This window comes from Pecten maximus, chromosome 8 (assembly GCF_902652985.1).
Source record: "Pecten maximus chromosome 8, xPecMax1.1, whole genome shotgun sequence".
Taxonomy (NCBI): domain Eukaryota; kingdom Metazoa; phylum Mollusca; class Bivalvia; order Pectinida; family Pectinidae; genus Pecten; species Pecten maximus.
This window is the reverse complement of record NC_047022.1, coordinates 41355590-41457266: the sequence shown is the minus strand read 5'-3', so window position 1 is coordinate 41457266 and position 101677 is coordinate 41355590. Positions and strand designations below refer to the sequence as shown.

The following is a 101677-nucleotide window of genomic DNA, read 5'->3' as shown; positions in this document are numbered from 1 at the left end:
ATCATCTTTTCTATGATCGCGTACAATTATAAATGATATGGTCCGGAAACACGACAAATGGCGGATAATATGACACTGCGTTCAGATGGTGGTGTCCTATAATTTATCTGAAGGTTATATAGTCCGGGTTATAGGTCAAATGTTATTGTTTCTTTATCTGTAGGTTATATAGTATACAGATATATCATGGGTGTCTGTGCAATAGTTCAGACTATTTGACAAGAGGCACTGGTAATCGAAGAATGTTCTATTGCACGAGGTCGAAGGCCGAGTACAGTAGAAACTCAGTCGATTACCAGTACCGAGGACTATTGCACAGACACCCATGATATTCTCGTTAAATTACATAATCACTAAACATAGATATAATCACTGACATCTCGACTTCACCATATAGGCCAAGGGTTGTTGTGTCTTTATCTTTAAGTTATATAGTACGGGCTATAGGTCAAAGGTCATTGTTTCTTTATCTTTAGGTTATATAGTACGGGTTATAGGTCAAAGGTTATTGTTTATTTATCTTTAGGTTATATAGTAAGGGTTATAGGTCAAGGGTTATTGTTTATTTATCTTTAGGTTATATAGTAAGGGTTATAGGTCAAAGGTTATTATTTCTTTTGCTTTAGGTTATATAGTAAAGGTTATAGGTCAAGGGTTATTGTTTCTTTTGCTTTAGGTTATATAGTAAGGGTTATAGGTCAAGGGTTATTGTTTATTTATCTTTAGGTTATATAGTAAGGGTTATAGGTCAAGGGTCATTGTTTCTTTATCATTAGGTTATATAGTTAATTTTACACATAGCTAATCTGTCCCAGAAATATCTGATATCCATTACTTACTGGTAGAGATAGCTGTGACGCTAAGGACACAAAGGCGACAGGGGTCACTCAATATCAAAAGAAATGTCAAAAAGGTTCAATGCACCTCAACCTCTACACATGCTCTCATTTTCTAAAGCAAGAATTCACACTAAATGTGCTAGTCAACAATCCAACCTTGTTTTCAATCTCTGAGCGCGAACATAAACAAAACTCCTTCCTCATCTCAATCTCCATGACTACCGTTTCTCTACTACACTTGTTTTCAATGTCTTGGCCAACAATTCAAACTTGATCTTTTTTCTGATATTATCTTTATTTGTCCTATAAACGAACCATGTACTTTTGTTAATGTTTAATGATCAACCGTGGACACTATAATCTTATCCTAATTGCTCATTATAATCACGATCTTTGATTATAAAGATCTTAAAACTCGTCTCAAAGACCACAAGGCTCGCAAAAATAATGGAAAAAATCTTTTAAGACCTGTTTCATAAAATCACATATGGAACGAACAGAATTTTCAGGTACTTCTTAAATTAATAAACTTTTGACAGGTTCTAAAGTTAAAATGGGGAGGCAATATCAAACTTTAGACAGTAATTTGTTGTGCCTTGTATAATTCATGAAGTAACAGTATTGTCCATATTATGACGTCACAATTGATTTCTCAATATGCAGCCAATGTAAAGCCCGAAATGTTACAAAACAATTTTTTTCTATATTATAGAAATAAAAAATAATTTCAGTAAGGTAGTTTATGATATAGCTGTGTTGGTTACACCCATTCGGAGAGTTATATAACCCTCACAATCAGGTATCTATTGGACTAGACTAAACCGGCATTACAATTCTTTACTATCTATATACACTCATGAACAGTTACACGAATAGTTATATCTTGCATATTTGTTTGAATGGGATGAAAAAGAGGATCCTACAGGCTTTAGCATGTTTTCAGTTGCTAACTCGCCGGAAAATAGAATAATAAAATCATAGCGGTATCGTTATACGACGAGGGTGTCTGGGTGTGTATCTGTAACGACATTCCACAACAACACACCTGTACTTAATGCAATCAGATATTTCCGAGAAAAAAAGAAATAAAAAGAAACCAAACAAAGCTGCACATCGCATACAAATCAAGATTAAATCCTATCAGGTGAGGAGACATCCTACGTGTATTATATCCATTCAAACTCGGTACAATACAGAATAAATAGATATGTACAGTAAATTAGATTGCCGTCAAAGTACCTTACCAGCTGATTCAGGATAACAACGAGGAAAATAACAAGTGCCAGGACTGAAAATAAAGATATATAACACAGCGTCAATACGCAAGAACATCCCTATCCATAATTCACACCAGTCAATACACAGGGACAGAACATACAACAAACGTCAACGAAGAAAACATATAGCATAGTAGAAACATAAAATGACAAGCTATTTGGAATTCTATGGAAAATCTGAGGCATCTACAAGCCCGTTTCAGGAATGGAGAATTTCCTTTACCATATGTAATACCCGTCATGATGCGTCTTGTCACCACATGTGGTATCCGTCATTATGCGTCTCGTCACCACATGTGGTATCCATCATTATGCGTCTCGTCACCGCATGTGGTGTCCGTCTTGAATTGTCATGTCACCACATGTGGTATCCGTCATAATTTGCCAAGTCACCACATGTGATACCATCATGATTTATCAAGACACCACATGTGGTATCCGTCTTTATTTGTCAAGTCACCATAACGTGTGCCACCGATCATGATGTGTTCCGTCACTACATTATATTTATTTATGGATGGGTGGTTGACACAGATTTACAACCTCCATCACTCTCGGACAAGACCATGGAAACCAAGCAGAGTCCTAAAAGGTTCGAGCGTACGGCGGTAACGTGGACAAAATGGACAGTTATGCAGGTTTCACGTTCATATAACGTCACAACCAGACGCATGCGTTTTTAATTGTGTATACTCTGACATGTTTTGCGCATGCGTATTCCTTAAATCGCGAGCACGGCACATTTACGTCCTGTACATTTCTTATGAAATCATAGGAAGATCCTTGGACATGCTTAATAGCCATTGTACGTAATTACGGGCGATGTACGCGCTCGAAACTTCGTGAGAAGATCCTTGGCGTTGATTGGCCGTGAATTTCCCGTGGAGTGGAGACCGGCTGTGACCCATACCAGGTGTTTAATGCGTCCACTGATGATTATACATGTATCAAGCCCAATGCATGTTTAATAAGTTCTTTCAAAAACATATTTCAAAACGCGAACCATGCGTGTACTATAAACCTACCTAGGTCGCACTGCGTTCGTCTTACAAATAATGTATGCTTGGCGTGCTTCTTCTTCTGTTATTAGTGGTCATGATGGCCACTGTTTTGTCTTCTTTCAACAAAGCCAAGAGAGAACGCAACAAAATCTAAGTTGTCTTCTCTTCCTTCTTCTCATCAACAAAACTAAGTTGTCTTCTCTTCCCTCTTCTCATCAACAAAACTAAGTTGTCTTCTATTCCCTCTTTTCATTAATAAAAACTAATCCCTCTTCTTTTCAACAAAAACTTAGTTGTCTTCTATTCCCCCTTCTCATCAACAAAAACAAAGTTGTCTTCTGTTCTTTTCAGCATCAAAAGTGAAGCTTTTGCATCATGAAGAATATGAACTTCTCGGTTATGCTTTTTTTATGGTAGTCGGAATGAAATTGGTAAAGGCATTTTACTTGAATTCGGTTTTCTTTGTGGTTCTCTGAACGTGACATAGACCTAGTGATACACATCATAAACGTAGTAAACACCGCGTGAACGTATTGACAACCGTGTTGCCTTCAACAACGCGGCATGGGCGTACCATGGCCATTGCGCAAACATAGACAGGTCGCTCTAAGAACTGCTTTGGCGTAGCAAGACCGCAATGAGAAGGTAATGCGATCCTTTCCGTAGGTACTTCACTGCAGCGTCAATAAAGAATCACACCAAGTTTTGGTTACGTCATCACTACTTCAACGCCCTCCTTGATACGTCATTATTGGGTTCTTACTGCGTCCTGATCTAACCACGTCATCGCTACGCTTGCTTTCAACATGTTTAAAGTTCGTCCACGTCCACCATGTCTGTGAAGACCATACAACGCCCTTATCTCCAAACTTACCTAGAGCTTGGTTTAACGTATGATAGTATAAAAGTGCTTTACCAAACATATAGTATCACAACCTAGCAACACCTACCAAACATAGGGTATCACAACCTAGCAACACCTTCCAAACATAGGGTATCACAACCCTAGCAAAACCCACCAAACTTTTGGTACCACAACCCTAGCAAGACCCACAAAACGTAGGGTACCACAACCCTAGCAACACCTTCCAAACGTAGGGTACCACAACCCTAGCAAGACCCAACAAACGTAGGGTACCACAATCCTAGCAAGACCCACCAAACGTTGGGTATCACAACCCTAGCAAGAACCACCAAACGTAGGGTACCACAACCCTAGCAAGACACACCAAACGTTGGGTATCACAACCCTAGCAAGACCCACCAAACGTTTGGTATCACAACCCTAGCAAGAACCACCAAACGTAGGGTACCACAACCCTAGCAACACCCATCAAACGTTGGGTATCACAACCCTAGCAACACCTACCAAACATGGGGTATCACAACCGAGCAACACCTACCAAACATAGGGTATCACAACCTAGCAACACCTACCAAACCTAGGGTATCACAACCCTAGCAAGACCCACCAAACGTTGGGTATCACAACCCTAACAAGACCCACCAAACGTAGGGTACAACAACCCTAGCAAGACCCACCAAACGTAGGGTACAACAACCCTAACAAGACCCACCAAACGTAGGGTACCACAACCCTAGCAAGACCCACCAAACGTAGGGTACCACAACCCTAGCAAGACCCACCAAACGTTTGGTATCACAACCCTAGCAAGACCCACCAAAGGTTTGGTATCACAACCCTAGCAAGACCCACCAAACGTAGGGTACCACAAGCTAGCAAGACCCACCAAACGTAGGGTACCACAACTCTAGCAAGACCCACCAAACGTTGGGTATCACAACCCTAACAAGACCCACCAAACGTAGGGTATCACAACCCTAGCAAGACCCACCAAACGTTTGGTACCACAACCCTAGCAAGACACACCAAACGTTGGGTATCACAACCCTAGCAAGACCCACCAAACGTAGGGTATCACAACCCTAGCAAGACCCACCAAACGTAGGGTATCACAACCCTAGCAAGACCCACCAAACGTTGGGTACCACAACCCTAGCAAGACCCACCAAACGTAGGGTATCACTACTCTAGCAAGACCCACCAAACGTAGGGTATCACAACCCTAGCAAGACCCACCAAACGTTTGGTACCACAACCCTAGCAAGACACATCAAACGTTGGGTATCACAACCCTAGCAAGACCCACCAAACGTAGGGTATCACAACCCTAGCAAGACCCACCAAACGTAGGGTATCACAACCCTAGCAAGACCCAACAAACGTAGGGTACCACAACCCTAGCAAGACCCACCAAACGTTTGGTATCACAACCCTAGCAAGACCCACCAAACGTTGGGTACCACAACCCTAGCAAGACCCACCAAACGTAGGGTATCACAACCCTAGCAAGACCCAACAAACGAAGGGTATCACAACCCTAGCAAGACCCACCAAACGTAGGGTACCACAACCTAGCAAGACCCACCAAACGTAGGGTACCACAACCCTAGCAAGACACACCAAAGGTTTGGTATCACAACCCTAGCAAGACCCACCAAACGTTGGGTATAACAAGACACACCAAACGTAGGGTACCACAACCCTAGCAACACCCACCAAACGTTGGGTACCACAACTCTAGCAACACCCACCAAACGTAGGGTATCACAACCCTAGCAACACCCACCAAACGTTGGGTATCACAACCCTAGCAAGACCCACCAAACGTAGGGTATCACAACCCTAGCAACACCCACCAAACGTAGGGTACCACAACCCTAGCAACACCTTCAAACGTAGGGTATCACAACCCTAGCAAGATCCAACAAACGTAGGGTATCACAACCCTAGCAAGACCCACCAAACGTTGGGTATCACAACCCTAGCAAGACCCACCAAACGTAGGGTATCACAACCCTAGCAAGAACCACCAAACGTAGGGTACCACAACCCTAGCAAGACCCACCAAACGTTTGGTACCACAACTCTAGCAACACCTACCAAACACATGGTATCACAACCCTAGCAAGACCCACCAAACGTAGGGTACCACAACCCTAGCAAGACCCACCAAACGTAGGGTACCACAACCCTAGCAAGACACACCAAAGGTTTGGTATCACAACCCTAGCAAGACCCACCAAACGTAGGGTACCACAACCTAGCAAGACCCACCAAACGTTTGGTATCACAACCCTAGCAAGACCCACCAAACGTAGGGTACCACAACCTAGCAAGACCCACCAAACGTTTGGTATCACAACCCTAGCAAGACCCACCAAACGTAGGGTATCACAACCCTAGCAAGAACCACCAAACGTAGGGTACCACAACCCTAGCAAGACCCACCAAACGTAGGGTATCACAACCCTAGCAAGACCCACCAAACGTAGGGTACCACAACCCTAGCAACACCTTCAAACGTTGGGTATCACAACCCTAACAAGACCCACCAAACGTAGGGTACAACAACCCTAACAAGACCTAACAAACGTAGGGTATCACAACCCTAGCAAGACCCACCAAACGTAGGGTACCACAACTCTAGCAAGACCCACCAAACGTAGGGTACCACAACCCTAGCAACACCTTCAAACGTTGGGTATCACAACCCTAGCAAGACCCACCAAACGTAGGGTATCACAACCCTAGCAAGACCCACCAAACGTAGGGTACCACAACTCTAGCAAGACCCATCAAACGTTGGGTATCACAACCCTAGCAAGACGAACCAAACGCAGGGTACCACAACCCTAGCAAGACCCAGCAAACGTTTGGTATCACAACCCTAGCAAGACCCAGCAAACGTAGGGTATCACAACCCTAGCAAGACCCACCAAACGTTGGGTACCACAACCCTAGCAAGACCCACCAAACGTTGGGTATCACAACCCTAGCAAGAACCACCAAACGTTGGGTATCACAACCCTAGCAAGACCCACCAAACGTTTGGTATCACAACCCTAGCAAGACCCATCAAACGTTTGGTATCACAACCCTAGCAAGACCCACCAAACGTAGGGTACCACAACCCTAGCAAGAACCACCAAACGTAGGGTACCACAACCCTAGCAAGACCCATCAAACGTTTGGTATCACAACCCTAGCAAGACCCACCAAACGTAGGGTACCACAACCTCATCGCCTTATCACATCAATCAGGGATAGATGGCGGACAACACGGCTAATGACATCAATCAGGGATAGATGGCGGACAACACGGCTAATCACATCAATTAGGGATAGATGGCGGACAACACGGCTAATCACATCAATCAGGGACAGATGGCGGACAACACTGCTAATCACATCAATTAGGGACAGATGGCGGACAACACGGCTAATCACATCAAACAGGGACAAATGGGGGACAACACGGCTAATCACATCAATCAGGGATAGATGGCGGACAACACGGCTAATCACATCAATGAGAGAAAGATGGGGGACAACACGACTAATGACATCAATCAGGGATAGATGGCGGACAACACGGCTAATCACTTCAATTAGGGATAGATGGCGGACAACATGGCTAATCACATCAATCAGGGACAGATGGCGGACAACACGGCTAATCACATCAATCAGGGACAGATGGCGGACAACACGGCTAATCACATTAATCAGGGATAGATGGCGGACAACACAGCTAATCACATCAATCAGGGATAGATGGGGGACAACACGGCTAATTACATCAATTAGGGATACATGGCGGACAACACGGCTAATCACATCAATCAGGGATAGATGGGTGAAAACACGGCTAATTACATCAATTAGGGATAGATGGCGGACAACACGGCTAATCACATCAATCAGGGATAGATGGCGGACAACACGGCTAATCATATCAATTAGGGATAGATGGGGGACAACACGGCTAATGACATCAATCAGAGATAGATGGCGGACAACACAGCTAATCATATCAATCAGGGATAGATGGCGGACAACACGGCTAATCATATCAATCAGGGATAGATGGGGGACAACACGGCTAATTACATCAATTAGGGATAGATGGCGGACAACGCGGCTAATCACATCAATCAGGAATAGATGGGGGACAACACGGCTAATGACATCAATCAGGGATAGATGGGGACAACACGGCTAATGACATCAATCAGGGATAGATGGGGACAACACGGCTAATCACATCAATTAGGGATAGATGGCGGACAACGCGGCTAATCACATCAATCAGGAATAGATGGGGGACAACACGGCTAATTACATCAATCAGGGATAGATGGGGGACAACACAGCTAATCATATCAATCAGGGATAGATGGGGACAACACGGCTAATCACATCAATCAGGGATAGATGGCGGACAACACGGCTAATCACATCAATCAGAGATAGATGGGGACAACACGGCTAATCACATCAATCAGAGATAGATGGCGGACAACGCGGCTAATCACATCAATCAGGGATAGATGGGGACAACACGGCTAATCACATCAATCAGGGATAGATGGCGGACAACACGGCTAATTACATCAATTAGGGATAGATGGCGGACAACACGGCTAATCACATCAATTAGGGATAGATGCCGGACAACACGGCTAATCACATCAATCAGGGACAGATGGCGGACAACACGGCTAATCACATCAATCAGGGACAGATGGCGGACAACACGGCTAATCACATCAATTAGAGATAGATGGGGACAACACGGCTAATCATATCAATCAGGGATAGATGGCGGACAACACGGCTAATCATATCAATCAGAGATAGATGTCGGACAACACGGTTAATCACACCAATCAGAGATAGATGGCGGACAACACGGCTAATCATATCAATCAGGGATAGATGGCGGACAACACGGCTAATCACATCAATCAGGGATAGATGGCGGACAACACGGCTAATCATATCAATCAGGGATAGATGGCGGACAACACGGCTAATCACATCAATCAGGGATAGATGGGGGACAACACGGCTAATCACATTAATCAGGGATAGATGGCGGACAACACGGCTAATCACATCAATCAGGGATAGATGGCAGACAACACGGCTAACCACATCAATCAGGGATAGATGGCGGACAACACGGCTAATCACTTCAATCAGAGATAGATGGCGGACAACACGGCTAATCACATCAATTAGGGATAGATGGCGGACAACACGGCTAATCACATCAATTAGGGATAGATGGCGGACAACACGGCTAATCATATCAATCAGAGATAGATGTCGGACAACACCGCTAATCACTTCAATCAGAGATAGATGGCGGACAACACGGCTAATCACATCAATTAGGGATAGATGGCGGACAACACGGCTAATCACATCAATTAGGGATAGATGGCGGACACGCGGCTAATCACTTCAATCAGAGATAGATGGCGGACAACACCGCTAATCACTTCAATTAGGGATAGATGGCGGACAACACGGCTAATGACATCAATCAGGGATAGATGACGGACAACACGGCTAATCACATGAATTATGGACAGATGGCGGACAACACGGCTAATGACATCAATCAGAGATAGATACGGACAACACGGCTAATGACATCAATCAGGGATAGATACGGACAACACGGCTAATCACATCAATCAGAGATAGATGGCGGACAACACGGCTAATGACATCAATCAGAGATAGATGGCGGACAACACGGCTAATGACATCAATCAGGGACAGATGGCGGACAACACGGCTAATCACATCAATCAGGGATAGATGGCGGACAACACGGCTAATCACATCAATCAGGGATAGATGGCGGACAACACGGCTAATCATATCAATCAGGGATAGATGGCGGACAACACGGCTAATCACATCAATCAGGTATAGATGGCGGACAACACGGCTAATCATATCAATCAGGGATAGATGGCGGACAACACGGCTAATCACATCAATCAGGTATAGATGATGGACAACACGGCTAATCACATCAATCAGGGATAGATGGCGGACAACACGGCTAATGACATCAATCAGAGATAGATGGCGGACAACACGGCTAATCACATCAATCAGGGATAGATGACGACAACACGGCTAATCACATCAATCAGGGATAGATGGCGGACAACACGGCTAATCACATCAATCAGGGATAGATGGCGGACAACATGGCTAATCACATCAATTAGGGATAGATGGCGGACAACACGGCTAATCACACCAATCAGAGATAGATGGCGGACAACACGGCTAATCACATCTATAAGGGACAGATGGCGGACAACACGGCTAATCACATCAACCAAGGATAGATGGCGGACAACACGGCTAATCACATCAATTAGGGATAGATGGCGGACAACACGGCTAATCACATCAATCAGAGATAGATGGAGGACAACACGGCTTATCACATCAATCAGGGATAGATGGCGGACAACACGGCTAATCACATCAATCAGGGATAGATGGCGGACAACACGGCTAATCACATCAATCAGGGATAGATGTCGGACAACACGGCTAATCACATCAATCAGGGATAGATGACGGACAACACGGTTAATGACATCAATCAGGGATACATGGCGGACAACACGGCTAATCACATCAATCAGAGATAGATGGGGGACAACACGGCTAATCACATCAATCAGGGATAGATGGGGACAACACGGCTAATCACATCAATCAGAGATAGATGGCGGACAACACGGCTAATCATATCAATCAGGGATAGATGGAGGACAACACGGCTAATCATATCAATCAGGGACAGGTGACGGACAACACGGCTTATCATATCAATCAGGGACAGATGGCGGACAACACGGCTAATCATATCAATCAGGGACAGATGGCGGACAACACGGCTAATCATATCACTTAGGGACAGGTGACGGACAACACGGCTAATCATATCAATCAGGGATAGATGGAGGACAACACGGCTAATCATATCAATCAGGGACAGGTGACGGACAACACGGCTTATCATATCAATCAGGGACAGATGGCGGACAACACGGCTAATCATATCAATCAGGGATAGATGGCGGACAACACGGCTAATCACATCAATCAGGGATAGATGTCGGACAACACGGCTAATCACATCAATCAGGGATAGATGACGGACAACACGGTTAATGACATCAATCAGGGATAGATGGCGGACAACACGGCTAATCATATCAATCAGGGATAGATGGAGGACAACACGGCTAATCATATCAATCAGGGACAGGTGACGGACAACACGGCTTATCATATCAATCAGGGACAGATGGCGGACAACACGGCTAATCATATCAATCAGGGACAGATGGCGGACAACACGGCTAATCATATCACTTAGGGACAGGTGACGGACAACACGGCTAATCATATCAATCAGGGATAGATGGAGGACAACACGGCTAATCATATCAATCAGGGACAGGTGACGGACAACACGGCTTATCATATCAATCAGAGATAGATGGCGGACAACACGACTAATCACATCAATCAGGGATAGATGGCGGACAACACGGCTAATCACATCAATCAGGGATAGATGGCGGACAACACGGCTAATCACATCAATTAGGGATACATGGCGGACAACACGGCTAATCACATCAATCAGGGATAGATGGCGGACAACACGGCTAATCACATCAATCAGGGATAGATGACGGACAACACGGTTAATGACATCAATCAGGGATAGATGGCGGACAACACGGCTAATCATATCAATCAGGGATAGATGGAGGACAACACGGCTAATCATATCAATCAGGGACAGGTGACGGACAACACGGCTTATCATATCAATCAGGGACAGATGGCGGACAACACGGCTAATCATATCAATCAGGGACAGATGGCGGACAACACGGCTAATCATATCACTTAGGGACAGGTGACGGACAACACGGCTAATCATATCAATCAGGGATAGATGGAGGACAACACGGCTAATCATATCAATCAGGGACAGGTGACGGACAACACGGCTTATCATATCAATCAGAGATAGATGGCGGACAACACGACTAATCACATCAATCAGGGATAGATGGCGGACAACACGGCTAATCACATCAATCAGGGATAGATGGCGGACAACACGGCTAATCACATCAATTAGGGATACATGGCGGACAACACGGCTAATCACATCAATCAGGGATAGATGGGGACAACACGGCTAATCATATCAATCAGAGATAGATGGGGACAACACGGCTAATCACATCAATCAGGGATAGATGGCGGACAACACAGCTAATCATATCAATCAGAGATAGATGGCGGACAACACGGCTAATCACATCAATCAGAGATAGATGGCGGACAACACGGCTAATCATATCAATCAGAGATAGATGGCGGACAACACAGCTAATCATATCAATCAGAGATAGATGGCGGACAACACAGCTAATCATATCAATCAGAGATAGATGGGGACAACACGGCTAATCACATCAATCAGGGATAGATGGGGACAACACGGCTAATCATATCAATCAGGGATAGATGGCGGACAACACGGCTAATCACATCAATCAGGGATAGATGGCGGACAACACGGCTAATCACATCAATCAGGGATAGATGGCGGACAACACGGCTAATCACATCAATCAGGGATAGATGGGGACAACACGGCTAATCACATCAATTAGGGATAGATGGCGGACAACACGGCTAATCACATCAATTAGGGATAGATGGCGGACAACACGGCTAATCACATCAATCAGGGATAGATGGCGGACAACACGGCTAATCACATCAATCAGGGATAGATGGGGACAACACGGCTAATCACATCAATTAGGGATAGATGGCGGACAACACGGCTAATCACATCAATTAGGGATAGATGGCGGACAACACGGCTAATCACATCAATCAGGGATAGATGGCGGACAACACGGCTAATCACATCAATCAGGGATAGATGGGGACAACACGGCTAATCACATCAATTAGGGATAGATGGCGGACAACACGGCTAATCACATCAATCAGGGATAGATGGTGGACAACACGGCTAATCACATCAATCAGGGATAGATGGTGGACAACACGGCTAATCACATCAATCAGGGATAGATGGTGGACAACACGGCTAATCACATCAATCAGGGATAGATGGGGACAACACGACTTATCACATCAATCAGGGATAGATGGGGACAACACGACTAATCACATCAATCAGGGATAGATGGCGGACAACACGGCTAATCACATCAATCAGGGATAGATGGGGACAACACGACTTATCACATCAATCAGGGATAGATGGGGACAACACGACTAATCACATCAATCAGGGATAGATGGCGGACAACACGGCTAATCACATCAATCAGGGATAGATGGGGGACAACACGGCTAATCACATCAATCAGGGATAGATGGCGGACAACACGGCTAATCACATCAATCAGGGATAGATGGTGGACAACACGGCTAATGACATCAATCAGGGATAGATGGCGGACAACACGGCTAATCACATCAATCAGGGATAGATGGGGACAACACGACTTATCACATCAATCAGGGACAGATGGGGACAACACGACTTATCACATCAATCAGAGATAGATGGCGGACAACACGGCTAATCACATCAATTAGGGATAGATGGCGGACAACACGACTAATCACATCAATTAGGGATAGATGGCGGACAACACGGCTAATCATATCAATCAGGGATAGATGGCGGACAACACGGCTAATCACATCAATCAGAGATAGATGGCGGACAACACGGCTAATCACATCAATCAGGGATAGATGGCGGACAACACGGCTAATGACATCAATCAGAGATAGATACGGACAACACGGCTAATGACATCAATCAGGGATAGATGGCGGACAACACGACTAATCACATCAATCAGGGATAGATGGCGGACAACACGACTAATCACATCAATTAGGGATAGATGGCGGACAACACGACTAATCACATCAATTAGGGATAGATGGCGGACAACACGACTAATCACATCAATCAGAGATAGATGGCGGACAACACGACTAATCACATCAATTAGGGATAGATGGCGGACAACACGACTAATCACATCAATTAGGGATAGATGGCGGACAACACGGCTAATCACATCAATCAGGGATAGATACGGACAACACGGCTAATCACATCAATTAGAGATAGATGTCGGACAACACGGCTAATCACATCAATCAGAGATAGATGGCGGACAACACGACTAATCACATCAATTAGGGATAGATGGCGGACAACACGACTAATCACATCAATTAGGGATAGATGGCGGACAACACGACTAATCACTTCAATCAGGGATAGATGGCGGACAACACGGCTAATCACATCAATCAGGGATAGATACGGACAACACGACTAATCACATCAATTAGGGATAGATGGCGGACAACACGGCTAATCATATCAATCAGGGATAGATGGCGGACAACACGGCTAATCACATCAATCAGGGATAGATACGGACAACACGGCTAATCACATCAATTAGGGATAGATGGGGACAACACGGCTAATGACATCAATCAGAGATAGATGGGGACAACACGGCTAATCACATCAATTAGGGATAGATGGGGACAACACGGCTAATGACATCAATCAGAGATAGATGGGGACAACACGGCTAATGACATCAATCAGAGATAGATGGGGACAACACGGCTAATGACATCAATCAGAGATAGATGGGGACAACACGGCTAATGACATCAATCAGGGATAGATGGGGACAACACGGCTAATCACATCAATCAGAGATAGATGGCGGACAACACGGCTAATCACATCAATCAGGGATAGATACGGACAACACGGCTAATCACATCAATTAGGGATAGATGGCGGACAACACGGCTAATCACATCAATAAGGGATAGATGGCGGACAACACGGCTAATCACATCAACCAAGGATAGATGGCGGACAACACGGCTAATCACATCAATCAGGGACAGATGGCGGACAACACGACTAATCACATCAACCAAGGATAGATGGCGGACAACACGGCTAATCACATCAACCAAGGATAGATGGCGGACAACACGGCTAATCATATCAATTAGGGATAGATGGCGGACAACACGGCTAATCACATCAATAAGGGATAGATGGCGGACAACACGGCTAATCACATCAACCAAGGATAGATGGCGGACAACACGGCTAATCACATCAATCAGGGATAGATGGCGGACAACACGGCTAATCACATCAATCAGGGACAGATGGGGACAACACGGCTAATCACATCAATCAGGGATAGATGGCGGACAACACGACTAATCACATCAATCAGGGATAGATGGCGGACAACACGACTAATCACATCAATCAGAGATAGATGGCGGACAACACGGCTAATCACATCAATCAGAGATAGATGGCGGACAACACGGCTAATCACATCAATCAGAGATACATGGCGGACAACACGGCTAATCACATCAATCAGGGATAGATGGCGGACAACACGGCTAATCACATCAATCAGAGATAGATGGCGGACAACACGGCTAATCACATCAATCAGAGATAGATGGGGACAACACGGCTTATCACATCAATCAGAGATAGATGGCGGACAACACGGCTAATCACATCAATCAGGGATAGATGGCGGACAACACGGCTAATCACATCAATCAGGGACAGATGGCGGACAACACGGCTAATCACATCAATCAGGGATAGATGGCGGACAACACGGCTAATCACATCAATCAGGGATAGATGGGGGACAACACGGCTAATCACATCAATCAGGGATAGATGGCGGACAACACGGCTAATCACATCAATCAGGGATAGATGGCGGACAACACGGCTAATCACATCAATCAGGGATAGATGGGGGACAACACGGCTAATCACATCAATCAGGGATAGATGGCGGACAACACGGCTAATCACATCAACCAAGGATAGATGGCGGACAACACGGCTAATCACATCAATAAGGGATAGATGGGGACAACACGACTAATCACATCAATTAGGGATAGATGGGGACAACACGACTAATCACATCAATCAGAGATAGATGGGGACAACACGGCTTATCACATCAATCATGGATAGATGGGGACAACACGGCTAATGACATCAATCAGGGATAGATGGCGGACAACACGGCTAATCACATCAATCAGAGATAGATGGGGACAACACGGCTAATTACATCAATCAGGGATAGATGGCGGACAACACGGCTTATCACATCAATCAGGGATAGATGGGGACAACACGGCTAATTACATCAATCAGGGATAGATGGCGGACAACACGGCTAATCACATCAATCAGGGATAGATGACGGACAACACGACTAATCACATCAATCAGGGATGATACTGAACGACTGAAAGATCTCAGGAAATAGGTTGCTTGAGAATGTTAAAGTTTCGTAAAATTTTGTCAAGTTTGTTTTATCAGGATTATCTTATCTTTAGTTTCAAATTGTTATTAAACTGTGATTAGCCTAATCACCGTTTGGAAACTTGGTCTCCTTCTCCGACAGCTATTACCTTTGACGTGTTATGATTAAACCCTATCTATTTTGCAATTAATTAATAACGAAGGCCGCAGGCCTGAGTTATTTATTTAAATTGCAAAATATCCGAGTCCGAGTTGTATATCCTGCAACAATACAAGAGTCAAAGTTGATTATTTCTATTCTACCATGTACTGTTTAGTTCTGAGATCGAGCTCTTTCTAATAGAAAAACAGCAAGGAAACCCCGAGAAAACCTTGTAATTTATTTCTTGAGTATTGCATTATTTGTTGATGAAATATACAGGCAATACAGTACTACGATCAAGAGCATCTATCATATGGCATTGATTTTGCAAATTTAAAAAAAAAAGGATAAAAAAAAGGGGGGGGGGGGGGGGGGGGGGGGGCGGGCCTCTGTAGGATTCGAACTCGCGTCGTGATAAAATTTTATTGAAAGACTAACCCATTATTAGCCCACTCGGCTATAGTAACCTTTTATAAAACGGGTGAATATTAGGTATATAAAATTGTAACAGCTGTTTCTCACGACCGTGTACTATTGGCACGAGCGTGGGTTATTGGAAAATAATACATGGTTTTAAACCAATCAAAACTGGCGTTGCATAGCAAACATGGTAGAATTATATAATAATAACAAGGTTTCGAGTTCTTATCATAGATTAAACATACATGTAGAAGCGGGAAGATGGCATCGCCCGAATCCAATACCTCCAAAAAGTCTTTATTGTTGTAGCGTTTGTACTCAAATTTAGAACGAATATCATTTCTTTATCTGCGAAAAATATACCATTTATCAGTTAATCATTCGTTGTGCGATCAGATAAGTCCATCTATATACACTTTTATGATTATTATGTGTACAATGTAATAATGGCACAATATAGATACATGTACTTTATTTAAAAGTATTTTGCCAGGATCAACTGGACGCTTATCTAATCCTCTGATCAGGAATACCTAGACACTTTTTAATTGTTGTAACTCGCGTGTACAAAACCGTCGTAGAGGATCCGTGCATACAAATCAACCTTAAGAATGTGTTAGATATCAATATCAGATAATTAATAATTATCTCCACATTCTCAATTGTAGAGAAAATAAAAAAAAGGATTCGCTGAGAAGTACACTCCTCGTCATATTCAGCAATGATTTTCTGTCAGACAGACAAGAACCGGATCTTAAGACTCATTATATAAACGACGGTTATCAGTCTGTCGTCTCTCGCGTGAATTATTTCATAGTAGAATGTGCAGGTAACATAAGAAACAAAAAGTTGGTATTGAATCGTAAAAGGGCTATTTTAGTTGTTAGCTATATATAAATACGCGCTTTATAAACAGGTTCTGGTGCATATGATATGGAATAGCTGTGACCGATTTTGAACAATGACATTTGGAATTTAGACTGCATCGTCATATTGAGGCCTGGAGGAATACATACAGGTGTACGCCACTTCACACAATTGATGTTCCTGTGTAAAAGTTTAAATAGAAGAGTGCATTAAAAGAGATAATGGAAGGTAGACAATAACCCTTAAGTATCTCTGTTATGTACAACCTGTTAGAAGACATTATCATTCATTTTTACACGTTTTAAAATATCACGTCAAGTTTGAGCTTTCAGGTATACATGTATATGATTTAGAAATGTTTTAGTGCGTTTCACGGTACGTATTGGGGGAAAGACAGGGCACGTGTCAAAATCGCGGTGTTCTAAATTGTAGACTTATAATACCATATTATTACTCTATTATAACTCTATCATTTACCTATTATAAGACTATTATTACACTATTATTACACTATTATTACTCTATTATTACCCTATCCTCACCACTCAGTACACTTTTAAACAGGTCTTCATCTTCAACTACAATTCTTCACATAACAAAACAAGAGACATGTCCAAGTACTCCTAGCTCACAGCAACATTAGGAATAGTTCGTAAATATCTCTTCTCGCTAAGTAAGTGATTGACGGACGTCTTCTCTCGTGATAAGGTGATGGAGACTTATGTATGTCACATTTAATGCCCTACTTGTATAACCTCTGTATAGTGAGGATACGACCACTGGGGATTAAGGTGATGATTGTTACACTCGACCGAACCCGTCTGGATGGGACATAATACCAGTGAAGCGTGTTAGATCAACCTCGTCGCACCAAGGAGTTACATTATCTTAGCATGTATTGAATGAATGGGGTTTAACAGTGAATACAGATAAAACTAAGGTGTTAGTTTTTAGAAACGGGGGGAAATTAAGGTCAAGTGAAAAATGGTTTTATAATGGTCACGAATTAGGTAACGTTGATAACTTTAATCACTTGGGTGTCTTGTTAAATTACGACGGACAATTCAGAAAAACTCAAGAAAAATTAGCCGAACAAGGTAAAAAAGCACTTTTTGCTGTAGCCAATGTATATTCAATGTTGAAACACAGCTTCACGTCTTCGATATATATGTTGCCAGTATTTTAAACTATGGTTGTGAAGTATGGGGAATGCACAAAGCACCCGATATAGAAAAATAACACTTGAAATTCTATAAGAATTTATTAGGAGTCAAGAAGTGCACACCAGATTGTATGATATATAATGAATTAGGAAGAATACCAATAAGTAATATTCGCAAGTTAAGAATTATCAAATATTGGTTTAAATTTAAAAAATCAGACAATTGTATATTACAAGCCTGTTATCAAGAAACGTTATATAATGAGGGTGGGTTATGGGAATACGTCAGAAATGAACTATTCCGAATGGGATTAGGATATATGTGGTATCAGGACAGTATGAGTGATAGAGATTTCGATATTGTTAAATTTAAGATACATGCTATTTTTCAACAAGAGTGCAGAGAAAAGATTGAATCTTTTTCGAAGTGTGCATTGTATATGCATTTGAGTGATAATTTTTGTTTACAAAAATACTTAGCAATGCCTATAGATTCAAAACATTTAAAAGAAATAATTAAAACAAGGATGTCATCACATAAGTTAAAAGTAGAGGTTGGACGTTATAATATATCACGTAACCTTAGAAAATGTAATGTTTGTAATAATGGAGATATAGAAGATGAATTTCATTTTATAATCAAATGTCAATGTTTTAAAGAATTGAGAAGTAAGTTCATAAAAAAATATTATTTTACTAGACTAAACATGTATAAATTTATAAAACTATTGTGCACTGATAACATAAAAGATATGGCCAATTTGGCGAAATTCATTTCCTTAAGTAATAAGAAACGAGACCGCCTGTTACAATGTTAGGCTGAATTTTGAATAGTGTTGTATGTATTTTCGAAATCACTTAGTATTGAGCAATTTGTTAATATATATGTAATTAATATATAAATGTCTAAAATATATAACTACAACATGTTTGTAATCCCCTACGTACTTCTGTAATTTCCATGGCAGAATTTGTAATCTGTGAAAACAATGTACTTAATTATTGAAGTGTGAAAGATATTCCTCTACACTATTCTAGATGTAACCGACCGGTGTTCATGTGTGTGGTTCAGTGTGAGTGTGTGGGTATAGATGTGTATGTGCTGTAGTGTACATGTGTGGATTGGTGTGTGTGAGTTTGTATGTGGATCAGTGTGAGTGGGTGGGTATGTGTGGATCAGTGTGGGTGTTGTGAGTATTTGTGAGGACTGTGAGGACTTGTTGTACATGTAATTCATATACTGATAAACCATGTGGTTTAAAGTAATAAAGAATTTGAACTTGGTATATCATATCGTGTAAGATATGAAATAGAAGAGTTTACCGATACTTGTGACACAAGATGGTTGCCAGATCTCATTGCACACAGAGAAAGTTCTTTGACGTTTTGTGTTTAATGAAGTCTGCTCTTACATGTATAAATTCTGTACTTGTACGAATGTATTTAATGTATTTAATGTATAAAATTAATGTACACAATAGTCTCAAAACACTGGCATTTACCAACGTTTTGTATTTGAATATAAATTGCACGTGTTAAACGTTTATCTCACTTTTACAGGCGGTTTTTGACAGTGTTGTTCGTTCTACAGTTCCTTTGAGGTCTTTTACATTCAATCATTCTGTTTGTTCTTGGTTCCTTGTGTTGAACTTTAATTAAAAACGATATTTTTATGTGTTGAAGTTTTGTTGTAATTTACTTTTATATGTTGACGCGTTGGTGTAATATGTCTTTTAACGTTGCCGCTTTGGTGTAATATGTTTTTAAACGTTGACGTTTTGGTGTAATATGTTATTAACGTTAACGCTTTGGTGTAATACGTTTTTTAACTTTGACGCGTTGGTGTAATATGTCTTTTAACGTTGACGCTTTGGTGTAATATGTTTTTAAACGTTGACACTTTGGTGTAATATGTTTTTAAACGTTGACGCTTTGGTGTAATATGTTTTTAAACGTTGACGTTTTGGTGTAATATGTTATTAACGTTAACGCTTTGGTGTAATATGTTTTTTTACGTTGACGATTTGGTGTAATATGTTTTTAAACGTTGACGCTTTGGTGTAATATGTTTTCAAACGCTGACGCTTTGGTGTAATATATCTTATATGTCGATGCTGTGCTGAAATTTATTTCATATACTGACGCTTTGGTGTAGTTTATTGTATACATTGACTCTATTGTGTTACATATTTTACATGTTGCCGCTTTGGCGTCAGTAATTACATATATAAGTTGACACTTTGGTGTAATATATACCTGTTGCTTTTGGGTAAGTTATAAATGTTTACGCTGTGTGTTGAAGCTTTGTGTAATTTAGATTTTTTGTGACGAATCTTTATGTAATTTATTTTTGTGTGTTGAAGCTTTTGTGTAATCTATCTTTGTGTGTCGAAGCTTTTGCGCAATTTACTTTCATGTGTCAAAGCTTTTGTGTAATTTATGTTTGTGTGTTGAAGCTTTTGTGTAATTTTTTTTTCGTGTGTTGGAGCTTTTGTGTAATCTATCTTTGTGTGTCGAAGCTTTGTGTAATTTATTTTTGTGTGTTGAAGCTTTGTGTAATTTATTTTTAACGAATCTTTATGAAATTTATTTTTGTGTCGAAGCTTTGTGTAATTTATTTTTGTGTGTTGACGTTTTGTGTAATTTTTTTTGTGTGTCGAAGCTTTGTGTAATTTATTTTTGTGTGTTGACGTTTTGTGTAATTTATTTTTGTGCCGAAGTTTTGTGTAATTTATTTTTGTGTTTAAGCTTTGTGTAATTTATTTTTGTGTTGAAGCTTTGTGTAATTTATATTTGTGTCGAAGCTTTGTGTAATTTATTTTTGTGTTGAAGCTTTGTGTAATTTATTTATGTGTTTAAGCTTTGTGTAATTTATTTTTGTGTTGAAGCTTTGTGTAATTTATATTTGTGTCGAAGCTTTGTGTAATTTATTTTTGTGTCGAAGCTTTGTGTAATTTATTTTTGTGTCGAAGCTTTGTGTAATTTATTGTTGTGTGTTGAAGCTTTGTGTAATTTATTTTTGTGTGTCGAAGCTTTGTGTAATCTATTGTTGTGTGTCGAAGCTTTGTGCATTTTATATTATGTGTTGAAGTGGTGGTGTAATTTGTCTTTTTGTCGTGTTTTAACATATTTTGGTTGAGCGAATGGGAAAAGTACTCTCCTTTCATCAGGACACGGTGTATTATCCGATCGAATTTGAAAAATATATGAGGTCAGTAGCCTGAATATGTAGTTTCGTCAAATTTTGCTCGTATTGGGGACACAAGTTGTATATGCCAGTGGACACTATGTATTGTTGTAAATCAAGCATGATGAAGACAGAAAACAAATTCGGTCTTGCATCACTAAGTCTTTCAGACAGCACAGTGACTTAAGGAGTTAATTGGTCATAAACCATCTATTGACTGTAAATCGGTGAGTCGTAAGAATATGGAAACAAAAACAGAAAAAATCTCTGATATTTTACATTCTACAAATACCTTATTCATACATTATAAAATTGCAGTATGTTTTCTAGATCATCCAGTACCACCACTTCGTCCCAAATCGACGTTGATGACGTATGCTGGAAATGTTACTTTCCCTGGTTGTATTGTTCTACCTGTGAACCGTTTTGGTTTGGTGCTGACCCTGTCTTTTATTTGTGTATTGACGCTGGGACCATGATAGCCATTACTTCATTGTAGGTTTTATTTATATAGTCTGATAACCCACGCTACATGGTGGACAACCACTGTCATACATTAGCAACACCATAATAGTTTTCACAAAACAAATCTCTCATGGCCACTGAATCATGAATTGGTTCAGTCACCATACGCATATCTCCACTTCGAGTTGTCCTAGAGCCTTAGAACATAAAAGTTGGTCATATCTGGTGATGAATGGTCTCACAATACAACTAGGGTAAAGGCTTACTTGCAGTTGTTTGTAATGAAAAAGGGAGGTCCAGTAAGTATATTTATAGTTTATTACATTTTTACCGGTGAAATGTTAAAAAAAATTCATTCTATGAAAGTGATATTTTTCAAATAAAATGTAATAAACGTAATATCTAACAGTATCTTCAGTAATACAAAACATATATTTCACTCATGCGGCATATACATATATATATATCATCCGTGCTACTCGCTATATTAGCCGCATTCGTGAAATATATATGGTATTACTGAATATACTATTAGATATCCTCTATTTATTTTGAGCTAAATGTCAATGTCCTTCAGTTTTCGCCACAACAGAAAATGAAGGTTTAATCTAAATACATTTACTGTTTTTATAGTTTACCATTGTATATAGTAGTGTATCAGTACCGGGCAGCACGTGACCCGGGAACATTTTCATATGATAGGGTACTCTCTACTACTAAGCTACTTAAGGATAATTCCTTCTGGCCCAAGGTAGTAGTAAGACTCGATACAAACTTGTTATATAACTATCTCGTATGCATGTTCATCGTATCAACAAACAAAAACTAGTTCTTTCAAAAGAAATTATATAGAACATCGTCATATTACTAACATTAATCCACGAAACATCGTCACTGAGATTACGCTATGTATTTCTAAGACATTCTCACAGTTGGAATTTCGGATTCCTTCTGATAACCAAACACCTCACCTTTCTACCTAACACGTAGACAGGTATTAGTGAGAGCTGGGCTCGCCGGTCGTGTACTGAGAGGGTAGACCATTTTCACGATGACGTTGTAAATACAGGTCGGTTACGCCCGGTGAATATTAATACGCTGTTCTACTCACTGAAGTGTTACCTACTGTAAAGACGGGGCATTATTAGATCTTACATACTAGGTCACATATGTAGCTGGGAGGTATATGTGCTTGGATTTGCGGTAAATTGTTTAAAACAATCCATTCCATCGTGACTGTAACATTCCGGTGACGCAACTCCATGTTCCTGACGACGTAAGACCGCGTGCTGACACGTGCGTTAACTGGATGCTGTAAGTGGCACATCTTCATTAGCTGCATACAGCAATTTACAGGTGAGACAACTTGCATCATTTCACACGTGTTGGAGATATTATGGGAATTACTTTGAAATGTTGAAAAAATAATTACTTTTGACTTTTTCAAAAATTATGAAAATATTACACAGATATGAACATTTAAATAGCGATCGATAGATTTTATAAAGAACCGTATTTTTTACCGGCGTCAATGTACTTTCTGAGAGGGGACAAATTTACAAGTACAAAGAAGGAAAACAGGTTTTTTTGTTGAGTAGAAAGTTTATTTTGTTTTATAAATCAGCCATGCTGTGAATGTGGTATTTATCACACGGGGCGTTTATATAAACTATCCAATTGTTAAATGGGATTTCCAAATGACTACGGGGATAGCTGTCAACACCAGACGACAATACCTTAATCGTGAAAAGGACTAATCGTATTGACAGGAGCTCATACAAAGAGTAAACTTTTCACATATATAATGAATAGAATGTATTAAGGATCCCGTAATTGAATAAGTATCAAAACTTCCACAAAATGTCATGTTTATAAACTTTGGAATACTGTGTAACAACAACGTCACAGTAGATTTAATTGATGGAATGCAGATTGATGAGTGCGTATGTTATTAAGTCAATTTCATTGATAAATACACATTACTGGCATAGTGTTGGAGAATACGATATTGATAAGACAACAATATATTTAAGGAAAAGTTTCGAGTTAGTCTTAATCAAAAGTTTAAAATTTCAGAATTTTCGATGGAGTTATTAACACGGAAGTAACGAAAATCACCCTGTGATGAAGAAGATTTTCGCCAGTCTGTTTACTGGACACAGGAATGATGTTATTCAGGGAGTTCATCGTAACAGGTGGGTACATTAAAACGGACTGCTTTACTCACATCGTAACAGGTGGGTACATTAAAACGGACTGCTTTACTCACATCATAACAGATGAGTACATTAAAACGGACTGCGTTACTCACATCATAACAGATGAGTACATTAAAACGGACGGCGTTACTCACATCATAACAGATGAGTACATTAAAACGGACTGCGTTACTCACATCATAACAGATGAGTACATTAAAACGGACTGCGTTACTCACATCATAACAGATGAGTACATTAAAACGGACTGCGTTACTCACATTAGCATATTGTGGACAAAAGTTGTCCCGACAGTTAGTAAACGATCTGTCATTACTAGTCTTCACCGTATGTAAAATGTTGACTACTTTATGATGATAATTTTGAACTGTGTTCAATAGTATACAATTAAATGCGCTATTGTTATTGCACGTGAGCACATAAGATACGTAAGCATCCCATCAGATCTAACTTCTCATCATTGTATTGTATCTTCATAATAAACTGATACCAAAATACAGAATGTTGCTAAGTGAGAAGGCATCGGAATGAAACATCATTTGACACTGTATCATCCAAACTTCCTGTTAGAGGTCTGTAAAGGTGTTTCGAGTAACTCTCGACATGGCATGATTTCACGGTGTAAAATGTTATAACGTTAAAACGTAAGAATTGCGAGGTGAAGAAACGAGGTTTAGTTCTGTACAACCATAGACTGGTTTTCAAACAAATGAATTCTTTCAATAAATTTACAAGAATAACACCTCCCCTGTTTACCACGCGAAGAAATTTATTATTGAGATTTGTTTGATTCCCAGAACAATGTAGCCTATACCAGGTGACACCCAGTGAAATGTACATTTGTATAACGATCGTCAGAAAAATAAACAAGGTTTCCTTTTCTCAATGCTTGACCAGTAACCTAAAGACCACTTGGCGGAGAGTGGTGTACCCAGGTTTAACAAACAGTATTGACCAGTTTTTTTTCAACAGCGCACCTGCTCTTAACAATGCATTTATACTTACCATATATATGGTTTAATTAATGAGTTAACGGCAATGTTCAATTCAGTATAACATATATTCAAGGAATAAAACACCCGTTTATCCTAAAGTGGTATTCATTGTTACAGTTATGACGTCATACCTGTGATGATGTGAACTTTCAGGATAGAATACTGATGAGGAGTTGGTAAGGTTTACATATACCGGTATTATATCCTTTTAATTCATGTATTCTTACATGTACGTGTGGTACTGTAAAAGAAGGAGACGGTGTTAAATAACCGTGTCTAGTATAAGGTAATATCTAAACTCAAGCTGTTTACGTAACCCAATATATTCTTTGTCAAACTGCCAATGGACGAAAGTTACGGTCACCAAAAACTAATATACAACATTCTACAGAGACGCCTCACACACAAGGATACTCTATGACCAGGTGTTACAAAAGTATAGACGTCTTCCGCTTAGTCGGTTACACCGTCTAGGTCAAATCGATGACACCCGCTGTACAAATGTAGGTCAAATGGATGACACCCGTCGTACAAATGTAGGTCAAATCGACCACACCCGCCATACAAATGTAGGTCAAATCGACGACACCCGTCGTACAAATGTAGGTCAAATCGGTGAACGTAGACATTTTGATTCCATATATCTATATATTGACCAAGTGTTTGTACCCTAGTTCATCCAGTCCATCGTGTATATACTGACCCAGTGTTTGTACCCTAGTCCACCAGTCCGTCGTGTATATATTGACCGAGTGTTTGTACCCTAGTCCGTCAGTCCATCGTGTATATACTGACCCAGTGTTTGTACCCTAGTCCACCAGTCCGTCGTGTATATATTGACCCAGTGTTTGTACCCTAGTCCGTCAGTCCATCGTGTATATATTGACCCAGTGTTTGTACCCTAGTCCGTCAGTCCATCGTGTATATATTGACCCAGCGTTTGTACCCTAGTCCGTCAGTCCATCGTGTATATATTGACCCAGTGTTTGTACCCTAGTCCACCAGTCCATCGTGTATATATTGACCGAGTGTTTGTACCCTAGTCCGTCGTGTATATATTGACCGAGTGTTTGTACCCTAGTCCACCAGTCCGTCGTGTATATATTGACCGAGTGTTTGTACCCTAGTCCGTCAGTCCATCGTGTATATACTGACCCAGTGTTTGTACCCTAGTCCACCAGTCCATCGTGTATATATTGACCCAGTGTTTGTACCCTAGTCCATCAGTCCGTCGTGTATATATTGACCCAGTGTTTGTACCCTAGTCCGCCAGTCCATCGTGTATATATTGACCCAGTGTTTGTACCCTAGTCCACCAGTCTGTCGTGTATATATTGACCGAGTGTTTGTACCCTAGTCCACCAGTCCATCGTGTATATATTGACCCAGTGTTTGTACCCTAGTCCGCCAGTCCATCGTGTATATATTGACCCAGTGTTTGTACCCTAGTCCGTCAGTCCGTCGTGTATATATTGACCGAGTGTTTGTACCCTAGTCCACCAGTCCGTCGTGTATATATTGACCGAGTGTTTGTACCCTAGTCCGTCGTGTATATATTGACCGAGTGTTTGTACCCTAGTCCGTCGTGTATATATTGACCGAGTGTTTGTACCCTAGTCCGTCGTGTATATATTGACCGAGTGTTTGTACCCTAGTCCGTCGTGTATATATTGACCCAGTGTTTGTACCCCAGTCCACCAGTCCACCGTGTATATATTGACCGAGTGTTTGTACCCTAGTGCACCAGTCTGTCGTCTATATATTGACCCAGTGTTTGTACCCTAGTCCGTCAGTCCATCGTGTATATATTGACCCAGTGTTTGTACCCTAGTCCATCATTCCGTCGTGTATATATTGACCGAGTGTTTGTACCCTAGTCCACCAGTCCGTCGTGTATATATTGACCGAGTGTTTGTACCCTAGTCCATCATTCCGTCGTGTATATATTGACCCAGTGTTTGTACCCTAGTCCACCAGGCCGTCGTGTATATATTGACCCAGTGTTTGTACCCTAGTCCATCAGTCCGTCGTGTATATATTGACCCAGTGTTTGTACCCTAGTCCATCAGTCCGTCGTGTATATATTAACCGAGTGTTTGTACCCTAGTCCACCAGTCCGTCGTGTATATATTGACCCAGTGTTTGTACCCTAGTCCATCATTCCGTCGTGTATATATTGACCCAGTGTTTGTACCCTAGTCCATCATTCCGTCGTGTATGTACTGACCCAGTGTTTGTACCCTAGTCCACCAGTCTGTCGTGTATCAAAGTTGAAAAGTTAATTTTACCACAGCATGACTCTAGGTAGTTTCAAAGCGATCTTACCCTTGATGATGTTTCACCATGCTATATTAATGTTACGGCCTCGCCAGTATTGCATCGTGTAAACCGCCTCACCTATTATTCAGGAACAATTTATTTAGGTTAGTCAGGCAGGCTAACACAGACAGGTTGCACTTTGAAAGCCGATTTAAGTGGTGTATGTTTCAGGCATCTAGATTGAAATACTCATTTAGTGTTAAGGGTTGGGTGTTTTAAAAGGTTTCAACCTACTTGTTTGACGTACATATCAACTGTCATTTTATAGCTTAGTACTGGCTCTCAGGAGTAAAAGTAATGCGTTACTCGACCTTGTCACATATAAACTGCTGATTTACTTGCCGATGCCTATTCATTCACAGCCCGAACTCTTTTCAACAAATAGCATGGTATTGAAAGACGTAAAATGTTAAATTACTTTGATTGGCTTATTCTGGTTCACTCATACATCAGGGCTGATATCAAACTTTTAACATTTTATTATCATTATTTAGTTCTTTTCAAGTTTAAAATAAAAATACAATATCATGTTCTGTCTTTATTCCTGAGATTGAAAAGAAACTTAAAATATTGATATCTTTATTAATTAGCTAAGTATTGGTTTTCCGTGAGAGTCCAATGCCTAACGTCTGTTAGCGATATGTCATCACAGCCTTTTAATTACTAAGGTATCTATCGCCATCGTTTGTGTCTCCTTCGGTCACTATCGGCCATCTTTTGTGTCGATGATAATTGTTTCTTGTTTACTTCTCTGGGAAGAGTATAGGTAAATCAAGTACACCTGATGCTTTTTTTTCGGTTGACCTGTTGTGACATTTAAATTAAAAACTGATTTATGTCTTTTATGTTTGAATTTGTTTATAATCATTCAAATGTGTTGTCAGACACCGTTTATATTAAGCATTGATAACTTTAAACTTTTTGTTTCCTTTTTATACCAAAGTTTATCGTGTGAAGTTTTTCCCTGATAGCCTTCCCTGGTAAGGATTTTTCGGTCTTGTTTGAATTTATATTGGGTTATTTCTATAGTATAGTTTGAAAATTGCCAATTTGCTTAAAAAATATTTGGTGTCCCTAAGAATGTGTCATCATTCGTCATAAAGGCACATCAGTCTTACTCGAGCCTGAAATAGACATAAATCTTTACTATGATCACGCGATAAACATTTACTACTGACTCAGGGGACTGTTGTCTATTTGATCGGCATTTCGAAAATTGGGTCAAATAAGTCATTGTAGAATACATTTGTAAATCAACGAACGGAATGAGTGGTGAAGACTTAACGAGGTTAGTAAACTTATTAATGTCTTATGATTAAACGTCATTAATAAACACAGCCTCAATTAACGCTTGGATGGAAAAACGATTCCGGATGTTAACATCTATAATACAGTTTATGTTCTAGCATGATTTATCATAAATTTTAAACCTTGGCGTGGTGAATATATCTTATTAAACGGAGATACACAACCAGTCGAATTCAGAAAAAAAATTATTAAAATCATTTAAAAACACCATTTGTACAGAAAGCACCTAGGCAGCATTGAAGTAAAAACTAGGAAAATGGAAATGGTTCCGTCCGTTGATAAACGTCTTGACAAGCTCATTTAATAGGATTTATTAGGACGTTATTATTATAATAGTGCCTCTATGTCATATCAGAAATAACACATATATTTAATAAACACTTCTGGTGATTGAACAGCAGTTAGTCAGATGATTAAATTTCAGTTCAAGATGTTTCCAGTGATTGTCCAAATTAATATCAAAGTCTTTAATTGTTACCGCCTGGATTATTACAGCTCCGTGAAGACTGTTCTGAGACTCAGTAGTTCTGAAGCAAACGAGTTCTTTCGAATGTCCAATTTTACAAAGTTTCTTTTTCAGTTTCTGTTTGTTACCTCTCGTTCTGGATTCTGTATCCTGATTAAAATAGTTTTTCGTGACTTTATCATCATGGAATGTGTTCATAATCTTGAATACATTCATGATATCTCCTATGGTGGCTCGTTAGGGTCATATATCAAATCTCGAATGATCCTTAGGTGGAAAACGCGAGAATGCGAACACGTCACAGCGAGGGAGCAAAATCGCGACGGTGAGAGTGCGAGACCAATATCTCATTTTCGTCTATCACCGATATATACCTTGCAATATCTCATTTTCGCAATCTCGCCTTCGAGTTTTTGCATTCGTGCGTTTCCGCTCTTCCGCATTTTTGCGTTTTCGCATTCTCGCCGTCGCGTTTTTGTATTCTCGCGTTTTCCATCTAAGGTCGAGAATGTGAGATTTGACATTTGACCCTAACGAGCCACCATGATCTCCCCAATCTGCGATATTACAATGTAGAAACTCCTAGACGCCCGTGACCTAGTTTTACATGACGGTGGTCTCCGTGACCTAGTTTTACAGGACGGTTACCTTGCAGGAACACCTGGACCCAGTTGTTCAAAAGTTGATTAGGCTAATCACGGTTAAACAACAATTCTAAAAACCCTGATAAAATTATGTCTGGTAAAACCAATTCGACAAAATTTTATGAAACTATAACACCCATCAGTCCCTCCTATAAGTCCGTGTTAATGATTACATACACACGGATTTACAAGTAAAGGTGGATGAGAATTTCACTAATGACGGAGCTAATCATATTTTGAACAACTGGGCCAAGGGCGTATTGTCCTTGTACCGTTCGAAATAGTTTCCGTAAAAGTCTATCATTCTTGTTCGTATTTTGGTTTTGTTTTGTGATTTTGTCTTCTTATTGATATCGTACTTCTCCCGAATCTTTTGTTGAAATCAGTATCAATTTTTCACTAAGAACGTATCGTTTTAAAAAATGTATTTGTTAAGATATTGCGAATATAGCAGATAACTTGTATATGTTCAATGTCTTTGCTAATGAAGCAGGTACGTACAATTTTATTTTTGAGATTAAAGCTGTTACGCCTGCTTAGTTTACATAGTGAGAATGGTACACTGTATGTGTATGTTTTTGAGTATCCTGATTGTACAGTTGGTTTTGTATAGACAGGGCCGAGTGATTTTAATCCCCACCCTCTCCGTCTATTATTACCATTCCCAAATACACCAAAATCAAATCGAATGTAAGCAAGGCTTCCAGGTCAGTGATATAGTTCATGACCGTATGTACTACACTGACCCTGTGTAATATGGAGTAGTATACACTGGTCACCCGCTAGGAACTTCGCATGAGTTGAAACAGATCGACACCCGCACACATATCTTTATTTGTAAAGAAAATATTGTCATGGTGTCTTGAATACATATTTTGCTATACATGTTTTATTATTGTGCCAAAAGAAAAGTAAACTGAAATTGCCAGATGGGTTTCACATTTAAACCCTTAATGAAAAATTACATCGGATTTGATCTCCGAAAGACACCATTCTGTGAACATACAAAAGATCAAACTTCAGTTGACCAATAAAAATCCAACCTTCCGACGGTCCGGCGTAATTGTATCTCCCAATGTCACTATTATACGCGCATATTTACACGTGTAAGCTATATTTGATTAAACAATGACGGATTAGTGTCAACATTGATAAGAAGACGCCATTCGAACAATATGGAAATGCACATTGTCCTTTAGTTGCGTCTTCTTGTACATGTTCTATTGTATTATATAAGAGAGCGTGTTACTGACATGTAATGTCAGTATAACATGTCAATATAACTAGGTTAGGTAGTTGTCAGTATAACATGTCAGTATAACTAGGTTAGGTAGTTGTCAGTATTACATGTCTATATAGCTAGGTTAGGTAGTTGTCAGTATAACATGTCTATAAAACTAGGTTAGGTAGTTGTCAGTATTACATGTCTATATAACTAGGTTAGGTAGATGTCTGTATAACATGTCTATATAACTAGGTTAGGTAGTTGTCATTATAACATGTCTATATGACTAGGTTAGGTAGTTGTCAGTATAACATGTCTATATAACTAGGTAAGGTAGTTGTCAGTGTAACATGTATATATAACTAGGTTAGGTAGTTGTCAGTATAACATGTCTATATAACTAGGTTAGGTAGTTGTCAGTATAACATGTCTATATAACTAGGTTAGGTAGTTGTCTGTATAACATGGCTATATAACTAGGTTAGGTAGTTGTCAGTATAACATATCTATATAACTAGTTTAGGTAGTTGTCAGTATAACATGTCTATATAACTAGGTTAGGTAGTTGTCAGTATTACATGTCTGTATAACTAGGTTAAGTAGTTGTCAGTATTACATGTCTGTATAACTAGGTTAGGTAGTTGTCAGTATAACATATCTATATAACTAGGTTAGGTAATTGCCAGTATAACATGTCTATATAACTAGGTTAGGTAGTTGTCAGTATAACATGTCTATATAACTAGGTTAGGTAGTTGTCAGTATTACATGTCTGTATAACTAGGTTAGGTAGTTGTCAGTATAACATATCTATATAACTAGGTTAGGTAGTTGTCAGTATAACATGTTTATATAACTAGGTTAGGTAGTTGTCAGTATAACATGTCTATATAACTAGGTTAGGTAGTGGTCGGTATAACATGGCTGTATAACTAGGTTAGGTAGTTGTCAGTATAACATGTCTGTATAACTAGGTTAGGTAGTTGTCAGTATAACATGTCTATATAACTAGGTTAGGTAGTTGTCAGTATAACATGTCTATATAACTAGGTTAGGTAGTTGTCAGTATAACATGTCTATATAACTAGGTTAGGTAGTTGTCAGTATAACATGTCTATATAACTAGGTTAGGTAGTTGTCAGTATAACATGTCTGTATAACTAGGTTAGGTAGTTGTCTGTATAATATGTCTATATAACTAGGTTATGTAGTTGTCAGTATAACATGTCTATATAACTAGGTTAGGTAGTTGTCAGTATAACATGTCTATATAACTAGGTTAGGTAGTTGTCAGTATAACATGTCTATATAACTAGGTTAGATAGTTGTCAGTATAACATGTCTATATAACTAGGTTAGGTAGTTGTCAGTATAACATGTCTATATAACTAGGTTAGGTAGTTGTCAGTATAACATGTCTATATAACTAGGTTATGTAGTTATCAGTATAACATGTCTATATAACTAGGTTAGGTAGTTGTCTGTATAACATGGCTATATAACTAGGTTAGGTAGTTGTCAGTATAACATGTCTATATAACTAGGTTAGGTAGTTGTCAGTATAACATGTCTTTATAACTAGGTTAGGTAGTTGTCAGTATACATGTCTATATTACTAAGTTAGGTAGTTGTCAGTATAACATGGCTATATAACTAGGTTAGGTAGTTGTCAGTATAACATGTCTATATAACTAGGTTAGGTAGTTGTCAGTATAACATGTCTATATAACTAGGTAAGGAACTTGTCAGTATAACATGTATATATGACTAGGTTAGGTAGTTGTCAGTATAACATGTCTATATAACTAGGTTCGGTAGTTGTCAGTATAACATGTCCATATAACTAGGTTAGGTAGTTGTCAGTATAACATGTCTATATAACTAGGTTAGGTAGTTGTCAGTATGACATGTCTATATAACTAGGTTAGGTAGTTGTCTATAACATGTCTATATGGTTAGGTTAGGTAGTTGTCAGTATAACATGTCTGTATGGCTAAGTTAGGTAGTTGTCAGTATAACATGTCTATATAACTAGGTTAGGTAGTTGTCTGTATAACATGTCTATATAACTAGGTTTGGTAGTTGTCAGTATAACATGTCTATATAACTAGGTTAGGTAGTTGTCAGTATAACATGTCTGTATGGCTAAGTTAGGTAGTTGTCAGTATAACATGTCTATATAACTAGGTTAGGTAGTTGTCAGTATAACATGTCTATATAACTAGGTTAGGTAGTTGTCAGTATAACATGTCTATATAACTAGGTTAGGTAGTTGTCAGTATAACATGTCTATATAACTAGGTTAGGTAGATGTCTGTATAACATGTCTATATAACTAGGTTAGGTAGTTGTCAGCATAACATGTCTGTATGGCTAGGTTAGGTAGTTGTCAGTATAACATGTCTATATAACTAGGTTAGGTAGATGTCTGTATAACATGTCTATATGGCTAGGTTAGGTAGTTGTCAGTATAACATGTCTATATAACTAGGTTATGTAGTTGTCAGTATAACATGTCTATATAACTTGGTTAGGTAGTTGTCAGTATAACATGTCTATATAACTAGGTTAGGTAGATGTCTGTATAACATGTCTATATAACTAGGTTAGGTAGTTGTCAGTATAACATGTCTATATGGCTAGGTTAGGTAGTTGTCAGTATAACATGTCTATATAACTAGGTTAGGTAGTTGTCAGTATAACATGTCTATATGGCTAGGTTAGGTAGTTGTCAGTATAACATGTCTATATAACTAGGTTAGGTAGTTGTCAGTATAACATGTTTATATAACTAGGTTAGGTAGTTGTCAGTATAACATGTCTATATGACTAGGTTAGGTAGTTGTCAGTATAACATGTCTATATAACTAGGTTAGGTAGTTGTCAGTATAACATGTCTATATAACTAGGTTAGATAGTTGTCAGTATAACATGTCTATATAACTAGGAGAGAGTGCGCATGCCTGGGCCTGGGTAGTCCATTGTCCAGAGCTCCAACGAAAAACTATTTTTTACGCACTATTATTGAATTTTGTGAAATATTTTACTAGTGGAAATCTTCATAAGTGGACACTTTATCAGACTGTGTATCTTCTACTTTCGTGTGTATCACAGAAATGTGTCTTTTTGGACTATGGAGATAGGGCAATGATTTGAAAGCTACCCAGTGACTACTGTTCACAGTACATGTATACTATTATAACTTACCTGGACTTATTTATTGAATGTGCTTCCTGATATATTATATACATTTGTACACCTGAGGAAACATGGCAACCCAAAGGAAATACAGCACGGGAGGATCGTCCGGAGTCAAGACCAGGGGAACTGGTTGGGAAAAAAATATTGATGAGAGACTTGAGGAAATTACGACTTTGTTATCGACTCTCATAACAAAGTCTGATTTCGATACTAAAATGAAGAGACTCCGAGATACTATCAGAGAGGAAAACAGGGAATTGGCCGATGAACTCAGGGGTCGTGTGTTCGAATTGGAAACGGAGAATGAGAGTCTCCGACAGACAATAGGAAACCTGGAGGCACAAGTGATTGATCTGCGGTGTTCCAAGGACGATAACATATCTCGTCACAACGACCTGGAACAACATGGTCGCAAGAATTCAATCAGAATTCGCGGTTTGGAAGACACGTCTGAGTCTGAGACAACTGAAGACTGCGTGGATAAAATTGTGAACTTTGTTTCTACCAAACTCAATGTCCCTATTACGAGTTGTGACATTGACATAGCTCACCGCCTCGGGAAATTTAACCGGGATAGACCTCGGAATGTGATCGTGAAGTTCACGCATCGTCGGAAGAAAATCCAGATCGTGAAAGCCCGTTCCAAGCTGAAGAGGACCAGGTACACGATATTCGAAGATCTTACCAAGATGAACCAACAGATCTTAAAGGACGCCTATAGACTTAAATGTGTTAAGAACTCGTACAGCACAGATGGCAAGTTATTCGCTATACTGACCGATGGTAGAAAAAGACGTCTTCACGTTGGTACCCCTCTCACGGACAGTTTTCTCATGGACGAATCAAACTTTGTGTAAATATTAAGGATATACTTACTCGGTAATGGACTAGGCACGGCGGTGCCGCCAGGAGCTTTTTTATCCTGGTTTTACCGAGACAATACATGTACAGTGTTTGGACAGTGTTTTTATGTGTCCGTGTTTGTGTCAAATTCACTGGATAATTTATGGTGAATCGCGAATTATTCTGTGTATGTGTATAGATTGGGATATAATTTTCTAAAATTCCGGTAAGTCATATCAGAAAAATACTAATTTTATATCTCTGGTCATATATTCTTGTTAATAGCAATTTACATGTATACTGTACATATATTTGTGACTTATGCGGCTGGTGCTAATTGTGATCTACTCGCTATAATGTTAAACTCATCCTGTATAGGATGAACAAGGTACGACTACGTAATATTATATAATTATACAGCTAATTACGTAGAAAAAAATCCAATAGCCTACATTTATGTTGTGGAATATTGTATGCACAAATGTATATGTACGGTATGCATGCTTTTGATACATGCAAATATATCATATCAGCTTGAATAAATAAAAGGTCTGTTATCATCTCTTTAATTATTCAGAGTTAAAGTCCAATAAGTAAGGTAATACTAATTTTATTATCGTTCTATATGGTTTCCCGCCTTATTTTCCGGAATATTAACGGGTTTGATTTATCCTTAGTATACTACTTTCGGTGTGTAATTTACTTCCGGTGATCATGATAAAGCATGGAATGCAAGTGTGCGGATGTCAGACTGGAATGTGTTTGTACTGTGGACGGTAGTGGTTTGTTTAGGTAATGACCACTTTAATGTTATATTTTATATTATCTTTTCTTCTTTTTCTCATTTATTCCCTTATCTCTTTTCTAACGCTCTTTACTTCGGGGGTGGAACTAGATCATATGTTCATATTAAGATATAAATATGACACAAATACAATTTTTGTCAGCTAATACTCAGGGCCTAGGAGACAAAATTAAACGTAGGGATGTTTTTTCTTATTTAAGGTCGACTAATAGTAATGTTTTCTGCTTGCAAGATACACATTTTAGTGAAGAACAGGAAAAAATTATTAGAAGTGAATGGGGTTTCCAATGTTATTTTAATTCTTTTAAATCGAATTCTAGGGGTGTTGCTATTCTTTTTAAAAATAATTTTGAATTTAAAGTGCACAAAGAAAAGAAAGACGATACTGGCAATTTCCTAGCATTAGATATTGAGATTGAAAAATTTAAAATCACACTTATAAATTTATATGGTCCAAATAAGGATAACCCGGTTTTCTATGACACTCTTGTTGAAACGATTGAAAGTTTTGCTAATAGATATACCATTATTTGTGGAGATTTTAACCTGGTTCTTAATCCTAAGACTGACTATGATAAAAACTACAAGCATGTTAACAATCCTAAAGCTAGAGAAAAAATTTTGGAGATCATGGACAACCTTTCACTGGTAGATATTTTTAGAGAACAGAATGAAGATGTAAGACGATATACATGGAGGAAAAGCAACCCACTCAAACAGGCCCGATTAGACTTCTTTTTGATTTCTGAAAACTTCATTTCTAGTACTGAAAAATCCAAAATAGAACCAGGTTATAGATCTGACCACTCTTTTCCAACATTAGCTTTGAAACTAAACGAATTTTTCCCTGGTAAAGGAATTTGGAAATTTAATAATAGTTTATTACAAGAACAAGATTATTTGGATATGGTTAAAACCTGTATAGCTGAGACAAAAGAACAATACTGTACTCCAGTTTATAATTTACATAATTTGATGGATATTCCTGACAGTGAGATTGAGTTTGTTATTGATGATCAACTATTCCTAGAAACTTTACTTTTGCAAATTAGAGGCAAAACAATCTCTTTTTCTTCATTTAGGAAGAAACAACAAAATATTAGGGAAGACAATCTAAGAAAAATAATTCAGGAAATTGAGGAACAAGATGATATAGACACAGTAGAGTTAGAAGTTAAAAAAAGAGAACTACAGGAAATTAGGGATAAAAAAATAAAAGGTAGTTTAGTAAGGTCACGTGCTAAGTGGGTGGAGGAGGGTGAGAAGCCTACTAGATATTTTTTAAATTTAGAGAATAGAAATTTTACATCTAAAATTATACCTAAATTAGAACTAGATAATGGAGATATAGTTACTCAGCAGGCAAATATTTTGGAAGAGGTCAAGAAATTTTATGAAAAATTATACAGTAATAACAATGAAATAGCAGATGTAAATTTGAATGAACTTTTAGAATCATATAACATAAATAAAATTAGTAAACAAGAATCTGACAATCTTGAAGGTCCAATCACATTGATAGAAGCTGGCAAAACTTTAAGAAATATGAAAAATAACAAAAGTCCAGGTATAGATGGCTTTACAGTTGAATTTTTTAAGTGCTTTTGGAAATATTTGGGTAATTTCATCGTTCGATCTATAAATTTAGGTTATAAACAGGGATCTCTTTCTATTTCACAACGACGAGGTATTATTTCTTGCATTCCAAAGGGAGATAAACCCAGACATTTTATAAAAAATTGGAGGCCCATTACTTTGTTAAGTGTTGTGTATAAAATAGCATCAGGTTCAATAGCAAGTAGAATAAAGACAGTGTTGGATAAAATAATTGATAAAGATCAAACAGGGTTTATAGCAGGTAGATATATAGGGGAAAATACCAGACTAGTCTATGATATAATGCAGTATACAGAAGAAAATGATATTCCAGGTATGTTTTTAATGATCGATTTCGAAAAAGCTTTTGATTCAGTGTCCTGGGAATTTGTTGAAAAAGTATTAATGTATTTTGGCTTTGGAAATAGTTTAATAAACTGGGTTAAAACTTTTAATAATAATTTAAGTGCTACTATTAATCAGGGTGGGAATCTGTCTTCTTTCTTCCAAATTAAAAGAGGCTGTCGTCAAGGCGACCCGATCGCCCCCTATATTTTCATCCTCTGTGCAGAAATACTAGCGATAAAACTCCGAAATAATTCAAAAATCAAAGGTATTGATGTTGATAACTGTCCCATACTTTTGTCACAATATGCAGATGATACGTCTCTTGCTCTTGATGGTACAGAACTATCTCTACAGGAATCAATATCCGAACTTAATTTTTATGCAAATATATCTGGATTAAAAATTAGTATTTCTAAAACTCAAGTGGTTTGGATAGGTAGTAAAAAGTTTAGTTCTGACAAATTTCTTCCAGATCTGGGTTTACAGTGGGGAAGGGAAAATTTTACACTTTTGGGAATTGAATTCCATATTAATTTACATGAGATTCCAAAGCTCAATTTCGATAAGAAATTAACTAAGCTTAAATCTCTTATTAGATCATGGAACAGGAGAATTTTAACGCCAATTGGTAGAATTAACATTATTAAATCAATTTTAGTTTCACAATTTAATCATTTATTTATCTCACTACCCAACCCAGATTATAGGTTTATTAGTAAGTTAAATACTATTTTCTTTGAATTTTTATGGAATAGCAAAGTTGACAAAGTTAAAAGAGATGTAATTGTTCAAGACTACATTAATGGTGGTTTAAAAATGATAAATATTAAGGCTTTCATAGACTCTCTTAAGTTAGGTTGGATAAGAAGATTATTTTCTAGCACCTCCAAATGGCAAGCAATTATAAAAACATATGTGAATACTGATATGTTGATACAGTGTGGCTCAGACTATTTACAGCAATGTGAAAAGAAATGTAAAAATTTGTTTTGGATAGATGTTTTGAAAGCATGTAGAAAGTTTGTTACATCAAATGAAGTAAATATAAATATTAATTGTATAAATGCGTATCTGAAGGCACCATTATGGTTTAATGACAAAATTACTATGGACAAAAAGTCTGTTTTTTTCCAAGACTGGTATAAGAAAGGAGTTGTAAATATAAATGATTTGATAAAGGATCATAATGCTGGTACATTTTATACGTTTCAAGATTTTACACAACTGTATCGAATACGGACTAATTTTCTCCAATATCATAGTGTCATTTCAGCTGTAAAAAAGTTCAATCCCAATCCTGTTCTCCCCATGCTGGAAATAACACGTCCATTTATTCCAGTAAACTTTGAATTTTTTTTTAAACATTTCAAAGGGTCAAAACACTTTTATAACATTATGATCAGAAATAATATTGTGCCCTCAGGACAAAGAAAATGGAATTCAATTTTTGATAGAAGCAATATTTACTGGAGTCAGGTTTTCAAACTTCCGTTTATTGTAACTAATAACACAAAATTCCAATGGTTTCAATATAGAATCAATCACCATATTCTTACAACAAACTCTCTTTTATTTAAAACTCGAATGGTGCCATCGCCTTTGTGTACACTGTGTAACTCAGAGATTGAAACCATTATTCATATTTTATGGGAATGTCAGGAGGTTCAAAATCTTCTTCTTAGCTTTGAAACTCTTTTAGATACACTCCTTATTCCTTTTGGTTTTAATAAAGAATCATTTTTATTTGGTCTTCTCACACAAAATGTAAATGGTAAAATTGATAATGAAATTCTCATTGTAATTAAACAGTACATATATAAAATGCGCTGTCTGCACAAGTCCTTAAATTTAAATGCTTTAATAAATACTATACAGGACTATTTTAATATACAAAGATGTGTAGCTTATAGCAAAGGAGGTATGTATAAGGAGAGATTTAGAAACGAATGGCTAAAATGGGAAAAATTAATTAGGTTATAGCTTTCATTTCATAATATATTTAACTGACATGTCTCCTAGGCTCTAAAACACTAAACTGGTCAATAATTTTGCTTTGTTGCTCTGATAATATATTGTGATTTTTCCATCCCCTTTCTCTCCCTTTTTTGTCTATTTATCTTTCTATTTATGTATGTCAATACTGTCTGTATGTCTGTGTCTCTGTTAAGTCTGTCTGTGTCTTTCGGTCTAAGTAGGTTGGTGTTAGTCTATGTATCTGTTTGTCTGTATATGTCTGTCAGTCTTTCTGTATATGTCTGTGTCTCTGTTTAGTCTGTCTGTGTCTTTTTGTCTAAGTAGGTTGGTGTTGTTAGTCTATGTATCTGTCTGTCTGTGTGTATGTCTGTCAGTCTTTCTGTATATGTCTGTGTCTCTGTTTAGTCTGTCTGTATCTTTCTGTCTAAGTAGGTTGGTGTTGGTTTATGTATCTGTCTGTGTGTATGTCTGTCTGTTTGTCTGTACATGGATGAATAGCAGGATAATAGAAACAGAATGTGTGTTTAATATGCATTTTCTTATATATGTATGTATACAATAATATATACAACATGTGTAGTATGTGTGCACTTGTATGGGTATATTTGAGTTGTAGTAGGTGCGGTATGTGGATATGTTTTCATGTAAGTGCTGTGTGTACATGCCAATGGATGGATATCAAAATAGTACATGTATGTGTAGTAAAGCATGTGTGCTCATTGTCATATGCAATAGTTAGTATATGACTATATGTAGTACGTATGAACATGTATATGTGTATAGTGTTGTGTACATGTATGTATATGTACTAGAACATTCATGTGTGTGGGAAGGTGTTTGCGTGGGGTGTGTCATTCTCATTCATCAGAGTTACTTCCCTTCGTTTCATATGTCACTCGGTCAGTACGGTGGTGTAACTTAGCAGACTCTGGGGGGCGAGAATGGGGGTGTGTTGGTGTGTATGTGTGTGTGTAAGCTTGTGCGTAGTAAATTATAATAGAAATACACATCAGTGCTGAAAGGTGTGAATGACCATAAAATGTAGATGTCTTGTGTTTGTTGATAATATATGTTTAACTGAATAAAATATAAATTACAAAAAAAAAATGTCTATATAACTAGGTAAGGTAGTTGTCAGTATAACATGTCTATATGACTAGGTTAGGTAGTTGTCAGTATAACATGTCTATATAACTAGGTTAGGTAGTTGTCAGTATAACACGTCTATATAACTAGGTTAGGTAATTATCAGTATAACATGTCTATATAACTAGGTTAGGTAGTTGTCAGTATAACATGTTTATATAACTAGGTTAGGTAGTTGTCAGTATAACATGTCTATATGACTAGGTTAGGTAGTTGTCAGTATAACATGTCTATATAACTAGGTTAGGTAGTTGTCAGTATAACATGTCTATATAACTAGGTTAGATAGTTGTCAGTATAACATGTCTATATAACTAGGTAAGGTAGTTGTCAGTATAACATGTCTATATGACTAGGTTAGGTAGTTGTCAGTATAACATGTCTATATAACTAGGTTAGGTAGTTGTCAGTATAACACGTCTATATAACTAGGTTAGGTAATTATCAGTATAACATGTCTATATAACTAGGTTAGGTAGTTGTCAGTATAACATGTCTATATAACTAGGTTAGGTAATTGTCAGTATAACATGTCTATATAACTAGGTTAGGTAGTTGTCATAATAACATGTCTATATAACTAGGTTAGGTAGTTGTCAGTATAACATGTCTGTATGACTAGGTTAGGTAGTTGTCAGTATAACATGTCTATATGACTAGGTTAGGTAGTTGTCAGTATAACATGTCTATATGGTTAGGTTAGGTAGTTGTCAGTATAACATGTCTATATGACTAGGTTAGGTAGTTGTCAGTATAACATGTCTATATAACTAGGTTAGGTAGTTGTCAGTATTACATGTCTATATGACTAGGTTAGGTAGTTGTCAGTATAACATGTCTATATGACTAGGTTAGATAGTTGTCAGTATAACATGTCTATATAACTACGTTAGGTAGTTGTCAGTATAACATGTCTATATAACTAAGTTAGGTAGTTGTCAGTATAACATGTCTATATGGCTAAGTTAGGTAGTTGTCAGTATAACATGTCCATATGGCTAAGTTAGGTAGCTGTCAGTATAACATGTCCATATGGCTAAGTTAGGTAGTTGTCAGTATAACATGTCTATATAACTAGGTTAGGTAGTTGTCAGTATTACATGTCTATATAACTAGGTTAGGTAGTTGTCAGTATTACATGTCTATATGGCTAAGTTAGGTAGTTGTCAGTATAACATGTCTGTATGACTAGGTTAGGTAGTTGTCAGTATAACATGTCTATATGACTAGGTTAGGTAGTTGTCAGTATAACATGTCTATATGGTTAGGTTAGGTAGTTGTCAGTATAACATGTCTATATGACTAGGTTAGGTAGTTGTCAGTATAACATGTCTATATAACTAGGTTAGGTAGTTGTCAGTATTACATGTCTATATGACTAGGTTAGGTAGTTGTCAGTATAACATGTCTATATGACTAGGTTAGATAGTTGTCAGTATAACATGTCTATATAACTACGTTAGGTAGTTGTCAGTATAACATGTCTATATAACTAAGTTAGGTAGTTGTCAGTATAACATGTCTATATGGCTAAGTTAGGTAGTTGTCAGTATAACATGTCCATATGGCTAAGTTAGGTAGCTGTCAGTATAACATGTCCATATGGCTAAGTTAGGTAGTTGTCAGTATAACATGTCTATATAACTAGGTTAGGTAGTTGTCAGTATTACATGTCTATATAACTAGGTTAGGTAGTTGTCAGTATTACATGTCTATATGGCTAAGTTAGGTAGTTGTCAGTATTACATGAACATAAATAACTGAGTAGCATATACATGTGACAGGTTAATTTGTTTACCGATCATTTCACTAAACGCCTCAAACACCATGACATTCTAACATGATAAAAGCAAATCGTTATAATTTTCCTGGTTGACTTTTAAGTGACCCGGAAAGAGACGCTTATTTATGATGCACTTTTGGGAATACAGGAAATAAAAAAAAAACTGTGCTAATTTACGCTCCATTATTCTCGTGTCAAACATTCTCATGATTTTTAACATGATGTATGAGCTACATATTCCTCGTGTCAAACATTCTCCAGATGTATGATATGTTGTATTCCCAAAATAGTGATGTAATTATACTGAACCATTCATCTAAACAAACGAATGGATAATAACGTATGAACTAAGTTATTCAGAATAAAAAATGACACAAAAACTACCTAAAAAGGGAAATAAGGCCAATTGTTCCAGAGAGCTATGTGTGGTAATACCTGTCATGTTAATCTAGCTCAAGGTTAATGTCTGCAAAGTGTGAGTCGGGACGGCTTCAAACATATCAAACACCTGTAAATGTTCCTATACAAACAAGACAACTTCCCCACTAATCAGTAACCTTAGTAAACGTAGTTGTCATCACCAACGTTTGGAGCGTTCGTGTTGGGAGTCTGACCGTGAAACTGTTTCTGGTTGGAACCCATCACTGAAATCTTTGGCGGGCTGAAGTTAGCAGCGGATTCGTTATTCGATATCCCGAATCACATATAATAAGAAAAATACTTATATGTAAGTGAATCTCTAATCCACGGCTGAAACGGATTTGTTATTTGAATCCAATCGTCAAAATGTCAATAAAAAGAAACATAATTTAAACCTAAAAAACTGAATCCCCAATCCGCTGCTGGCAGCGGATTCGTTATTCGAATCCCCAATAACGAATAACGAATCCGCTGCTAACTTCAGCCCGCTGAAATCTTTACAGTCGGGATATGCCTTTAAGTACTGAACCAGTCCTGAACTTTAATTTCTACTGCGAGACGGTACTAACTACCAGGAAGGAGCCACGTCTGAATTACGGCAAAGGGGATTATGAAAAGATGAGGGAAACTATCCCTAGGGACTGGAGTGAACTTCTGAATGGCAGTGTTACAGATATGTATAAAAGCTTTACACATGTCATCAAAGATAAGGTAGATTCCTACATACCCGAGAGTAAACCGTCTGGAGATCAGAAACATAAAGTACCATTGAATAAATCCATTCTTCAGAAAATCAACAAGAAACACCGGGCATGGCAACGGTTTATGGAAACCAGAAGTGAAAGCAAACACAAAGAATATGAAAAAATCAGAAATCAACTTAAATGGGAAATAAGAAAGACTAGGAGGGAAATGGAACGAAGCATAGCAGAGAATATCAAATCAAACCCAAAACGATTTTGGAATTATGCTAACTCAACGAGAAAAGTGAGAACAGGGATATCCGACCTCATGGGACTAAACGGAGATGATCAACAAATGGCAGTCAAGGACAGCGATAAAGCCGAGGTCTTAGCTAAGTTTTTCAGCAGTGTTTTTACGCAGGAACCATCTGGAGACCTACCGGAATTTAATACTAGAAGTGTAAATCAACCTTTTGAGGAGGTAATTTGTAATCCATTAGTCGTTGAAAAGATTTTAGCAAATTCAAATGAAAATTTATCGCAGGGGCCAGACAAAATTCACCCGAAAGTTCTTAAGGAATTGAAACATTTTATCAGTACACCCTTAGCCGAGATTTTCAACCGGTCATTGGAGGATGGAAAACTACCTCAAGAATGGAAAGAAGCTAACATCACTGCCATATACAAGAAAGGATCGAAGTCGGACCCAGGGAATTATAGACCTGTCAGCCTCACAAGTATTGTTGTAAAGACCCTAGAGAAGTTAGTTAGAAACAGTATAGTTAATCACATGGATAAGAATAATCTTTTAAGCTCTAAACAATTTGGATTTATTTCGGGACGATCAACCCAACTTCAGTTGCTGAATGTTTTAGAAGATTGGACTGCAATTATAGATAATGAAGGAGAAATAGATGTAATTTATATGGATTTTATGAAGGCATTTGATAAAGTCCCGCATAAACGCCTCTTAAAGAAATTGATAGGATATGGCGTAAGCCAAAAAGTAGTAAATTGGATAGAGGATTTCCTGAGTAATAGATGTCAGCGTGTTATTGTTAATGGTGAGATGTCAGAAACATACCCCGTAATCAGCGGCATCCCGCAAGGCAGTGTAATGGGCGAAATCTTATTTGTAGTATATAAACGATCTTCCTGAAATACCAACATTTTCGTCGCCGCTATTTGCAGATGACACAAAGTTATACAGACGGATTAGGAACGAGGAAGATGTGAGAATCCTCCAGGAGGACCTGGAAAACTCCAAATTTGGTCGAACAAATGGTTACTCCAATTCCACCCCAACAAATGTAAAGTAATATCAATAAAAGCTTCCAAGAAAAGACATTAATATATGAATGGACAGGAAGGAGAGAGGATTCAGCTGGAAAACATCACACACGAAAAGGACATTGGGGTTACCATCGATGAGGACCTGAATTTCAAAACTCACCTGCATAACATTGTAAACAAAGCGAACAGCATAGTTGGACTAATATGAAGATCGTTTGTATATCTTGATGAGTCAATGTTCAAGTTATTATGTAAAGCTCTCGTCAGACCACACCTGGAATACGCGGCAAGTGTATGGAACCCATATCGAGTAGCAGATATCGACCTGATCGAGAACGTTCAAAGAAGGGCATCAAAACTTATTCCGGGACTCAAAAACCTTACATGTGAGGAACGCCTAGAGAGACTAAATCTTCCAACTTTACAACATCGGAGAACTAGAGGGGACACTATCAATGTTTTTAAAATAGTTAAAAAAAACTTTATGATTATAGAGTAACTGAGAACTTTTTCCAAATGGACAGTTCTAGTAGGACGAGAGGTCACTCTGAGAAAATTTTTAAGAAACGTTGTAATCTAGAATTAAGAAAGAATTTCTTCAGTAACAGAATAATAGATGTATGGAATAATTTGCCGCAACATATTATAGATGCAGATACTGTATACAACTTTGAAGTAATGCTAGATAAACACTGGAAAAATATTCATTTTAAAGTTTAACATTTTAGATATATTGAGGAAACATAGCAATTGATATACTGGAAATCAATCATTTATTTATTTTATGTACATATATCGTTGATATGGATATAGAGGCTTCCAGTCTTCATCCATTAATTATCCTAATAAATCCTAATAAAAATAATTGAAACCACTGTAGTTATAAGATATAGGGATGTTTACAGAGGAGTTTCCATTGGAAGTGAAGCCGTCCTGGTTGTCGTGACCATCCCACCTTTTTGTTTTTTTCCACATGAAGATTTAATCGGCTTTACACAGAACACCAATGCATTTTCGTTTAAGTTGTGATAGAGCAACAACAGCAATAACAAGCTCAATATGTGCTTAGCATTATCCCTTTTAAATTTATCACTAACCTAGTCGATCGCACGTACAAATTGGGTCCAAGACATACACCTTAAGTTCATCAGAGATACTGAATTAATGAATCAATCAAATGTTGTCAAACCTCTCGTTGTTTTCTCTATATCTTCACTGTTAACATGTCTGACGACAGTGTGTATTTGAACGGTTGGCCCTGATAAACCTGCACATGTCACACGCACAATTACTGATTCCACACGAAAGTAACCAAACCTTAGGGACAGGGATTATACCGAGGATATTTAACAGCGCTTGACCCTGAGGTCAGCATGACCTCATCGGTATCAACAAGTCCAAATCTGGATTAGCTGAAACGGGTGATTAGCACAATTTTCAAAACACTTGGAAATGAAAATAACGGATAAGAAAAAAAACCCATGCCCATGTGTTAGTGTGTTACAGAACTACACTACATATATATTATCTTCGGCTACGAATTTCAATACAAGTTTTTGAAACTAATTAAAGCAGACTTTGAATAATTTATCCCCAATGTAAACACCCAGGACACATTCCTTATTGTACGACGGCGATAATCACTGAGGACTACAGATTATATAACTCACTGGTCGTGATAATTACACACTCCATGGCCGCATGAAGGGATGTCTATATTGTTGACAATTTGTAATGCTAGTGTCATTAATCGAACTCGGCGTTACGATGGTCATACCAAACTCGTAATCTTTTTATCATAACTATTCAAATTCAAATACACAAAAGTGTATATAAAATGGTGGGTTTTTCTTAACTTCCCATCTGGATTTTCATATTTTTGTTTTAGCACTGCCTACCTTGTGGTATATTATGATACATTTACTTTACCTATTTTGTTATGATATATCTACCTTACCTGTGGTATGTTATGATATATTTACCTTACCTGTGGTATGTTATGATATATCTACCTTACCTGTTGTATGTTATGATATATCTACCTTACCTGTGGTATGTTATGATATATCTACCTTACCTGTGGTATGTTATGATATATCTACCTTACCTGTGGTATGTAATGATATATCTACCTTACCTGTTGTATGTTATGATATATCTACCTTACCTGTGGTATGTTATGATATATCTACCTTACCTGTGGTATGTTATGATATACTTACCTTACCTGTGGTATGTTATGATATATCTACCTTACCTGAGGTATGTTATGATATATCTACCTTACCTGTGGTATGTTATGATATATCTACCTTACCTGTGGTATGTTATGATATATCTACTTTACCTGTGGTATGTTATGATATATCTACCTTACCTGTGGTATGTTATGATATATCTACCTTACCTGAGGTATGTTATGATATATCTACCTTACCTGAGGTATGTTATGATATATCTACCTTACCTGAGGTATGTTATGATATATCTACCTTACCTGAGGTATGTTATGATATATCTACCTTACCTGTGGTATGTTATGATATACTTACCTTACCTGTTGTATGTTATGATATATCTACCTTACCTGTGGTATGTTATGATATACTTACCTTACCTGAGGTATGTTATGATATATCTACCTTACCTGAGGTATGTTATGATATATCTACCTTACCTGTGGTATGTTATGATATATCTACCTTACCTGTGGTATGTTATGATATATCTACTTTACCTGTGGTATGTTATGATATATCTACCTTACCTGTGGTATGTTATGATATATCTACCTTACCTGAGGTATGTTATGATATATCTACCTTACCTGAGGTATGTTATGATATATCTACCTTACCTGAGGTATGTTATGATATATCTACCTTACCTGAGGTATGTTATGATATATCTACCTTACCTGTGGTATGTTATGATATACTTACCTTACCTGTTGTATGTTATGATATATCTACCTTACCTGTGGTATGTTATGATATACTTACCTTACCTGAGGTATGTTATGATATATCTACCTTACCTGAGGTATGTTATGATATATCTACCTTACCTGTGGTATGTTATGATATATCTACCTTACCTGTGGTATGTTATGATATATCTACCTTACCTGTTGTATGTTATGATATATTTACCTTACCTGTGGTATGTTATGATATATTTACCTTGCCTGAGGTATGTAATTATATATCTACCTTACCTGAGGTATGTTATGATATATCTACCTTACCTGTGGTATGTTATGATATATCTACCTTACCTGTGGTATGTTATGATATATCTACTTTACCTGTGGTATGTTATGATATATCTACCTTACCTGAGGTATGTTATGATATATCTACCTTACCTGAGGTATGTTATGATATATCTACCTTACCTGAGGTATGTTATGATATATCTGCCTTACCTGTGGTATGTTATGATATATCTACTTTACCTGAGGTATGTTATGATATATTTACCTTACCTGAGGTATGTTATGATATATCTACCTTACCTGAGGTATGTAATGATATATCTACCTTACCTAAAGTATGTTATGATATATCTACCTTACCTGTGGTATGTTATGATATATCTACCTTACCTGTGGTATGTTATGATATATCTACCTTACCTGTGGTATGTTATGATATATCTACCTTACCTGTTGTATGTTATGATATATCTACATTACCTGTGGTATGCTATGCTATATCTACCTTACCTGTGGTATGTTATGATATATTTACCTTACCTGTGGTATGTTATGATATATCTACCTTACCTGTGGTATGTTATGATATATCTACCTTACCTGGGGTATGTAATGATATATCTACCTTACCTGTGGTATGTTATGATATATCTACCTTACCTGTGGTATGTTATATATAGTAGCTATTGAAACATGATTAGTAGAATCTCTCAGTCCTTTGGGAATGAGACCGGGGGATCGGAACCCGAGAGATTAGATTCCTAAGTTTCACAGATTAATAATCTTATCCCGAGATCTCCCTTTCTCACTCTCGATGAGCTACATGATTATTATTCTCTTCCTCTGTTACCCAATAGTGCCTGTTTATCTGACACCTATATCAGTTTATCGTTATATACACGATACTTCAGCGGGAATCGTAAATCAGATGTTATCATATTATTGTCTGAATTACATAGTGTGTTGCTATTGAGACCTATAATTACAGTCTGTTTAATTCGGGTTGTCGCCGATCTTGGTGCATGTCTGATGTAATCATAGGTTGTGTCAAAAACTAAGGCTTGTGACTAAACGGTATTAGTTCAGAAAATATATCAATTATCCCCTACGCACATATCACACCTAATCACGCCTCAGTGTTTTACGTTGGATAAAATGTATAAAAACGAAAGCACTTTCTAATTTCAAACAGTTGTACGAATTAAGGGTATACTTTTTTGTGTGCTGTTTTTCTTTGTATTATCAATACTATCTAGGAGCAGAACATATACACAGATATCCTAATTAGACCACAGGACACGGACACAACCTTAACTACAGACATATACACAGATATCCTCATCAGACCACAGGACACGACACGGTCACAACCTTAACTACAGACATATACACAGATATCCTCATCAGACCACAGGACACGACACGGACACAACCTTAACTACAGACATATACACAGATATCCTCATCAGACCACAGACACGACACGGTCACAACCTTAACTACAGACATATACACAGATATCCTCATCAGACCACAGGACACGGTCACAACCTTAACTACAGACATATACACAGATATCCTCATCAGATCACAGGACACGACACGGTCACAACCTTAACTACAGACATATACACAGATATCCTCATCAGATCACAGACACGACACGGTCACAACCTTAACTACAGACATATACACAGATATCCTCATCAGACCACAGGACACGACACGGTCACAACCTTAACTACAGACATATACACAGATATCCTCATCAGACCACAGGACACGGTCACAACCTTAACTACAGACATATACACAGATATCCTCATCAGACCACAGGACACGACACGGACACAACCTTAACTACAGACATATACACAGATATCCTCATCAGATCACAGGACACGACACGGTCACAACCTTAACTACAGACATATACACAGATATCCTCATCAGACCACAGGACACGACACGGACACAACCTTAACTACAGACATATACACAGATATCCTCATCAGATCACAGGACACGGTCACAACCTTAACTACAGACATATTCACAGATATCCTCATCAGACCACAGGACACGACACGGACATAACCTTAACTACAGACATATACACAGATATCCTCATCAGACCACAGGACACGGACACAACCTTAACTACAGACATATACACAGATATCCTCATCAGACCACAGGACACGACACGGACACAACCTTAACTACAGACATATACACAGATATCCTCATCAGACCACAGGACACGGTCACAACCTTAACTACAGACATATACACAGATATCCTCATCAGATCACAGGACACGGTCACAACCTTAACTACAGACATATACACAGATATCCTCATCATGTCACATGACACGACACGGACACAACCTTAACTACAGACATATACACAGATATCCTCATCAGACCACAGACCACGACACGGTCACAACCTTAACAGACATATACACAAATATCCTCATCAGATCACAGGACACGACACGGACACAACCTTAACTACAGACATATACACAGATATCCTCATCAGATCACAGGACACGACACGGTCACAACCTTTAACTACAGACATATACACAGATATCCTCATCAGACCACAGGACACGACACGGACATAACCTTAACTACAGACATATACACAGATATCCTCATCAGACCACAGGACACGGTTACAACCTTAACTACAGACATATACACAGTTATCCTCATCAGACCACAGGACACGGTCACAACCTTAACTACAGACATATACACCGATATCCTCATCAGACCACAGGACACGGTTACAACCTTAACTACAGACATATACACATATATCCTCATCAGGTCACACGACACGGTCACAACCTTAACTACAGACATATACACAGATATCCTCATCAGATCACAGGACACGGACACAACCTTAACTACAGACATATACACAGATATCCTCATCAGGACACAGGACACGGTCACAACCTTAACTACAGACATATACACAGATATCCTCATCAGATCACAGGACACGGACACAACCTTAACTACAGACATATACACAGATATCCTCATCAGACACAGGACACGGACACAACCTTAACTACAGACATATACACAGATATCCTCATCAGACCACAGGACACGGACACAACCTTAACTACAGACATATACACAGATATCCTCATCAGATCACAGGACACGGTCACAACCTTAACTACAGACATATACACAGATATCCTCATCAGACCACAGGACACGGTCACAACCTTAACTACAGACATATACACAGATATCCTCATCAGATCACAGGACACGACACGGTCACAACCTTAACTACAGACATATACACAGATATCCTCATCAGACCACAGGACACGACACGGACACAACCTTAACTACAGACATATACACAGATATCCTCATCAGACCACAGGACACGGACACAACCTTAACTACAGACATATACACAGATATCCTCATCAGACCACAGGACACGGACACAACCTTAACTACAGACATATACACAGATATCCTCATCAGATCACAGGACACGACACGGTCACAACCTTAACTACAGACATATACACAGATATCCTCATCAGATCACACGACACGGACACAACCTTAACTACAGACATATACACAGATATCCTCATCAGACCACAGGACACGGTCACAACCTTAACTACAGACATATACACAGATATCCTCATCAGACCACAGGACACGGTCACAACCTTAACTACAGACATATACACAGATATCCTCATCAGACCACAGGACACGGACACAACCTTAACTACAGACATATACACAGATATCCTCATCAGACCACAGGACACGACACGGCCACAACCTTAACTACAGACATATACACAGATATCCTCATCAGATCACAGGACACGACACGGTCACAACCTTAACTACAGACATATACACAGATATCCTCATCAGATCACACGACACGGACACAACCTTAACTACAGACATATACACAGATATCCTCATCAGACCACAGGACACGGTCACAACCTTAACTACAGACATATACACAGATATCCTCATCAGACCACACGACACGGTCACAACCTTAACTACAGACATATACACAGATATCCTCATCAGATCACAGGACACGACACGGTCACAACCTTAACTACAGACATATACACAGATATCCTCATCAGATCACAGGACACGACACGGACACAACCTTAACTACAGACATATACACAGATATCCTCATCAGACCACAGGACACGGTCACAACCTTAACTACAGACATATACACAGATATCCTCATCAGATCACACGACACGGTCACAACCTTAACTACAGACATATACACAGATATCCTCATCAGATCACAGGACACGACACGGTCACAACCTTAACTACAGACATATACACAGATATCCTCATCAGACCACACGACACGACACGGACACAACCTTAACTACAGACATATACACAGATATCCTCATCAGACCACAGGACACGACACGGTCACAACCTTAACTACAGACATATACACAGATATCCTCATCAGACCACACGACACGGTCACAACCTTAACTACAGACATATACACAGATATCCTCATCAGACCACAGGACACGGTCACAACCTTAACTACAGACATATACACAGATATCCTCATCAGATCACACGACACGGACACAACCTTAACTACAGACATATACACAGATATCCTCATCAGACCACAGGACACGACACGGACACAACCTTAACTACAGACATATACACAGATATCCTCATCAGATCACAGACACGGACACAACCTTAACTACAGACATATACACAGATATCCTCATCAGACACAGACACGACACGGACACAACCTTAACTACAGACATATACACAGATATCCTCATCAGACCACACGACACGGACACAACCTTAACTACAGACATATACACAGATATCCTCATCAGACCACAGGACACGACACGGTCACAACCTTAACTACAGACATATACACAGATATCCTCATCAGATCACAGGACACGGACACAACCTTAACTACAGACATATACACAGATATCCTCATCAGATCACACGGACACGGTCACAACCTTAACTACAGACATATACACAGATATCCTCATCAGATCACACGACACGGTCACAACCTTAACTACAGACATATACACAGATATCCTCATCAGATCACAGGACACGGACACAACCTTAACTACAGACATATACACAGATATCCTCATCAGACCACAGGACACGACACGGTCACAACCTTAACTACAGACATATACACAGATATCCTCATCAGACCACAGGACACGACACGGTCACAACCTTAACTACAGACATATACACAGATATCCTCATCAGACCACAGGACACGACACGGACACAACCTTAACTACAGACATATACACAGATATCCTCATCAGACCACAGGACACGACACGGACACAACCTTAACTACAGACATATACACAGATATCCTCATCAGACCACAGGACACGACACGGTCACAACCTTAACTACAGACATATACACAGATATCCTCATCAGACCATAGACACGGACACAACCTTAACTACAGACATATACACAGATATCCTCATCAGACCACGACACGACACGGACACAACCTTAACTACAGACATATACACAGATATCCTCATCAGACCATAGACACGGACACAACCTTAACTACAGACATATACACAGATATCCTCATCAGACCATAGACACGGACACAACCTTAACTACAGACATATACACAGATATCCTCATCAGATCACAGACACGGTCACAACCTTAACTACAGACATATACACAGATATCCTCATCAGACCACAGGACACGACACGGTCACAACCTTAACTACAGACATATACACAGATATCCTCATCAGACCACGACACGACACGGACACAACCTTAACTACAGACATATACACAGATATCCTCATCAGACCACAGGACACGACACGGACACAACCTTAACTACAGACATATACACAGATATCCTCATCAGACCACACGACACGGACACAACCTTAACTACAGACATATACACAGATATCCTCATCAGACCACAGGACACGGACACAACCTTAACTACAGACATATACACAGATATCCTCATCAGATCACAGGACACGACACGGTCACAACCTTAACTACAGACATATACACAGATATCCTCATCAGATCACACGACACGGACACAACCTTAACTACAGACATATACACAGATATCCTCATCAGACCACAGGACACGGTTACAACCTTAACTACAGACATATACACAGATATCCTCATCAGACCACAGGACACGGTTACAACCTTAACTACAGACATATACACAGATATCCTCATCAGACCACAGGACACGGACACAACCTTAACTACAGACATATACACAGATATCCTCATCAGGACACAGGACACGACACGGCCACAACCTTAACTACAGACACATACACAGATATCCTCATCAGATCACGGGACACGACACGGTCACAACCTTAACTACAGACATATACACAGATATCCTCATCAGATCACACGACACGGACACAACCTTAACTACAGACACATACACAGATATCCTCATCAGACCACAGGACACGGTTACAACCTTAACTACAGACATATACACATATATCCTCATCAGACCACACGACACGGTCACAACCTTAACTACAGACTTATACACAGATATCCTCATCAGATCACAGGACACGACATGGTCACAACCTTAACTACAGACATATACACAGATATCCTCATCAGATCACAGGACACGACACGGACACAACCTTAACTACAGACATATACACAGATATCCTTATCAGACCACAGGACACGGTCACAACCTTAACTACAGACATATACACATATATCCTCATCAGGTCACACGACACGGTCACAACCTTAACTACAGACATATACACATATATCCTCATCAGGTCACAGGACACGACACGGTCACAACCTTAACTACAGACATATACACAGATATCCTCATCAGACCACACGACACGACACGGACACAACCTTAACTACAGACATATACACAGATATCCTTATCAGACCACAGGACACGACACGGTCACAACCTTAACTACAGACATATACACATATATCCTCATCAGACCACACGACACGGTCACAACCTTAACTACAGACATATACACAGATATCCTCATCAGACCACAGGACACGGTTACAACCTTAACTACAGACATATACACAGATATCCTCATCAGATCACACGACACGGACACAACCTTAACTACAGACATATACACAGATATCCTCATCAGACCACAGGACACGACACGGACATAACCTTAACTACAGACATATACACAGATATCCTCATCAGATCACAGGTCACATGACACGGACACAACCTTAACTACAGACATATACACAGATATCCTCATCAGACCACAGGACAAGGTTACAACCTTTAACTACAGACATATACACAGATATCCTCATCAGACCACAGGACACGGTCACAACCTTAACTACAGACATATACACAGATATCCTCATCAGACCACAGAACACGACACGGACACAACCTTAACTACAGACATATACACAGATATCCTCATCAGACCACACGACACGGACACAACCCTAACTACAGACATATACACAGATATCCTCATCAGACCACAGGACACGACACGGTCACAACCTTAACTACAGACATATACACAGATATCCTCATCAGATCACAGGACACGGACACAACCTTAACTACAGACATATACACAGATATCCTCATCAGATCACACGACACGGTCACAACCTTAACTACCGTACATATACACAGATATCCTCATCAGATCACACGACACGGTCACAACCTTAACTACCGTACATATACACAGATATCCTCATCAGATCACAGGACACGGACACAACCTTAACTACAGACATATACACAGATATCCTCATCAGACCACAGGACACGACACGGTCACAACCTTAACTACAGACATATACACAGATATCCTCATCAGACCACAGGACACGACACGGTCACAACCTTAACTACAGACATATACACAGATATCCTCATCAGACCACAGGACACGACACGGTCACAACCTTAACTACAGACATATACACAAATATCCTCATCAGACCACAGGACACGACACGGACACAACCTTAACTACAGACATATACACAGATATCCTCATCAGACCACAGGACACGACACGGTCACAACCTTAACTACAGACATATACACAGATATCCTCATCAGACCATAGACACGGACACAACCTTAACTACAGACATATACACAGATATCCTCATCAGACCACGACACGACACGGACACAACCTTAACTACAGACATATACACAGATATCCTCATCAGACCACAGGACACGACACGGTCACAACCTTAACTACAGACATATACACAGATATCCTCATCAGACCACAGACACGGTCACAACCTTAACTACAGACATATACACAGATATCCTCATCAGACCACGACACGACACGGACACAACCTTAACTACAGACATATACACAGATATCCTCATCAGACCACAGGACACGACACGGTCACAACCTTAACTACAGACATATACACAGATATCCTCATCAGACCACAGGACACGACACGGACACAACCTTAACTACAGACACATACACAGATATCCTCATCAGACCACAGGACAAGGTTACAACCTTAACTACAGACATATACACAGATATCCTCATCAGACCACAGGACACGACACGGACACAACCTTAACTACAGACACATACACAGATATCCTCATCAGATCACACGACACGGTCACAACCTTAACTACCGTACATATACACAGATATCCTCATCAGACCACACAACACGGACACAACCTTAACTACAGACATATACACAGATATCCTCATCAGACCACAGGACACGACACGGTCACAACCTTAACTACAGACATATACACAGATATCCTCATCAGACCACAGGACACGGACACAACCTTAACTACAGACATATACACAGATATCCTCATCAGACCACAGGACACGGACATAACCTTAACTACAGACATATACACAGATATCCTCATCAGACCACAGGACACGACACGGACACAACCTTAACTACAGACACATACACAGATATCCTCATCAGACCACAGGACACGGTTACAACCTTAACTACAGACATATACACAGATATCCTCATCAGATCACAGACACGGACACAACCTTAACTACAGACATATACACAGATATCCTCATCAGACCACAGGACATGACACGGACACAACCTTAACTACAGACATATACATTCAAACAGAGACTACAACTCATACACCATAACACAATGGAACATCCATTACAATCACTCAAACTACCCCGTGTCAGAATTTAAAACATTTATCAGACAGACATATAACAACACATAACATGATAGTCTTTTCTGTAATAAACTATTGTTAAACAATATATGCATATCTTTGAACGCTGTACGAACTCCTCAAATCCCTCTGGTTATCGATATCGATGACAGCGATTACATCAAAGATTCCATTTTAACATCCTTGGCCTAAATAGAAATTAGTGCTAAATGACAGGAAACCACAGAAAGTCGTGTTGTATTACATGTTGGAAAGACGATTAACCTTCAAAGTTCAAATGTCACTTTGGTAGTGTCATTAAGTTCGTAAGTAAACCCTTACAACATACCCGAGGCTGTATTAAATGTCGTAATGTCTAAGTGATTGGATGAGAAGGGGGCACTCCTTTGGGGGGATCACTTGGTGATTATCAAAGTACACACATACTTCACGCATCATCGATTTGAAATTTGTGTGAAAATAACTACATATGTATAATCACATTTGCTAATATACAAAGGATCATAAATAAGTTTTCATTTCATATGATGTTATATGACTTACAGGTTTTCATTTCTTAAGACAAACACGAAATACTTTTCATCACGTACACAGGGAAAACTGACATTTATGAAAATGTAACTTCAAACTATGGATGATAGAAGTGGAGCTAGCCATTTTGTTGTGTCATGTTTGTATTATGAAGATCGATATCTCTGTTGTAGGTGTATTATGAAGATCGATATCTCTGTTGTAGGTGTATTATGAAGATCGATATCTCTGTTGTAGGTGTATTATGAAGATCGATATCTCTGTTGTAGGTGTATTATGAAGATCGATATCTCTGTTTCAGGTGTATTATGAAGATCGATATCTCTGTTTCAGGTGTATTATGAAGATCGATATCTCTGTTTCAGGTGTATTATGAAGATCGATATCTCTGTTGTAGGTGTATTATGAAGATCGATATCTCTGTTGTAGGTGTATTATGAAGATCGATATCTCTGTTGTAGGTGTATTATGAAGATCGATATCTCTGTTGTAGGTGTATTATGAAGATCGATATCTCTGTTTCAGGTGTATTATGAAGATCGATATCTCTGTTTCAGGTGTATTATGAAGATCGATATCTCTGTTTCAGGTGTATTATGAAGATCGATATCTCTGTTGTAGGTGTATTATGAAGATCGATATCTCTGTTGTAGGTGTATTATGAAGATCGATATCTCTGTTGTAGGTGTATTATGAAGATCGATATCTCTGTTTCAGGTGTATTATGAAGATCGATATCTCTGTTTCAGGTGTATTATGAAGATCGATATCTCTGTTGTAGGTGTATTATGAAGATCGATATCTCTGTTGTAGGTGTATTAGGAAGATCTATATCTCTGTTTCAGGTGTATTATGAAGATCGATATCTCTGTTGTAGGTGTATTATGAAGATCGATATCTCTGTTGTAGGTGTATTATGAAGATCGATATCTCTGTTGTAGGTGTATTATGAAGATCTATATCTCTGTTTCAGGTGTATTATGAAGATCGATATCTCTGTTGTAGGTGTATTATGAAGATCAATATCTCTGTTGTAGGTGTATTATGAAGATCTATATCTCTGTTTCAGGTGTATTATGAAGATCGATATCTCTGTTGTAGGTGTATTATGAAGATCGATATCTCTGTTGTAGGTGTATTATGAAGATCGATATCTCTGTTGTAGGTGTATTATGAAGATCGATATCTCTGTTGTAGGTGTATTATGAAGATCGATATCTCTGTTGTAGGTGTATTATGAAGATCGATATCTCTGTTGTAGGTGTATTATGAAGATCGATGTCTCTGTTGTAGGTGTATTATGAAGATCGATATCTCTGTTGTAGGTGTATTATGAAGATCTATATCTCTGTTTCAGGTGTATTATGATTATCGATATCTCTGTTTTAGCTGTATTATGAAGATCAATATCTCTGTTGTAGGTGTATTATGAAGATCTATATCTCTGTTTCAGGTGTATTATGAAGATCGATATCTCTGTTGTAGGTGTATTATGAAGATCGATATCTCTGTTGTAGGTGTATTATGAAGATCGATATCTCTGTTGTAGGTGTATTATGAAGATCTATATCTCTGTTTCAGGTGTATTATGAAGATCGATATCTCTGTTGTAGGTGTATTATGAAGATCGATATCTCTGTTGTAGGTGTATTATGAAGATCGATATCTCTGTTTTAGGTGTATTATGAAGATCGATATCTGTTTTAGGTGTATTATGAAGATCGATATCTCTGTTGTAAGTGTATTATGAAGATCGATATCTCTGTTTTTGGTGTATTATGAAGATCGATGTCTCTGTTTCAGGTGTATTATGAAGATCGATATCTCTGTTTTAGGTGTATTATGAAGATCGATGTCTCTGTTTTAGGTGTATTATGAAGATCGATATCTCTGTTTTAGGTGTATTATGAAGATCGATATCTCTGTTGTAGGTGTATTATGAAGATCGATGTCTCTGTTTCAGGTGTATTATGAAGATCGATATCTCTGTTTCAGGTGTATTATGAAGATCGATGTCTCTTTTTTTGGAGTATTATGAAGATCGATGTCTCTGTTTCAGGTGTATTTGCCGTGCTTTCTGTATCCTGTACTCTCTGTTGTGAACACCAGATTTTCGTGGAAAATGGCGGAACTGCATCCATATATTCCCCTGGATATGAACAGGGAAGCTATCAACTGGACGTCCACTGCACGTGGAACATATCCACTACCACACACGTATGTATACTGTAAACTATTGAACATATCCACTGCCACATACTTAAACTGTTAGTTAATGAACATAGGACATACATATAATATAAAAGATATAATTGGTATTCAATGAGTATATGATCCTAACAAGGAAACATACTTAACAGGATTTATCTATGGAAAGGGATAACAACATAATCAAAGGTATTTGGAAAAACACTTTCTTAATTTCTAATTTTAAGGAAACATTTTCACCACAGACGTTTGATCCCGTGACTTCTTTATCGGTTGTATTATTTTCCCTTTTTCTGTTATGTATATCAGAAAAAATGTTCAAACTTAGTAACCCTATCATATAGGTACATGAAGCTATAATCATCTTTTTACGGTTATATAAAATAAAGTAAAGTCAATGGACATGCTCATACAAAAAAGGATAAGATTTATTTGAATCGAGGGAAAGCTGGTCCTTGTGTTGTACTCAACATACAGTTTAGTTCTAAATACAGACAATTTATCATATTATAGAAGGACTGCTTTCCTTGTCGTAACATATGACGGGTGTTAGGTAAACATGTTTTTAAAAGAACATAAAAATATATTTAAGGCTATTGAGTTTCGCAGACGTATCATAAACACCTCGCTTATCCAGAAAAAAATGAAAAGGTAAATCTAGTGTAATATCATCTTTCCTTGGAGCATGTGTTGCAAATCTATTTACATCCGATCCTATTTTGCCTTCAACAGATAATACAGACGCAGGTTCTCCTCACATTACGATAATATATTGCCAGGATATGACGATAACACAATAGTGACATTTTTAAATATAGCATTGAATTATGAAATTAAGAAAAACATGTTCGCCACTACATTCAACAACAACAACCCTATACGGAAAATTAACAACAGGAAAACGTTCCTCAGCTGGCTTCACCTGTCCCGAGTGACCCCATTGCACCCCTCGTCAAATTATTCGCTGATAACTATCCAATCAGTATGGAAATTGTAGAAGACATTGGAATTTTGCTGTTTGCATGATATGGTGACAAACAGTAAAAAAAACGTGCAGAGGATTGAGATGTCTACAGCATAAAAGGATTTGTGAAATACACCCGTGAATAGAATAATCAAATTTGAATCACGTGATATATATTCCGAATAATAGATAGTGCTGACTCATTTTCCGGCTTCGTCCTACGCGATGTCTTATTTCGGTTATTAAAACATAAATCCGGTTCGCAAAGCTTTAGTTCTTTCAAGGACAAGCTTACAAAGTTCCCAGACAATGCAGTGATACTTAACACAAGCATAACAAATTCATTAATATGTTGCTAAATTTAGAACGCTGTAAAAGCGCATGACGTAGCTGCCTTCACTCAAAGGCTGAAGATCCAAGATGGCAGAACAAGGTGCGTTATACGGTCAAGGTCAATTTTGATCTGTTTAAGTTATCTGCCTATTTTGATCTTCTATTTCTAGACCATATTTTTACCAAAGGTTTTGCCCACCTCCATCCCCTTTCTTGCCTCCTTTTATGATTGATATATATAATACTAAAAGTGTGTATATTTACGGTAATCTTTCTATTGTTTTTTGTCTATATACAAAGTTTGAAATCATTTGGTATATTTACAGTTATTGGTCTTATATCTTTTTTTATTGATGTTTTTAAACTGATACGAGTTACTTACTACACTTAGATGTACAATTTGTAAGTTTTGTATTTTCTATATAAGATGTAGGTATTATTTTCAGTAAGAGGTATAACTTTTGTTATATCTACCATATGTTCTGTATATAATGTCCGATGTAGGACATATGATTTAGTTTCTAAGATGGATACCCAAGTTTATGTCTTGAAATTGATTACAATGTATGTTATGTTCATGAGATGGCGGGATTGGATCCCCATCTAAGACTTTTGTGTCAATACTGATTAATTAACAACCGTCGTTTACTATAATAAACGGCCATATTCAAATCAGATCTGTTGTCCGAGTTTTATTATTAGTCTTACAAGCTTGCCATGGTGGATGCCCTGTATAACAAATTATTATAATTTAAAGCATCGCAGACAAAAGGAACTGTGATTATGTTTTAAAAGTATGGCAAGCCATTGAGGGAAAAAAACATCTATAAATATTGATGATTTTATTCGTTAGAATTTATAATCATCTATTAATATTTGAAAATATCTATTGATATCAAATTTATCAATTAATTCCTTTTCGATTTTACGCTAAGATTTGAGCACACTAAAATAAGAATGTTAACAGTATAAGTATCAATAAATGCCATTTATTTATTGATATTAATGAATTACTTATTAATGTTCATCAATATATTTTAAATATTATTCAGAATAAAGAAACCATTATTGATTTATCGATAATTAATATTGATAAATGAATTGTCATTTTTCTGTGAATCATTTTTGATATTTAAAAAAAATCAACAACATAATTTTAAAATCTTAACACAGATGCATTACATTTATAAATATATAAAATTTATTTCGTTATATGATTAATAATCTAATTTAATTATTAATATTGATAAATGTTTTGTTTCTTTCGTTCTTTTTTCTCAAGGCCTTTTGGGATTTAGGAATTTTGTGTTGTGGGGATGACTTCGGCATAACAATAAACATTTATTTTCTCCGAGGACATAGAACAAAGCCTTTTTGGTATGCAACATTTGCCTTCAAACGTACCATAGGAATAGGTGTTGTCTCAGAAGTTACAGACAATAAGTGAAAATCCGATGCCAACTATCATATCTAGATCACGTAGCTATCGGAGAGGTTGTATAAATACGATGTGCACACGACTAGTACTGGTAAAACTGCTGACATCGGTAGATCATTGAGTGTGATACGTGTGACCGAATCGTCACGGACTGTTTACCTAATACACTTTACTGTCAATTAAACACCTAGCGGAAAGGAACGTGTGATCCAGGTATACCATCTGTGTGATTCACTGTACCGTAACTAACTCCTACTGTATCACATATCTCTTCAGGCGAAGATAAAAGCCGACATATTCAATCACACAAAAAAAAGCATTAGGTACGGGGTCAGCATACATGTTACGTTAATAATTAAGTTGCTACGGTAATTTAACTATACATCTACCTGAGGTAGGTAATAGGTAAATACAGATATTTTCTATATACACAGCCTTGTCAATCGACGCTTGAAATTCTAGTAACAATAATACTAAAGACACACACTACTCTAAGTAGTCAAGTTATAAAGAAACTAGGACATGTTAAAATATTATTCATAACTTTATCATGTATTCCTACCAAACCTGTTTAATAATTGAAAAACAAAAACAACAAAGAATACACATGTATCAGAAGGATATCGTTGTATATTTTATATGCAGGTTGATGAAAACAATGGGAAATTTGGAAATATTATCATTTTTTTTATGCGATATGACGTTTTTATGCTTGTGGTACCGTTGTCACCGCCCTGACTTTCCTTTGAGATTGGGACCTAACCCAGATGTTGGCTATATTTGTTTGGTGGGTGTCGTTGATGACTTAGAAAATCCTTACTCTTCCGGAGCCCCTGGTCCTATTCTCCTTGTTCTGTTTCTAGAGTTATTTTAGCTGTAATTACGATTCTATTTATACGTCGGCAAGCTCTGTGTTTTTTTTTTATATATCGCATTTTGGTTAAATCCCAAAAATTCGATAAACCAAGAGATTAAATCCCCTCGTTTATTTATTTGTATCTTTACAGGGAAAACTGAAATTAACGTTTTTGGATTTCAACATCGAGTATCATATGTTATGTATATGGGACTATGTTTTGGTATACAATGGAACCTGTGGAAGTGGCGGAGACATAAAACGGTACTGCGGCACTGACATAGAAAGCAATATTGTGTCTTCTACCGCCGAGGCCTGTGTCGAGTTCCATTCTGACCAGTATGTAGTGAAGCCTGGATTCCGACTATTGGTCACGTCACAACAAGGTAGTTTTATAGGGGGTGATACACATAGTCATCAAAAGGATTAAATGTCACGTCACAACAAGATAGTTTTATAGGGGGTGATACACATGGCCATCAAAAGGATTAAATGTCACGTCACAACAAGATAGTTTTATAGGGGGTGATACACATGGCCATCAAAAGGATTAAATGTCACGTCACAACAAGATAGTTTTATAGGGGGTGATACACATGGCCATCAAAAGGATTAAATGTCACGTCACAACAAGGTAGTTTTATAGGGGGTGATACACATGGCCATCAAAAGGATTAAATGTCACGTCACAACAAGATAGTTTTATAGGGGGTGATACACATGGCCATCAAAAGGATTAAATGTCACGTCACAACAAGGTAGTTTTATAGGTGGTGATACACATGGCCATCAAAAGGATTAAATGTCACGTCACAACAAGGTAGTTTTATAGGGGGTGATACACATAGTCATCAAAAGGATTAAATGTCACGTCACAACAAGATAGTTTTATAGGGGGTGATACACATAGTCATCAAAAGGATTAAATGTCACGTCACAACAAGATAGTTTTATAGGGGGTGATACACATAGTCATCAAAAGGATTAAATGTCACGTCACAAGATAGTTTTATAGGGGGTGATACACATAGTCATCAAAAGGATTAAATGTCACGTCACAAGATAGTTTTATAGGTGGTGATACACATAGTCATCAAAAGGATTAAATGTCACGTCACAAGATAGTTTTATAGGGGGTGATACACATAGTCATCAAAAGGATTAAATGTCACGTCACAACAAGGTAGTTTTATAGGGGGTGATACACATAGTCATCAAAAGGATTAAATGTCACGTCACAACAAGGTAGTTTTATAGGTGGTGATACACATAGCCATCAAAAGGATTAAATGTCACGCCACAAGATAGTTTTATAGGGGGTGATACACATAGTCATCAAAAGGATTAAATGTCACGTCACAAGATAGTTTTATAGGGGGTGATACACATAGTCATCAAAAGGATTAAATGTCACGTCACAAGATAGTTTTATAGGGGGTGATACACATAGTCATCAAAAGGATTAAATGTCACGTCACAAGATAGTTTTATAGGGGGTGATACACATAGTCATCAAAAGGATTAAATGTCACGTCACAACAAGGTAGTTTTATAGGGGGTGATACACATAGTCATCAAAAGGATTAAATGTCACGTCACAACAAGATAGTTTTATAGGGGGTGATACACATGGCCATCAAAAGGATTAAATGTCACGTCACAACAAGATAGTTTTATAGGGGGTGATACACATGGCCATCAAAAGGATTAAATGTCTCTTTACAACAAAGATCTAATAATGCTGTATCATTATCACTGTGGTAATGATTAAACCGGTGTTTTCGAGCTTTTAAAGTCGAAATAATTTATCGATATTGTTCCGTTTCGTAGTTGTTTTGTGCTCTATTAAGAAAAACATCGGTTTTAGAATATAAAAGCTATACGAAGCAAAGAGTTTTCTTTTCATAAGAGTGAAAATTGACAATTAAAATGAAAAATTAGCAAACACTTTCTTTCATACTTATTCAGAACAATTACCTACAACGGTATCTTCAGAGAAATCTTCATCAGATACAACACCGATGATATTTACATCATCGACAACATCACCGACGTCATCGCTGACAACATCATCAACTTTACCACAGACTTCATCGACAACCATATCATCAACGCCATCATCTGGAGATACTACAATTCCTCCCTTACCTAGTACGATCTCGCCTTTTACACCGATGTTCCCCTACCCTTCCCAGCTGAACGTGCAAACCTTACTGATAGGCCAGCTCAGCAGCACCTTCGAGGATCCCACGGTTATAGAGATGTGTAAAGACATCTCGTGGTACCAGGCGGAGAACCAGGCTTTGGTTATATCCCCAGGCTATGCACAGAATCAGAACTACGGCAATAATAGGAATTGTCATCTAAAAATACTCAACCCTGGAAAGAAGGTAATATCAAATGTCATTCTTATGTCACAAGACACATCGGAGAGTAAATATTACATAGATAAATGTATGTTATAATATTATAACAATATATATTATAATACAATAAAATACGCGTAATTATCTGACAATACATATGATAATTCATGTAACTTCATTTACTATTATATAAATGTGTCAGTATATGAAAAAAAAACAAATATTGTAGAATGATATACTGTCATGCAATATAAGATCAATTTGTGTCATCATTATGTAGAACATTTACATAGTTTAACATGTAATATATGTATGGAATATATGTTGTTACATAATACATGTAGTTTCCTGCTAAATATATATGTTTTATATGTATATATTACTATACAATAACTATACTGATCAGTTCAGTCATGAAGTCTTGTCACCATCCAATGAAACTTTTTGCAATATAAATGATAATAATACATATGTGTACGAAGTATCCATATCATAGTATGTCACACCTTACGTTGAAAGTCCATCGACTCCGTCTCTAGGGATACTCAAGCATGTACGAAAATATTATATTCTTTTTCGGTGTTGTGAATTTAAGGACAAAAATGTTCCTAGCTTATTCAATTCTTTGGAATTTTGAGTATTTGACAGTTGAACCAGTTTAAAAACACTATTTCGTTTGAAACTATAACTTTTCTTCCTTAGTACCGAATTGTAGTTCATACATAGGGAGGCCTCAGCGGGTCATGAATTGTAATTCTGATTCCAACAAGTATGCCTATTTGACTTAACTTCGTTAGATAATTACGGATTTTATAGTGTTTATGATAATTAGTGACTACAACACGTTCTGTGTCTCCGACCGTGACGCAACTAAATGTTTATCATCGCTTGACATCTTCTTTAAATATGACATTCATCAATTTTAGGTCGTGCAGTTTTCTTTCATCATTTTCAATGTTGAAAAACACCCTACCTGCGCATGGGACAAGTTAGAAATCACGGAAGCACAAGATTCAATTTTGGCGACCATTTGTGGATTTTCAGCAGATACTCCCGAGAATTTGAAGTCATCCGCAGCAGATATCAACCTAGTCTTCATCTCTGATAACGTGGTTAACTGGAGCGGCTTTCAAGTGAAACTTTCTCTGCATGATACAGGTAAGAGAGCAAGTAGATTTGAAATAAGGTCGCTTGCAACACATATCACCATACAACTTTAAAAACAATGTATACGTATGCCGTAGTTTATTATTCAATCATTAGTTAAATGGATTTTTGAAATTTATTTTAAATGATTAGTAAACCAAACATATGTCAACTATAAAATTGCAGGTTTTTTTTCTTTTTTTTTCTGCCATTAATGGGTTATATAATTTTGGTTTGTTCTCAAAATGTATCGATGGTTTCGTAAAGCAACACAACACAAGATGACTATGTGAACAGTCTCGTCCTGAAATTCTTAAATACCGAACTTGTTTCTTTTGTGATTTATGATATTTTATGGTCTTGTAAGGGAAAAAAACTGCCCGCCAGCAGCAAAAGTTGAATATTACTTACATAAAAATAATCATATCAACAATAAATGTTCGTACAAATTGTAGGCATAAAACCTTGATCTATATTGCAGCACCGACACCTGAGCCACCGTCTACCTTACTCACAACAGAAGCTACTACACCGAACCCGAATTACGTGACCACACCGGTACAAAACCACCATCCAATAATTCTCGATAAGGGATATCAGCAATCATACGTTAACGATACCGTTACAGTCCTTTCTCCAAACTTTGGTCCAGGAAAAACTTACCCTGTCAGTGTCACGTGCGGATTGAAAATTCAAGCATTGAATAATCAGGTAGGGTACGAAGATGTAGGTCGTAATTAAGTTTATTTTAGGGAAGTTCGTGGTGTTTTAAGATATATTGTTCTTTGGAATCTTTCTGAAATACTAGTACAAACAGGAAATACACAGCAACTGTACACTGATGTTGTTACCCTCAGTAGGCAATGATCCGTGACATTCACCGTATGACCGATAAAACGGTTCATTAACCACTAAATAGTTAACGTGATATCAAATACACATATCCTAAAAGCTGTTATAACGCTGCAATCATACCATAAAAATGTGAATATTTTGTGGAGATTATTTGACATGTAAAGCAATTAAACACCATATATTGATATATTGTTCTCACTTTCTACAATTTTCTTTATTTCAGAAAATTCGTGTTAATGTTTTAGATTTCAAAGTGGAGTACCATCCCTCTTGCTCATGGGACAGATTATCTATCTACGATGGTCCGTCTAAATCATCATCATTATTAGGAACATTTTGTGGTGTCAAATCGGATGTAGCCATTGACAGTAGCGGGGCTGTGCTGTTTCTGGAGTTCGTGTCTGATTACATCGTTCCCGACAAAGGATTCCAGCTCGATGTTTCAACTAAAATAGGTAAATACGGTTAAACGACATTGAGCCCTAAATCAATAAATGCGTTTATGTGTTATGAAATGACATTTGCTTTTATTACATCCTGATATTTCTATATAAAGGCTCCTTTGGCAGTAGTAACTTGTACATGTATGTATATACATATCTTTAGTTTATACACTGACAAAATCAGTTTATTATATATCATTTCAGTTATCATTTCAATTTATATTTGTCATTACAGATGCAACCACCACTATCGCAACTACGCCACTTCCCATGACCTCAACTTTTGCAATAACCACGCCCCCAACTACACCCTCCAATGTGGAAACAACAACGTCATATACAGATACCCCTGAAACTATCCCCTCAACAACGCCCTCGACTGTGCCAGCAACTTCACTAACTGCTTCACCATCAACCATGTCCTCAGTTATTCCTCTGACAACGATTAAGACTCTGACAACTCTCCTGACCACGCCCTCGGCCACGGTCCCGACCTCGCCTTCAACTGCGACAAAAGCTACATCCATAAATACTCCAACAACTATACCACCGAACACGGCCAAGACGTCAACTTCAACTTCCAAAACGATTTCGGTTACGTTAACATCTTCCCCAACGACCAAACCCACGATTCCATCAACGACCAAGCCCTCGACGACTCTTCCGACAAGCACATCAAAAACCACACCATGGTATGTATCAACAACCACACCCAATACACGGTTGACTACATTGACAACTTCTACCACCGAGTCAAGCGACACTGTCATAGAGCTATGTGTTGGAAAGACAGCAATATCCCTCCCCGCTAAGGGGGTGTACGTCACGTCACCGAACTACATCTCGGGGAACTATCCCACTAACATCAAGTGTGGACTTACTGTGAATACATCATCAACCCAGGTAAATAGGTTTTGATACGAAGTATCACTAGTGTTATACATCATATATTTAATTGATTTTAAAAAAAACCCACTGTCATTTCTAAAGATGGGTAGTTTATGTTTGTTCAAAATAATTTATACACAGTATTTGTATGCAGGCTCTAATATTAATGAAGTGTCATATTGTTTCAAAAAGTCTGCTCTCATTGGTTCGATATGCCGTCAGTGATAATTCATTAAAAGAAATTGGTGAATTATCAACTAAAATGTATAAAAAGATATAACTAATTTTGTTTCAGGTAATATCCGTTGAAATGATAGATATGGATATAGAAGAAAATGCTATCTGCTCATGGGATAGTTTGTCAGTTTATGACGGACCTACGAGAAGTTCCAATCGTCTCGCTAAACTCTGTGGGAAAACATTACCCCATCAATCGTTGCTGAGTTCGTCAAATGTTCTCCACTTCCACTTCGAATCTGATTTTGTTATTCCGCGTAAAGGATTCAAGGCTAAAGTAACGTCTGTACAAGGTAACATACGCCTTAATAATGTCTTATGTTCATATATGAAAAAATAAACGATTTCATCGAATTTAATCCAAATATATCAAAAACCGTTTAGTAATAATTCTACAGGTGTAAATTATAATTTTTATTTCAGATTTACTTACGGTGTCAACTACACCGATATCAAAACCAACATTAGTTCCGGGAAATACTGTCAAAATATCTACGGAATCATTAACTACTACACCGCAAGAAGCGTCATCTAAAACACAGGCAACAACTGAAGAAACAACAAAATTTACTGAGGGCACAACGGAACCAACAACGATCAATCTGGTAACAATATTGAAGACATCCATGAAAGTTCCAACAACGCCAACAACAACACTATCGACGACAGCGATGATGACAACGGCGGCGTCGAAACCAGCGACGTCAATAACGTCACCAGCAGCTTTACACATAACGTCAATGACATCGACGACGACGTTAAAGACAACAACAAAATCAACAACGATGATGACAACGATGCCAAAAACAAAGACAAAAATATCATCAATAACAAAACCACCGTCGTCTACGATGACAACACAATCAGCGACGATGACTAGTCCACAAACAAGTTTTACGACAACGGTCGCGAATGTGACGAATCTGCCTTTAGAATGTCGGGGAGTCCCACAAGTACATACCTTGCCATCTGGGACCATACAGTCACCTGGTATAGACCTCCCCTATCCACACAATACAACCTGTGAATGGGTTGTTATCGCCGCAAGTAACCATGTAAGAATGTTTTACTTACGTATCGTAACGAAGTTGCACTGTCAACCAAAGTATATTGGCACTAATTGATGGCACACTGTATGTATAGTTAAGGTTTATTTAAATAGGGCCATCTAAATAGGGTCATCTAAATAGGGTCATCTAAATAGGGTCATAGAAATAGGGTCATCTAAATAGGGTAATAGAAATAGGGCCATCTAAATACGGTCATCTAAATACGGTCATCTAAATAGGGTCATCTAAATAGGGTCATCTAAATAGGGTCATCTGAATAGGGTCATCTAAATAGGGCCATATAAATAGGGTAATAGAAATAGGGTCATCTAAATAGGGTCATCTAAATAGGGCCATCTAAATAGGGTCATCTAAATAGGGTCATCCAAATAGGGTCATCTAAATAGGGTCATCTAAATAGGGTAATCTAAATAGGGTCATCTAAATAGGGTCATCAAAATAGGGTAATAGAAATAGGGTCATCTAAATAGTGTCATCTAAATAGGGTAATAGAAATAGGGCCATCTAAATAGGGTCATCTAAATAGGGTAATAGCAATAGGGTCATCTAAATAGGGTAATAGAAATAGGGTCATCTAAATAGGGTCATCTAAATAGGGTAATAGAAATAGGTCATCTAAATAGGGTAATAGAAATAGGGTCATCTAAATAGGGTAATAGAAATAGGGTCATCTAAATAGGGTAATAGAAATAGGGTCATCTAAATAGGGTCATCTAAATAGGGCCATCTAAATAGGGTCATCTAAATAGGGTTATAGAAATAGGGTCATCTAAATAGGGTAATAGAAATAGGGCCATCTAAATAGGGTCATCTAAATAGAGTAATAGAAATAGGGTCATCTAAATAGGGTAATAGAAATAGGGTCATCTAAATAGGGTCATCTAAATAGGGCCATCTAAATAGAGTCATCTAAATAGGGTCATCTAAATAGGGCCATCTAAATAGGGTCATCTAAATAGGGCCATCTAAATAGGGTCATCTAAATAGGGTCATCTAAATAGGGTAATAGAAATAGGGCCATCTAAATAGGGTAATATAAATAGGGTAATAGAAATAGGATCATCTAAATACGGTAATAGAAATAGGGTCATCTAAATAGGGTCATCTAAATAGGGTAATAGAAATAGGATCATCTAAATACGGTAATAGAAATAGGGTCATCTAAATAGGGTCATCTAAATAGGGTAATAGAAATAGGGTCATCTAAATAGGGTAATAGAAATAGGGTCATCTAAATAGTGTCATATCAATAGGGTAATAGAAATAGGGCCATCTAAATAGGGTCATCTAAATAGAAAAACGGTTAGAAACTGTATAAACCTTCTAGTTGGGCTAGAAGTGGGGTCAACATTTGACCCCCACTTCAATTTCTGCATGAAAATGAATCATAACCACACAAGTTATTAGTCATTATTACTACTGATAGTCGTAATGGACTACGTAATTGACCCTACCTTTCACGGAAATAACTTTATCAATTCTTAGTATGCATCATGTCGGAATGTAGACTTTCATATAATTTTCGAAAACTGTCTGGCGATTAAGGCAAACTGTACAAACACGTGCATGTTTCAGGAGAACCTGTACAGCTCATATGGATCACATATGTTGTACAAAGCAACCATACCATTTGTTTGACCAAACTTCTTTTCTACAAAAACGTACACAATGACTTTGTATGTAACTTGAAATACAATTGATGGTTCTGAATACCATTACACAAATATGGCATACAGTGAGGAATCTCATTCATAAAGATGTTCATATTAGGCATTTCTATTAACTGTCAGATATGAGAGTGAACTGAATATAAGCTATATTAGGGGTGGGGCATCTCAAAACTTGTTTGGTGATGTACGGGTAACTATGACCATATTCTATAAGATGAGCCACGAATTTTATGCAGAGAAAAATATTTTGAAAATAAGACGGTTACGTTCTACCAAGCTATGGGGCTGGTTGGTACGATAAAAATTGCAAGATTCATCATCGGGGTCATTTATGTGATTTCTGATATGTGATGTGAGGTCTGCGAGACCTTAACCCAAGTACAAGTCTTATTCACGAACTATTTAAAGCTTTGTGATATATAAGAATTATTACTCTTGCATTAATGATGGTCTGTAAGGGTATCATGGTTTTCAACTTGACATGAAGAATATTTTATCAACAAAGATTTCCATTAAAATAAACCAGTCTCAAAAGGACAAACGCGAAAATATATTCTATTCCCACCCAGAGAGCATGAAGTCATTTACGTAAGAGATGAAGTATCATTACTAAATGTGCTCAATCAGTATCTACATCATGTACTACGTCATGTAAACACTGCAAATATGGGACATGTCTATCAGGAGTCTGTTAAGGTATTTAGGCTTAAGTTAACTTTTAATAAAATATAAGGTACAGAAGTGTATATGTTTTAAATTATGTAATAGGTGTTCAGTCGGGTTCTTTCGATAACGCCACACTGAATACTTTTGAGGATTTGATATCATAAAGGTTATGTTTATATTAAGACAAGATTTCCATTACCGTTTGCCATCGACTGAAATACATAGTTTTATTTCTTAACACTTAACACTTAAACAATAAAATGAATTGTAATATGACCATATATTCCTTATACAGCAAATAGGTATTCATTTCTTACTGCACTAGGTATCCTAAGAACGACTTTGTCTCTTGTTGACGGTTATTTATTTTTATGTATTTTGTGGTATCTACTGAAGGTAAACTTGTATGTTGCAGAATTATACATTGTTTCTATCAAGCCATGAAATCCTTATTAAAAAATATACATCCCGCAGCTTTGAGGGTATTATTATAGTTTGAAGACGAACCATGGTAGAAGCTCACATTCTAATTCATACATTCGACAGTTGATGGAAATGTTCATTATATTTTTAAGGCATTTCAACATAGTAAGACAGCTGTTTCCAAGACAACTTTGCATTTTTACCTCAAGCTCAGTGATTGAACCATCTTTCCTAAACACTAGCCATTTTCAGAGTTCTTGAATGTGTCCAATAAGAACATTTTGATAATTGAAATACTTCTTTATGTGCTTTATTTATACAATAATATTTACTACCGCCATTTCCAGTTCAAGGTCAAAATAGAATATACATGATCGGTTTTAGAGTCGCATATGGTAAACAATGGCTAATCACATCTTAAGACACGTGTGAACATAATGAAATGATTGTTTTGTGCAACATATGTGATGCACAAGAGATGCACAGCTTCTCCAGAAAGATGAATTTATTCACATGTTTTGCCGAAATTAACAAACATCTTAGCAAATGACATATCAAATGTAATAGTTAGCCATGATACATTCTAACAACAGATCAAGTTACTTTTGGTCAATTGTACTAGGATAGTGATGTATAGCTTTGTTTAACTTGATGTGAAAAAATTGTACTGGGATAGAGACTTATATCTTGTTTCACTGGATGTGCTTCCACGAGCTGCTATCACTCAGTATGATCCGAAAAACTCTATTGATGAATTGTCTTAAGTCCGAGTACGATGGATGAGAATGGCGAGTGCTACAGTATTGTACGGTATTCTTAAGACATCCTTTTATATTTGTTATACTTACTATAGTTATGCTTCAGATAATGATACGGATCTTTAAGTTGCTTTTTATACTCCCTGCTGTAATAAAAGTTCAGTAAAATTATATATTAAAACTTGTATAGAAAAATGTTCAATTTCTTTTCGCGATAATTGTTATTTTACAGGTGATTGAACTGAACTTCTTTGAGTTTGACCTTGAACCTGATTGTGATGCTAGCCGTGTAACCATCTATGACTCCTCGACGTCCATTGGTCCAATACTGGCGACGTTCTGTGGCGGTGATATCCCGGGGAATGTAACTTCAACCTCCAAGGTCTTGTTTGTTAGTCTTATGAGTAACAACACTACGAAGGACAATGGATTCAAGGCTAATTACACAGCGATAGCAAAAGGTTTGGATATATTCATTAAGAATAGTTTGATTAAGTTTTCGTTCCTGTGTGTTTTATTATTCTACTACCTGATTTACAAGTTCGTTTATTACTTGTACTGTCAAAATATATTTGCATTGCCTTTCTCGATACATTATTTTACCCCATAGCAAAGTAAGTACTTGAAATGTCAGGGTGGCGGGGTGGAAAGGGCGAAAGGGCGAATAGAATGTTCAATTTGCTAAAAAAAAAAAAAAGAGTAGGAGGAACCATTTCTAGTATGGCGAAAATATACAAGCACATGATGCTGTCAACAGTTTATGTGTTTACCTTTAAGTGGTGCCGGTGCAGCCTTGTCTGGCCGGTGAATTCGCCTGTCCGGGCGGAGAGTGTATACCCGATGAGTGGTTATGTGACGGTGAGGTCGACTGCATTGGCGCGGGGGACGAACTGTCATGTCGTAAGTACCGATTGCACTTATTCAGGGGACAACCTACCATGTTGACTATACTATTGCGGGGGACGAACTACCATGTCGAAAGTACCGACTGCACTAGTGCGGGGGACAAACTACCATGGCGTAAGTACAGACCGCACTAGTGCGGGGGACAAACTACCATGTCGTAAGTACCGACTGCACTAGTGCGGGGGACAAACTACCATGGCGTAAGTACCGACTGCACTAGTACGGGGGACAAACTACCATGTCGTAAGTACAGACTGCATTAGTGCCGGGGACAAACTACCATGTCGTAAGTACCGACTCCACCAGTACGGGGGACAAACTACCATGGCGTAAGTACCGACTACATTAGTGCCGGGGACAAACTACCATGTCGTAAGTACAGACCGCACTAGTACGGGGGACAAACTACCATGTCGTAAGTACAGACTGCACTAGTACGGGGGACAAACTACCATGTCGTAAGTACCGTCTGCACTAGTACGGGTTACAAACTACCATGGCGTCAGTACCGACTGCACTAGTACGGGGGACGAACTACCATGGCGTAAGTACCGACTGCACTAGTACGGGGGACAAACTACCATGGCGTAAGTACCGACTGCACTAGTGCCGGGGACAAACTACCACGTCGTAAGTACCGACTGCATTAGTGCCGGGGACAAACTACCACGTCGTAAGTACCGACTGCACTAGTACGGGGGACAAACTACCATGTCGTAAGTACAGACTGCACTAGTACGGGGGACAAACTACCATGTCGTAAGTACAGACTGCACTAGTACGGGGGACAAACTACCTCGTCGTAAGTACCGACTGTATTAGTGCGGGGGACAAACTACCACGTCGTAAGTACCGACTGTATTAGTGCGGGGGACAAACTACCACGTCGTAAGTACAGACCGCACTAGTGCGGGGGACAAACTACCATGTCGTAAGTACCGACTGCACTAGTGCGGGGGACAAACTACCATGGCGTAAGTACCGACTGCACTAGTACGGGGGACAAACTACCATGTCGTAAGTACAGACTGCATTAGTGCCGGGGACAAACTACCATGTCGTAAGTACCGACTCCACCAGTACGGGGGACAAACTACCATGGCGTAAGTACCGACTACATTAGTGCCGGGGACAAACTACCATGTCGTAAGTACAGACCGCACTAGTGCGGGGGACAAACTACCATGTCGTAAGTACAGACTGCATTAGTGCCGGGGACAAACTACCATGTCGTAAGTACAGACCGCACTAGTGCGGGGGACAAACTACCATGTCGTAAGTACAGACTGCATTAGTAAGGGGGACAAACTACCACGTCGTAAGTACAGACTGCATTAGTAAGGGGGACAAACTACCATGTCGTAAGTACAGACTGCATTAGTAAGGGGGACAAACTACCATGTCGTAAGTACAGACTGCACTAGTACGGGGGACAAACTACCATGGCGTAAGTACCGACTCCACCAGTACGGGGGACAAACTACCATGGCGTAAGTACCGACTACACTAGTACGGGGGACAAACTACCATGGCGTAAGTACCGACTACACTAGTACGGGGGACAAACTACCATGTCGTAAGTACAGACCGCACTAGTGCGGGGGACAAACTACCATGTCGTAAGTACAGACTGCATTAGTACGGGGGACAAACTACCATGTCGTAAGTACCGACTGCATTAGTGCCGGGGACAAACTACCATGGCGTAAGTACCGACTGCACTAGTGCCGGGGACAAACTACCATGTCGTAAGTACAGACTGCACTAGTACGGGGGACAAACTACCATGGCGTAAGTACCGACTACACTAGTACGGGGGACAAACTACCATGTCGTAAGTACCGACTGCACTAGTACGGGGGACAAACTACCACGTCGTAAGTACAGACCGCACTAGTACGGGGGACAAACTACCATGTCGTAAGTACCGACTGCATTAGTACGGGGGACAAACTAACATGTCGTAAGTACCGACTGCACTAGTACGGGGGACAAACTACCATGTCGTAAGTACAGACTGCACTAGTACGGGGGACAAACTACCACGTCGTAAGTACCGACTGCACTAGTACGGGGGACTAACTACCATGTCGTAAGTACCGACTGCATTAGTGCCGGGGACAAACTACCATGTCGTAAGTACCGACTCCACCAGTACGGGGGACAAACTACCATGGCGTAAGTACCGACTGCACTAGTGCCGGGGACAAACTACCACGTCGTAAGTACCGACTGCATTAGTGCCGGGGACAAACTACCACGTCGTAAGTACCGACTGCACTAGTAAGGGGGACAAACTACCATGTCGTAAGTACAGACTGCACTAGTACGGGGGACAAACTGCCACGTCGTAAGTACCGACTGTATTAGTGCGGGGGACAAACTACCACGTCGTAAGTACCGACTGTATTAGTGCGGGGGACAAACTACCACGTCGTAAGTACAGACTGCACTAGTACGGGGGACAAACTACCACGTCGTAAGTACCGACTGTATTAGTACGGGGGACAAACTACCATGTCGTAAGTACCGACTGCATTAGTGCGGGGGACAAACTACCATGGCGTAAGTACCGACTGCACTAGTGCCGGGGACAAACTACCATGTCGTAAGTACCGACTGCACTAGTACGGGGGACAAACTACCACGTCGTAAGTACCGACTGCACTAGTACGGGGGACAAACTACCATGTCGTAAGTACCGACTGCATTAGTGCCGGGGACAAACTACCATGTCGTAAGTACAGACTGCACTAGTACGGGGGACAAACTACCATGGCGTAAGTACCGACTGCATTAGTGCCGGGGACAAACTACCATGTCGTAAGTACCGACTGCACTAGTGCCGGGGACAAACTACCATGTCGTAAGTACCGACTCCACCAGTACGGGGGACAAACTACCATGGCGTAAGTACCGACTGCACTAGTGCCGGGGACAAACTACCATGTCGTAAGTACCGACTGCACTAGTACGGGGGACAAACTACCACGTCGTAAGTACCGACTGCACTAGTACGGGGGACAAACTACCATGTCGTAAGTACCGACTGCACTAGTACGGGGGACAAACTACCATGTCGTAAGTACCGACTGCATTAGTGCCGGGGACAAACTACCATGTCGTAAGTACAGACTGCACTAGTACGGGGGACAAACTACCACGTCGTAAGTACCGACTGCACTAGTACGGGGGACAAACTACCATGTCGTAAGTACCGACTGCATTAGTGCCGGGGACAAACTACCATGTCGTAAGTACAGACTGCACTAGTACGGGGGACAAACTACCATGGCGTAAGTACCGACTGCATTAGTGCCGGGGACAAACTACCATGTCGTAAGTACAGACTGCACTAGTACGGGGGACAAACTACCATGTCGTAAGTACCGACTGCACTAGTGCGGGAGACAAACTACCATGGCGTAAGTACCGACTGCACTAGTGCGGGGACAAACTACCACGTCGTAAGTACCGACTGCACTAGTACGGGGGACAAACTACCATGGCGTAAGTACCGACTGCACTAGTACGGGGGACAAACTACCATGTCGTAAGTACCGACTGTACTAGTACGGGGGACAAACTACCATGTCATGTAAATATTTTGGAAAATTCCTAGATCAACGTTGCTCTGTGAATAAATGACAACTTGGCTTGCCATAGTCTATACTAGTGCTTTCAACCAAGTGTCATGTCGTAAGTATCCGACTATACCAGTGCTTGGGACGAAGTGTCATGTCGTAAGTACAGTCTTTATTTGCATTGGGGTAGGGGATGAGTGATTGGTTAGTATCAAAAGCGCACGGATTTCAGAAACCGTGTTTGTTTCTTGTTTAGTTATAGATAAACATTTTGGGAATCATGTCGAAGAAACTCTTTAAAGCAATATCTCGCTTTCTGAATTATCATGTTTCCATATCGTTGCCCAAGTTAAAACAGGTTTAAAAATCCGCGGTTAAAACAACTATCAATGTTACATAGAAAATATAAGTGTTAAGATAGTTTACATTAATGATAGATATTCCTTGGGATGTGATCAAAGGTCATTATTTCCTGTATCGAAACATAGCGAACGAAATGAGCGTAAAGTTTAAATCAACGTCTGTGTGTCGATGTGCGTCAGAAATATAAACAAATACATGTTTATGAATATATCCGTATGATAAAAGACGCACAAAAGACAAGAATATAGCATATTTAAATAAGGTAAATAATAATTTAACGTGTTTGCCTTTTTTTCTAAGAACTCTGCCTGGATGGAGAATTTCGGTGTGGGAATGGCGAATGTATTCCTGGGCTGTTAAGATGTGATGGACACGATGATTGCGTGGAGGGGCTGGACGAGTATAACTGCCGTAAGTAGTATATTCAATGTGATTAAAAGTACTGTTTTACGTGTTTTGTAAGAAGTGTGATGTTTGAATAAGGTGATTCCAAAGAAGTAATGACACTCGCTAATTGATATCCAAATAGACCATGTACATTTTCAGGAATCAGATAATATTATGATTTACTATAATCTTATTCAGTTTCCATTGGAGATGCAGGTCAGTACGTAATGGTGATGTATCACGCGCAGTGGTACCCAGTCTGTAGCGACGACTGGAGTACACAAACAAGTGACGTCATCTGCCAACAACTCGCCTTCAGGTAAGGTCATTTATACTGCTTCGTTAAGACATGTCGGTAGATATGAGTTTTAATAGCTGTTTAAAGGGATATTTGACCTATAATATACAACCTTTTTATCCAAGGGAAGTATGCGTTCTTTGGAATGTTATGGGATGACAAATGTATAAGCGTATTTTGTCTGGATACATGATGCTTTATCGCTCTTTTCAAAATTAGAAACATTGATATTGAAATGGAGTTTGCATACATTGATGACGTTTTCCCTTGAATAGTATTAGAGTACACTTTTCATCTCATCTATCCTCCAGACCATTATTAAAATACCAGTACTTCTTGTAGAGTTTTTCTGTTGATGAATTCTGGATAGCTAGATTTCTGTCGCCCTACACAACTTAGATGATTATGAAGCTGTACCGGTAAAATGACTACGGTGTTGATAACACTTAACCTATCGCATCAAGCCTGGATAATTCCTTAAATTTACAATCATCATCATGTATAGGATATTTCTGCACATTTTATAATTTGAATTATGAAAAATCACGAAGTCTGCACCACGTCCAAAAATAAGCGACGCAATAAATAATAATCTGATCGCTTAAGCAGACGGTGAGACCTGGTTCTTAATTAAGGTGCAATTAGTAAAGTTAGATTTATATTTCTCGAATTTATCGTAAGCGTGTGATCAACCTATTTGTATGTTAAAATGTACAAGATGTGAGCAGACATTCATCCCTTTGTAATATCATTGACGACCCGGCTAATATGTATAATCAATCCTCTTCAGGCTTGTATGCCCCTAAGGTTATCACCAAACCTCGCCAACGTTCTATGTCTGCAGCCCAACATTCCACCGCCATTTCCGACTTACCTATTTAAGAGTATATTTTTAGTGATTCTACGTCGATGACACCGGTGAACACGGACAGTATGGTGTTCATGACTCTTAAGGACGATTCGCCAGTTACATCCCAGTCCATACACACGATGTTCGAACCCACGCTCAACTGTAACAGTAGACAACAAGTACAACTTCAATGTAAACACAATGGTATGACGTCACTAACAAAGGGAGATAATCTCCTTTCTGATTAAAAGGCAACTGTACTGTTAATGTTCTAGATGTAAACAGGTGGATAAAATGCATTGCAATTAGGTAAAATTCGTGTTATATAATGACATCCTATATCTTCTGTATAAATAATGTTCTAGTGCGTTCAATTCTATATTCACAGGATGTGGTATGAGAAGCCCAAATTTGATGCAGCCATACATCATAGGCGGCACAAAATCCTATACCGGCCAATGGCCGTGGATGGTGGCCCTAAAAATCAACCAAAAATTTATTTGTGGCGGCACACTAATTAGTCAACAGTGGGTTGCCACAGCTAGTCATTGTATCGAGTCGTAAGTATATAGAACAATATACCTCAGTATTGTACAAGACACAAATGATATAAGCACATTTCAGTATAAGTTGAAAGTTAGATACAATAGAGCCAGTAGAACAAACATTTAAATAAACTGTACAATGCAGCTTGTCACGTTTTAGGAACTCGGTTCGAGAAGATGAAATATACAGGATAGGTACACATCTAGGACCACCAGCAGTATCTACAAGGTCCCTTCGTTTTTCGAATTTCCTCTTTCATTAACAGTCTACGATATTTCGCTGTCGGTATCTATATTTAAGTTATATATACCCCATCTTATTTGGATGATACTGAAAATGTTTCTATTTCAGGGTATCTGCAAGACCGTATCTTTTGAATGTGATGTTAGGTTCCATAGCGATGAACCCAGCCGACGCCGTTTATTACAAGGTCACAGAGGTCATCATACATCCAGACAATTTCTTCATTTACCAGGCAGATCTTGCGCTCCTGAGGTTGCAAAAACCAGTAATTTTCAACGACCACGTAAACTCCCTTTGCTTGGCAACGGAGGGGCACGCACTCACAAAAAGTTCTATTTGTTATGTATCTGGATGGGGTGTGTTGTCTGTATCAGGTGAGTTATTGTTTGATCGTGTATGGTATTGGTAAAATCTAGTAAACAAATGTTTTATTGGATGCGATTATGTTTTATCAGACTTACACAACGCAACGTCATTCCATTTTTATGTGGCGTACATTTGGAAACTGCACTCCTTTTCGTCATAGGCGAGACAAATATAACTTCTGACATTAAATAATCGTAACAAACATTGAAAGAGAACGCAAACATAACTCCTTGATATTTCATATCTGTTTATTGGCCATAATGACGAGACGATACCAAACGAAGGTCATTGTGATTCGAATGGTCGTTCATCTACGTTAGTAGTTATTATGCTTTAAATCCATGCAGTCAAAACCTGCTTACTAAATATTGAAGTTATCAAGTACTGAACATATCCCTCCGCAAAACTGTCCTACTAAACATAACAATGATCAAGTACTGAACATATCCCTCCGTAAAGAATGACACGCAATCTCACGAATAAAGCGTTCTACATTGTATGTTTTGCATTTTATCCGTGCAGTCATCCATCTACAAACATGTAGATGCGAACAGTCAACACTTATCTGTCGCAGCTGTAACAATTCATTACTGAGTAAATTATACGAAACGATTCTTAAACCAATAAATGTAAGAAAATGCCTAAAGCTTTGCCCTTTGTGTAATTGATATTATATCTGAAATCTTAAAAATGAATCTATTGATGTTATTCTTTTTACTCGAGGCAGACTTTTACTCCACTATAATGCCGGAGTACTTGCACCACGCTAAAATGAAGTTAGTGACTCACTCAAAGTGTAAAGAATCGTATCAGGGCAAGCTCAAGGATACAATGTTGTGTGCTGGGTATGACCTCGGCAGGATCGACTCATGTAAGGTAAGTACCATGTTGTTTGCTGGGTATGACCTAGGCTGGGTCGACCATGTAAGATAAATACAATGTTGTGTGCTGGGTATGACCTAGGCTGGGTCGACCATGTAAGATACATACAATGTTGTGTGCTGGGTATGACCTAGGCTGGGTCGACCATGTAAGATAAATACAATGTTGTGTGCTGGGTATGACCTAGGCTGTGTCAACTCGTGTAAGGTAAATATAATGTTGTTTGCTGGGTATGACCTCGGTAGGGTCGACTCATGTAAACTTAATACAATGTTGTTTGCTGGGTATGACCTCGGTAGGGTCGACTCATGTAAACTTAATACACTGTTGTTCGCTGGGTATGACTTCGGTAGGGTCGACTCATGTAAACTTAATACAATGTTGTTTGCTGGGTATGACCTCGGTAGGGTCGACTCATGTAAACTTAATACAATGTTGTTTGCTGGGTATGACCTCGGTAGGGTCGACTCATGTAAACTTAATACAATGTTGTTTGCTGGGTATGAATAAGGCTTTGTCGACTCATGTAAACTTAATACAATGTTGTTCGCTGGATATGAATTAGGCCGAGTCGACTCATGTAAACTTAATACAATGTTGTTTGCTGGATATGAATTAGGCCGAGTCGACTCATGTAAACTTAATACAATATTGTTCGCTGGATATGAATTAGGCCGAGTCGACTCATGTAAACTTAATACAATATTGTTCGCTGGATATGAATTAGGCCGAGTCGACTCATGTAAACTTAATACAATATTGTTCGCTGGATATGAATTAGGCCGAGTCGACTCATGTAAACTTAATACAATATTGTTCGCTGGATATGAATTAGGCCGAGTCGACTCATGTAAGGTACTTCCAAGTTGCGATGTTTGTGTGTGTTCGGTATGACCTTAATAGAATCAAGTTATGTTAAGTAAATATAATAGTCCGTTCACTTAGTAAACTTTATATTATATACAACAACATCACATGAAATAATGATAACACAAGTTTGAATACAACATTATAGGCCTTTTTTTGATTCATGTTAAATGTCGCCTGCGAAGGAACATTGAATTCTCGTCTACAGAATGTCGAATACATCACAATTTGTCACCTAAACCAAGAACTAAAAGTCAGCTTCGTCCATGTTGCATGAGTTAACCGATTTATGATGTGTGTATAGTTTTGAAATCAAAATGAGCATTGTCCATCTTAACGTTGATCGTGGTTGCAGGGTGACAGTGGCGGGCCTCTTATGTGTAAAGTCAGTGCAGACAGGTGGGTTTTGGCCGGAATCACAAGCTGGGGAGAGACACCCTGTGGTCAAGCAATGAAACCCGGGGTTTATACAAGAGTGGACAAGTACAGAGATTGGATCTTAGGAATCATGGACGATGATGGTAAGGATTTTTACATACATGTAACTATTTTTTGACCAGGTCGTCATTGCAGACTGCATATGGTAAATAGGCTTATAGACATGTGATAGATCATCTAACTAGAGCAATTACAAATTATCAAACAACTATCGAGAATAAACAATTCCTAACAATACTAAACACCAGGTCTTATTTACACAAAGTTACTTCACGCTTGATACGTTATCCAGATATATTGAATTAGTTGTGGAGATAGCTGCAACAGGTGTCGCTAAAAGGAGATTCTTTGATTGTTCCATTTTGGTGATACATCGGAAAAATCGGACCTTGTGAATACTTCTGTTGATAGCAACTCAATATCAATTAAAGGTAGAACACTATAAGAACGTCACAAACACGTCAACGAGTTGATTTGGTACACTTGTCTCAAAAGTATAGGATCACACACGTAAACTAGTTGATCGTGTCACTTATATCGGAATGGTATTGGATCACACACGTAAACTAGTTGATTGTGTCACTTTTATCTCGGGATGGTATAGAATCGCACATGTAAGCTAGTAGATAGGTCACTTATCCTAGGATGGTATAGAACCACACATGTAAACTAGTTGATAGGTCACTTATCCTAGGTTGGTATAGAATCGCACATGTAAGCTAGTAGATTTTGTACAGTTACTATCTGATGATGTTGATAATTTCAGGAAAACAATACAACTGTACGTATGAAACGCCGGGACTTTGCGGTCATATTGACGTCTCTCTGAGTGAATTCATGTGGACCCGGAGATCACATGACCCTACATTTGATCACACGTGGGGAAATGCTACAGGTACGTCGTTTTAGTCCCGTAATCAAAGTTAACATACTGAAATAATGTTATAAAGATTTAATTTTATCAAAATAAAACGTGTACTTTGTTCCACTTTAAATTGAGTAACGGTCGTCTTCTTAATTTTGGCAAGTCATGTTTATTCAGGGAGTATAATGTCCATCCATTTTTTCTTGCGTTATCATCGGTATCAGAAACAAACTTCAGATATCACAATGTGTAAATGATATCATAAATAACGTTTTTTTAATTATCAACTATCCACTACATCATAATCGATCCATGAAAAAATGACGAAGACCTGCTATATGAATGTATGCCCCCCGGTATTGCATGGTTGTATGGTGAAATGAACTTGGGTCAAACTACCATTATAGTGAAAAGAAACCCCCTTGGTAAAGTGTTTTTTTATCGGTTAGCTTAATCATTTCTCTAAACCTGATGAAAAAAGTGGGGCGGAGCAATTTTACTTTTTCCATGGCCATGATAAAGTGAAGAGCTCCGCCCAGCCCTAAACTTGTTGTGTGTTATTGATATTAGAAGAAACAACAACAACAATTTGATATGAAAAAATCAGTAAGATAATAGTGAAATGCTTCACTTTTCCATAGGCTTCACTTTACCATGAGCTTCATTTTACCATGGACTACACCTTACCACGGGGTTCGCTTTACCGTCCTACACCGGTAGAGTTACGGCCCTTCCATTGAAATAGAGCCTGTGACTCCTGCGTCGCCTATATCATTTCAGTTGCTATGCTTTTTTAACATTAAACAGTAAAATGTAAGGTAGCGTGTAACCGTAATATCTCTACTTATGTATGCTTAATTATTATGTTATAAACAAAATCATTCGTTATAAACATCTATTATATGTACATTGTAAATCAAAATCGTCTGATATAAACTTTTGTATTGCATGTACATTGTAAATCAAAATAATTCGTTATAAACTTTTCTCTTAGATGTACATTGTAAATCAAAATAATTCGTTATAGACTTTTCTCTTAGATGTACATTGTAAATCAAAATAATTCGTTATAGACTTTTCTCTTAGATGTACATTGTAAATCAAAATAATTCGTTATAAACTTTTCTCTTAGATGTACATTGTAAATCAAAATAATTCGTTATAAACTTTTCTCTTAGGTGTACATTGTAAATCAAAATAATTCGTTATAAACTTTTCTCTTAGGTGTACATTGTAAATCAAAATAATTCGTTATAAACTTTTCTTTTAGATGTAAATCAAAATTATCCGATATAAACATTTCTAACACACGTTCATTGTAAATCAAAGAAGGAAAGCTTCAATCCACCACCTTGCTGATTTCATGAGAGACTGGCTACATTTTTTATCTATCTAATGTAAAACATCTGGTCAGTTGATTCCACTTGCTCTAGTTTTATCAGTAACATGATCTGACTCAGATTACAAACAGGGATTCTCATTCCGTACAAATCGTCTGCTGTTAGTATGCAGTAGAGTGATTACACCCTCCGCCTTCGTTTTATTTTATGCTAATATTTATATTCAAAATGACAAAAGTAACACCATACGATTATCTTCGGACAGTGCATTGTTAGTACATATTTTTTATGTGAGTTTTGTATTTTTTATAGGACATTTCATGTACGCAGAAAATCCGAACGGCCTAGGGGCTTCCTCTCATGAAGCAATTTTGAAAATCCCCGCTTTCTTAAAGGATGACGTAAAATGCATGTCATTAGCAGTTTTCTTTTCTGGATCTCAGTCCGACATGAAACTGAAGATTATGGGTCACGTGACACCGAATGTAATCCGACAGCTATCCGAAATATCCTCCTTTTCTAGTTCCTGGTCTGTTGCATACATCACTATCGACGATGATGTCACAGAAGTCGATATTGTGGCTGTGAGAGGAGTGCGTGGAAATGTTGGTGTGGCAATTGATGACGTAATGGTCGCCGGAGGTCATTGTCAAGGTGATTGTATACTTAATTGATAATGTTAAGCCTATCATGTTATTATATATATTGAAATGTTTGTGTATGGAATAGAAAGTATTTCTCTAGTGTGATTTAACATTAATTCATATACAAGTATAGCCTTTTAATAAGGTCGATGCATGGTTTTCTTCGACGGTCGTTTTTTTCCTGGTTAATATGGACTATCAATAATATGGACTATCAATACGATATTTAAAATTGATTGCCGATTAATAAGACTTTTTTTATCGGGAATCATTAAGTGTGAAATATATTATTTTTATAATAAAACATTGATATATGATGATAAAACATTGATATGCGGTGATATAACATTGACATATGATATATATAACATTGATATATGGTGATATAACATTGATATATGGTGATATAACATTGATATATGGTAATATAACATTGATATATGGTGATATATAACATTGATATATGGTGATATATAGCATTGATATATGGTGATATATAACATTGACATATGATGATATAACATTGAAATATGATGATATAACATTGATATATGGTGATATATAGCATTGATATATGATGATATAACATTGAAATATGATGATATAACATTGATATATGACAATATTATATTGATATATGACGATATTATATTGATATATGATATATATAACATTAATATATAGTGATATAACATTAATATATGGTGATATAACATTGATATATGATGATATAACATTGATATATGATGACATAACATTGATATATGATGACATAACATTGATATATGATGATATAACATTGGTATATGATGATATAACATTGATATATGATGATATAACATTGATATATGGTGATATAACATTGATATATGGTGATATAACATTGATATATGATATATATAACATTAATATATAGTGATATAACATTAATATATGGTGATATAACATTGATATATGATGATATAACATTGATATATGATATTATATAACATTTAGATATGGTGATATAACATTGATTTATGGTGATATATCATTTATTTATGCTGATATGATATGATATATGGTGATATAACATTAGTATATTCTCGTAGGTTATTTTGAAGTCACCATTATCATAATCTTTCTGATAAATCAATGCGTTACATTTCTGATTGATTGTAGATAATATCAAACTTGGCTGTACGTTTGACGGAGGAAACACGTGTCTTTACACAAACGACAAAGATGATATATATGACTGGAGTTTACAGTCTGCGGAGATTGGTAAGATTCTTATCTCGCATTTACAGTCTCACACTGATAGCATGTTTCTGATGTAGTCAAGATCTGCATGTAGTGGGGATACCAAGCCAGGCTCATTAGCTGTTTGATATTCCTGTGACTGGTTTATGGATTTGACGTTGAAGTAGCGGGTTTGTTTTATCCATGTTATAAATCTCACACATGAGAACGGTACCCTGGTATAATCATCATAACAACCTTTTTCCGCTGGAAATTAAATGTTCTGCAACATTCTTCTTAAAATTCCGAGAGTTATTCCGCTTTTCTCGCCAAACACGGATGGACAAGGCTGAATGAGCCGCCAATACAATTATTCCATTGAAAAATCTGACATAATCGACAACTTTTCCTGCAGGAAAAATAAACTATTTACTTCAAATCATTTGACATACAGGACGCGACTATATTTCTTTTATCTCTAGCCTCTAAGTGGATATTTTGTCCCTACCCCGTTACAAACGTCTTTGTCTGACCGTTTCATCAGTGTATTAGTTGTGGGATAGCGACAATGATTAAGACAATTTCCTGACGGTCGTCATAGTAACTATGACAAAATCGGGGAGTTACAGTACGGAGTCGATAAAAACAAACGTGTATCTAAAATAAGGCTAGGAATGACATTAATGTAGATTAGCTACCCCATAGAACGTCATACCTGTGATATTGTTGTAAAAATGAATGTCATTTCTGCTACATTGTTGTAAAAATGAACGTCATACCTGTGATATTGTTGTAAAACTGAATGTCATACCTGTGATATTGTTATAAAAAATGAATGTCATACCTGTGATATTGTTATATAACACAATACGTCATACCTGTGATATTTCATTTCATTTCAAAATATTTTATTAACAAGACATAGAAATATTTATGAAAACAAATACAGCATTGTTAAAGGAATTAGACGACAGGCTCATCCTACATAAGTGTTCTTCCTGTTAAACTTCAGGTTAGACCCGACAGAAAGATGTTACGCTCCCTAGGTCTTTTGATCCTTAAGTATAATTGGAAAGTATGAAAGTTAAACGTATTTATACAAGAGTAAGGTTGGAGGAACCACATACGTCCTTCCAATACATAAACAGAAGGTTATAATTTATTAAATAGACCAATGTCGTTGCAAAAACTCGCATTAACCTTTAGTGATGTTGTATAACACAATACGCCATACCTGTGATATTGTAGTATAACACAATACGCCATACCTGTGATATTGTAGTATAACAAAGAAAGCCATACCTGTGATATTGTAGTATAACAAAGAAAGCCATACCTGTGATATTGTAGTTTAACAAAGAAAGCCATATCTGTGATATTGTAGTATAACAAAGAAAGCCATACCTGTGATATTGTAGTATAACAAAGAAAGCCATACCTGTGATATTGTAGTATAACAAAGAAAGCCATACCTGTGATATTGTAGTATAACAAAGAAAGCCATACCTGTGATATTGTAGTATAACAAAGAAAGCCATATCTGTGATATTGTAGTATAACAAAGAAAGCCATACCTGTGATATTGTAGTATAACAAAGAAAGCCATACCTGTGATATTGTAGTATAACAAAGAAAGTCATATCTGTGATATTGCATCATAACAAAGAAAGCCATAGCTGTGATATTGTAGTTAAACAATGATTTCATATCTGTGATATTGTATCATAATAAAGAAAATCATACTTGTGATATTGTTGCATAGCAAAGAATGCAATACCTGTAACATTTTAGTATAGCAATGATTTTTAGACTAATGTTACTGTCTACATTTCAGCTTTATATCTTATAGTGTGATTCTGTTTTGTATTGCAGGTTACTTTATAGAATTTAGTGGTGCAGATAAATATCCCGGAGACAAGGCAAGGTTTTCTTCTCCAATAATGACCCGGTCCATCCCTCGTTGTGTGAAGTTTTTATATCAAGTCTGCCCTCAGTCGTCGGGCACTCTTACCCTCCTAACACAAGTCTACTTTGGGGGCGTTCCTCTTTTACGTGCCCCGGTGTGGACTTCGCAGCTGTCAAACTGTACCGACTGGAGTCTAGCCCAGGTGGACGTGGATCACCAGTCTCACCCATTTGGTGTAGCTTTCGAGGCATCAAGGGGCCAGCATTCCGGTAGCATTAGAGTTGATGATATCAGTATTACCCAAGGTAACTGCTTCTAGGCAGTTATTATAATATATATATATATATTTATTGTATGAAATGACATCTAACAGTACCACTCATATGTAAAGCATCGGGACATCTAATAAAGTGACTGTGTAAATATGGTGACTAAATGAAGTAATCCATATGTCACAGACAGACAGACACATACAGATACACACACACAGACACACAGACACACACACGCTGACATGCGGCCATTTCTATACATTATTTGACAACAGTACAAACGTTTACAACACCGGGAAACGTGTTAAATTTTCTCTAATAAACGACTAAGGATAATCTGACATTACATGTACAGGCCACTTGTTACATTGATATCAGTACACACATGTGTAATATGTATACTTGTGACAGTGTTTGATATCAGTACACATATGTGTAAGATGTACATGTATATTTGTTAGTGTTTGATATCAGTACACACATGTGTAATATGTATACTTGTGATAGTGTTTGATATCAGTACACACATGTGTAAGATGTACATATATATTTGTTAGTGTTTTATATCAGTACACATGTGTAAGATATACTTGTATACAAGTTACAGTTTTTTTTATATCAGTACACTTATGTGTAAGATGTACATATTAATTTGTTAGTGTTTGATATCAGTACACATATGTGTAAGATGTACATATATATTTGTTAGTGTTTGATATCAGTACACATATGTGTAAGATGTACATCTATATTTGTTAGTGTTTGATATCAGTACACATGTGTAAGATATACATGTATACAAGTTACGGTTTTTTTTATATCAGTACACTTATGTGTAAGATGTACATGTATACGTGTTACAGTGTTTGATATCAGTACACATATGTGTAATATGTACATGTATATTTGTTAGTGTTTGATATCAGTACACACATGTGTAAGATGTACATGTATACGTGTTACAGTGTTTGATATCAGTACACATATGTGTAATATGTATACTTGTGACAGTGTTTGATATCAGTACACATATGTGTAAGATGTACATGTATACTTGTGACAGTGTTTGATATCAGTACACATGTGTGTAAGATGTACATATACTTGTTACAGTGTTTGATATCAGTACTCTATTACTATTTCTCGGATTTTTGGACGTGTGAAATACTGTAGTCCTCGCCCAGTGTAACCGCATCTGATACCACACGTGTAAACACTTGACAACATTGAATGCGTGTGTTTGACAGCCTGCATAAAAACACGATGTTTATTTCCTTCTTTCGTAAAACCGTTAGGCCTGTAAATAACACCGCTGTAACATGCCACGTGTTAGAGTATCCTGTAAACTGAGATAATCTGATAGCACACTCAGCCTAGCAATGTAAATACAACTATCTCTCTCCTAACATGTTTCCAGGTTATAATTGGGTCATTCACGTGACCTACAATTCTGATGGAGACCCATCCTTATAAAAGATAGCCGACTAAAGATAGCCTATCAATTAGCCAGTCCCATCAACGTTAGTCCGAATAGAGTCAAACTTCCTCTCTATCGGGAAACCAACGTTTTCCTGTGTAGATGACTCGGATCATTGTTTAACTGATGGTCTGAGAGTTGAATAACACAGGGTATTGTGGTAGAAAGCATTTTCTACCACAATACCCTGTGTTATTCACTTTATAATACACTTTATTTGCATACGCGAAATTATACTTGGCCACGTTTCCCTTTGATTCAAGCCGATATTATTGTGGTAGAAACAGGTCACACGACTCGAAATTGTTGGATATGGAATTTATTTCACACTCGTAAGTTATTTTTTAAAAGTTGCAAAAAACACTCGCTAAAGCTCGTGTCTTTTGTAACTTTTAAAAAATAACTTATTCGTGTGAAATACATTCCATATCCAACAACCACTCGTTGTGTAACCTCTATAAACATGACGTTTTCAATTACTGTATTATGACTAGAATCTGAGTAGATGTTTCATCCGATACATAACTTTTACGGATGGCAAGGTTTTTACTTTGTGAAACAATTAAATGAAATACTAATTGAAACAAACTAATATTTCGGAAGCATCTTGACGTACCCTAATGTCGCCAAGGCTAAAAATGTACTAGATCAGCTTTAAAAAGAAAACATCTTAACGTCAAAAACATATACGGTAACAATATTGGAATGTCCCGGCACTGTACTTTGGCCGATATTATGACACGGACATTCAATCTAACAACAGGAATTGGCATTCGAATTTTGTTGTGAAAGGGTATGCTAATAGTTATATTGTACAATAGACATTGTGTGTATGAGTAAACTGTCAATAGCCATACCATTAGCCTTAAATCTGTAGAGTAAATATCGCCCAAGATATCAGACTACTTTCCTTATAACTCCTTGCACAAGAAGAAATTTATTGTTCTGTCTGAGAGATTACCTTGACTTGGTAATATTGTTATTGTAGTAGTTTTTCTTGCATATGTTGTGTTGTACGCATTAAGAGCTGTGCTTGGCAGCCACAAGTCTGTGGTACACGTATGTATATACCGATCTATAAACCATTCACTGTATGTGTATAGGTAGGTCGGCTATAAACCAGGCCTACCTTTAATATTTCGTTTTAATTAGAATATTATTGCTCTAATTTATTGTATTGTTTTAATATAGAGATAATAAGAATAAATTTACAAAGCTTTGAAATGATAAAAGGCAGCAGCGACTACGGTATGAAGGACATGTTTTAGAAGCTATCAACCTTTGGCAAGTACAAGGGAAGCTTTTGATAATAACAGTTATACTGTATATTAATGGTACGTCAATGTATTGAAATGATAATCTTACAGTCTCGTGTTCATGTCAAACTAAGGAGCATTAGCCCTACTTTGATCCCCAGTCATAACAGTAGGTCGATTGACTATTTATAGCGACGGTGTCACTGAATTGAAAAATCACCTTTCTCGTTTTAAAATATGTCATATTAAAGAGACAGAAATAAAATTGGTATATTAATAGCTAAGTATGAGGTATAGATAACGGTACACAATGATTGACAGGCGTAGACGTGTTGATGACAATCTTTAAAAGAAAAGCACAAACGAAATCCGAGTTTTATGTTTTATTTGTTTTTAAGCTGAGATAATCAAAGAAGTGGTTAATGTTAAACGTGAAACAGTTTAATATGTGTAAGTGATGTACAATGTAATAGCATTATTAAAGTATAGCCGAACCTCGAAGTCAGTGGGTCCGGGAACATAGCCCGAGTAATCGATAGAATCCATTTTATATTGAAGTGTTTACTCTCGGAACTGAATTCTTCGTTCGAGTTAAGTAGAGTCTTAGAATTATCAGAGTTCGGGATGACAGAATTTAAATGTATAAGTGATATTAACTGTGTAAAAGATGTTTTCCCGATGAGTCTGTGTTTCATACCCTTTGTACGTGTAATGTCTATGGAGATGTTACATAAACGTATATATAGCATTCAATGTGAATATTAGTTTCGTTATGTGTGTTCAATTTATGTTACCTTCAATGGTAATATTTTATTATGCGTGTACAGTGTGTATATAGTACATTCAATATGTATATGATTTTCATAACGTTCATGTATGTGGGATCTCAGGAATGTTTTTATAATAAAGTTGTTGTTATGTTTAGAAAACTCTATACATGTCATCAAAATGTTATACCAGATAGTATTGTCATGCAATAAATGAATACCAAGTATTGAAGAATTTTCAAGTCAATGATATGATGATGTGGTTTCACATTTTATATCGACAGTGGTATTAAGGAATTCACTACATCATTTAAAACAAACGCTCCCACAGGGAGGTACACATGACACAAGCGAGTCTGAATATGTATCAGCGTCCAACCATTGAGATAGCAAGATGTTGTAATACACGATCCTGTCTTTACACGGATATATGCTATCATAATGATATTTCAAACAGGATAAACTTGCTTACTGAATTATTATTAATTTCAATTAATTGATATATTTTCTTTTTTTTTCATTATAAATGTAAGCAATATTAATTATAATGTCGAATTCGAACTGACATTTCAGTGTGTAATAGGTATTGGGTAAACGTACTGACAAGTACCTGTAAGTTCGTGTGAATATCCAGGCTTCGGTGAAATGAACATCTGATGGTTTATTATAAAATAGGACCGAAGTGTTAAAATGAAGTTTAAGATGAATCTTCCCTCTAAATAAGCCGAGTGGTTAAGGTGTCCCGACAAAATTAACACGAAAATCTCGGAACAAAGAACAGGTCAAATAACAACATGTGTTTTGGAAAGGTAAGTGCTATGTAAATCTAAGTCAAATAAAACGTGTTTAGGAAAGGTGAAGTTGTGTAAGTCTAAGTGAAATAAAATAGGTTTTTAGGAAAGGAAAGTGTTTTGTAAGTCTAAGTCAAATGTTGGTTAGTGAGACCATGGTAGTGGCATCTTGACCACCATGCATATCAACACGTATCGTCTTGACCACCATACATATCAACACGTATCGTCTTGACCACCATGTATATCAACACGTATCGTCTTGACCACCATACATATCAACACGTATCGTCTTGACCACCATGCATATCAACACGTATCGTCTTGACCACCATACATATCAACACGTATCGTCTTGACCACCATACATATCAACACGTATCGTCTTGACCACCATACATATCAACACGTATCGTCTTGACCACCATACATATCAACACGTATCGTCAGGGAAAACAACTCCCAAGGACATTATCATGTCGGCTATACTTGTGAAGGACTTGAATTCTAATGTTGATAAGAATTGTCGTTTATATGAGGATGTGTCTATCGTCACGTGTTCTTGTGTATTGATTATCAATACTCGACAGACAGCATTAACAACACAGAGTGCTGGAGTAGGCGGCATATCTACAAATAGTGCCTCAATCACTATAAATATTCTTATTACGACGGGAATGCAGACTTAACGTACATCTACATACCTGAGTGTTTGTGTATTAATGCCAAACATTGGGAAGTTTCTTTTTGTTTTCATGTAGGCTTGCTAACAAGTTCAGCTAAAACAGAAAACACATTCTTAGCGTTCGCGCCTTTTTCTATCTCTAATATTCTCGGTTATCCTCATGTGTTTGGGCTTGAATCTAGGCATCAGCTTCCACGTGATCCCGCCGCTGCAGTTAGTGCATTCTGTGTAGACGTATGTGTTCTCATTGCTGTTCTGTCTCTGCAACAGTGCTGCACAATTGTCACGGGCACAATTCTCACTTTAATCGGGCTATTTTCAATTGCATTTAAAATGCTTGGAATTGAACAGCTCGCATCGAACATCACACGATTTTTTTAAAATTCAAAGTAAAACACAATATTTTGAAAACCTGTTGAAATGAAAATTTTAAGTTCATACGTTTACTTACTGTTATGAAATGGAGCTAATTAGAGTCGTTGCACCCTTTGGAAGAACACTTTATGTTTTAAATGAGAACTCTATTTTGTATAGTTATTTAGTGTCTACTGTTTCTAAGGTGTTAATCTTTTGTGTGGCATTTGATCATTGAGGGTAGACTTAAAACAAACCAAAAGATGTAAAGATAGTGACGGTGATATATATTGTTATTATAGTTATAATTATTTGATGATAGTGGTTTGGGAAGCTTACCACCATCAAGGTTAGTGGGTAAATCTTTGAGTCCCGGTATACTGCCAAGTCCTTAACTTCACTGACGAGCCCTAGAAGGACGAAACAACTGTATGATGGTCCTTACATCAATAACGAGCTCTAGAAGGACGACACAACTGTATGATGGTCCTTACTTCACTGACGAGCCCTAGAAGGACGACACAACTGTATGATGGTCCTTACATCACTGACGAGCTCTAGAAGGACGACACAACTGTATGATGGTCCTTATTTCACTGACGAGCTCTAGAAGGACGACACAACTGTATGATGGTCCTTACATCACTGACGAGCTCCTAGAAGGACGACACAACTGTATGATGGTCCTTACATCACTGACGAGCTCTAGAAGGACGACACAACTGTATGATGGTCCTTAACTTCACTGACGAGCTCTAGAAGGACGACACAACTGTATGATGGTCCTTACTTCACTGACGAGCTCTAGAAGGACGACACAACTGTATGATGGTCCTTACTTCACTGACGAGCTCTAGAAGGACGACACAACTGTATGATGGTCCTTACATCACTGACGAGTCCTAGAAGGACGACACAACTGTATGATGGTCCTTACTTCACTGACGAGCTCTAGAAGGACGACACAACTGTATGATGGTCCTTACATCACTGACGAGCTCTAGAAGGACGACACAACTGTATGATGGTCCTTACTTCACTGACGAGCTCTAGAAGGACGACACATCTGTATGATGGTCTTCACATCACTGACGAGCTCTAGAAGGACGACACAACTGTATGATGGTCTTCACATCACTGACGAGCTCTAGAAGGACGACACAACTGTATGATGGTCCTTATTTCACTGACGAGCTCTAGAAGGACGACACAGCTTTATGATGGTCTTCACATCACTGACGAGCTCTAGAAGGACGACACAACTGTATGATGGTCCTTATTTCACTGACGAGCTCTAGAAGGACGACACAACTGTATGATGGTCTTCACATCACTGACGAGCTCTAGAAGGACGACACATCTGTATGATGGTCTTCACATCACTGACGAGCTCTAGAAGGACGACACAACTGTATGATGGTCTTCACATCACTGACGAGTCCTAGAAGGACGACACAACTGTATGATGGTCCTTACATCACTGACGAGTCCTAGAAGGACGACACAACTGTATGATGGTCCTTACATCACTGACGAGTCCTAGAAGGACGACACAACTGTATGATGGTCCTTACATCACTGACGAGTCCTAGAAGGACGACACAACTGTATGATGGTCCTTACTTCACTGACGAGCCCTAGAAGGACGACACAACTGTATGATGATCTTACATCACTGACGAGCTCTAGAAGGACGACACGACTGTATGATGGTCCTTATTTCACTGACGAGCCCTAGAAGGACGACACAACTGTATGATGGTCCTTATTTCACTGACGAGTCCTAGAAGGACGACACAACTGTATGATGTCCTTAACATCACTGACGAGCTCTAGAAGGACGACACAACTGTATGATGGTCCTTATTTCACTGACGAGCTCTAGAAGGACGACACAACTGTATGATGGTCCTTAACATCACTGACGAGCTCTAGAAGGACGACACGACTGTATGATGGTTCTTAACATCACTGACGAGCCCTAGAAGGACGACACAACTGTATGTCAGTCCTTACTTCACTGACGAGCCCTAGAAGGACGACATAACTGTATGATGGTTCTCATTTCACTGACGAGCTCTAGAAGGACGACACAACTGTATGATGGTCCTTACTTCACTGACGAGCCCTAGAAGGACGACACAACTGTACGATGTCCCTAACATTACTGACGAGCCCTAGAAGGACGACATAACTGTATGATGGTCCTCATTTCACTGACGAGCTCTAGAAGGACGACACAACTGTATGATGGTCCTCATTCACTGACGAGTTCACGAAGGACGACACAACTGTATGATGGTCCTCATTTCACTGACGAGCTCTAGAAGGACGACTTAACTGTATGATGGTCCTCATTTCACTGACGGGCTCTAGAAGGACGACTTAACTGTATGATGGTCTTCACATCACTGACGAGTTCACGAAGGACGACACAACTGTATGATGGTCCTCATTTCACTGACGAGCTCTAGAAGGACGACACAACTGTATGATGGTCCTTATTTCACTGACGAGCCCTAGAAGGACGACACAACTGTATGATGATCTTCACATCACTGACGAGCTCTAGAAGGACGACACAACTGTATGATGGTCTTCACATCACTGACGAGCTCTAGAAGGACGACACAGCTGTATGATGGTCCTTATTTCACTGACGAGCTCTAGAAGGACGACACAACTGTATGATGGTCCTTATTTCACTGACGAATCCTAGAAGGACGACACAACTGTATGATGGTCCTTATTTCACTGACGAATCCTAGAAGGACGACACAACTGTATGATGGTCCTTACATCACTGACGAATCCTAGAAGGACGACACATCTGTATTTTAGAAATTCAAATAATTACTGGACTATGTCCATGTTAAATATGTTCATATAGTCATCAGTTAAGTTTGGAAGGAAGTTTTGAGCTCAACATTATAGCAAGAGTTTATAAGATAATAAAGCTATGCAATCTCAATAAAATCAACATTTCAGCATTTTTAGGCATACCTTTGGCTTTTATGGATGTCATCGTCCACTTCCAGTTCATGTACACCAACATTTTATGATATGATTTAGTATATTATGTTGTGTGACTAGTGAAAAGGTCGACAAAACTGGTTACTGGTCAATTTGATTGGTGAGTATTCAATTCCATTGGACTATATAGCAATGGTTTTGAAAAACAGTTCTAGGACATCGGTAATAATAATAATACCGTAATCAATAGTACATACGTAAACCTTATGTACGGTGATAATTCCTTAGATATAAATCAAGTGAGGTTATTGTAAACATGTTCAAAACGTCATTGTTGATAGCGAAATATTTACAATAAGTACGATCAGTAATATTGATAATGTTATCTACCTGTCCATTAACTTTTAAAATGGTCGTTTTACCATTCAACCGGTCATTTAAGGACGTGCCAGGTTTTAGGAAGGTGGAGGAAAGCCGGAGTACCCGGAGAAAAACAACCGGCCTACAGTCAGTACCTGGCAACTGCCACAAGTAGGTTTCGAACTCGCAACCCATGGAAGTGGAGGGCTAGTGTTAAAGTGTCGGGACACCTTAACCACTCACCACCGCGGCCGCCTGATAGGGGAATAGGGGCTAATCCTTTAAATCGCTACTAGTCATAAAGTTATTAATGAATTTGAACCAAATTTGGTAAGGAACATCCATGGGGGAAGGGGGTAAATTTGGCTAAATTGACATAAACAACTTCTTCTCTGAAACTAAGCAATGGATATTGCTCATATTTGCCTGGTAGCTTCCCTTAGGGTAAGGATTCAAAAGTGTACAAATGACAGGACTGACCCCCAACGGGGAGCTAAGGGCGGGGCCAAAAGGGGTCAATTTGGCAGAATTGTTATAAACGACTTCTTTGAAACTAAGCAATGGATATATCTCATATTTGACTGGTAGCATCTCTTGGGGAAGGGATTCAAACTTATATAAAGGAAGGAGCGGACTTCCCGGGGAGCAGAGGGCAGGGTAAAAAGGGATCAATTGGTTTAAACAACTTCTTCTCTGAAACTATGCATTATATATCACTCACATTTGTAGGGTAGCATGGTTATGGGGTGGGGATTCAAATTGTTGGGGTGGGTCGACCCCCGTGGGGCTGAGGGGTGGGGCCAAAAAGGGGTCAATTTGGCTAAAATGATATAAACAACTTCTTCTCTGAAACGTAGCAATGGATATAGCTCATATTTGACTGGTAGCATCCTTTTGAGGTTGGGACTCAAAATTGTATAAAAGAAGGAGCTGACACCTTGGAGGGCAGAGGGCGGGGTCAAAAGGGGATCAATTGGCTTAAACAACTTCTTTTGTGAAACTAAGCAATGGATATCACTCACATTTGTGTGGTAGCATCCTTATGGGGTTGCGCCAAAAGTCAATTTCATTTCATGGATTAATGCACTTTTCGGCATAAAAACCTCACATTTTTAGAATTACAATAAAACCAATGTACATATACCCATATAAAATGCTCATGACATATTGACCTAGCAATACCAGCGACAAATATACTTAAGCAGTATTCTTGTTTTATATGAAACCAGGTAAGCGATACAGGTTCTCTGTGCCTCTTGTTCTTTTACCTGTTTGTTTTCCCCTTTGCTACTATATAGAATTAGTATATAGTGATTATCATTTTGTCATTGCTACGTTTTCTCATACATATGTATATATAATTGTATTACGGAGAGGGCATCGATAAATTGTGATAACTTGCGTCCAATCGATGTACATGTATTTGATATCAATGGACACGTTCATATCTTCTAACATTAACAATAGAAGCAATAGAAATGCATTATTATTCTGAACAATTTTTATCTGATATAAAATAGAGCAAGAATAAGCAACTAAAGTGTGCTTTGCAAGATACCTTATGTTTTAAGCTTCGTATCAAA

The 101677-nt window shown here is 38.2% G+C and overlaps 1 protein-coding gene across 1 annotated transcript; it reads left to right on the top strand.

Moving 5' to 3' along the window:
• Positions 1–23714: 23714 nt before the first annotated feature.
• Positions 23715–93211, top strand: LOC117333542 (mucin-5AC-like). The gene is made up of 24 exons (XM_033892877.1): positions 23715–24074; positions 24795–24913; positions 61192–61349; positions 65083–65317; positions 66900–67321; positions 68224–68455; positions 68925–69154; positions 69522–69753; positions 69977–70644; positions 70925–71159; positions 71290–71921; positions 75686–75914; positions 76231–76353; positions 80607–80717; positions 80892–81012; positions 81888–82045; positions 82230–82401; positions 82739–83004; positions 83724–83872; positions 85101–85266; positions 85950–86078; positions 87701–88042; positions 89194–89295; positions 91126–93211. The coding sequence occupies exons 2-24, from the start codon at positions 24883–24885 to the stop codon at positions 91476–91478; spliced, it is 5496 nt and encodes a 1831-aa protein (XP_033748768.1). The 5' UTR covers positions 23715–24074; positions 24795–24882; the 3' UTR covers positions 91479–93211.
• The last annotated feature ends 8466 nt before the right edge of the window (positions 93212–101677 follow it).

What these genes read in the sequence shown, in the direction of transcription:
- LOC117333542 (XM_033892877.1), top strand. Translation starts at nt 24,883, where the DNA reads ATGATGTTATTCAGGGAGTTCATCGTAACAG. An exon ending in ACTTTCTCTGCATGATACAG is followed by an intron (nt 68,456 to 68,924) that starts GTAAGAGAGCAA and finishes TCTATATTGCAG; the next exon opens with CACCGACACCTGAGCCACCG. An exon ending in TGAATACATCATCAACCCAG is followed by an intron (nt 70,645 to 70,924) that starts GTAAATAGGTTT and finishes ATTTTGTTTCAG; the next exon opens with GTAATATCCGTTGAAATGAT.